Source organism: Myodes glareolus, chromosome 11 (genome assembly GCF_982192425.1).
Source record: "Myodes glareolus chromosome 11, mMyoGla1.1, whole genome shotgun sequence".
Lineage (NCBI taxonomy): Eukaryota > Metazoa > Chordata > Mammalia > Rodentia > Cricetidae > Myodes > Myodes glareolus.
The window spans coordinates 45,390,506-45,534,684 of record NC_142036.1 but is presented as its reverse complement, the minus strand read 5'-3'; the positions used below and the strand labels follow the sequence as shown (position 1 = coordinate 45,534,684).

General features: G+C 43.1%; 2 protein-coding genes across 3 annotated transcripts; one reads left to right on the top strand and one right to left on the bottom strand.

The window, feature by feature from the left end:
- Positions 1-5,309: 5,309 nt before the first annotated feature.
- Positions 5,310-11,930, bottom strand: Ccdc177 (coiled-coil domain containing 177). Of its 2 annotated transcripts, none has more exons than XM_085697433.2 (2): positions 11,617-11,930; positions 5,310-10,741 (listed from the first exon to the last, which is right to left on the bottom strand). In XM_085697433.2, the coding sequence occupies exon 2, from the start codon at positions 10,711-10,713 to the stop codon at positions 8,602-8,604; it is 2,112 nt and encodes a 703-aa protein (XP_085553559.1). In that variant the 5' UTR covers positions 10,714-10,741; positions 11,617-11,930; the 3' UTR covers positions 5,310-8,601. The 2 variants fall into 2 exon arrangements, with proteins under 2 accessions (XP_085553559.1, XP_085553560.1); XM_085697434.2 differs by having other exon boundaries at positions 11,792-11,920.
- Positions 11,931-42,103: 30,173 nt separating this feature from the next.
- On the top strand, positions 42,104-139,616 carry Susd6 (sushi domain containing 6). Its single transcript, XM_085697431.2, has 6 exons — positions 42,104-42,352; positions 83,634-83,860; positions 126,626-126,823; positions 127,853-127,991; positions 132,463-132,890; positions 135,477-139,616. The coding sequence occupies exons 2-6, from the start codon at positions 83,740-83,742 to the stop codon at positions 135,500-135,502; spliced, it is 912 nt and encodes a 303-aa protein (XP_085553557.2). The 5' UTR covers positions 42,104-42,352; positions 83,634-83,739; the 3' UTR covers positions 135,503-139,616.
- The last annotated feature ends 4,563 nt before the right edge of the window (positions 139,617-144,179 follow it).

The following is a 144,179-nucleotide window of genomic DNA, read 5'->3' as shown; positions in this document are numbered from 1 at the left end:
ATGTGAGATGTCCCTCATGTGTTGAAAATTGGGTCCCAGCTGATACTGCTATTGTAGGCGGCTGCAGAAACTTCGATGTGGGGCCTAGTTTGAGGAAGTGGAGGCTTGGCTTTGAAGGTTATATCTGCCCCTGATCCCTGCCTGGTTTTCTCCTTCCTGCTCATCCACATGCTCCTGTAGGCATAGTATTTTGACTCGGTCCCAGAATCAGTAGAGCAGGCAAAAATCTATGAAACTATGCACTGAGATGAATCTTTTCTCCATTAAATCATGACATCTAATTTGTCACAGTGATGTAAAAATAAATACAAGGAGGTAGGGAGAATCTACCAATGGGAATTTACCATAGTGGCAAACTGAACTTGAGCTGGGCTTGTCTTCTGCAATGAGGATGGTTGGACTTGAATGTGTAATATGAACCACCTGGGGACCCTGAAAAACAAACAAACAAACAAACAAACAAACAAACAAAACAGATGCTGATGCAAAGGGTCTGGATGGCGCTCAAGTGATTTGTCTAACAGACTCCCAGGTGGTATCAATGCCGTGGTCTCTGGATGTCTTCATGCAGAAGACGCTGGAGCAGTACTTTCAAGTAGGAATGGTTCTCAACCTTCCTAATGCTTCAGCCCTTTAATACAGTTCCCCACAACCACAAAATTCTTTCCATTGCCATTTCACAACTGTAACTTTACTATTGCTATGAATCATGTTGCAAATATCTATGGTTTCCACTGGTCTTAGGTGACCCCCGTGAAAGGGTTATTCAACCCCCAGGAGTTATTGCGATCCACAAGTTGAGAACCACTTCAGGGGAGTTTTCTGTGGTGTTCTAGATTTGTGTCCCCCCTATATCGTGGCCGCTCCAACATGTGGCTGCTGACCACTTGCCAAGATGGAGCTGAATTTTCAGTTGTATTTAAATTTAGTTAGCTTAAATTTAAGCAGACACATGTCACTCGTGAGTAGTCTTTTGGGAAGGACAGTTCCACAGCAGTGGCTTTCAAGTTTGAGGGCATGCCAGAATCATCCAGAGAGGTGGCTCACACCCAGATTGAAGGCCCTACTCCTGGTATCTGATGCTGGTCTACTGGTCCAGGGACTACTCTTTGAGTTTTTTTTGCTACAGAAAGTGCATTATCTCAGATGTATTAAGAATTAGCATCAGTACACTGGCCCCTTGTCTCTGGGCGGTGAATTTTATTCCACCTCGTTTTCAGTAGGACCCATGGAGTCCAAATTTTAGGAGTCTCATAGATAGATCTACTGATGGGCTACAAATAGTTGTGGCTGGGACACTCTGATAAGACCTTTATAAACTTATAAAATACTATTCCCAACGACTGTAGGAAGCAACAAAACACACTGCATAGATGTATGCTCCAGCCAGGCTAACTGGGTCTAAACCAGCTCTGCACATTTGTTGGGTGACTTTGGAAAGACTGCTTAGTGTCTCAATTTTATCACCTTTAGAATGGGACTAATAGTACTTGTTATCTAAAGACATCTTGTGAGAATTAAGTGCTCTAAAATGTGACCAGTGAAGACAGGAAGATGTCTTCGTTAAGAGCACTAGCTGCTCTTACAGAGGACCGAGGTTGGATGCTCAGCATCCACATAGCACCTCAAAACTATCTTTAACTCCAGTACAGGGGAATCCTATGCCCTTTTCTGGCCTCTTGGAGCAAGGCACCAGGCACACACCATTCACATGCATAAAATTAAAATGGCAATGATAAAAATATTAAATATCACCTGCATGGCATAAGGGCTTTGAATGCATTAGTTATTATCATTCTTGTAATCCTTTCCCAAACTTAGCAAATTTTCCCATCTGCTCTGCATTTTGTTCATCCTGTGAGTTCTTTTCAAACAAGCAGCTATTCCTGGGAGGCACACTCTGCCTACTCTCACTTTTGCTGAGGGCTCTGGGGACCTCTAAGATGCTCTGGGGCTTCCCCTCTAGGATAGCCAAGGACAGCAGGAAGGTGACAAATGGGAGCACACCCAGTGGTGTGCTTTGTTCCTTGTCTTCACGGCCAGTGCACAGCCAGGGCCAGCACAGGCCAATCCATCTGCTTAGTGTCTCTACTGATCAATATAATCCATATAGCACAAATTCCAAAATGACCACCCATGTCAATTCAATTTTACTGCCTAACAAGGTAGTTTAGTAAACAACATACCTGCTCCTACCCCCGCCAACCTGAGACTAACACATAGCCCCAGGGGAACCATTATTTCAAGACCCCCTTCCTTTGAGATATTTGGGCGTCTTGTCATAGTCATACAGTGATTAACACAGACAACTCCAGAAGAGGGACCATACAAATCTTGTACCCACCCACCCCCCAGTATCAGGCTTAATCTTAAGTCTCCCCAATTCCTTCCTTTATCACACCCTAAGACCAATCAACACTGCCCACTAATTACATGCTTTTTCCAGAGACTTTAGAGAAGGAACTATTTTAACAGCTTCCTACCAAGTAGGATCTATGTCTCCATTTAACACATAACAGAGGGGCAGGCAGGAGAATGCTGGATGGGTCTAAATGACCCAAGGTACCTGCTCCTTTGACAAATCCCTTGCTCTGAAAGTATGGTAATAGTGTGGAATGGATTTTCTGGCATTGTGAATACCATTCATTCTGCTACTCTCAGATGGTCCCAGATGTCAACAGCAGAACACCTAAATTCCATCTCCAGTCAATCTATCACACCAAGTGAAGGAACATCCTGGAAAGGCGGGGTACAGTACAACCTGAAAAGCCTTGGCCATCCTTGCAGCTTAGTAGAGGACCTGAAAAATGCAGATACCACACTTAACAGACCAGAGTCTGAAGCAGTCTGCAGATGAAACCCTTCAGCTCTCTAGAGTGAGGTGAAAGGAAGAGATCCCCACCAAAGACTAGCTTGACTTCCCTTGTGAATAGCCTACCGCTCCCTGGGAGAACATGAGGGCCGTAGGTTCCTTCCCTCTTCAGAACCCCAACACTAGGGCTGGCAGGGTGGGTGTGCGTGCACACACGCGTACAGACAGTAGTAGATGTGGATCATCTTCCTGACAGCTCTGTGAATTGGGAAAGAGGCAGCCGCAAAAGCAGGGTCTCGGCACTGTGCCAGTGGAGAGGAAGAAAGGCATAAGCCCTTCAAAGTGACGGATGATTTAAAAATCACGTGGGACTGGCATTTCTGCTCATGAAGGGTGTGATTACGCATGATGAATGGGTAAAGGCTCTTGTCATCATGAGGAGCATGATGAATTGGGGAGCAATAACTTTGCAAATGGTTGTGTTATCAGCCGTCCTCGGAAGAAAACACCCCACATCCCACGCCTTGACAGCCGACAGCCTCTAGCCTGGACTAACCCTGACCTGTCAGAAGCCGGGCAGTGTCAGAGGTAGCTGTGAAGGGCTAGGGGCAGACTGCTGGGGAGCAGACAAAGCAGGAGGAGGTGCATTAGGAAGAATGTCAGAGAGCCCCATGTTTTGAGTCAACGAGGTGCCCTTCTGTAGAGACACACATAACCAAAGCATGTCACCAATTGTAATATTTAGGCACTACTCCAGACATGCAAAGTCAGGCACTAAATAGAACACTTAGCAGTTCTAGAATCTACAGGTGCCTGCTGCCGGCTCCCTAAGAGCCTCTTTCCAAGCTGTGCCAAGTGATGCCAAGCATTCCTAGACAATGATGATGCATGCCTGCCATCCTGAGACTGCGTGGCTTGGTCAGGAGGATTGTGAGACCGAGACTAGCCTGTGCTACATACAGACTCTGTCTCAAAAACAAAGCACATTTAAAAACGCCTGTTTCCTTCTGCTCTAACCAGCTTCTCTAAAACATTTAGAGCTGTAGTTATACAGTGTGGGAAAGGCAAGTCTCCATAGCAACCCATGGTTGATGTCTGTTACCTAGATGCTGCTCATTAAAGTGAGTGGGATATTCTTGTTTAGTTAACTTTCTCATCAATTTAGACTTAATCGGAAATCCCTTTGGGGGAATTTTAAGTGGGAAATAGTTTTGAAATGTTAACTTTCTTGTCTTAGCAAGAACAGCTGAATGGTGGTGCATTTGTGAATTTGGTGAACTAGGACTCTGCATGGCCTGAGGCTTAGTTTTCTTGGTCCACAATGATTATTTATGCCTCCTCTCTAAACTGACATATATCACCCTGGAAGGTGATATTCTTGGTCTTTCTCTTTCTCCCTCCTCTGCCTCATAATTTAAAGTACATGGCATTGTAAATTTGACCCACTTAACCAAGCCTTTTGTGAAGGAAAAAGAGCAATAATGATTAGATGATGGTTGATTGGCAGATGGCTTGTCTCTAGGAGTCCAAAAAGGCTTGAAGTTAGTATCTCGAGGGACAATTAGGTCTACTTGAGAATGTATATACCCAGGTGGGAAGGAAGGTAAACGCAATGGGGAAACAGACACACGTTCATGACTTTGCACAAAATACCTTTAAGGTCAGTAATCCGAGAGATTCAATTTCACCAACATCAAGAGTGGTATTTGGGACTGGTCATGCTGGTGTAGGCTTTAATCCCAGCACTCAGGAGGCAAAGACAAGTGGATCCCCGAGTTGAGGCCAGGCTGGTCTACAGAGCGAGTTCCAGGACATCCAGGGCTACACAGAGAAACCGTCTCCAAACACAAACAAAAAGAGTAGCATTTGTCATGTAGTGGGTGCTCAATGGATATTCACTGATGACTGCGGATCTGCACACACATCTGTTCTATGCAGAGTGCCTCTGATCGCCACTTGTCTGTCCATCCATCTACACCTCCAACCTCCCCTCCATCCAGTATTTATGTACTTGTCCTAAGTAAGGTTCCACACCAGGGACTACAGGAGACTTGGTGGTAAATAAGATGCAGCCCCTTACATAGAGTCACATCTGTCTCAACGGACTGTGTGACGGAGGGAGACTAAGTGACAGACTATATAACATTCAGACTACAGACTACCTTCTCATGGCTGTACCTTGGATATAGTTTGCCCCTCAGACAGTTCATGTGCTGGGACCTTGAAGAGCTGGGGCCTAATGGAAGGTATTACATTATGGATTCCACCCTCTGAAGGGATGAATGCTGGTGTTGCAGAATGGGCTGGGTCTTGCAGGAACAGCCGGATTCCTTAAAGGGTGGGTTGACACACAAGTGTGTCTGTTTTCTCCTCAATCTCTTGCTTCCTGTCTTATGTGTGAAACCCTCCCCAGGTACCTATGAAATGTGCCGTCCCCCTGAAGGCCTCAAAAGAAGGCAAGTAAATACTGGTAACATGCTCTACACCCCCACAACTCTCAGCGACAAATCTCTTTTATTTTTATCTTAGCCTTGGGCATTATGTTAGGGCAACATAAAACAGACCAAGATATCCCTCTAGCTCCACTACCCTGCAGACCTTTAGCCTTTGGCAAATCCTGGTTACTGCTCCATTGAAAGCCCAGTCTGTATGCTTCCAAAAGGGAATTTTCATTTTCCTGTCCAAATGGGTGTAGACACTGGTTCCTGCCACAGCAGAACAGACTGGCTTCACCAGTGATTTCTTCTGAGATGGTTTAGGTTTGTTTTCTTGGTATTTGGCCGAATTAAAGCTTTTCCAATCCTTCCCCATCCCCACTCGTATTACTTCACATTTTCTCTCTTTTGAACATCTTTACTCAGATGTTTCAAGAGAGTAAACGTGAGGCTGTGGCCACTTGAAGGTTGGGATCTCCTGGGAGACAAGAAATGTTCAGCATGTTCAACTCTGGACACCTGTTACAATGCTGTTTCGGGACAATTCTCCCCACCATGTCCTCTTGCTGCATTTCAGAGTAAATTAAAACTTCTCTTCTCTGGAAACTTAAATTAGGGGCCCATGAAAGACTTTGGACATTAACCATCTTTAGGGAGAGCCATGAACATTTAAAACATACAGGTGGCTCTCCTTCCATTTCTGTTTGTGTGGTTTGTTTTGACAGTGTCTCACTGACTCAATTTAGTTATCCCCCTGATCCAGCTTCCTCAGTGCTCGGACTATAGATGAGAGCCACCATGTCCGACTCCAGTAGCATGCTCTAGCAGATGGCCTGGAACTTGTAGAACCATTTCTTACTGCCACCAGACTTGAGTTACTTCTGTTTTTAACTATACTCAGTCGTATGGACTTTTAGGTAAAAACCTAAAATGTTTGTATTTTTACATAGTGGCTCTCTCAGTGTCTAGTTTGGTGACATTCAGGCCTGGGCCTGTGCATGTGTGACACTGTATCTACAATGTGCTCCTCACAGCTTCTTCTTCTGCACCAAATCATGGTGGCCCATTACATTCTCCAGCCACGGTGGTCATGTCATGTGGATAGCCACTGCACCTGCAGATCCAGAGGGACGGAAATGGCAGTCGCTTGCCACTGGCATCCTATGTTTGCACAAACCAGAGATCAAGAACCACAATCCCCATTCTACACTGGAAAGGTGATCTGCCCAAAGTCACGCAGTAAGGTGGGAAGCCAACAGGGTACAAGAACAGGTTGAATCGCTATGTACCTCCCGGTGCTTGGCTCACGGCACCAGACTGCCTCCTCAAACAAACGCCCATACTTGGAAGAAAGTCATTTTGAGGCTGGGGCATTCTACAAGGGTTTCAGCAGCAACTCAGGAACCACAAGATCAAAGGTCCATAGTCACATTCACTTTTTAGTAAATGTTCCTGTCTCAGAGACAACACCAGTTATTACAGCTCCCCGACAAGAAGGGAATGTGAGGGGAAAACCACCCATTCAAGAAATAAGCCTTGGTACATAGCTCCTTTCCGGGTTTCACATTATCTCACACGCGACACCTAAGCACAGCTGTCTGCGACACAAGACTACTCTTAGCATGTGATGGGATAGTGTTGATGAGGGGTGTGGGCAATAACCTGTCACTCTAGGGACGACTCTGCCAGCAGAACACACACAAAACACATCTAACGCAGCACATCTCTACCCTGATTCCTGTCTTTTTGGTACTTTTTTTTTATTTCCTGACCTTGATTAATGTAAAAAGGGATGGTTGACTTTCTACTTTCCCCGGTGAAGACGCAACCGAGAGGCAGATAAGAGTGGGGTCAGTTCCAGCTTCGTGAAAGGAGTACTGTATGGGTTAAAACTGCCTAGTGATAACTGAACCTTCTGACCAGGAAGCGGCTTGGCATTGCAAGTACCCCCCCTCCACACACACACACATACCCCTCAGACACTAAATGACCATCTCTCTGTGATGAACTACCCTGTCTAATGCCAGGAACCCATATTACCAGAAACAAACTAGGCTCAAAGCAGTCCTCCTGCCTCCCAACTCCAGGTCAAGAAAGGCACAACGGAGACCAACGAACAACACTGTAGTGGTGCTTTGGATCCAAGAGATCTTGAGGTACCAGAAGAGTTCTGATGGCCCCATCTGGCAGATGGGAAAGGTGAGGCACCAAGAGACTGATTAAATACTTCAGGTATAAATTTAAAGAGGGAAGACTCTTCCTTTCCCAGGGAAGAGTGATACCCTACCAACAACAGCACAACGAAACGCAGAGGCAATTCTAGCCCTTCAGTCGCCACAGCCACACAGCCAAAGATGCTAAATTGTCTTCCGAGCACTGAACTATTTCACACAGGGAATCCTACACACTCCAGATTCCTCAGGGTTTCATCCTTGAGACTTCATTCAAGGCTGGAGCTTTAGGCAAGAGTGGCCTGGGCAGGCACAGAAGGTAGCTCTGCTTCGTAAGGCAATAGCTTCTGTCTGCAGGAGCTGGCCCCACACAGGGACGTGACCATCAGACACTGCCTCCACTGAACTACATCAGAACCCATGGAAGCCTCACCGGGTGGAACACTGCTGCCTAAGGAAACCACCACCTCCGGGGAGGTGAGGGGATGGAGGGCTTCCATGAAAGCTAAACAGCATCACCAATCCGACCCATTTCCCATGCCACGTGGGAGAATAAATGATTATTATCTGCAGATGATTGTCTAACTAGAAAGCCTAAGGACTCAACTGAAAAAGATTATGGGAACAGGAGAATTTGTTCAGGTGTCCGATTAACAGTCCAGCGCTCAAAACTAATAGCTTTTGTGGTCATTTGTGCGTGAACTAACATCTTCGAAGAGCTGTGCTTTCTTGGGAGACTTTAAATTCTGTGCAACTTGTATTTTGGAAGATAAAGGTGAGTCTGGGCTATATCCCCTCGGCTGCTGCAAGGGAAAGTCATCTTAGACACAAATGTCAGAAAGATGTCCAAGACACCGACACCTGTGGCAGAAAACCCAACATTCACCTCTGTGCTCTCTCCTAGGGGGAGACCCTCCCCCTCCCCAGCTATTTTCTATTCCAACCCAAAGACACAGGTGGATGTGAGTAAATTTTGTCATGTCATTTCCAAACGATGTAAGTCTGTAAAGCAACCGTGGCAAACGGAAAAGTACCGCGTCTGGCTTCTCATTGTCTCATGGTTCATCAGTCTGGGGAGTTCATGGTATGGCCCTTGGACTAGATGCCTCGAGTTTGGAAGAAGCGGCTAAGGGCGGCCCCACCTGGCTCTATAAAGCAGTATGGCCTGCGCACAGGGCAGCTGTCATTTACGGTCCAGGCTGGCATGTAGCTGGGCCTCTCGCACCATGCGGTCAAATGAGCGCGTGTTGGTCTCCTCCCGCACCTTCTCCCGCACGTGAAAGGAGGCCCGGGCTGTGGAGCGAGCGCTCTCCAGCGCGCTTCGCCTCTCCCGGGACAGTTGCTCGCTGCGCTCCAGTTTGCGCCCTATGGCCTGCAGCAGCTCCCGGCGGCGGCAGTCTTCGTCGCGCTCCACCTTCTCCTTGTTGGCTCGCTGGGTCCTCTCCTTCTCCAGGCGAGTCTGAACCACGCGCCGGGCTTTCTGCTGCACCGCCTCTTCGGCCACCTGCGCCGCGTGCTGCAGCCGTCGTTCGCCGGCCCGCGCCAGCGCTTCCAAGTGCGCCTGATGCTCGCGCTCTTTGCGCTCGGCCGCCTCCTTCGCCCGCCGACCCTGCAGCTCCTCCTTCCGGGCTCGCTCCCGAAGCTCCCGGGCGCGCTGCTCCTGCAGCTGCTCGTAGTTCTCCTGCGCGCGGCCCAAGCTGGCCTCCAGGGAGCTCCGCAGGCCCTCCCGCTCCTCGTGCTGCTGCCGGACCCGGCCTCGAAGCAGTGCCTCGTGGCGCGCCCGCTCCGCGCGGCTCAGCTCCCGCTTCTCCCGCCGCAGCTGCCCCTCCTGGCGCTGCTTGGCCCGCACCGCCCTCTGGGCGCGCTCCCGGCGGGCCAGCTCGGCGCGCTCCCGCCCTTCCTGCAGGCCCTCCTCCCGCTGCTTCAGGTTCTGCTCCTGCTGCAGCTTGCGCTGCCGGTCGTCGCGCGCCGCGCGCTCCGCCCTCTCCCGCCGCAGCAGGCCCTGGCGCTCGGCCAGCTCCCGCCGCCGCTCCTCGCTGCGCTCGCACTGTTGCTGCCGCCTCCGCGCCGCCTCGCGCTCCTCCCGGCCTCGGCGGCCCCGGCGCTCCTCCACCTGCGCCGCCCAGGCGCGCCGGCCCTGCTCCAGCGCACGCTGCTTCTCGCGCTCCTCGCGCTCCCGCCGCTGCTCGGCGCGCACGCGCTGTTGCTCCCACTGGCCGTGGGCTGCGGCGCGCTGCTCCAGCAGCAGGCGCTCCTCCTGGTGTCGGGCCAGCATGAGGGCAGCGATCTTGCGGTCGCGCTCGGGGACCCCGCGCAGGCCTCGCTCGGCGCGCACTTGGCGCACGATGCGCTCCACGTGCTGAGCGGTCTGTGGCGAGTGGCTCAGGTCGCCGAGGCTGAAGCTGCGGGCCGTGAGTGGCGCCAGATCGAGGGCCGAAGGGCGGCCCAGGGGATTGGGTGCAGACGACGCGGACCCCGCAGGGTAGCTGTGCCTGGCGGAAGCTCGAGGGGGCCAGCGAAGCTCCCTCAGGCTCTCCCCGCTGTAGGACCCCGAGGACGAGGCCCCGGATTCGGAGCTGAGGGCACCGTCCCGCCGGCGGGACAGCGAGTCCAACGAGTGGCTCTTCCTACCTGTCCGAGCAGCGGCGGGCGGAGGTCTGGTCCTGGCGGGGGGACTAGGTGAAGTCCTTCGAGTCACCCGCGATGCGGGCGAAGCCGGGAGGCTGCTGCCGCTGCTGCAGCTGCTGCTGCTGCCCGCGCTCAGCGCCGAGGCCGAGGCCGGGGCCGGGGCTGCAGCCGGGCCCTTGGGTGTGAACAGGCGTCGTTTCTCCTCGCGCATGATGCGCTCGCGCTCGGCACGGCACTGCTGCAGCTTGGCGAGCCGCTCGGCCTCATAGGCCTCGTACAGGCCCGTGGCCACGCGCATGGAGCGGCCCGGAGCCTCGCGCACCAGGTCGGCCAGGGCCCGGGGCAGCAGCTCCACTGGCTTGACCGCACAGCGGGCACACGCCTCCAGCGAGCGAGGGCTGGTCAGGACATAGCGACTGCCCTCAGCCTCCGGGCAGGCGAAGTTGAAGAGATCGAGGTGCAGCAGCGGGGACTGCTCCCGACGCCCACCTTCTGCCCCGCAGGGGACTTCAGCCTTGCGGGGCGCTGCGGCGGAGGCTGAGGCCGAGGAGGCAGCAGGCTCTTGGGCTCCCTGGACATCGGGGGGCACGGACGCTGTGGCCCCATCCCCTTCTGAGCCACCAGGCTCCGCTCCCTCTTTCTCCTCTTCTGGCACCGGGTCCACCATAGCTGAGTCTCGTCCTTTGTTGGAGTCCCTGAGATGACGGGGAGGGGGACATAGAGGATTGCATCTGTGAGCTGTTTCTCTCTCCTCAACCAGTATTTACCCATCGCAAGTTAATCCGATTTCAGACTAGGCTCAGGGGCCTGATGGAACGTAAATCCTAAAACCCATGCCCTGAAAACCCGGGCTAAACAGTTGGGGGTGGGGGTAGGGGACGCTGGGGCTCAATCAGCCGCCTCAGTGTTCCTCAGTCTTAGAACGCAGGGCCTGTGGGGAGACTACATTGATGTTAGGCCCGCTAGATGCATCCCCTTCCTGCTAAGACTGAGGCGCAAGGCAGCAGCCAGAAAGGGAGGCGCTGGAGGATTCCCGGGAGGATTAGCTATTTGTTTGTAGCTTAGGCGGGCTGCTGGGATGCAGCTTTGCAGGCACACAAAAGGGGAAGGGGCCTGTTCATGTCAAAGTGCATTGCTATGAGGGCCCCAGTTGCCTAGGAAGAAGTTTATGGTTGATTTCCCTTTGCCAAAGGCCCCGGGGCGCAGGGCCCCTGGGAGATGGAAGAGCTGAGAGAAGTCTCCAAAGGCTCCTTTCTGAGTGGAGTGATGGATCCTTTCTCCTGCCTCCCCGGTAGGGCTTGCTGAGAGCTCTGCCTGCTTCTTCTTCCAGCCCCCACCAGGTGTTTGCCTGGGATGCACAAGGCACCTGCATCCGACCAGATGCGCCCCATCTCCAAGACTGAATGAATGTGCAGCTAAGGGTACCATCAACCCCAGCATGGTGGACTCAGACACCAGCCCCAGACACCCACCAGTTCCTTCACCGCATCTCAGAGAAGTGGGCTCGTAGCTCTGTAAACCCTGCCGCTCCATGCTGGGAGCTGCTAGGTCCCCGGGAGGGTTCACTTACCCCAGGTCCGGGCTCCGGCCCCCACGCCGAGGGCTTTTGTTCACCTCTCGCTGTTTTCCCCGGTGCCTCTTCAGTCCCTGCGCCGGCGGGGTCGGGTTACTGCCGGCTGCAGCAGCCAGCGTCTCTCCATGGGGGGGATTACGAACAGGGCGCACACATCCCAGATGCTACCTACCCGAAGGAGGGGGGAGTGCGACAAAGTCTCCCCAAAATAACGCGGCTCTGATCCCTTGCTTACACTGATTCTTAAAAAAGGAAGCTGGGTTCCCTCGCCGCTGCATCCATCGCCACCTCTACAGCCGAGGTACCGCAGGTCTTTCTCTGCCTCTGGCGCCTCCTGGTGGCCACTTAAACGTGTTCATTTGTTTGCTTAGAGGACTTCAAAACAACTAAAACACAGTAACTACACATTTATATGCATATGTAATACACATATACAGAGAGGTGTGGATATAGCAATATCACTAGAAACCTAATCTTTGGGCACCTTAGGTGCCTGGAATAAAGTGGGTGAAATGGAATATTTCTCAAAGGGATCCTGAGAAGCAAACCAACTAGACATCAAGCAATTGGTTAGAAATAGGACACCTGATCCAAATTGTAATTTTATTATTTAAGGAAAACAAAGATGGGAGAACGAATGGGAGCAAAGTATAATGACACATACATATGAAGATGTCATTACTTTGTATACTAACCTAAATTTTAAAAAAGCCAAACAAACACAACAAAAACACACATATGGGTTTGAGGCAGGCAGAACGTAAGTGACCAATGAAAACAACTTCCGAATTGCTGGTTTCATGTGATAAAACAAGTTAGTACCATTTAATGAGTGCTGTTTGCTGACACCTCAGCCCACCGCTTCCATTTTGAGTGGTAGTGGCCAAAGAGATTCCAGATTAGAATCCTCCAAGGAGAGGAGCGTGGTGTGGTGTAGCATCAGGGAGTGTGGTGAACTGTGCTGTTGAAGACTCTGGCAGGGAAACTGTAAGAAGGGGAATATGAGCCAGGAAATGACATAGATATATTTCATGTTTTAAGAACATAACTCTAGCAACAACAAAATGACCAAGGAAGCCCAGTTAGGGAGGCACTGCAGTTACCCAACACGGGGAATGGAACCAAAAAGGGAGCAAAGGCAGGAAAAGAGGAGTAGGGGTTTTGTAAATAGAAAGGAACAACACTCGAAGATAAGGAAAGTAAAGGGTGAAGGACGACTGCCTGAAACAGTAAGATGCTGTGTGTGTCATGGAAGGACAGTGGATCTAGGGGGAGGAGCACCTGGTATGGGATACCGGTGCTGGACAACTGCTCCCCCTCAGTCAGAGGAAGGCTGTTCAATAGGTAGCTGAGAAAGTCATATATGAGGTCTATACTGGAGCTAGATTGAGGATATGTCATCACCAACGTAAGGTTCCTGTGCTGACTAGTTTTAGAAACTTGACACAAGCTAGAATCATTTAAGATGAGGTGACCTCAAACTGAGAAAATGTACCCCCAAACTACTCTGTAGGCAAGACTGTGTTGCATTTTCTTAATGAGTGATTGATGTAGGAGGGCCCACAATTGGGTGGTTTCGTTTCTGGGCAGGTGATCCTGAGTAAGCCTTGGGGGAACAAGCCAGTAAGCAACACTCCTCTGTTGCTTCTGTATCTGCGCCTGTCTCCAGGTTCTTTCCTTAAGTTCCTGCCCTAACTTCCTTTAATGATGAAACTGTGATGTAGAACTGTAAGCGGAAATAAAATCTTTCCTCCCCGAGTTGCTTTGGTCATGGTACTCTATCACAGCAGTAGGAAGCCTAAAAAAGATAATATGAGTGAGGTCGCCCAGAGAGGAAAGATGCATTGCTAAGAGGACGTTGTTGAAGGAACTTCAGAGAAAAAAAAGATGTTTTGATGAGACCAGTAAGGAGCAGAAGGGGAGTGTGCTGTGTAGGCAGAGCACTCAGAAGAATGCCAAGTGCCAAAGGCTACAGAGGTTCACATGGGTTTCTTCTGGAATCAAATAACCAAAGAAACTGACACTTATCTGCCTTGGGTAGCATTGGCAAAAAACAAAACCAAACAAACAAAAAGGAAAAAATAAACCAGTATGTTGTGCCGGGAGCAGATGACAAAGCACAGTGGTGGTTGAGGAAGCGGGAGGTATTGATCCTTTTGACTCTTAGGTGATGATGTCACGAGCTGTCAGGTTTGATCTTTATCCTACTTACAAGCTAGCAAGTTAGCCTCCAGGGTGCATAGATGCTGGCAGAAGACATGGTACTCCTGGGCCAGAAGCAAAGCACTTTGTTATTCATGTACAGCAAGAACAGGAAGTTTGTTTTTTCTTGATTGGAGAGTGGGACCAAGTAGACACTGCACACAAAATGGGCATATGTTACAGTTGGGGCGCGCTAATCTTTCAAAGTGGACTGTAATGTTTAATTTTTATCATCTTCGTTGGACTTACTTAGAAACACCTCTAGGTGTGTCTGTAAGAGCATTTTCAGAAAGAGAGGACCCAGTCTGAACGTCGGAGCACCATCCCATGATCCGGGGGCCTGGACTGAATGAAAGACTGGAATGAGAGGTGGGGGCGTGTCTCTGTTGGTAGAGAGCTTGTCTGACATGCACAAAGCTGGGTTTGAGCCCTAATACCGTATGAAACCCTGCATGACTGCACACTGTAATCCCAGCACTCAGGAGGTGGAGGTCATCAGAAAACTCAAGGCTATTGACTCAGAGGCTAACCTGTGCTGCATTATAAAGACCCTGCTGTCTCAGAAAGGGACAGAGAAGGGAATGTGAGCTCAACACCCATAATCTTACATTTGTGCATCCCTGTTTCCTGACTGTGGACACAATGTGACCTGTCACTATGCCTTCCCATCATAATGGACTGTTGCCCTTTTCAAGCCATGAATCAAAATAAGTATTTCCCCCCCCCCCTTAAGTTGCTTGTTTCAGATATTTGGCCATAGCAATGTGAAGAGTAACTAAGACAGAAGCTAATAGCAAACATGGTCTTGCTTTGTCCCAAGGGAGACATTATTTTAGTTATCCCCTCGGAGCTGGGGGAAGCCGCTATCTCTGTTGTTGAAGGATGCTTGGTGAACAAGCATCTGTGCGGCAAAGTCTACAAAAGTCTTTATAAGACATGAAGCATGAGATAGAAAAGGAGTCATTGATCAGATGACTAATAAGAGGTGGGGCTGGGGTTTGGATCAGGATCTGTCTAATTCTGAAGTGGGTGCCATGCTTTGTACTTCCACACTAAACTGAATCTGGAAGGATGGTAATAAGTGGGGTGGACAAGTGAGCATATCCATGTCTGGTTGTTCCTCTGCAGAGAATCCCATTAAATTATCTTTCAGAACTAGAAACACTATACAAGCAAACATATTTTGAATGAGCAGTGGTAAACACCATTTATTTTGATTATTTTGGTAAACCACGTAGATACGGTCAAACCAACAGGAAGATGTGTGTGTATGAATAGATAGATAATTATATATATTTATATTATATATAATTACATATATTTACACACATCTATATACATGCATACACATACACACACACATATATAAATTAGCCTTAAATTTGTTGAGAATGCCCTGGAACAACTGATCCTCCCGGTTTTACCTTCCAAGTGCTGGGATTACACAGAGGTGAAGGGCTGGTGTCATCACAGGGAGATTCCCTGCATGCCAAAGATCAAGAAGTTACACCCAGTTTCATTGTGGCACATAGTAGAGAAAGCACCACCCACATGCCCATGGTGGTAACACTGTAATGGTGAGGGAAGGTGGACTTAAGAGGTGGGTAGGTCAGGTGCAATTCTACCAGCCTGTGTTATTTCAGGCAATTTTAAAAATCCTTTTTATTTATGGTGTGTGTGTGTGTGTGTGTGTGTGTGTGTGTGTGTGTGTCTTTGCAGAGGCCAGAAGAGGTCATCAGATCCCCTGAAACTGGAGTTATAGGCAGTTGTGCCCCACCCACCGCACACCATGCTGGGGGGAAGGGGACCTGAACTCAAGTTCTCTGGAAGAGGTGTAAGAACTTCTGACCTCCGAGTCATCTCTCTAGTCCCCTGACAAGTTTTTTTTTAAACCCCTCTGACTCTCACTTTTTTTTTTTTACTCACATCTTCTTAAATGCAGATTTATTTTGCCTTACACCAGCCCTTAAAGATAACTTATTGGGTTCTTTCTTAGGCTTTTTAATGCAGTAGTTCATTAATTTAGACTAAAGCAAAAACAAATCCTCCACGCAATGTACACATTATTATCTTTATTTCAATTCTTTTTGCCGTCAAGTGTGTTCATCATCCCGGCACTCAGGAGTTTGAGGCAGGAGGCTTGAGGATTTGAGACTGCAAGACCCTATCTTAGAAACAACCAATGAACAAAACCCCTAAATTCCTCCCGTTGGGCCTCCCTCTTCTGTCTTGGCTCCATGCACCCTACCCTACTCATCCCCCTATCGATATACTCCTCTTTCCGGAGAAGAGGTTTGGTTTTGCTTTTCTTCACTTTGAGGTTCCACGTCAGGAGTTAGCTCAGTTCGTTGCCAGTTTTTGTAAATCAGGTTTTACTGGAACCCAGTCACACGTATTTGTTTACAGATTGTCGGTACTGCTTTTGTATGGCAGAGGCCAATCTCAGTGGTTTTGACAGAGACCTCATGACTCACAAAGCTCTAATTGCTTATTATCAGGTTCCTGGTGGAATTGTTTCTCAACCCCTGTCCTAATGACTGACAACTACTCATGTCAATCATCAACTTACAGCTCCACATCGACCCTGCTGTACCTGTCCTGGAAAAACAGACTAAGCCCTTCCCACTTGGCAGTGAGCCTCACGTGCAGGCTCCCCAGGGGAGGGAAGAACCAAAGCAGTCATGGGGCTCCTGCTTCTTCCTGGCCACTGGCGTTTTCCTATTCTTGCTACCTGACTAGTAATACAGAAGCATGGGAACTTCCTGTGGCACTGTCCTCCAAATGAACCCCCAGAACAGCCCCTTGGTGTTGCCTGAGTTTAGGGACCCATGTTCCTTTGCCCTCCTGAGGTAGACATTGCCCGCCCTAGGCCTTGTGTCTTGTTCTAGTATCCTGACTGTCCAGCCTCAATTCACCTCAGTTCTAAAGACAGTTTCCTCCTTGCGCAACAACTGTGGAATGACGTGCATCAGGCAGACATCTTTGCTGCCTCAAAGACTGCAACATCGCCTTCTCCAAGAAGGCCTGAACCACAGTCTTGAGGAAGGGTCTTCCTTTCGCTGCCCTTCCTTGAGCACCCAAGGCGGAGAAGGATTTTAGACATCTAGTGTGTGTACATTCATTCTCTTTTCTTAGTTTAATTCCTCTTTAAATTAAGTTTCCTCTGTTTAAATTACTGTGGCTTTTTGTTTCCCAAGTGGATCCAGACCAATATAATTAAAATATCACCATTCTTAATTTTTGAGATTAAAGAATTAAGAAGAAATCTCAAATGTAAACCAGCGGGTAAAGGTAATATTTGACAAAAGTATATGTTTTATTTTCTGCTTTAATAAGTAATATGTTCTGCGGCTGGAGAGATGGCTCAGCAGTTAAGAACATTGACTACTTTTCCAGAGGACCTGGGTTCGATTCCCAGGACCCACATGGCAGCTTACAAATGTCTGTAACTGCAGGATCCAACACCCTCACATAGACATATGTACAGGAACAACATCAATGCTCATAAAATAAAAATAAGTAAATTTTAAAAAGTAATATGTGCTAATCAAAATAGGAAATTAGACAATACAGAAATTAGGAAGGGAAAGGGTCACCAGTAGGAAAAGGCCCCTCAAAGACCATCACTGTTTGAGCTTGGTATGGCAATGGCAAAGATTTCCAGTGGCCCTGCGGGCAGGCAGAGCCTTGTCTGTTTGGGTCACGGCTGTTCAGGAATGTATCCTTCCTGCCGGGTGCATCACTGAGAAGGAATGGGGTCTGAGTGGTGCTACACTGCTTGTTATTTGTTGTGAAACCGGTTGCATCAAAGTATTTCGAGCTACTAAGCTGCTTCAGTCAATCTGCGGCACTAAACGTCTGGAGCAGGTAAAGCTCTTGTCCTGTAGGGGAGCAGGAACCTGTAAATTGATGGCTGCACTTTTGTTTCCTGGCTGCCCACTCCCAAGTAATCACACAGAAGTGACTCTGAAGCTTAATAGTAATTACAAACTGTTTGGCTTCTTAACTCAGATTTATTATTAACTAGCTCTTACAGCTTAAATTAACCCATTTCTGTTATTCTATATTTTACCACGAGGCTCATAGCTTGTTACCCCACGTCTTGCTTCTCCCATAGCTGCTGGAATCCTTGACTCCACCTTCCTTTTCTCTGTCTCTGCTCAAATTTCCTGCCTAGCTATATTCTACCTGGCTATTGGCCAAATCAGCTTATTTTTTAACCAATGGTAATAAAACATATTCACAGCATACAGAGAGGCATCTCATATCATCTCTTATCTAATTAAAAAGAAAGGTTTAAACTTTAACATTGTAAAATTACATATAACAAAACAGGCAAGCAAAAACTACAGTTACAACATTTAATCGATGTGTATTTGGCAAAATTAAAGAAAATATTCTATCCTATCTTTGTGAGTCTAAAATTTCATATCTAATTTGTCTTTTATCATAACTAAGAAAACTATAACTATGTAGTCTTCAACTCCATTGAATCCCCAAGAAGGATATAATATTACCTAAGTAAACAGGAAGTACATTGTAAGCAATATCCAAAACTCTAAAAATAACAAGAGACATCTTGCTGCCTGGACAGTCACCCAAACTTCTTCTGTAACATTGGAACGTCTATCTTCAGTTTATGGGCCCAGAGTGTCTGTCAGATTTCTCAGCGAAGCAGGAAATTTAAAAGACTGTCTTGCCTATTTCAGAAAAATTTGTCATTTTCTTCTGTGTCCTGCAGAATGTCTAGCAGACTCTTTCATGAAGCAGGAACCCTGAAGGACCATCTCGCCTTGCTTTGGCAAGTTCAGTAGTCATTTTCCTATGGGTCCTGTATGTCCAGTTCATATGGCACACAGTCAAGCAGTCCAGGCAAGAGCAGTTTCTTGCCCAAATGGCTAGTCTTGCCACATTGAAGACAAACTCTTCAATGTGAGGAGCTTCTTCAGTGCCCATCTTCCTCTTGAAGTAATTGCTGCTGTCAGGAGCAGATGTGTCTCACTGTTGATAAAAGTCTAACTTCTTAAAACATTTTAAATGCCATATTCTGTCAGTTTTTGAAGTGTTTGAAGATTACTTATACATCTGAAATATGTCTCTGCATATCTAGAAAACCTAACTAACATGACTATAAGTTTATAGTCATGACTATAAGTTTATAAACTGTTACAGATGACCATTAATTTGTATTTCTTAACTATACATTTTATCAGTCTCTCTTTCAGTCCCATGTCTCTGAGCAGCTGTCCTTTGCTTTTCAGCAACAACAACAACAACAAAGTTGAGTTCTGCCACACTCAACTTTTCAACATGGCAGAGGTAGCAACGAGTTTCGTTCTTTTGTTTTGTTTTGGTTTTGTTTGTTTTTTTTGAGACAGGGTTTCTCTGTGTAACAGTCCTAGCTGTCCTGGAACTAGCTCTTGTAGACCAGGCTGGCCTCAAACTCACCGAGATCTGCCTGTCTCTGCCTCCTGAGTGCTGGGATTAAAGGTGTGTGCCATCACTGCCCTGCCGAGTTTCATTCTTACCCCACTCCCCAACTCTGGGGTCTGTGCTGCCACCAGGTAGCATGCAGCTGACTCACAAACCTTTTTTGTCTATATAAGTAAAAGCTAATCTGCCACACATTGCACAGCTGTTTAGCCTCTCTGTACGGAGGCCCGTGTGAGACTGAAGGAACCGCTAAACTGCTTAGTTCATGGTGGCTAGCAGTTGGCTCCATTTTGCAGGCTGCTGTTGGGGGACATGTCTCTGTACCATGGCTGACATGAGACTAGGAAGCTCAGTGTGACTCTGTTTTTGTGAATTTAGAACCTTTTTAAAATTTTTTTTAGGTCTTATGCAGATCCATGCCAGACAGGTAGGTGCCATTTGTAACTGGAGGCTGTGCTTTTGTTTTCCAGCCCCCACCCCGGTCCCAAGTAATCACACAGAAACCACTCCGAAGCTTAATAATAATTACATACTGTTTGGCCTATTAGCTCAGACTTATTATTAACTAGCTCTTACAACTTAAATTTACCCATTTCTATTATTCTATATTTTACCACAAGGCTCATGGCTTGTTACCTCACATCTTGCTTCTCCAGCAGCTGCTGGCAACTTTTGACTCCACCTTCTTTTTCCCTGTCTCTTTGCTTGGATTTCCCACCTAGCTGTGTTCTGCCTGGTTATTGACCAAAACAGGTTCTTTATTAACCAGTGGTAAGTAAACATAGTTACAGCATACAAAGAGGCATCCCACATCAGGAACTGACGTGCTTGGCCTGGAAGATGGGTTGGTGGGTGAAAGACTGACTGTGTAAGCATAAGAGCCTGAGTTCCTATCTTCCGAACCCACATAAAGCTGGGCACGGTAGCACGTGTCTGTGATTACAGCATCCCTATGGTGAGATGGGACACAGGGACAAGACAATCCCTAGAAGATTTTGAGTCAGCTAGCGTGGGAACACAACAGCGAACAGCAAGAAGCTCTGTCTCAAACAAGATGAAGGGCCAAGACCAGCACCTGGGGATGTCTTCTGAATTCCGTATGTGTGCCATGGCATGCGTATACCTACACTTACATACATCCACACACAAATCAAACACACATACAATTTTTTAAAAAAATACACACATAATGGCGTTGTCATCAAGGAGGCCTAGCAGGACCATTACGATCAACCCAGTGGTGTTTTTCTCTACTGCCATTCCACAGAGCCATCTTAAGAGGGTGATCATGAGTTGGGGTGATCCCCTTTGGACATTTTATTGGTGGCATGTGAGTCTGCATAGGAGTGAGCGTTGCTCAGAAGCTGTGCTTGTTTCTAGCTTCTCTCTCTCTCAGATGGTCATTGGCCTGCTGGGTGCTGCAGGCCCCATTACCATTTCCAGCAGGCTATGTTGGAGTCAGAGCCATTGTTTTCCACAGGCCTCTTCCCTAATCCCACCTCCTTATCTCCATCTCTCTCTCTCTCTTTTTAAAAAAGATTTACTTTTCACTTGTGTGTGAATGTATGTGCACATGTGTGTGGATGCCTGTGGAGGCCAGAAGAAGCCAGATGCCCTGAAACTGAAATTCTAGACAGGTGTGAGCCACAAAACCTGGGTCCTGGGAACCAAATTCTACAAGAGCAGAAAACGTTCTTGACTGCCGAGCTATCTTTCCAGGCCCTGTTTTGTTTTTTGGTTTTTTTTCTATTTTTAATGGGGAGTCCTAACTTCAAACATTGTACACTACTGCCCAGTATAATACCTTAGACCAGTTATCCTGAACCTCGCTCCGAGATAAGTCATACTAGGCTTCTGGAGACAGATGTTCCCTCTGTATGCGTCTCTTAGAGATCAGGCATTTGCCTTCAGGATCCCTTTCACACATCCAAATGTGTCAATCAATCACACAACAGCAGTAAAAAGTGCCCTGAAAGGTTTCCACTGCAAGCCATCGGACCGTGGAACCTAGTGTAGAGTGCTTGCCTAACACATACAGGCCTCAGGCCCCATCTCTGCACCACAAAACAACACACCAAGCTTAGCCTGGAAGTCTGGAAATGTAGAGAAGAAGACATGGCTCTTGCCCTGTGTGTCAAGAAGAGCAGCAAGTCCCAGACTTTCAATAAGCTGATAAGTCAGTTACAAGAGCTGCAAACAAATGTGGCCATAAAGCAGAATGTGATCGATGCTTTGCTAATTAGTTGTACACGATCTGCTTGATAGTGTTCATTTGCTAGAGCTACCGTAAGAAAATGCCACTGGCCGAGTGTCTTAACCATAGAAATTCAGGTCTTTGCCTTTCTGCTGGCTGGAAGGAAATCCAAGACAATGTCAATGTTTTTGCTTTCTCCCCCTCTGGATTCTCACTGTGTCCACATGGGGGCCCCCGTCTGTGTTTCTGAGTTCTGATCTCTTCTTTCTTTTTGTGTAAGTGTATGGATATACTTAGATATGTGTGTGTGCGTGTGTGTGTGTGTGTGTGTATGCACATATGTGTGTTTAGAGTTCAAGGACATGCAGTGTGTCTCTCCTCAAGTGCTGTCTGCCATTTGTTCTCTTGCTGGCCCAGAACTTGTCAAGCAGGCCAGGCTGACCAGATGCCAAGCCCCAGGGCTCCTTGTGTTCACTTCTTTAGCTCTGTACTAAAAAGGTGGGTGTCACCATGCTAAGTATGGTTTCTGGGGACCAAACTTGGGTCCTTACTACTTGCCAAGGCATTTACAGAATTAGCTATTGTCTCTCCAGTTCCTAGCCTCCTCGCTTATCAGAACACCAGCCACGAAGTAGTTAAAGCCACCCAGATGATTCCTTTTCACTCACAGAGTTGGTTTGTTTTTTGTTTTGTTTTTTTTTTTAAGACTCTGATTTTAGTCACAAAGGAAGGCGCCAGCATCTAGGGATCCAATAGATATGAACGTTGAGGGGGCTGAGGGGAGACAACTCAACGGGACATCGGTAAAACAGAAACAATGACTTCTGCGACCTTCAGCCACTCATATAGTGAGTGTCTCCTGGGTGCCAACCACTGGGACAGCAGTGGCATAACCTCTCGTCACGGAGACCACGATGGGAGAATCTATTACAAATCCACCACCCTGTGCTGAGAAGGACAGGGACGTCTGGGTGGGCATCTCATCGGGTAAGCATTGGCCAGGCCTGAGCTGAGGCTGCAGCAGTGGGGACAGAGAGCGTCTGCGTGAGAGGGTTGAGAATGTAGCTCTCCGGGGTGGAGAACTTGCCTCTGTGTATGAGGCTCTGGGTTCAATCTCTAGCACACACACACACACACACAAAGTGTGCATGAGAGACAACCCACACAATTAGCGAATGAACCTGTGTGGAGTTAAAACTCCTAGGTTTCTGGGATGGGCCACCGAGTGAGAGTGGAGGGGAGATAGTGTTATTTACTCAGATTAGAAAAGGAGGAGGAGGAAAGGCAAGGTTCATGAGTACCACTCTGAATGTGTTGGGTGGCTATATCCATCAGGTTGCTAAGGATAAGCTCACGTGCTTCAGAGTCTATAACCGGAGTTCAAATCCCGGTTTGTCTGTATCTTGACTCTGTGGCCTTGAGGAAATTACTTAGCCTCTCTGAACATCTGTTTGACCACTATAGAATGGCTGTAATAAGGAACCGTTTCTTTATTTTGTCAATAAACCCTGCTTGCCCTTTGGGTTTATAGCCTTGTTCTGTTATGTGTATGGGTGTTTTGCCTGCATGTATGTCTATGCACCACTTCTATGCCTGGTGCTCAAGTAGGTCAGAAAATAGTGGCTGGGAACCCCTGGGGCTGGAGTTACACATGATTGTGAATTGCTGTGTGGATGCTGGGGATTGAACCCTGGTCCTTCTGAAGAGCAACCACTGAGCCATCTCCCCCGCACTTGATTGGCTGTCTTCTAAAAGGGGAAGAGGGGGCTATAATACATCTCACAAGGTTGTTACTGAGAATTAAATGGGATTAAATATGCTCAGCACATAACACAGCATATCCATGTGTCTGGCAGAATAATGAAAGGCAGTTATTACTGTTAACTAAACTGGAACGAAATGATGAGCAAATCCAAACTTCCCAAACTTTCTTTTGGTGGGTTTTCTTTACACTTACAAACCATGTCTCTAACTGGTATCTCAATTCCTCTGCTCCATTTGGGGACGTTGCCTTTTATTTTTCCAGTTGCTGATGGAAATAAGAGGATTTCTCTGCTGCTGGGCTCCTGGACAGAGTTGAATGGCCCCTGGGTTAATGACTGGGAACTCAATGTGAGCTCTGCACTCCTACCTCTAGGTGGCGCCACTCCTCTGCTCATCAGCGCATAGTGAGGCCCTGACGCCAGACCAGCTCCTTCAATCCAGGAGTGTGGCTCTCACCCAAAGGTCAGTTTGATAAGGGGGCTGGATGACAATACCCATCCTTACTGTGGAATTGATGTACAATTCACCTCAAATGTCATCCCAGGGAGGTCCTCAATGACTGGGTCTTCAGTTTGGGTTAGGCACTTCTGCACAATGCATAGTATTTGGGTGAGTGGCAGTACATAAATTTTAATGTCTTAGCCTTCTTTCTTTTCCACCCTCACTTCCTTCCTTCCTCCTTCCTTTTTTTCGTTTTTTGTTTGTTTTGTTTTACTATTTTATTTTATTTTTTGAGACAGGGCTTCTCTGTGTAACTGCTCTGGTTGTCCTGGAACTGTCTGTAGACCAGGTTGGCCTCGAACTCACAGAGATCCTCCTGCCTCTGCTGGGATTAAAGGCGTGCACCACTATTTCTTTCTTTTCTTTTTTTTAAAGATGTATTTATTTATTATATATACAATATTCTGCCTGCATGTATTCCTGTCTGCCAGAAGAAGGCATCAGATTTCGTTACAGATGGTTGTGAGCCACCATGAGGTTGCTGGCAATTGAACTCAGGACCTCTGGAATATGGAATAGCAGCCAGTGCTCTTATTCTCTGAGCCATCTCTCCAGCCCTCTTTTCTTTTAACCCAGGCTGGCCTGGAAACATAATCCTCCTGCTGCAGTCACCTGAATTACTGAGATTATAAACTTAGTACTTTATTATAGAGATATTAAAGTGTGCATGTGCATGCGTGTATGTCACACACACACACACACACACACACACACACACAAATAAATGAAAACCCACCTATATGCCATAATGTTAGTTTAACAGTAGCTATTTTTCTTACCCAGTTCAAGCCCTGGAAAGTGATCTTTGTGAGGGGAGGACCTGTGTTTTATGTCATTTTGTCCCCAGCTCCTATGCTTGACATACCAGTAAAGGTTTGTAAAGCAAATACTTGCCAATAACTTGGCCCCACTTCTCTTCCCTCCTTTCCTTAGAGCTTCTCCCCACCTGTGGCTCAGCATTTGAGAGGCAAGCAGGGAAGCAACCATGGGCATTCTCCCCAGCACTGAGGACAAAGGAGAGACTGCCACAATGCCCTCCTCCACCAAAGCTGTAGAGTTAGACACAGCGTGGATTTAGGAACAGATATACATCTGTGTGTGTGTGTGTGTGTGTGTGTGTGTGTGTGTGTGTGTGTGTGCACGCATGCGCACACATAAGTGCACGTGCAGTGCATGGTCTATGGAAGTCAGAGGACAACTTGTAAAATTTAGTTCCGTGTGGGTTCTGAGGATTGAATGCAGGTCACTTGTTTTGGTGGCAAGTATCTTTATCCACCTTGGTGGCCCTCAAACTACTTTTGTGGTTTTGTTTTGGTACTTAGGATTAACCTAGAGTCTTGAATATACTAGGCAGGTGGTCTACATTGAAGCCACATCCCTCATCAAATCACTTGGTTGTGAGTATCCATGCCATGGCTTGCCATAAAAGCCTTGTGCCATAGGTATATCACAGAGTCATACAATAGAATAACCCACCAACAACACAGGCAGAAATTGTGTCTTTGTTAATCTGATCCCAAAATATTTAAATGCTCCATAAACTAGATGGAAAGATAAATTCCTAGATACTCCCTAACTCCAAAAGACATCAAGTACATTCTAGAGACACCCTCTTGAACTCCAAATTCCACAGTATATTGCTTAGAACTAATGAGGAATTCTGCCTGGGGGTCAGTATCAAAGTTGAAGGTTAAATGTGTAAATCACACCTGTTGGCTCCTTGGGCTGTGGAGAGCCAGCAGGTGCTGAGTAGAAAGGCCGGCTGGAGCCAGAGCAAGTGTGTGCAAGCCTCCCTTTTAACTTTGGGCCTCTTTCTTCATTCTTATCCCTCCCCAGCAGCATGGAGATCAAAGCTGCTCCGTAGGCCGTACAAAGTCACTACTGGAAAAGCCACAGAAACATTGCTGCCCTTTGCTGCCGGGGCCGGGAGTGGTGCCAGGCGGGAGAGTTTGTGAGGGAGCGGTTTCAAGTACTAGGTTAAACCTCTGGAGCAGATGTTGCTGGGTGGGCGGCCAGCATGGACTGGGGCGCAGATGGCTCCAGAGACCACAGGACAAAGACCCAAAGACACCATACAGAGGCAGAGAGGAAAGGTGGGGTGTCAGGTTGTCCCCCGGGAGACAAGGATCCCAGGAAGTCTTTTCAAACTTCACAGAAAGACAAAACAAAGGAGCATGTTAATAACTCCCTGGCTTCTAAGTTACAGAATGTTCAAACATAGCCCTGCCTACATCTGCTTCACAAAATACACAATTCGAAGTCCTTCCTGGATCTTCATCCGGAGTGCTTGACACAGAGTCCGTCTTCTTCCAGCTTTGGACTCAGCCTCCCTGTTTTTAAAACAGGAACAATTTAATGCCTGAAGTTTGCCCAGGAGTCAAAATTTAAGAATTGGTAGAACTGCCAGGTGGTGGTGGCGCACATCTTTAATCCCAGCACTTGGGAGGCAGGTGGATGCCCTGAGTCCGAGGTCTGGTCTACAAATTGAGCTCCAGGAGAGCGAAGGCTGCACAGAAAATCCCTTTCTCAAAAAAAATAAAATAAAATAAAAAGGATTGTTAGAACTAACATGGGCACCACATCTGTGAATATGTCTGCACCCAAAGCTGAGTCACTCGGGCACAGCTGACCAACCTACATCTCTCTTGAGAAGTTACTTGAGGGGCCAGAGAGGTTTACCTACCGGAAGACATCTGTCTCCAAGGCACACCCGAAATCCCACCACTGCCACTGAAGTACTAGGTAGACTGACTGACTAGTCAGGGCAAAAGAGAGAGAGAGAGAGAGAGAGAGAGAGAGAGAGAGAGAGAGAGAGAGAAGCCAATGAAAAGGAAAGGCCAGGGGCTGAGGGCAGGACTGGGTTCAGCGCTGGAGCACTGACCTAACGTGAATGCGGACCCAGCACAGCCACACTTCACCCCACTTCCTAGCGAACTGCAGAAGATCTGAGAATACTTGGTGAAGGATCAGCTTGGCCAACTCTTCTAACCTGCTCAAGGCAGCTTGAGGGAAGAAAAACAGTCTATAGGCAGGTAACGGTGATGCTGGGGTCTTTCCTCAACCCCCATGGAGTTGCACTGGATGCGAATGTGTTTTTTTAATGGATGTTGTGCACACGCCTGATTCATTAGAAGCCATCTAGAAGTCACTAACAATGTGTCTGGATCTAGGATGTCCTATTAGCTGAATTTGCTTTGCTGTCATTGTTTGGCTGAGCCTAAGAACTCAGCGTATCCTTGACTGGTGACTTCAAAAGTGTGTTTCCCTGGAGTCCCTAAGAGGCTGGAGCCATTGAAGGGTTCACATGAAAATGACATTTACATTTGAAACCAGTTTCTCTTTGTTTTGTTTCCTCCTCCTCCCCCTCCCCCCCACCATTCTCAGCCTTTGGAAGAAGGGCTTTCATATATTGCTAGTTATCCTAAAATTAATTTTCCTTTTAAAATATTTCTTACTACCAAAGACAGTCAGACCCTACCCCACAATTGTGCTCCACAGGGCAGGGCAGGAGAGGAAGCATATGTTCCCTGCATGGGAGGGCTGGCAAGACCAGGAGTCAGGAGCTAGGAGTGAAGTCAGGAAAGGATTCGTCCCTTAGCAGTCAGAGAGGGTGTGCGGAGCTACCGGTGACAGACTGGAATCCTTGACTTAGTGGGTCACCTCATACGTAACCATGGTAAATATGGTCCAATTCCTGTGGACAAACTTTTGGTGATGTCAGAGCTCTTTGTCCTTGTCAGGATCCACAGCAGCGGTTCTCCCAGGCACGGGGGACACCTGTGTCAATCTGGAACCCACTCTGACGGGCCTTTACAGTCTTTCCACCCCCACCCCTTTTTTCTAAACTTCCTGCCACCTCTTGTAGATTCTTGGGTTGATTTCTCTCACGGAATCTTCTCGTGTGCTGCTGTCATTACTAGGAATGGCTAATACCTGGGCGTGCACCCTACGTGATAGTAGATTACGTGCTTGGAAGAGCCCTGCCTAGCTATAATTCTCACCATCTTGAAATTCTCAATTTTTTTCTTTTTTTGAAGACATGGTCTCAGTAGAGAGCCCAGGCTGGCCTCCAACCTCTGTTCCTCCCACCTCTGTCTCCTGAGCGCTGGGATTCTACCCTGCTATGTATGACACAATTCCTTCTTTTTTTAAAGGAATGTGTGTGCGTGTGTGTGTGTGTGTGTGTGTGTGTGTTACATGTGTGTAGATACTCTTGGAGGTCAAAAGAAGACATTGGATCCCCTAGCACTGGAGTTACAGGTGTTTATGAACTGCCTGATATGGGTGCTGATAACCAATCCCAGCAAGAGTTCTTAACCCCTGAGTCATCTCTCTTCAGGCTGAAATTCAGGCTCTTTTTATTTATTTATTTTGAAATAGGATCTCACCTGGGTAGCCTTGGTTAGCCTAGAACTTACCTATGTAGACCAGGTTGGCCTTGAAGTCACAAAAGTCTGCCAGCTTCTGCACCTAGAATATAGAATTAAAGGCACGTGCCACCCCACCCAGAAAGTCTCAACTCTTAACAATTGTATCTTTGGACCAGTGAAGTTCAGCGCAGCCCTGAAGCAGGACTGTGAGCAGTAGAGGTAAGACACCAGGTGGCTGCCCGCGCACTGTACATCCCTGACCATCCTGGAACTCACTGTGTAGATCACAGAGTGGCCTTGAATTTTCAGCAGTCCTCTTTGCCTCTGTTTCCTCAGGGCTGGGGTAACAGGTATGTGCCACCACGTCCTCTCTGTCCAAAGCAGGTTTTAGAACTACTGGGCCTAGATTGGTGGCACATATAGGGACAACAGCAACCACAGGAGAAAGAAGAAGCTACCCAAGTGCTGGGACCCTCAATGGGAAGTCTGCTTCTCTGACCGTGGCTGTATAAATACTACATCAGGTTCAAGAACAGGAGAAATTAAATTTAAATGTCATTGCATTCAATGGATGGAATTTCACGAGAAACGCTTGTAAAACCCGTATTAACAAGGCAATTTTAAAATTAATTTTCTTATAATTGAAGCCACAGTGAGAATGCATAAATGGATGTTTTAAATTATATATCAAAGCTGAAGCTACTTTTGGTTTCTTGTGTGACTTTTACAAGCTACAGAAAATGTCAGGAGGAACATCCAAAGACCATCGTGTAAGCCTACATCTGTAGCTGAACTCAACAAGCACAGTGGTAGAGACCTGTAGCCCAGTACTATTTCATATTCATAATGAGTAAATATTTTTAAAGGCCAAATTTTGTGACCCAGTATAGGCAGTAACACCTATTTCTTGCTCTTTGAACAAGGATAGCATGGTTTTTGTTTGTTTGTTTAGTTTGGTTTTTCAAGACAGAGTTTCTCTGTAGCCTTTCCAGGAACTAGCTCTCGTAGACCAGGCTGGCCTTGCTTCTGCCTCCCAAATACTGGAATTAAAGGTGTGTGCCACCACGGCCCGGTGACACCATGTTTTTATTTTGTGTTATTCTTTACAGATCAGCCTTAGGCTTTGAAACCTCTCTCTCTTCCAGGGAAGTCATAGACGTTTATATTTGAAGAATTCCAGGCCGGATATGGTGAGGCAGTCTTATCATCCTAGCGCTCAAGAGGATCAAGACCAGCCTGGGCTACAGAGTAGGTTCCAAGCCTGTTCAGGTAATAGGCAAAGATGAGACCAAGCATGCCACAATTGGGTGGGCATGAAAGCCGTTTGCGTGAAAAATCAAATTGATTTCCACCATCGGGGTGCATCACATCCAAAATGCCAATGATGCTATAGTTGAGAACCCTGCTCTAGGGTGCTTACTAAGTACAGATTTTAGAAACAAACAGGGCAGCCTCTGTGGGGAGTTGAGATATTGACCCGCCGGTGTCATCCCTGACTCAGAATCCGCATTTTAACCAGAGCCCTGGGTGATCTGTGTGCTCACCAAAGCTCGAGGAGCAAGCTAGAAATGTCACTCTGTAGACGTGTTTCAGGTGTCCCCTTCCAGTTCCCTAAGTGATGCTATGGCAGGTTTTCCCCGGGGGGGTGGGGGGGACTTGTTAGCTGAGGTTTTCTGTCCTGCCCGGTTCCTGCGATTGTTAAGTCCCAAAGAATCACACAGAGGTCTACATTAGTTATAAACTGATTGGCCTATTAACTCAGGCTTCTTATTAACTCTTATAACTTATATCAGCCCATTATTCTTGTCTATGTTAGTCCCGTGGCTCGGTACCTTCTTCGGCGGGGCAGTCACTTCTTTCTTCTTCTGTGGCTTGGCCAGGACTGCAGACCAAGCTTTCCTCTTCCCAGAATTCTCCTGTTCTTGTCACCCTGTCTCTACTTCCTCCCTGGCTACTGGCCAATCAGCGTTTATTTAAAATATAATTGACAGAATACAGACCGTTGTCCCACACCTGGGACTCATATCAGTTACTTTTCTCATATCTGGCAAAAGCAACTTTAGGTAGGAATGGTTTGTTCTGGCTAACAGTTGGAGGGTACAGTCCATTGTGGCCAGGAAGTTTTGGGGGTGTGAAGCAGCTGGTCACATTGCATCTGCAGTCAGGAATTCTCAGCTCGCTTTCTCCTTCTTATTTAGTATAAAACCCCAGCCAATGGACCAGTGCCTCCCACATTTAGGGTGGGTCTGCCCGCCTCAATTAACCTAATCTAGAAACTCCCTCACAGACGCATCTAAGGTTTATCTCCCTGGTGATGCTAGATCCTGCAAGTTCACAATCACTATTAACACCAGACTCTAAGGACTGTGCCGGGCTATTCCACATTTTTCATTTCTTGCTCATTTCCTACAGTCCTTATAGGTTGGTATAGGAAAGCCCAGGTGCAAAGACCCTGTGAGCCTCATCCCACAGCATCTCAGTCCCAGTATTCAGATTTTTAAATGTACTTTGCTGTCAGGCAAGCCTACAGAGAAAAGGGCTAATGCCATCTGCAGCTGGTGTTAGTTTGCCTATGCTGCAGCAGGCTGGAGGTTATGTAATGGTCTGCTCTGTCCCTTTAAGAGACAAGTCATGCCCACTCCCTCCCAACCTGCCAAAGCAAGCTGATCTTCAGCTTCCAGTCTGAATCTCTTCTCTTTTCCGTCTCTCCCCTGAAGAGATAGCTTCTGTCTTACTCCATTCTCCCCACTTCTCCCCTTCCCCTTTCTCTGTCTCTCTGTTTCTCTCTGCTTCTCCCCCTTCTTCTCTTACCCCCTCCCCTTCCATAACCCACTAAATAAATATCCAACTTCATTCTGCATGGTGTGCCTATCCAAGTCTCTGTCTCTTACCCGTTGCGTGGCTCCCTGCCGGGGACCAGCCACCTTCTTGTTGTCTTGTGGTGTGCCCAACTGTCTGTCTCTCCTCATGGGACCTGCTGCCCTCTGCCGCCACTTGGGGACCTGCAGCATTTCTGCTGCTGCAGCCACTTGGGGATCCACAGCATTTTACTTAATCCATTATAGGTTAGGGACTGGACCCTGGACATTTGTCTGACTTCATAGCCTGAGACTCTGAACACTTGGCCTTCTCTCACTTTATCTACCTTCTATTCAGCACTCAAGGCTCCCTTATCAGCCCTGTCCAGAAGCATTTGGTTTTCCTCAGGGTCCCATAGTTGTTGCCAGGCAGACCTGTGACATTGACTCCAAGCTTCAGGGTCTATAAAGACCTGGTAGGAAAGTGGACAAAAGTCAGTTGGGGGTTGTGACAAGGGGCATATGATTTCCTGACCATATGAATTCAGACTTTAGACTTTTTAAAGAGAGGTAGAAAAATTAGATTGTAAAAATATGAAACCTCATTGTATCTTACTGCAACTAAATGCAAGCTTAAACAAACAACAAACCACAATGCATACCAAACCCCTCTGTGGGAAGCTGGGCCTGAGATACACAATCTGTTATTCTGGGCTATGTTGACACTTGTCCTGTGGTTTAACTGTCGTCTTGTCTCCCTACTCAGCAGCTTGAGTGCCAGGCCTAGCACCAGAAGTCCCCTACGTTCTTGTGAACAAATGCACAAGGGGTTCTGTTCCTTGCTCGATGGTTCTGGCCATGCAGTATATTTAAAGCCTAACATTGTAGGCTGTTTGGACACCCTGTGGAGTGATTTAGGCTGCTGAAGATGAGGACACCTTTGGTGTTTAGCAGGTGGGGTCTAGAACAAGACAAATAATATCAAACACTTATTTTTTGCTTATTGTGTCCCGGGCTCTGGTTTTAGCTTTTTAATGATATGAGATCATTTAATCTCCATACAGTCTTACCCAGTATATTCTACCACCAACCCCATTTCACACGTGAGAGAGCGTTGGTTAGTATGCAACAGACACACTATCTCTAGACTGTAGAGAAGCATCCTGTGTTGCATAGATCCCTGCAGGCATGCCCTCGTTTTGTTTTTATTTTATTTTATTGAGATCAGGGTTTTTTTTAGCCCAGGTTGACCTGTTTCATGGTCCACCTGCCTCCACCCAAATGCTGAAATCACAGATACGCAGCTAGCCTTTGGGTGTTTAATGTAAGAAAAAAAAATCCTGTTGTGATTAGAAATATAACCATCATGTATTGAAGAAGAAAATTATGAAGTTTTCACCTGTAGATCTGAATGGCCTGTGTTTTCAGTTTTACAATGGGGGCATACTCCATGCCATAAAACAGAGTAAGTGCTCTGTGGGTCTTGCAGGTTGGTTTTAGAGATAAGAAAGAGGTAAAGAAGGCATGAACCACAACAAAAAGCAGAGCCCCCATTTGAAAATCCTTTTGTGGCAGTCGGGGATGGAGGCGTAGAAACAGAACAGTTTAACCTTGAGTTCGCTGAGGATAGCTATGTGCGCAGACCAAGTCAGAGGAGCCATTGTTACCAAGTTGACCGAAACTGGCCTGCTTGCAAAATTTGGCTAACTCTTTAATCTTGGTTTCCTAGAAAGTTAGACATGTAGTATAGTCTCAGATTAACAACTTGGAACTTTGGCCCAAGTGGCTCCACTTTGGTTTTTACCAGTGTAGACTTTTAGTCCAAAGACTGACCTTCTGACATTTTTATTTCCCACGTGGCAACTGCCCAAAGAGCATGCCGCATTTTTAAGCACTGTACTAAAGAGCTTGACTTTCAAAAGTCAAGGAAGCCAGTGGGGACAATGCCCAAAGCTTTTATGTCCCAGAAACCACAGCCTCGTTGTACCAGTGATTGCTGTGGCCATGATTCAGTCAGCTTTATCTTTCTCATCTATAGTTAGAGCACTGACCTGTTTTTGTATATACTTTTCTTCTGTGGGTGCAGAGAGAGTGAGGAAGGGGCTCCATATGTAGCCTATGCTGGCCTCCAACTCTTGCCAATATTCTTTTGCCTCAGCCTCCTGAGTTACTGAGGTTACAAGTGTACACCAGCACACCTGGTTCAGAAGTATATGGATCTTAAATGTGCATCTTTATGACCCTCCCCAACATGAACATGCCTATGTCATTAGCACCCAGATCAAGAGGCAAAACATGTCTGGGATGAGCTCAGTGGTGGAGCTTAGCATGTTTCTTGAGTATGTTAAAGGCCTTTAATTTGGTTTCCAGCACTGAAAAAGACAGAAGAGTCTTGGAAGTGGTGGCACCAAATTATAATCCCAGTGTTTGGGAAGCTGAGGCAGGAAGATCACAAGCTCTAAGCCAGCCAGAGCTACACAGCATGTTGTTAAATATTATTTTATGTAAAGGTGTGTTGCATTTGTTTATGATCTATTTGTTCAGTGATGTAAAGATGTGTTACGTTTGTTTATGCTGCATTTGTTTAATTATGTAAAGATGTGTTGCTGTATTACCTTGACTGCCTAAGGCACCTGATTGGTCTAATAAATAGCTAGACAGCAGAGGCATAGGTGGGGCTGATGGGCAGAGAGAATAAATAGGAGGAGGAATCTAGGTTCGAGAGAGAACAAGAGAAAAGGAGAGAATGAGAGAAAAAGAGAGGGAGATGTCCAGGGCCAGTCAGACAAGGAGCTGTCAGCCAGACACAGAGTAAGACATACAGAATGAAAGAAAGGCAAAAAAACCTCAAGGCAAAAGATAGATAAAGAGAAATAGGTTAATATAAATTATAAGAGCTAGCAAGTGCTGGATGGTGATGGCATGTGCCTTTAATCCCAACACTTGGGAGGCAGAGGCAGACGAATCTCTGTGAGTTCGAGGCCAGCCTGGTCTACAGAATGATTTCCAGTACAGGCTCAAAAATTATACAGAAAAATCCTGCCTCAAAAAAAACCAAAACAAAACAAAGTAAATAAAAACGAGCTAGCAAGAAATGAACATAAGGTAAGACCGAACGTTCATAACTAATAATAAGTCTCCGTGTCATGATTTTGGAGTGGGCTGGTGACCCAAAAGAAAGCCTGCTACAATAGTGAGATCATGTACCAGTATTTTCATCATCCTGGTAGTTCAATCCTGACCAAAACTTCCCCTAAAGGTCACTGCCATCCCAACTTTGTTGTGGTATTTCATTCGTATTTTAATAAATAAAACTTGCCTGAAGTTCAGAGAGTAAAAGAGCTTCACTGATCATCCTTACAAACCAGGCAGTGGTGACACACACCTTTAATCCCAGTAGCCACATTAGTTTGCCATAGAAATCGGGCAGTAGTGGTGGATGCCTTTAATCCCAGTCCTAGAGAGGAATATAAGATGGGACAGCTCACACACACAGTCTCGATCTGAGATTCCTGGAGGCAGGGTCACCATTTCAGACTGAGGCAGAGGTAAGAGCCAGTGGCTAACTGTTTTACTTTACAGTTCAGATTGAACTCCAATTTCTGTCTCTGGGTTTTTAATAATCGTGCTTTGTGACTTCTAACACCTTAAATGAATTTTGCCTACCTTTGAACTTGATAGAAATAGTGATTAGTCAAAATGACTACAAAACAGTAAAAAACACAGCAAAAACCCCACCCTAAGCCTTCGAGATTTTTGTGACAGAAATAAACTGCCATAAAGACTCTTGCCGGGAACTAAATCTGCCAGAGTGATTTTCTGGAATCTGACAGTATTTTGTAGACACTAGATTAGCCAGTTTGCCTCTTGACCTGGACATTCCGAAGGACTTATCACTCTGGTTCCCAACACAGAACTTATCTCAGTTCTCCTTATCATCCCCAAAGAATGCTTTTGATGTTGTACGAACCTCAGCCCTGCTCATCTTATGTGGAACCTCACCTAGCTTCTGAGCTGAGCCCACATCCCAGATTTGCAAATCTTTTCTGTACCCAAAAAAAAACAGTCTGTTATTTTAGTCTCATTTATGATTTCTTGATTTGCAACAAAAGCCACGGTGCGTCCATTTTAATGTTTGGTTCCCTTTCGTTTTGGTTCTATTTATGAGATTCATTCACAATTTGGAAGTTTGTTAATTTTTATCCACTGCATAATAAGCCACCATAGAGCCATACTATAACCAACTGATGCATCCCACCATTGTTGGACATTTGGGTTGTCTTCCATTTTTGTTTGTTTGTTTTGTTTTGTTTCCCATTATGAATTATAGTGCTATAATCATTCTTGTTTTGTTTTGTTTTGTTTTGTTTTGAGACAGGGTTTCTCTATGTAACAGCCCTGGCTGTCCTGGATTAAAGGCGTGTGCCACCACCGCCTGGCTTGCTATGATCATCCTTGAACATGTCTTTTGGAGAACATGTGCATGCCTTTCTTTATTTCCTGCAGTAACACTACAGCTAGTTCTGCTAGGGTTTTCATCCCATGGTACTAAGGGCATCATCAGAGTCTTGCTCTGCTAAAGGGTATAGATTCTGAAGCAATGCTTGAAGTCCCCTGGCTTGAATAATTGTTTCTGCTCATGGTCTGTTTGTGCCACAACTGTTGCTCCTGCTGTCCTGTTCTAGGTGCTGGAGAGTCTGCTGAACATGCTCTGTTTAGGGAGAGGGCTTGAGATTTATGTCAGGAGGCTGGAAGGCTGTGGTCAGTATTTTCAGTACCACTAGAGGTCACCTGCTTCCTCTCAGACCTGGTATCCTCATCATCCATGGTGACTTGGGTTCCAACTTTATCGAGAGAAAGAAATAGAGATTGGTGGGGCCAACACCAAATACCTCTGACATGTTCTGTGGGCCCACCTCCCATCTTTCCAGTTACAGGTAAGGTGTCGAGGGTCTGGTTGCCTCTTCGGGTAATCCACATGCTACCTACCTTCATTCTGGTGGCTTTGCTGGTGAGTTTGGCTCATCCTGGGCCACCTGTGCTGGGTCCACCTCCTCCACTATTCCCATCCATTCCCATCTGTAGATTACAAGTGTTGACAACTGTTGTATATTTTTTCTTCTTAGGTATATAAATTTGATATTTCAGATGCAAGTGTTTGATGGTATGTGTTGAGGTGGGAGCTGAATTATAGAATTTGCCAGTTTCTCTCGTGTAAATGCTTCCACTCTGATTTGAGGCTGTCAGTCTGATGTTGTTGCCTATGGAGCTGGAAAGAGACACCATGATAGTACTACATTACTATTCCCAACGTGCAGAGAGCAAATGTAGACAGACTTGAAAGCAGACAGAAAAGGACAGTGTAATAAAGTAATTAAGAAGTGATACTTTGAGTGTCATTAATATCACACTTTATTAAATTATCCCTATGTGATTTAATTTTGTTTAACAATAAACTTGGAAAGTTGATTGATTTATTTACGTATTTGGTTATTTGGTCCTGGGGATCGGACCCAGGACATTGCGCACGAGAGCATGGGAGCCCTCTGTCAGGGCCTCCCAACCCTGGCGATCTGAAGAAGCAGACTTGCTGAACCATACAGTTTCCCCTTCACTCCATTAAGTCACAGGGAAATGAACCACCAAGAAGCCTGGAGGAGGAAGAGTCACCAAGGGACAGTGGTGTCATAAGATTGAGAGCTGTGTGGGTGAGGTTTGTGGGTTGGCTGTAACCACAAAGGCCATCAGCTGTCCCCTGTTCCTTCCTCCCTCCAGGCTGGCCGACTCCCAGAGTCCCTGCCCAGCTCTTGGGCAAAGGTGATCTGGTTGACTAGCCTCGGGTGTGTGCCTGTGACAGGATCTGGCATTTTTCTCCCGCTGGGTTACCACCTGGGCCTCCTGAGGACACAGCAGATGGACTCTTATCTTTGAATTCTTCTCTCCCTTCCTCACCTCTCTCTCTCTCTCCTTTCTTTTTAACATGGTCTCATTGTGTCGTCCAGGCTCGTGGATGCTTTCTATCGTGGTTTTCTTTTGTGTGAAAAATGGGTTCAACACTTTTACCCAGATTACCGGATCTGTGTTGGGAATAAAAATGTGCTTAGAGTTTGGTGCTTTAGAAAATTGGGAATGGGGCAGAATCCACACCAGCTGGCCAGGCAGACTCCAGGACACATTTTCTTTCTTCCTTCCTTCCTTCCTTCCTTCCTTCCTTCCTTCCTTCCTTCCTTCCTTCCTTCCTTTTCTTTCTTTCTTTCTTTCTTTCTTTCTTTCTTTCTTTCTTTCTTTCTTTCTTTCTTTCTTTCTTTCTTTCTTTGTTTAAAATTTACTTATCTGAGAAAGGGCTTTTCTTTGTATCCCTGTCTGTCCTGGAATTCCCTCTGTAGACCAGGCTGTCCTCAGACTCAGAAAGATCCACCTGCCTCTGCTTCCTGGTATTAAAGGTATGGGCCACCAAGCCTAGTCAGTGCTTATTCTAAGTCTGGGGGTATGGTTGGGGTGTGCAGAGTATTGCTCTAGTTGTTGGGATTCTAACCCTGAGCCCTGCAAAGCCCTATCTGACTGGTTGTTTCTGGAGATCTGGGTATGAAGGCTGGCTCTCACAAGTTCCCATCAAGCTGTGGGAAGGGGTATTCTTACAACAATATCAGCTGACAAACCCAGAGCTTCCTCCTTGAATGGAATCTTCCGCTCAGCTTGGGCTGGTGGAGCCCCCGTGGTCCATTCATACTAGACTTCTGCTTTCTTTAGCAACTGAATACTTCTACTTCCCTTGGAGACAAGTAGGTTTCCCTTCTTGGTCTGTGAAGGCTACCCAAGAATTTTTGTTTGTTTGTTTGTTTGTTTGTTTTTCGAGACAGGGTTTCTCTATAGCTTTGGAGCCTGTCCTGGAACTAGCTCTCATAGATCAGACTGGCCTCAAACTCACAGAGATCCTCCTGCCTCTGCCTCCCGAGTGCTGAGATTAAAGGCATGCGCCACCACCACCCACCTTACCCAAGGAATCTTGAATTTAAACATGAAACTGGAACTAATGCCTGTGTGAGATGAAAGAAGCCAGTTATGTCCTGTGGTGGTTTGAAAGAAAATGGCCCCCAAAGGGAGTGGCACTATTGGAAAGTGTGACTTTGTTGGAAGGTTATGTTTGTTATATTCTTGTTGGAGGAAGTATGTCACTGTGGAGGCGGGCTTTGAGGGTTCATATATGCTCAAGCCATGCCCAGTGAGACAGTCCACTTCCTGTTGCCTTCTTATCAAGATGTAGCCAGTACCGGGCCTGCCTGCATGCCATGATGATAATGGGCTGCACCTCCGAAACTGTAAGCTACCACCTCAATTAAATGTTTTTCCTTTGTAGAGTTGCCATGGTCATGGTGTCTCTTCACAGCAATAGAAACCCTAACTGAGACACCCCCTTACCTTAGCTACCTTGGGTAAAATAGGGGGTGGTCCTGGCTCACTTTGTGGGAATGCTGTAAGGATACAATGAGTTGGTAGGTATAGACACCTTTGAGAAAGAGGAACATACAGAAGGACCATTGTGTGGTGTCTGTGCACCCCCCCCCCCCCGCCAGGAGTAAGAGAAGCTGCATGACTTTTTTTTTATTTTTATTTTTAAAAAGGAATGACCTTTGGAACAGACAAACAACAAACAACAAATTCTGGTTTGGCAACATACCTGCTGCGTAGGTTTTGATAGGTTGAAACCTCTCTGTGAGCCTCCCCAGTAAAATGATGCTGATGCTTGACTTGGAAGGTGGTTACCGGAATTAGAAGTTACAGGGATAAAGATCCTGCCAAGTAAGTACCTGGCACACAGTAGGTTCTTTATATATAGGCGTTATCCTTACAGCAGTTATATGTCATAACCACGGCATCTCCCACTCCCCATCTCCCAAAGAGATAAGCTTCTCTTCTCTGTTCCTGGGCCCACATACTCCTGGCCAGGTACCTGAGAAAGGACAGAATACTTTGCCTCTGGGCTTTTTCCTAAGGAACTGACCAACTTAGCTGCTTTGTCCAAGACTGTCCTAATTTTAGGGCAGGGAGTGCCACGACACCCTCACACAGACATACATGCTGTAAAAAACACCAATGCACATAAAATAAAAAATAAATAAATTAAAATGTATGTTTGTGTATCTGCTTATTTATTTATCCCTATCACCACACACTTGGAGGTCAGAGAACAATATGAGGAAGTCAGTTTCTTCCTTCCTCCAAATGTGTTTGGAAGACCAAACTCAGGTCATTAGGTTTATGCCTTTCCTGGATGATCTATCTTGCCAGCTCTAAAGTTTCAAAGCAATTTTTAAATAAAACTGGAGGATAGGATGTCATATGCCTGTATTCCTATCTCTCAGGAGGTAGTTGAGAAGATCTTCAGTTCAAGGCTAGCCTGGCTTCAAAGACTCTGCTTCAAACCAAAACCAAAAGAAAAAAAAAGAAGAAAAAATGGCAGGAGGCCAAGGATATAGCTCAGTGGTAAAGCCTGCCTAGCATGCACAAGGACCTGGGTTTGGAGTCTGCGGTAATGGTGCATCCCTTTAATTCCTGCTTTCAGGGGTGGAGGGGCAGAGGCAGGTCTGTGTGTTCAAGGCCAGCCTGATCTACAGAGTGAGTTTCAGGACTGCCAGGGCTACACAGAGAAACCCTGTCTTGTCAGGGGTGGGAGGCGTGAAGATCTAGGTTTGATTCCCTAGCACCATAAAAATAATAATACTAAAAAACCTTTCTCCTTAAACCAGTGTTCCTCTTGTGCACTTGAGAATCACGCAAGTTCAAATTATTCTTAGTTATTCTTTCACAATTTCACATAATTACATATATGATATACTTTGATCATATCCGATAGCCCCATCATCCTCTCGTCCCCAGCCACCAAACCCTTTCTTCTTACCAGCAAGTCACTTCTCTCTTACTTTGATGACTTTTTTTGGTGTGTGTGCCCTACTTGTGTGAGCATGGGTCGGGGCACAAAGCATTCTTAACCTCCATCTTAGGATATCTCGTCACTGGCAAAACAAACAAACCAAAACAACAACAACAACAACAACAACAAAAACAAAACAGTCAAACCAAACCACACCACAACCAAAACTTTCCCCTAAGCCAGGGAGTACCGTCCTCATTTTGCAGGAGAGTAGAGTGAGGTTTATTATAAGCAGGATGTAAGATCTTTGACCTAGATCTATAAGGAGCATCGGAACATAAGTTACAAGGGGTAGGAAGGAGGGGAGAGGTTGGTGAACCAGGGTTGACGAGAGGGAAAAGGGATTCACCCTGGTCCTGATCCTGGTAATACAAGGCAAAAGCAAATGCATGAGTAAATGAAGCTAAACCAAAGCACCACCAAGGGGCAGGAGCAGGGCTGCACAGTAAGGAAGGGTGGATGGAAAAGGACACTCCAGGTAAGGGAGCAGCTGCTGAGGACTCAGGTGTGACAGGTGGTGACTTGTTAGAGAGCTTTAGCCATGTGGGGAGGCTGGAGTGTTGGTTCTTCAGAGGGGTGATGTGGCTGGATTTCTGCCAGCCTGCTGAGCGCCCTGGGCACGATCTCTGCAGCGGACTTTGTTCTCGGTCAGTGGACTCTGGTAGGCAGTGAGTACGAATACCATTTCCCACTGTGAAACGTGGCAAGTCCTTCGTGAGGTCCTTATTAATGGTCAAACTGCCACACATGACTGGAGACTCACTGGCCCTCTCGGAAGATATGACCTATGCCTTCATACCCAGTTTCTTCCCTTGCCTCTTTCTCCCCCCCCCCCCCCCCCCGTCTGTTTGTTTTCTCCAGTCTCTTCTTTACTCCATCACCTGATTCACCCCTTTGTCCCTTGGGTGTTCCTGCTAGGACCCCAAGTTACAACAAGCAGGCTACAGTCCTACGAAGTTTCTCACCTTTTCCTTTTTGAGATAAGGTTTTGCTTTGTAGCTGAGGTGGGTCTTGTTCTTGGAATTCTCCAGTGTCAGCCTCTTTCTAAGTGCTGGATTTATTTACAGGCTGTCCAGATCCTACCAGGCTGATGTTTTTCAACCCCTTAATGGTCCGGAAAGTGCAGCTCCATGCGAGTGGGAAAATGAATAGGATACCAGGTGTCCATTTTTCCGAGAGGAAAGGAGGAAAAGGTAGAAACACACCAAGGCCTTCTCTGAGGCCCAATGGGAAGAGCTCTCTAGAGGGTGGCTGTGTTGTGGTGGTGATAATTCACAGGACCTTTACTGAAAGCTCTCTAGGTAAAAGGTCCTGAGGTGTAGCTTTGTTCAAAGGGCATCTGGCTAAACTAAAAAAAAAAAAAAAACACAAAACACCTTCCTCCCAGTAGAGCTAGGTAGGGCACTTGCCTAGAAAAATAGAAAAGGGCGTCTCAGCTAAAAGGACTGCCTGATTTATGAGCCAGGGATTTTCAGGAAAGACTGGCGCAACATTATCGAGCACATCTGGGACAGGTCAAGTACAAGGACACGGGCACTAAGAGCCACAGTTTCCACTATCATGAGGCCACCCCTCTGCAGTGAGAGGTCACTGTTAAATGGATGCAGCAGGCCAGTATAGAGTTTGCTCGCTGAGATGTGCTCCAGAGCAGGGCAAAACCAGAGGCCATGACTGCAGCTCCGGGTTCCCCAGATCTTGTCAGTTTTCCTCAATTTGAGATCCACCAGGTGCTTTGGAGTGTGCAGACAGCAGATATAGCACTTCGGGACACCCATTAAAAAGATTCCCGAAGTTCACCCCAGCTGAATCTACAGTTCCATACCTACCTAAACCCTCGGGGCACTTTTGAGGTCGTTAAGTTACACAGCACAACCTAGAGTATTGCTTAATAGGGAGATAATGACCTGCTTCAGAGATAGGTCAGGCAACGTGTGCAACAGAGCCTCTTAAACAGCAATATACTTCTCTGCAAATGACAGTAATTAAAACATCCAAATAACAACCAAACAATATAGTCAAAGAACTGGAAAGCGCTCTGGAAAGGTGACAAACTAGAGTCGACATTACAACCGGCGCAGCCAGAGCGACTGTCTCTTTAAGGGCTCCCGCACCCCACCCCTTAGGGGCGTGTCAGGCGAGGTCGATGGTGCGTGCGCGCGACTCCACAGGGGCGGTTGCAGCCGCGACGCGACGCCGGCGCTTGTTGCGTGCGCGCCTGGCCCCGCCCAGGCCCCCGGCCCGTCCCTTTCCCCCGCCCCCTCCGCGGGGCCTCCCCCGCCCGCGCTGTGCTGCTGGGCCAGTGACGCTGGCGCAGCAGCCGCCGCGTTCCATCCTCCGAAGCTGGCCCCCGCTCGCGTCCTGCTTCTCCCGTAGCGTCCGCCAGCAAAGCGCCAGTCCGGGGCAAGCGAGGCGTCGCGGGGACCCGACAGGGAGTGCAGGCGGGCGGGCGTGCGCGCGCGGCGGCGGCGGCGGCGGAGAGGGTTCGGCGGCGCGGGAGCTGTTAGCGCCCCCTTCCCGGAGGTCTCGGCGCGACTCCCCGGTGAGTTGTCACAGGCGCGCGGGACCGGAGGGCCGGCTTTGTGTCAGCGGCGCGCGCGCGGGGCTGGTTGTCAGGGCACGGGCGGGCACGCATCCCCACGCCGGGACACGGGCCTCAGCGCGGCCGTCTGCTCCCGCTCTGGTCGTTCCGCTCAGGTTGCTGGGCCCGGCCGCTCCGAGGGCGGTGGCGTGGCCGTGCGGTGCCGGGGGACCCGGGGATCCGCGGCAGGCGGAGGCCCTCGGTGTGGCCGCGCTGGCCCTTCCCGCCCAGCGAAGACGCGGCCCGGCGCGACGGGACAGGCTCAGCCGAAGCCGGGTTTCCTGAGGAAATGGTGCAGCCGCTCGCGTGTGCGCGTGAGCTCTCCGGAGCCGCAGCGCCTGGTTGCCTCTTCAGTCGCCGAAACTTTCTTATTATGTGGACTGAAACTCGCCCATGCCACTTCCTGTTTTGTTGTTGTTTCGGTTGCGACTGCATCTAGACTTTCTTTTTGAATCCTTAGTAAAACCACAAATATTTGTGAGTCCGACGCTCCCCCTCGGTTGTGGTTGTGCAGCTACCGCGGTGGAAAAACTTAACCTGTAACGGAACTGGGAGGACAGCGAGGCCCGGGCAAAGAGCCGTCAAGTTCATTGGGAACTTCACGGCTCGGCGGAGGCCTAATGTTTTCGCCACACACTTCTATGGTGACAAGGCAGTATGCTGCCCTTTGTTGCTTTTGCTGACTGGGGTTTGAAGTGCTCTGTACAGAGAGAGGTACGGGGACATTCTCCAGTTCGGTGAAGCCACGGGTGTTGACTCCTCTCTAGATCTGCAGTTCTTCCGCTCTTCACAGTGATCTATTCGCTTTTTGCTGTTAGAATCCCTTGAGTTAAAAATCTCTCTCTCTCTCTCTCTCTCTCTCTCTCTCTCTCTCTCTCTCTCTCTCTCTCTCTCTCTTTTGTGCTCTGGGAATTCTACACCCAGATTGTCACCATCTAGCGGAGACTAGTAGAGACATGCCCTTGGCATTGACTTCTTAGTTTTGAGCTTTGTACTTTTTCTTTAGGTGCGTATTCAAATAGAAACGAGCATTGTCTGATCTGGAGGGTGTTCTTATACTTCAGTAAAGGAACAGTTTCATAAAGGGGGGATGATGTGCAAAATTGAAGGGTTTACTGTGTACCAGGCTCGTGCTAAAAGTTTCCCTTTAAAAACTACATTTATTTAGTGTACTTGAGTTTGAGTGTGGGAGCTTGTGTACATACACACCATTGTGCTGGTGTGGAGGTCAAAGAACAGCTTGGAACGAGCCAGTTTTCTGCCTCCTAGAGATTGAATTTAGGTGATCAGGTCTGGTAGCAAGTGCTTTTAAACATTGAGCTATCACTGGCCCAAGTTTTACTTTTGATCTCACTTAATAACATTTGAGGCAGGGTGGATATTATCCTTATTTTTCCAATTGCGATAAAAGCCACATAAGTTAAATAATTTAAGGCCACAAATATAAGTTCTGGAGTCTCTAGATCTTTCTCAAAGCACCACTAGTTGAGGCTGGTCCCCTAATTATGAGCGCCCCTAACTCTCTCCTGAATGCACATTTTTGACCAGTCTGCACAATGCTGCTTGTTCACCTTTTTAAAATGTTTTCATTCTATTTCGTGTGATGCACAATATATGCCTGATATTAGAGACACTGTGATGAGTAAAACCGAAACCAGACAGATCTTCATGGAGCTCCAATTTTTGTCCTCCCCAGTTCCCTCTTTTCGTTTTGTTGTATGAGACAAGTTTTCCATGTGTAACAGTCCTGGCACACACGCTGTAGACCAGGCCGGTCTTGAACTCAGAGATCTGTATGCCTCTGCCTCCCAAGCGCTGGGATTAAAGGTATGCACCATCATGCCTTGTTTGGTTCTCAGTTTTTAAAATTTAGTTTATTTTAGTTTACTGCGGTAATTTTCATTACCGTTTGCTGCTTTTTAGAATCTTGTACCTATTAAGTTAAAGAGAGTACAGTTATTAGTTTGAAACCTGTAGGTGGGATTCCTGTCTACAGAGGGACTTTGGATATTGTAGTAGGGATGATATGTGAGTCCAATCCTCACCTATTGCTGTAGAGAAGCCTCAAGGTGTGCAGTCCTGAGAGCAAACCCACCAGATGGCAGTTTGACTTGCTGTGCCCAGCTTCCCCAAATGTAGCACTCAGGCTCATGGGGAGAAGAGGAAGACAGGTAAAAAGAGGTGCTGTAGCCTGGCAGGTGGCAAGACCTCAGCACTCAGGTTTTCTGGCTGGTCCTCATGGTGCCGCGATTGATCTGGAGCTCTTATGTAATGATGCATCTTTCTGACAGGGGATTTCCTCCTCTGCTGTTGCTGGGGCAGCAGTTCCTGCTCTACTGCTTCCTCCACACACATACATACATGTAATGTAGCAATTCACTTGGCTTCTAAAAGTAAGACTTTTTATTAAGTTTATTATTGTTGTTTTGCTCACATTATGCTTGTCTATTCCTCTGTTTAAAACTTACCTTTGGTTGTGCTTATCTGTGATCTGAGCCCTGGGGAGGTAGGAGAGTCATGAGTTCCAGCTAGTCTGGATATACACATACTGAAATCTTGTTTCAAAATCAGATGACTGAAACAGACACCCCCCCCCCCCCCCAACCAATATCCTTGCTCTCATTTCTTTCTTCTTGTGCTTTTTCTGTATCTTTAGCTCTTTTGACACTCTTCACTGCTCGTATCTCTGTAGGCTTAGAGAAATAATAGTGTCTTAAAGATCCAATTATGGGGCTGTAGAGAGGGCTTAGTGATTAAGAGTGCATGCTGGTCTTGCAGAGGGCTGGAGTTTAACTCCTAGCACCCAGCCAGCTCACAGTCATTCATAACTCTAGCTTAGGGGGTTTGGTGTCCTTTTCTGGCCCCTGAAAGCACACAAACACCTACACATAAACAATAAAATCCTAAAATTTTGCTAAAACTAGGCATGGTGGCAAATACCTTTAATCCAATACTGGAAAGGCAAAGACAGAGTTTGAGGCCAGTCTGATCTACATAGTGAGTTCTAGGACAGCCAATGTAACAATGTGAGCCCTTGTCTTAAAAAAAAAAAAGTTAAAAGTCCAATGAGGAGTATGATTTTCCTCATTCCAGTACCAAACAGATGATCTGGGAGAATAAAGCAGAACCATTTGCTGGGCATTTGAAGGACATATGAGAAACCAGAGAACATATGGTGCTTGTGTTTTCCCTTTGTTTCCCCTTTTTACCAAGTGACAATTCATGAGAGGTAGTGACAGGTCCTTATAGCCCACTTGGCTTGGCCACCCATCTTCCATACATTAAAGATTTTACCGAGCTGTTACATAGAGAAACCCTGTCTCTAAATCCCCCCCCCCAAAAAAAATTATTTCTTGCTGGGCAGCGGTGGTGATGACTTTAATCCCAGTTCTTGGGAGGCAGAGGCAAACAGGTCTTTGTCAGTTCGAGGCTAGCCTGGTCTACAGAAATGAGTTCCAGGACAGTCAGGGCTACACAGAGAAACCCTGTCTCAAAACAAAACAAAAAAACCCACCGCCACAACAAAAAGAATTGCTGTATTGCAGGCTTGAATGTGAAGATTATGACATTTGGGTTAAGGGCAAACATTGAAACAATATGTAACAAGAGAATCTTTGGCTTCTCTGAAAATTGTTTCTATGCAGGGATCACTCTCTATCTCAATCCATTTCCTGTTATTGTAACAAAGTACCTGAGATGTGGTAATTTGTAAAGAAGAGAAGCTTATTTGACTCACAGTTCTGGAAACCAGGAAGTTGGAGAGCTTGGCACCAGCGTCCTGCATCATAACACAGCATAGGGAATCACGTGGTAAAATAAGCAAACTTGGTAACTTGAGTCTCTTCCTCTTGTAAAGTCAGCATGGGTGCGCCACACTTGAGACCTCATTAATTCTAGTTATTTGCTAACATATCCATTCTCCTTTTAGTCCCAAACAGAATTAATATATAACTTTGAGGGTTTCTAGTACCTGAACTTGTAGGGATGAAGAGGAGGGAGGATCTTGAATTCAAGGTTAGCTTGAGTTGTTTAGTGAAACCCTGTTTCCAAACAAACCAAAACACAACACCCACATAATGTAATAATAATGAGCCTTCACCTAGTCAAATGGTTTCTAGAAAATTCATGTTCATAAGGTATATGGCCACACTGTAGGACACTTAAGAACAGTGAAAAGTACTGATGTGGGAGGACTGTTGACTCGCCAGTGGGAGAAGGAATGCACCTTAGAGTTGGTGCTGGAAGCTTTGTGATGTGTATTGAAGCCATTGATCTTGAGACCCAGGAAGTAGTCAGGCAAACCTTGGGGTGATTGACTTTGGGCATGAAGATCTATTTACTATATCATGACTGACATTCAAGTAAGTAGATGTTTTCCTTTGGTTGATGTATGATCATGAGAAAAATCTTTAGGGTGAGTTCATCAGGCACCTGCTGTTTTCTGTCTTTATCTTCAGATCTGTGCCTGTCTGTCGTGCACCCCCCATCATTTTTTGGGCTGGAAACCAGCAGTTTCTTCATTTGTATTCTGGCTCTCGGTTGTGTGTAGAGCTATCCAGGTACCTGGTAGATCTTGAAGTGGTACTGAGCTGGGTCACTGCAGCTTCGATCCTGAGGCGGAGGGACAGTTGAGTCTCTGAAGGTACTAAGTATAAGAGTAGAAGATTTCGTTCAGCAACTGTAGTGAGAGCTGAGCAGGGCTTCAGACTCTGGGGCTGTCTGTGATGTGTCTCCCTCCTGGAGACATCTGAAGGCTGCATGCCAAGCATTCATGCTGTACTCCCAAAACAGGATATTAACGAAGCATTCTTTCAAGCAGAAACAGATGTAGTTGCCTGTTACTGCGGTCAGTGCTGAGAGAGCTCTAAAATTACCTGGTAGCTGTGTGCCCTGATATATCCCCTCAAGAGTACCAGTTTAAGTGTTCTGGTTTTGTTTTCTGCAGTGCTCCATTACTTAATTTAAGAAGCTAGCCTGGGATTCCTCATGACAGCAGCAGACTCAGTGCCTTTTCAGACTGCAGAGGTGGTGACTAGCAGTTCTTTATTACCCACAGCAAGATCTTTTATGTTGAAAAGTTAAATGGCTGGGGATTCTTTTCTCTTGTAGCTTGAGAGTAGGAGCAGAACCTCAAGAGAAGAGATTTGAATAAGGATTCTTCCAGACTCCCTTTCTCAAGGGAGTATCTAATCTGTATCTAATCTGCCCAAACCCAATTTACCACCAGCAGTGACTCCTCTGCACCCACAGGAGTTTAGGATCAGAGTGGAGTTGACTTTATGTAGACTGTCCTTGCTGAAGTTCTCTTTGGCTGGACTAGACTTTGGCCTTTGACCAGGCTGTGAATTCAAGCATGCATGTTAGTCCAGTTCTTCCTCCTTTGGGCCGCTCTCAGTAGATCTCTGTAAATGAAGTAGGTGGAAGTCTGAAAAGAGGAACCGAGAAGCTGGGTTGCCTATTTTGCATCTTAAATTATAATTTTCTCTCCACTCTGTTTGAGGGAAGGTTGAGGGGAATTTTTTCCTTTAATTCACATTAAAATGGGAAGAGATTACAGAAAGGTTAAAATATACAGGGCAAAAAAAGAAAGAAGGTCATTATTGTGCAACCTAATGCGTCATTTCTGTGTATTCTTTTTCTAACATCTCTTGTGGTAATATCCCTAAACATCCAGCTTTTGAACTTTGTTTTTCTCAGTGTTATTCTATAACCACTTTTCTTTGACTCAGCCTTAATAGTTCAAATGACTTTGTGGTTTTATATATATGTATGTATATGTATATATGTTTATAATTTCTAAATTTGCTAAAGGAGATTTTTGTCATTTAGCATATTATTTGTCATGTGCCTTTTGTGTTTTGTTTTTGTTTGTCGAGACAGAATTTCTCTGCATTTAACAGTCCTGGCTATCCTGGAACTTACTTTGTAGACCAGACTGACCTTGAATTTACAGATCCACCTGCCTCTGCCTCCTGAGTGCTGGCATTAAAGGTTGCTCCACCACCACCTGGCTCATGTGCCTTTTTAAAGAATTGACTTTTTTGGCTAATAACTTATATATCATAAAAATCCACCCATTTAAAGTGTGGCTTCCTTCACTTAACATATTTTTGAGGCTTGTGTTATAGTGTGTTATTCTGTTTATTACTGAGTAATATATCTTTGTATAGATGTACAGCTTTTTAAGATTATTTAATTTAATTAATTTATTTATTTTGAGTTTTTCGAGACAGGGTTTCTCTGTGCAACAGCTCTGGCTATCCTAGAACTCACTTTGTAGACCAGGCTGGCCTCGAACTCAGAGATTCACCTGCCTCTGCCTCCTGAGCACTGGGATTAAAGATGTGAGCCACCACTCCCAGCTAAGATTTTTTTATTTTTTTGAGAAAAGGTCTCAGTATGTAACTCTGGCTGTCCTGGAAATCAGTATGTCGGCCAAGCTGGCCTCGAATTTATAGAGGTCTACATGCCTCTTTTTCCTGAGTGCTAGGGTTAAAGGTGTGTACCACTACCACCCAGTCTATACCACTTCTTTATGCATCAGTTCATAGACATTTGCATATAGACAATGCAACTGTTTTTAGTACATTTTCAGAGTTGTATAAGATCACACCAATCTAATTTTAGACTATTCTCATCAACTCTAAGTGAAATCCCTTACCAATTATTTTTCTGCAAAGGTTACCAGTGGTTTACTTACTTCCTTTTTCTTTTTCTTTTTCTTTTTTTTTTCGAGACAGGGTTTCTCTGTAGCTTTGGAGCCTATCCTGGAACTAGCTCTTGTAGGCCAGGCTGGCCTCAAATTCACAGAGATTCGCCTGTCTCTGCCTCCCGAGTGCTGAGATTAAAGATGTGCGCCATCACCGCCCAGCACCACTGGTCTATTTTCTATGTATGTTCACCTACTTAGACATTTCATATTATTGTAATTTTGATAGGTAGTCTTTAGCAACTGATTTCTTCCATTCCAGTTACTTTTTTAAAAATGTGTATATTTTGCCTTTATACTATGTTCATGCAATACCATTGGATGCCAGAAGATGGTGTTCGATCTCCTGGGACTGGAGTTACATACAGACAGTTTTGGGCCACTATGTGGGTGCTAGGAATTGAACCTGAGTCCTCTGGAAGAACACAGGTGTTCTTAACTGCTGAGCCATTTCTCCAGCACCACTCACTATTCTTAAGGTTTATTGGTGGTGTAGCATTTATCTGCAGTTTAGTCCCAGTTTATTGCCAGGTAATATTTCTTTGTAGAGAAGATATATACCACACCTTACTTATGTATCAGCTGATGGATATTTGCATTGCTCCCACTTTTGTTTTTGAATAATGTTGCCATCTGTTGTCTGTATATATATATATCAATAATGTAGTCATCCATTCTAGACTGGTTTTGAATTTGAGATCCTTCTGCTTCAGCATCCCAAGTGCTGGGATTACAGGCATGTGCCACCACAGTCAGCTAAGGATATCCTTATATAAATTTTTATGTAGACATGTGTTTTTATATCTTGGGGCTATATTTTAAAACTGCATCCATATATCTGGTTTTAGGTTAACCTACTTGGTGATGCAGTTTGAGAAAAAACAATGTTAGAACAAAATCTCTTTGTCTTGTTCTGTTGAGATTGGTACAGAACCTAATGATGAGAACTGACAGAGTAGTATCTAAAGTTAGTGCACATATACTGCTTATTTTTAAAAAAAAAAACTAGAATATTTTCAGTGTGAAGCCTCAGTTCTAAAGTGCCATTTCAGAGAGACCTTTATCCAGTAAGCCACAGTGCTTTTATTATTAAATGTGATTTGTAATTCTCAGAAGTTTTTCCTTTTTTTTTTTGTAAAACTTGTGCTGGGGTTCCATGTACCTTCTGGGGAGTCAAATAGTGAGATAGGGAAGATCTAAGTGCAGTGAATATGTCGATCTGAGAAACAGTGCTCTTTAGAGCAGCTTTCACAGCCCTCATACAGGTGGGCTTTGGCTACAGCTGAGTTTTAAAAAAAAGATCAGGCTAGACACCAGGAAGAGCAGATGGTGCTGCTGAGACTGTCATTTCCTCTATGGGAGCTAGCGCTGAGCATTTACATCAAGCCAGCCATTTTACCGGAATAATGTGATGGCTTGTCTCCTTTCGCCCTTGTGCTAATTGGAACTAGCCTTCATAATCAACAGCAGGTTTTGCTTTTCTCGCTTCTAGATCATTACTAAAAGCCCTTGAAACTACACACAGTTCACCTAGTTTCTTTATCAGAGTGTCAAGACAGTTTCTTTCTAGAGAAACATAGGGCAGGGCATATGCCCTCCAAGACAGACAAAAATGGGGAACTTTAGTTAGCCTTCTCGTATCTGGAACCAAGCCAAAGATTAATTCTTCTGGAAAGTTCTTCAGGTGTGTGTATATAAATATTCATGAATACAGCTATAACTTAACTGGCAGAGTTCATTGTCTAAAATGTTGGGATTTGGAGTAGTCCCTGCTATTTATACAAATTTTATTCCCAAGTCTTAGAGTTTCAAGAGACCCAGTGAGGAGTCAAATTATGTTTAATTTTATTTACTTATTTTTATTTTTTGAGAAAAATTCTGTCTATTTAGCCCTAACTATCTGGAACTCACTATGTGAGTCAAACTGGCCTCCAGTTCACAGAGATTCACCTGTCTCTGCCTTCACAATGCTGGGATTAAAGGTGTGTGACACCATTCTGGCATAACATTTTTGACTATAGGTAGGTTTCTGGATTCTATCAGGTTCTTGTGCAACAGACCAAGTATAAGAGGAGAAACTGTAGGCTCATTAAAATTGGGAGAAGTGGACTCTGAAGTCTAAGATCCTCTTAGAAGAAAATGGAGAAATGGAGGCTCAGCGCTTACTTTGAAAGGATCAGTGGAGAAGGAAGCCATGCTCCTACCTCAGTATGATCACCTTTGTCATCTTGTTTCTTCTTGTTCTCTGGGCCTATCTTTAGAAAGTGTATTGGGTCCCCAGCCAAGTTTGTGATTCATATGTTTTGCTTTGTTCTGAATAAACTCATGTTCTTCTATGGTGTGTTGTTTTTTGAGACAGGATATGTCACCAAGTCTGGTCTGGAACTGGCAAGTAGCTGAAGATGACCTTGAACTGTGATCCTCTTGCTTGTGTGTCTCAAGTGATGGATTATAGGCTTCTATCCTGATTTATTTAGTACTAGGAATAAAATCCAGGGCTTCGTGAATGCTGGCAAACATTCTATCGTCTGAGCTACCCTAGTCTCTGCAGTGGTAGTTTTGAATCTAATAGTGAGCAGCACTGTGCCTTTATGATGTTTGAAGGAATACTTTTTAAAAAGGGACCATTCTTATTTTTGAAAGAGAGGAAGAGGAGAGAGAGAGAGAGTTTGTGTAGGTATACTTGAGTGTGTGTACTCAGAAACCAGAAAGAGATGTTGGATTCTCTGGCCCTGGGATACAAGTGGTTGTGAGTCACCCAATGTGGTTGCTGGGAATCAATCTCTGGTGCTCTGGAGGCAATCCATGTTTTTAACTTCTGAGCCATCTCTCCAGCCCAAGGGAATGCTTTCTTAATATGAGTACAGTTGCATGATAGCTAGGCTTCCTATTTTTTTTTCTCCTCTGTGTTGTGCTTTTTTTGTGATTCAGAAATGATACTCTACCTCAGACCAGTGGGTTGTGTCCTCTCTTGTTTTTGTTCTCCTTAAGTCTTGCAGGTGAGACAGTGGCAGGTGCTGTTAGCATCTTAGACATGGTAGGATTGCTTGAGGTTGGAAGACAGCAGTCATCTGAAAGAATTCCACACCCCATCTCCTTACTTACTATCTTTCTTCCTTCCATTAGCGACAGAATCCCTTCATAGCTGTGGGTTTGACTTCCTGGCATTTATTATGTGTGGAATCAGCCACCTACTTAAAAGACACTGTGAACACATGTCTGTATCAGTATGTCTCTAGTCAACTAGGAAAGAAACAGTTCATATATTCTCTTTATCCCATTCCCGAAAGCGAGTGAACAAAGTTTTATATTTGGTGCTATTGTTTTGTTTTGGTTGGTGTTCTCAGAGCATTTCTAGACCATTAGTGAATGGTATGCTGACTGTACACACTGCTATTATTAGTCTTTGATTATTTCTCATCCACCTGCAGGTGGGAGCTCTGCTCTAGGCAGGCCATCTTCTTCCTTCTTTAATCATATGGGATTTTACTTGTTGCATAACAGGGTAGCAAGAAAAACAGACTAGTTTTCTTAAGAGTTGATTGGGCCACCTTTTTTTCTGTTTATGTGTATTCTCAAGTTATAATAATTTATGAGCAGATAATCAGTTTGGATTTTGGACTGGTGAGAGGCAGGTAGGTAATTGCTGCAAAAACCAAAAGGAAGCAAATTTATTCAGCATTCATATCGGCTAGGTGCCATATGTACATTTTCTTTTTTGAGACAGCGTCACTCTATACATTCCTAGAGTTTGCTATATAGATCAAGCTGGTCTCAAACTCATAGAGATCCTTCTGCCTCTGCCCCTAGATCAAAGACATGTACATACCACCATGCCCAGCCCATATATATAGTTCTAAAAGAGAGTAAAATAGTCACAATACTTGCCTGCATGGAGTTACCAGTCTAGAAAATACCCAGGAGTTAACTTGGAGAACTCTGTTGTATACAGTAACCCCAAAGCCTTACTGTTCTGGCTTTGTTAGTGTTTTCTGTATATTGGGCTTTCAGTGACCCTGGAAGGGAGGATAGGCCTGGGGAAGAATCTTTGGGGAGTTCCTTAATCTCACTAGCAGTGAACTACTTGCTAGATCTAGGAACTTGATCTAGTTGGTGTAAGGCTTTTTTACTGTTTAGCTTTACTTAATCAGATTTTAATCTGAGGGTGTTTTGGAACTCTGAAGTCTGTGTGTTTATGTGTGTGTTGTGTATGTGTGTGTTTGGGGAGTGGGTGGAGGTCAGATAGCCTGAACTGCCTGACCTCCAAGAAGAAATGACTAACCACACAGATAAAAGTATACAGAGATTTAGGACTATTGGAAACCTATGTAATTTAACTGTTTATAAGGCCACAGTTAAATAATGTTAGGAAAAGATCTTACCAAATTAATAATTCTAACAGGACATGACCCACCAAATCTATAACTCAGTCTATTCAGACTGTGGCCAGGGGTGGGGGGATGGGGCTCAAGTTTGAGTTCAGCAGCCATATGGTAAAACTCCATTTCAAAAACAATTAAGAATTGTGTACCATGTGTGTGCCTGTTGCCTGAGGAGGCCAGTATCCCTCGGTACTGGAGTTTTCAGGCTGTTATGACTGCTGGGAATCAAACCTGGGTTCCTTGGAAGTGAAGTCAGTGCTCTTAACCATTGAGACCTGGCCTTGAACTCTTGAACTTCTTGTCTCTGCCTTCCAAGTGGTAGGGGTTATAAGTAGGTACTTTCATGCTTGGTTTATGTGGTACTGGCAATTGAACCCAGGACTTTGTGCATGCTATGCGTGTCCTCTACCAACACAGCTACATCCCAAGCCTTGTACTGCCCCTTATTTTCTATTGAGAGAAGAAAAAAACAGTAAGAATGTGGGAGAAGGGAATAGATAGGATAAGTGGTGTGTATTCCATAGGTACTTTTTTCCCTCTTTCATCTCCTCAAGTCTTCATATTTTACTTTATTTATTTGATTTCGGGGACAGGGTATCACTATAAGATAAGGAGCTAGAGAGATGGCTTATCAATTAAGAGTACTGGCTGCTTTAGAGAACCTGGGTTATAATTTTCCAGCACTTGCATGGTGACTTCCAGGGTACTGGCTGAGTGGTGGTGGCACACACCTTTAATCCCAATACTCAGGAGGCAGAGGCAGATGGATCTCTGTGAGCTTGAGGCCAGCTTGTTGCTACAGAGCAAGCGAGTTCCAGGACTGACTCCATAGCTACTGGGAAGCACTGTCTCAAAAACCAAAAGATAAAACCCTCTTCTGACCTCTGGACACCAGGCACATACATGGCACACAGACATACATGCAAGCAAAATACCTATACACATAAAAATAATCAAATATTTTTTAAAAAACACTTCAAGATTCTTTAAGTTTTATGATTGAAAACAAAAAAGATGTGTCTGCTAATTTGAGGGTGCAGGGTTTGTTTCTATAGTCCTGTTGACTTTGTAAAAAAAAAAAAACCTTGGTAGGTATCAGTCATGCTCTAAAACCAATTTACATTACACATTTGTTTTGCAACTTAGAGAAATAAATATATTTAGCACTAAGTGTAAATTCAGTTATAGATAAGGAAATAGGATAGGATGATTTGTTTCTTTTTTCTTCAGAAATGAGTAATTTTGTTGGTGCTTGTCATTTGTTCCGTGTGTATGCTTCACCAAAAGTGCATCCTTATTTTTAGGAATATAGGTAGAGGGTGGTAGCATGAACAGATGTCAGAGCCATTGCTGACACTTTTAATAGGGAAGGTATAGATATGGTAATGCTAAAGTAAAGAATTTATCAAGTAACACATCTAAACTCGTGTTAATTGTACAGGAGTTTATTGAGTGCCCTCTCTCATATTTGCAGCACGGTTTAACACTTGATACTTTATCTGAGTTGTTCTCCAGTGTTTTAGTTTGTCTTTTCTTACACATTTCAAACCCTTAAGTGTGTTTTAATTTTTCTCTGTTTACTCTATGGGTTAGACATCTATATTAATAACAGCCAAAATGCAAAAATTTCTGCATTTTATAAGCTGTTCTCACACAAGGCATTTCATATAAACATATAGAACTCCCTACACAGCCTTGGGAGTTCTTCATCTGTGGATTCAGCTAACCTTACATTGACAGTTTGGGGAAGAAAAATGTGTCTATATTGGGCAACATGTAGACTTTTTTCTTCTTATTCTCTAAACAATATAGCATGACAATTATTTGTACAGCATAGGTCTTACAAGTAATCTAGAGAGGATTTAATGTATATGGGAGAATATTTGTAAGTAACTGCTATGCTATTTTTAAATAAGGTACTTGTATCAGATTTTGGTATCCACAGGGGTTTTTGAACCAGTAAACCTTGTACCAAGGGACAACTGTTCTTGACTTTTAGTCCTGTTATACAAATGGGAAAAGTAAAACCTTTGACAGTGAGTTGGGATTTAAAAAAATTATTTCTTTTAACGCATGTGAGTGTTTTGCCATTTTGTGTGTATATGCATCACTTGTATGCTTTGGGTCCTCAGAGTCCTGAAGAGGACAATAGATCCCCTAGAACTGAAGGACGTTACAAATGGCTGTGAGCTGCCGTGTGGTTCCTGGGAACTGAACCCAGGTCCTCTGTAAGAGCAGCAAGTGCTCATAACCACTGACCATCTCTATCTTCCCTCTCCTGAAGGAGTTACTATACTTATATAATTGAGATGCTGACTCAGCCTTAAATCCAACATTGGTAGCTCATGCTGGGAAATGGAAACTTCCAAGGATTTCAAATCCATAAAACTTACTTGCTGAATATATTATGGCGGTAGCTCATTTTCTGTTTCCCTAGCTCAACACAGGAGTCCCAAAGTCAGTATACTGTTTTTGTGTATTGATGGGGTAAAAATTCATATGTGAGACTTGGGGAGATGGCATAGGAGTGAAGAGCCAGTACTGCTCTTGAAGAGGACACAGCATCCATGCTGGACAACTTACAACTGCTGTATCTCCAGCTCTATGGCAGTCCAGTGCCAATGACCTGTGTAGGCACTGACACTCAGACATGTTCATACCTGCCCATAGACAGACACATGCATGCAAAATGATAAAAATGTGAATGTTTATAATCTGAAAAGGCTCCCTTAATATCCTAAAGAAGAATGTTCCCATATAGTACAAAAGAGGAGGAGGAAAGCCCCCAGGGACAGAAATACTGTCTCACAATCTATGTGATTGAGGGTCAGATAGGAGTAAAACAAAGTAGAAATTCTGAGTTCATTAGGTTCCAAACACTGTGCCCTGGGGATTTTGAGAGGCTCTGCAAACTCACCCCAAATTAGGTATTGTTGAAATCTTGGTTCTAACTGTCCCTTTGTAGTCTTCTGACGGACTCTTAGGCTCGTGGTGTTTCTGGGCTTATGAGGGCTTCTGAAGACACTTTCTTCCTTTTGATATTGCCAGGAGGAGACCAACATGGTCTCTGACTTCAAACCATTGTCCTTGTATTGTTTGCAGAGGTTGGAGATGAGATTGTGAGCTGCAAGGACATTATAGCTGTGGCTGCCTAGAATAGAAATAATATGAACGAGTGCCAGCATTCTTATACCAGAGATGTACTTGGGCAGCCTGCCTGCTTTTTCATTTAGTTGGGAAAGTGGAGGCGTAAAATTGGCTATGGGCCAAGTGCAGTTTCCCTGTTCCTGTGTCCTTTGTAAATGACAGTTGTTTTCAAAAGAGAGTACTTAGTAGGAGGCAGCAGAGAAGGTAGTGGGCTTAGAGTAACCTTGTTCAGTCTCTGCTCTTTCTACTTCCCAATTGTATGACCTTGAATGAGCTGAACTTTAATTTTCAGTCTTTAAAATTTGTTTTAGATGAGGTCTCACTATGTAGTCCAGGCTAGTCTCAAACTCTTGGCAATCTTCCTGCCTTAGCCTTCTTAATGCTGAGATTATAGGCATTTATTACTATGCCCTACTGATCTTTCAGTTTCGTAGTTTGTAAAATGAAACTGATGGTCACGCCATCTCTAGAAAGGTAGCTTATTAACATATTAATGATTACTTAGGGAGGGAATTCTAGGTCATAAAGAGAAACTATAACTTCATCTTCCCTCATTTTCTCTTTTTCTTTTCTTTCTTTTTTGGAGGCAGGTCTCCCTATGAGTAATTCTGGATGTCCTAGAACTTGCCATGCCAGTGAGGCTGCGCTCAAACTCACAGAGTTTGACTAAACTATAACCTCTTAAACTACTTTTTTGTTACTTGATTTTTTAAATAATAACGGTATGTTTAATTTGAATAACTTACTAAAACTTCATTTAATATAATTCATATGAAAATCAAATGGACATATTTAAAACAGAAGGCGCAGTCCTTCAAATAGCAGTTTGAGGAAGAAATGATAAAAGCAGCTGACCTTGCTTTTATACTGTTTTTTTTATCTCAGTTCATGACTGTGAATAAATCTTTTTGCTGAGTCTCAGCTTCTTCAACTGAAAATGGGGGTTAATAATTGCTGTGGGTTTTGAGGATTATATGAAGTGAGAACTGTGAAGTGCCTAGCACATGAGAAGTATTCAGCTGACGTTGGGGTCAGCTCTTACTCTCGTGACTATGGCTTGAAGTGAGGTGGAAATTACACTTTAAAGTTACTGAAGGTGAGGCATGGATGATTAAGTGACCTTGCCTCCCTCCTTCACATCCTTTCTGCTTCCCTATTTCTTTCCCTTCTTCTTCTTTTCTTTTTAGATAGGATCTTGCTCTAAAACCACCACACCTGGTTTCATGATTAGGTCTTTCTTAAAGCCGAATGTTGGGTTACAGCAGAAATAGCACCGATGCCTATGTGGAACAGGTCTGGAAATACCTGATCTATTAACATAAGACTGTAGCAAACTGGAGGTCTTGGAGGTGTCCTTGCTTGTACTGGCCAGGACTGTGGACAGTGGCATGGTAGAGCACACTGGTCTGCCCCAGGGGTTAACAAGGCTCTAGTTTGGTAAGGTGAGGCCGATTTTGGACCACATCTTTCTCCCCCCACTTTCTGTGTCAGAGATGGGCCACATCCTGAGTTACTAAAGGGTGGAACTTCTTTCCCTTTTCCCCTTTCCACATCTATCTTGTTTTGGTACATGACAGACTGTGGTTCAAGTTTCTGAATTGTCGAGTCCAGAACATTCTAGTCTATCCACTGTGGAGCAGTCCTTGCTTGCTGCTGACCGTGCTGACGACCACAGTACTGGAGCTGTGTTTACATTCTCCTTTCCCTTGTCACAAGAGCCTGCACAAGACAGGTTGAGTTGCCTCGGGGGAAGAGCTCCCTCTCAATCCAGTTTTGTGCTCCCATGATTATCTGCTTATGATGGCTGAAAAGTTTAAGGGGTTGCCCCTGAGGTACCAACTTTTTCATATTAAGTCCATCCGGGTGCCTGTACATCTTTAGGCAAGTCTATTCTCAATCTCTTTGGCTTAGGAGGGATCTTAAAGGAAGAGAACCTCTTATTGGTAGCTAATTTCAACATAAGAATCATTAGTGGAGAAGCACCCTCTTACCTCTTTGTTGAGAGTCCATTTTAAGCACAGGGTGCTCAGGACTTTTTATCTTTTTTCTCTAGTATTTTTCTGGTTTTTGAAGGTAGTCTGTTTAAAGTAATGCTGGTGACTGGAAGTTTTGGACAAGGTTCTTATGAAAGAACCAGGTTGTGGGTTTATTTCAAGGCTAGCCATGAGTTTTCAGAAGTAGAGAGACCTGGCACAATGTTTTGGAGCCGTCATCAAGGATGCCACCTTTTGGGAATCAAATTATAGGCAGTCCTTGGCCTCATGCTTGGATCTTACCGGAAATTAACCAGATGGGGACCTGTAAATGGTTTAGTGAGCAAAGGTTCTCATCTGAGTTTGATCCTGAACCCACTTAAAGGTGGAAGAAGAGAACATTTCCATAGGTTATTCTGATCTCCACATTCATGCCCCCTCTTATAGATAGATAGATAGATAGATAGATAGATAGATAGATAGATAGATAGATAGATAGATGGAAATGTTGAAACTTTTTTCTTAAAAGAGAAATGAACCAGTTGGTATTTCAAATAAAATTGACTGATGTTCTTGCTACCAGGATAAAATTAACCTATAAATGTGGGATTGTGGTTGCTCTTGCTTTAGGAGTTTTGGTCACACATGGCAGGTCTGTACTTACCATATAGAGACTTAATGACTCTTCATTTCCATCCCTTCTGATTAAGAAGGCAGGTGCAAAGTGACCAGAAGGTTGCTGATAGGACCATGTGTCCACTACAGAATGAAGTCACTCTTGTAGAGTAAGACTTTTGAATTTTCAAGTATGATACCTTGAGTGATTTTTATCTAAGAAGTAGTATAAAGGAAGAAGGAACATCCTCTTGAAATTATGACAAGGCAGGAATTGTCGGATAGAACTCTGATCGGTGTTTGACCTAGGCAACCTGGTTTCACTGTATAGATTAGGACACCAACCTCAGCAATATGAAGTGTTGTAATTTGCTGTGTTGAAGCTAGAACCAAAGTTGTAGTGATTTCAGAGTCAGTGTTTCTTTAATGGTAGACAAAGTCAGTGGGGATAAGAATATTGAAGTGTGGGATGAGCTGGAGAGTGAGTTAGCAAAAACAGTTAGCTTAAGAAAAGAGCATAGGACCATGCAAATGTTAAGAGTGGATTGTTTAGATGAAGGGTATGGGAAGGAAAGCCAATAAAAACAGACTAAAGTGTAAAAAGAAGAGGGGGATGGGGGCATATGCACTGTTTGAGGATAATTCTTTTGTGAGGGATGCTCTCTGGGGTTTGTTTGGGGCATAGAAGACCAGATAGTCTGTCTGTTTAGGGAGGTGCAGTTGAGCCCCACAGGAAACCTTTTAGTCCCTGGTATTTATAGGCTGGCCTAAGCTCTGTAAAAGGCAACTCCCATTTCAATTAGCAAGGCAGCATTATGTACCTCTGAAGCATATATGGATCCCCATTTGGCCTGGTGGGAGGGCCTGAACAATGTCCCATTACATTAGCCTGATTCCCTGTTGCTTCAGAGGTCATTTGTGCAGGGGCAATACTGAAGTTTCCCTCTAAGTGACCTCTGGCTGCTCCCTTCCCTTTCAGGAATGAATTGGAGTCTGGCCTGAGAATAGTAGCCCTCTTGTCTGTTAGGCTGGCTAAGAATACCCAGGAATGATGAATTCTGTTTGTTCCCCCATCCTCTGGCTACAGGGCTAGGGTTGTTCTGTTCATAGCCTGACAACTGTGTAGTCAGTCAAATTTAACATAGGTTTATTGACTATGTCCTAGTATGGGTGGGCGTGGGAGGGTATTCAGAGATGATGGAGACAGGTCTCTGGCCTAAGGAGGAAGATTGCTGTGTATTCAGTTCCTACACTTTAGTTAGTTGTTTTTCCTTATTGCAGAAACTGTCCATAAACTTTGAGTCTGATCTAACTTAATTGCTATTGTGAGGCTTTAATATACTCACAATGGATTAAAACACACTTAAAATGCATAAAAGCCAAATTTGTATAAACTAAATTAATATAATAAGGTAGGATGATACTAAATGCTAACATGTATAGAACAATGTTTTTGTTTTGTTTTGAGTCAGCATTTTGAAATGTATCCAAAGTGGCTTCAAACTATTACGTAGCCAAGGCTGCTTTTTCACAATTCTTTTGTCTCCCTCTCTTGAATTCTGAGATTACAGGCATGTGCCATCATAATATTGAAAGCTTTTTTTTTATTAGACATTGTTCTTACTGTTTTGTATGTATTAATTGATTTTCTCAGGAACTTTGAAATTGTTTGTAACCATTTTGTACTTATTTTATAGTTAAAAGATTTTTTTCTTATAAAAGACTTCCTATATGCGAAGCAAATGCTGTACCGCTGTGTTAAATCCTAGCTCTGTTTTTGTTGGATTGTTTTGGTTTTTCGAGATAGGATTTCTTTGGATAGACCTGACTGCCCTGGAACTCATTCTGTGGACCAGGCTGGCCTTAAACTCACAGAGATCTGCCTGCCTCTGCTGCCCAAGTGCTGGAATTAAAGGTGTGCTCCACCACCTTCTGGATTTTGTTGTTTTGAGTCAGAATCATGTGTCTCGTGATTCTGAGAAACTTTCTATATAGTCAAGGATAACTTTAAACTTCTGATCCTCCTGCCTCTATCCCCCAATTTTTGGAATTGAAGGTATACATTATCATGCCATTTATATAGTGTTGGAGATTGCAACCAGAGTTTTGTGCATGCTAGCATGCTTTACCAATAACTACATCCCTAGCTCTCCAGTCCTTTTTTGACGTTTTATTTTGAAAAAGGGTCTCATTAAGTAGCCTAGGTTGGCCTTGGCTCATTCTTATAGCCCACACAGGACTTTGAAATTGCTATTTCCCTACTTTGGGCTCCCAGGTAGCTACTATGACAGGCCTGTGCCCCAGGCCTGACTTTAAAAGGATTTAAAAGTCTTGCCTGCACTGGCACACCTTATAAGTAGCAGAACCAGGCTGTCTGAACTCTTGACCACATTCTGTAATGATCTTCTGAGCTCACAATTCATGGGTAAACATTTACTATTGCTGGCTAAAGCACAGAGGCACAACTTTCAAGTGAATGCATCTTTATTCAGTTTACAGCTAAGTACAGAGACCCCAGCTATATACTTTAAGTTTAAACTCTTAAAGAACACATCATACCACACTAAAACAACAAAACCCCTCCCTCTTAACCATTTCTGTATATATATTTTTATTAAGCATGTCTGAATTGGATCATCATTATGCAGAGTATCCATCTTTGGCAGTTAATTTCTAGAGAAATGAGGCTCATTGAAAAAGGCAAATGCTGATTAGTATCTTTGAATTTCTGTCACATTTGACTCCATGTGTCAGTGCTGTGGCTTTCATAATGTGGGGTACCTGTGACTGAAAGTGATTGTCCATCTCATTTGCGGTTCAGGAAATTGCTCATCCAGTCTTGCAGCAGCTTCAGAACCCCCCCATAGAATACCCGAAAATATCACCTGAAGTGTGTTTTATAATCACCTGGTCATGATGACATGAACACAGAAAGGGAACATCTTTTTTTTTTTTTTTTTTTTTTGTCTGTGCAAACAAGAAGCTTTATGCTTTAGTATAAATAAGAGGTTCAAGAGAACAAGGAAGATCCTGGGATCTTCCATAATTTAACATCATTCAAAAGCACAGACTGTAGTAAGGTGTGGAGGAGTGGGGTTTGGGCTGGGATTGGTGGGCCTTGAGCTGTCCCCTCAACCTAGGGACACTGTGGGGCTGAGTTGTGGGTTGATTCTCTCCAAATGACGAGTCACATGTTGGGTGGGAAAGGGATGTGGTTAACACTGATGTTTCAGAGTACTTGGCAGTGGATAGAGGACAGGGCTGAGGCCACACAGGCCACGAGAAGGCGGACTATTTTGGGTATTTTAGGGGATGGAATATGCCAAGTCATAGGAGGAAATGAGGGGTAGGGAGGGTGGTGATGAGGTAAATATGAACAAGATACAACAATATATATGAAAATGTCATAATGAAACCCATTGTATTGAACTCTAGTATAAAACAAAACAAAACAGGAAGGTAAAACTGTAGCACCCTAGTCCTTCAAAAGTCAGTGCTCTCATGGTTGGGGCCCTGGCATCCATGTGTTCAAGATTTCCTCTGCTCATCTTCTGAAGTAGCACCTCAGGAAGTTGCACAGCTGTATGTAGCAGTCTGAATAGCCTTTAAAGCTTCCTGTTTGTCTTTTATGAAGGTGTGTCTTTATCTACAGTCTTTATCTGTAATGTTTTTTAGAGTTACTTTTTAAACATATATGTATGTGTGTATATGCCACATGTATGTGCGTATCTGAGGAGGCCAGAAGAAGGTGTTGGGAACCCTTGGAACTGGAGTTACAATATTGTGGGTTGTCTGACATTGCTGTGAACTGAACTTAGATCCTCTAGAAGAGAAGCAAGTGCTCTTAACCTCTGAACTATCTGTTCAGTCCAAAATGATGTTAATATTTAAGACTTAAAGTACCTGACTGAAACACATTTATACCTCTACCAAGATTGTATGCTTTGGGACCAGAGTGCTTAGTTTGAAATCTCACCCAATATCTTTCTTTATGACCTTAGACTGGTTATTTAACCTCTGCTGCTAGGTTTCCCTGACTAAAACTTGAGATAATAATAGTACCTACCTTTTAAGGTGGTTGTGAGTGCTAGATCCTATAGTAAGTGTAAAGTGCTTAGACTCATGCCCAGCAAATAAGCAGTCAAATGCTAGTTATATTAATAATAATGGTGTCGTTATCTTGAGTATCCTGGGATGGAGTTTTGACCACCTCTGTTATAGAGAATGACAAAATATCCCTCTTCCCACTAACACAGTCAGGCCACAATCTTGTAAAGAACTGTTTGGCATCTCTAGGAGGCCTGATCCTGGGGGAAAAATCATGCAGTAACAGGCATTTTCAGGTCATCTCCTAGATTTAGTTTTCTGAGGCCCCTGTGTGAAAGAATACAGTGTGACTGTTCTGGGGTGTTTGAATCTGTCACTGGTGGGAGGGAAGTACTTGTTTAGAAAATGTCAGAGAACTCACCAAGTTATAACTAACAACACTTTGTTCTTCCTTCAATCTGCTCTCTTTCCCCCTTATGCTTATTTAATAGAAAAGTACTAGAATGTACTTTTCCTGTGTGAAGACACACATCTGAAATTTGTTCTTCCTGGATCTTGAAAATCTTTTAGAAATCACAGATTGAGGGCTAGGGATTTAGCTTTGTTGGTAAAGTGTTTGCTTAGCATGCTTGAAGCATTCGGTTCCATTTCCAGTAAGACATAAAGCCTGGCTTGGTTGTGAATGACTTTAATCTCGCAGCACTTGGGAGGCAGAGGCAGGTGGATCTCTTTGAGTTTGAGGCCAACCTGGTCTACAGAGATAGTTCAGGACAGCCAGGACTACATAGACAGTTGCAAAAAAAAAAAAAAATCAAGATCAACTTCAGTTAAATAGTAGGTTTCAGACTAGCCTGAAATATATGAAACTACCTAAAAGAACAAATAAAAAAAATTATAAGTAAAGCTTGTTTATTTGAGATAAGGTCTTGCTATAGCCCAATCTGGCCTTTAACTTTCTTTCTTTTTGCCCTAGTTTGAGACAAGCCTTTTGCAGTGCCTGTGCCTTATGTGTACTGTCCTCCTCAGAGTCATCACTGTGAAAGGCACCCAGTTTTCAAGGGTGTTGTGTATTTGGAAGCATTTTTGGCCTCATATGTTGACATTTGGTCCCTGGTTTCATACTCACTTTTTGCACAGCAAGGAAGTAAGGAATCTTGGGTTCCTCATCTGTGCAGAAACCAATCAGGACTTAGGGATCAGGGTTGGAAACTGTTGGTTCTCCTCTCTTCTCACTAAATGTATTCTGGGAAGGCTCTGCCTAAAGGGGAAATTGATTGTGTAAGAAGGGTACTTCCCTTATAGCTTTCAAAGCAAGATACTTCCTTCCCCCTTTTCTCTTCTTGCCATAATTGGAGTTACCAGTAAAGCTGTAGTGCAGAACTCTTGAGATGTGTTTGTCACAGTGTGATGGACAGAGGAGTTGCTTGTGCTTGTTCTTATCTTCTCATCGATCCCCTTGTAAACAGGAATTACAGGAAATCACAGCTAGCATATAAAACCACAGACAGATGGGAAGAATGGAATGTGTAACCCCCATTCCCAGAAGCAAGCAGAGCACTGAGCTGATTGACCTTAGCATTTGGCATCCGAGCCAAAGCATCGAGGTCTAAAGATAATGACACCATCTGGGGATGGAAACCTGAATCTTCCAGTTGTGCACAGTGCCCCTCCTTCTGCGCCAGTCTTGTGCCATCTTCTGTAGGTTCCTCTCACCAGTATCCCAACGAGGCTTCTTTGGTGTTCTGACTAGCCTTCCAGGTTGCTGTAGTTGCTCTTGCCAGGGTCAGCTAGCTACCTTTCACAGTGCTTAAGGGGATTAGGTAAGGGAATAAAAACTATGTATCAGGGTGTGGCACCCCTGGGCTTTCCATCCTGTGCTCCTGGAGGCACCTAGGTAATACTGTGGAACTGGGTTAGGTCAGGTTTCTGCTAAAGAACAGTTCTTTCCCACTGCCTACTGACCCAAGGGTGAGTTTCCAAGCTGGCCTTACCTGCAGAGTCAATTGAATGCTTAATACTTTGTGGAGCCTGCAAGGTGGCAGAAACTAGGAAAAACAGTAAGAATTGTCCTGAGGATTTTAGATGGAACTTATTTTCTGTTCTTCTCTGATCCTTGAACTTTCCCCATCTAGGATTCTTAACTTCAGTGTTCTGCTCCAAAAAGAATTATGTGTCCCCTCTCTTTGCTTTTTGATATTTTTTTATTGTTGTTTTTAAGATGTGACATTATTGTCTTGCCTAGGCTGGCCTCAAATGTGTGACCCTCCTGTGTCAGCCTCAGAGAGCTGTATTACAGCTTTATACCATTGTGACAGACTGTCTTTCTATACTTTCTCAGCCTTCAAAGCTTTTATGTCTAGTCTCTGACTTTCTTTTAGAAGGCCTTCTATAATTATCTTGGTTCAGATTAATTTCTTTGTTTTCTATTGTTTTTCATTATTTTGTTCATAACTCATGAGTAGCTGTTGCTTATTCTTCCTCATTTTCTCATTATTTATACTTCACAGTTCAACATTTATTGCACCCACATAGAATATTGAACTAGGTACTCCTGTCTTGGTTATTTGCTCTCTGAATCTACAGCCTCCTTAGCTCTACTGAAAGTATTGGTGGGCTTGAAGTCTGTGCCTTCTGTACATTTTACAAGCTGTGTAGAGAAAGTTGTTGGAACACGATAAAACAAGGAATGTGGTTCTTAAAATTTTCAGGTGGCCTGAGGGTAGAGCAAAGATCTGGAAACTGGGTGCCATTCAGGAGTTTTTAGGATATTGGGAGCCAAGAACTGTGAGAAACTGGCAAGTTCAGTCATGGTCAGACTTGTGTCTCAAGAGTTTGTCCAACTTTGAGATTCTCCTAGAAGCTAAAAGGTTTGGGTAGGAAATATGTTTATTCTAGAAGATTGCTAGTTGGGTTGTTGGAATGGTGGTAGGAGCAGGTGCCCCTGATCTAGTTTCTTTTTGTGGCAAATCCTCCAGTGGTAGGTGTGCAGGATGCCTAGTCACTGGGAAACTTACAGCTTAAGGGACTTGATAGGAGCACCAATAAGCACATCTGTCAGACTAAGGATTTATTTATATGTATTATTGATATTTGTATTGGTTTTATCTGGACAGCTTGGAAATTTGAACTTGTACAAGTATGAACAGCATTATTTCTTTGCTTTGTTAGGTTTTTAATCTGAGTAATAGAATCTTGGATAAAATTAAAAGTAGTGTCTTCTACTCTTGACTTGGGGGTAGAATTTTAAGCATCATGTTGACCCCCCCCCATTTCTCCTCTTCTCTAAACTTTCTAGGACTATGGAATTTTTGGTAGCAACTGTGGGCAGGGACATTTTTGTGGAAATGAAACTAGTGTCAATTTTCTTCTCATGATAAGACCGCCAAATCTTTCTCTACCTTATAGATCCTTTATTTTTACAAATGGACTTTTGGATGGCAGCTCTTCTACTGTTATGGTGGGCAAGCTAGTCATTGATTCTCAGAATCCTGTGTCTTTGAAAAATGCTTCTGCTTCTTCCTGTTCTTTTCTACCTAAAAAGATGACTTGCATTTACCTAAGTATTGCAGCATTTTGTGATGAAGTTTAGTTTTTTGGTGATGGTATTGGTGACCTATGGTACCAGGTACACTGATTGAGTTGTGAACTAGTATTACTACTCTGTAAAAATGTTTTTCTTAGTAATTTAAAAATTTTAAATAAACTTTATTATTAAAAATTGCAAATTAATAGAAACACCACATTTCAAAATTAAGCAGACCTGAAGTCTATTTAACTTAATGAATTTCTATACAGTTAGAGTAGGCATTCAGAGCGGAAACTGTGGAGTTTTACATTTTACACTTTGTACCTACGTTACCACCCAAAACAAAAAAATCAATGACAGAATTAGAAGTAAAAAAACAATTAGCTTTATATCCTCTCTAATAATTTGTGTTTACTACCTGCATTCACTCCTTCCTCACTCCCTTATATTTAACCTTCATATTCTCTTATGTTATACTTACTGTACCACCTACATGTACATTTGTTGATATATATTATTGGCTAGAGTCTATATAAGAGAAAACATGTACTTTTTTCATTCTGAGATGTGTGACCTCACTTAATATTACACATTCTAAGTTTATATATTTTCCTGCATAAAATTGTGTGTGTAAATTACTAGGAGGGGGGGTTATCAAGGGAACTTGGGCAAAATATTAAAAGTTATTTTTTACTAAGTGAAAAAACAACATAATAGTGACTCAAAGTTAGCATACTATAAAGCAATATTTCCCAAATGTTAATGTTCAGATGGTTATCTGGAGAATGTTAGGAAATGCCGATTCTGATTGAGTTGATTTGAGATGAAGGCTGAGAGGCCACTGTTTCTGAAAAGCTGTCAGGTGATCCAGTACTGTGCTTGGATGAACTTTAGTTGGAATAGCAAAGCCTGGTCCTCCTTTTGGTTTTGTTTTTTTGTTTTTTGTTTTTCCATCAGAAGGATTGACCTAAAGAAGGCAGGTTGGTACAGACATTCATGTTTTAAATTCAGGACTAGCTAGTATCTAAAAACCTTCCTTCTCTCTTATATGAGCTCTTGACTTCTTAATGCTTTCTTTGCTTGAGTTTGGCTCTTACCTCCACAGGTTATACAAATCTTTCCCCCTTTTGGTCGATTTATTGTAAACAGATAAGACTAAATCTAGATTTTAAAAGAATTTTAGAGGCACAGGAACTCTAACAGAATATGGAGTTCAGAAAAAAATATCATGCTATACCTAGAATTACACTCAGTGATTGAGCTGAATTAGAAAACTAGCTGTTTTCATTCCTAAGGTCTACTTTGCTCTTCCTCTGCCTTGTTTTTGAAAATTAATTTATTTCTGGGGGGTAGTGGAACATGCTTTTAATCCCAGCACTCGGGAGGCAGAGGCAGGTGGATCTCTGAGAGTTTCAGGACAGCCTGGTCTACAGAATGAGTTCCAGGACAGCCAGGGCTACCCAGAGAACCCCCCCCCCATTTTTAAAAAAATTGTATGGGTGTTTTGTCTGTGTGTATGTCTCTATGTGTTGCAAGTGTACCTGATACCCACAGAGGCCAGAAGAAGTTGGAGCCTCTGTATGATACCTCATACAGATGAGTATGAGCTGACATGTAGGTGCTAGGAATTGAACTTGGGTTCTATGGAAGAGTAGCCAGTGCTGTAAACTACTGAATCACCTCAGCTCTGAAGCTCCTCTCTCTTGAGAGACTATCGACTATAGTCCTGAGTTAGAAAGAGAGGATAAAAATGTGTGTTTGAGAACCTGAATTAGGATATAAAACTTTTCTGTGGTGAGCAGGTGTCTCACTAGCTGGGTACCATCAGTAGATCTGGCATATTTACAGCTCAGCTGAGCATTTATTAACTTGGCCATAGTTCTTAACCACAGAGTATTGACCTTGGTCAGGTAATTATTTGTTTTGGGTAGCTAGTCTACATATAGTAGAGTGTTTAGCAGTATTACTGACCTTAATCATTAGATATCAGTTGTATCACTAATCATTAGTTACCCTTTCCCAAATTGTGATAGCCAGAATTACCTCCAGACATTAATATGAGAAAGCAAACCAACATTCTTGGAAAAATAAATTACCAGCTTTATACCTTCTCTAGAATGTAGACCCTGGGCTGAATTATGAAGAACAAGTCACCAAAGCAGAATATGTGATGAGTTTATAATGCCCTGTGCTAGATTGCATAGCTAAGATCTTAATAATTCATATTCCAACTTGAGTTACTCTGTTTCTGCTCAAGGAGCATGCTTCTGTTCTGAAAAAAGTTAACTAAATTTGTAGAGGCTCATCAAACATACTAACACACAACATGTTGGTACTTGAAGAACATATTGTCATGCATGCTAATAGATCTCATTCTTTAATGTTTATTTTTAACTTGATTTTATTTTGTGATAGATTGACGACCTCCTGACTCATTTCTAGTGTGTTAATATATTCCATTGTTGTTGTAAGATGGCACAGGGTTACAGGTTGGAATGTTAGCAGGCATAGGTAATTTCCTTTAGTATAATCCTCAAAGAGGGTTTCATCTCGTTTCACTTCTTGGAGGATACTATAGTTATAAATGTTTTTCAGACTATTGAATCCTTGTGCTCAATAGTAAGCACCATGGAAAATATTTGAACACATAGTTATTACTGATAGGGTGGAACTTCCATTGCCTCTTGACTTGCTTGGTTTTTGGCAGTGGGTCTGCTATAAATCTTTGTTCCTCTGTATGTAGTGGATCTATTCTTGCCCCACCCTAAGCTGCTTTTAAAGTTTTCTCTTTGCCTTTATTTTTCAGTATTTTGATGATGATGTGCCTTGTATTTTCATTTTGTGCTTCTTTTTGAAATTTGGTGAAAATCTTGAATCTGTGACTTTAAAGTTTCCATCAATTAAAAAAAAAAGTCTTTGACCATTTTGTCCTCAAAGTATGATTGTTATTATTATTATTATTTTTGCCTCACTGACTCTCCTCTCCAGTCCTTACTCCAGTTGTCTTAGGCTATTTCATACTGTCCTATAATACTTTCTTTTTAAACTCCTTTTTTCTTTTTATTTTGGATAGTTCTCTTATTAACTTTGTGGTTTTTTTTTTCCCCCAAGACAAACTTTTTCTGTAGTCTAGTCTTGGCTATCCTGGAACTCCCATTGTAGATCAGGCTGACCTCAAACTCAGAGATCAGCCTGCCTCTGACACCCAAATGCTCAAGTTAAAGGCTAATGCTGGAATTAAAGGCATTTGACCACCACTTCTTGAGACTTTTATTTTGTTTTTGAAATCCTTCTCAGTTACTTTGCCTTGCAAACCCCACCCCTTTGACCTCCTCCAAATTTCCAGCTCAACCCACTAAAATTGCTGAACTCTGGTTTCTTTCTGCCCTACTCTAGTTTAGGACCTCTAGGGCATTAGCTGGAGCACAGGGGTTTGTTGCACTTATGTCTGAAAACATTGTTCAATCTGTTTTACATGCTGTTTAAAGACAGTGCTAGTAAGGCGGTTTATCGGGCAAAGGAGTTAGCCATAGATTTGAGCACCTGAGTTCTAATCATCAGAGCCCAGGTAAAGGCCAGATGTGTTGCACAAGTATCTCTAATTCCAGTATGCAATGGGGAGATAAGAGGTAGAAACAGGAAAATCCCTGACTTCATGGACCAGTTAGCATAGTCTCTGTAGAAGTAAAACAACAGAGACCTTGTCTTAAGCAAGGTAGAAAGTGAAGACCAATGGCCTGAGGTTGTCTTCTGTCTTCCACACGTGTACTTTTACAATGCACACTTGCATATTCATTCATATTCTCCACCCCCACACACATATGCAGAAGAGTAAAGCCAGTCTCTCTCATTCTATCATAAAGTAGAAGACCCTCAGGCTGTTATCCCAGATGAATTTTTAACTTAGTTGTTATTTTCTTGAGAACTCAATCAGGGTGAGATTATGTTAATTTCTTCTTGAATACCCATTATGTCCAAAAGAATGAATATGTCTCAGTATTGTGTTGTAAATGGTATAATCTGTAATTTTACCTGTATTCTGATGCTGCACATTCTTAGTAAAAAACCAAGTATGTGCTTTCAGGTATTACCCTGGCATGAATGTAACAAATATGTATTTGGAGTCTTTCAGTACTTCCTGAAGATGGTACCATTAAACCTAGACAGTTAATTGAACTAACAAGTCACAACTGATAAACAGACAGCAAATGTTTGGCTGTTTGCCTAGTTACTAGTTAGGTCCAGACAGCTCAGTAGGTATTAAGTCTTACCTTGCCTTCTCTATGCCATCTAATAATATATTGAACTTTTTAATATGTTCATTGGACTCTGCAATTCTACTAAGCAAGTGCTGGCACCCTACTTGTGGTTTTTTGTTTTTTTTTTTCCCTTCTCCAAGACAAGAAAGGACTTAACTCTGTAGCTCTGGCTGTCTTGGAATTCACTATGTAAACCAGGCTGGTCTCAATTCACAGAGGTATGTCTGCTTTCCAAGTGCTGGAATTAAAGGTGTGTACCACTATGCCCAGAGTAACTCCAAATCTCCAAATTTATGTGTGACAAAACTCATATCTGTTAAGCAGTAAGCATTCGTAAGTTCTATAAGAAGCAAGAATCAGGATTTGACTTCTGTTTATACGAATATAAAAGCCACATAGGATTTATTAGACTATGTTGTTTGACTCTATATCTGTTTCACTTCTCTCTTCTGGGATACAACTATCTTCCTGTTTTGTCTTTGACACGTTGGTTGCATATCTCTCATGTCTTTTCACTTTCTACTTCATATTGTAATTTTTTGTATGTGTTTCTTACACATACAAATATACAGAAATCAGTTAACTCTTTAAGAACACATGCTTTGGGAGCACTGTTCCCATTTAATCATCTGTCCTGTGACTGAGTAGGGTAAAGTCGTTCTCTCCCACCCATCATCAACGCCTGAGGCAGGTGGGAGAGCTGACCCTGAGGTCATAAGATGTAAGATTGGGAGAACTATCCCTGCCCCTCGCCCCTGCACCTTGCCTGGACTACACAGTAAAAAGCTGGCCCTGAATGAGTAGGTGTGGGAGAACCAACCCTGAGGATGTGAAAGCAGGAGAACTGGCACTGCCCCCTTGCTCATCACTACAAGGGATGAAGTAGCCAGTGAAATGCTGATGAGCTCACCCTAGTGGTAAAGACAGGAGAGCTGGTGGACTGACCAACCTGCAACTACCCTGGCCCAGAACTAGGGTTATGTGTTGGTCCACCTCAATATCCACCCATCTGTGATCTGCTGAAGTGGGGGAAGTGAGGTGTGTCCTATGGATCCGGCACTGCAGGATCTCCATGACACAGAGCAGCAGCGGGATGTCCAGGAAGAAGAGTCCTACCAGAGGGCCCAGCGTCAGTGGTGTGGTAGAGACCAGGGGCCTCGAACCAGACCAGTGATTCTTTGTGATGAATGCCTGCATGTAAAAATGTATGGATAAAGGGGTTTACTGTGTATTTCACAGAGTCACGCTGTAGCTTCTTTGACAAGATTTCCCCTTTCTTCCTTTTTTTTTTAAATTTTATTTATTTGTTTGGTTGGTTCATTGGTTTTTCAAGATAGGGTTTCTCTGTGTGGCTTTGGAGCCTGTCCTGTAATTCAATTTATAGACCAGGCTAGCCTCAAACTCACAAGTGCTGGGAATAAAGGCATGAACCACCACCACCTGGCCCCTTTTCTCTTAAATTTTATTGGGTCAGAGGGGGGGATGCGAGGGACCAGGAGATGAGTGAGATTGGAATGCATGATGTGAACAGCACAAAGAATAAATAAAAAGAAAGTTAAAAAAAAAAGACATGCTTTTACCTTTTGCACCCTCGTGGAAGCTAGTACTTGAAGGTATTCAGTATGTGTTCAATAAACTCTGTAAGTTCTTTAGGAAAGTGTATTAGGAATGAATTCAGAAGCCTTGTCTGGAGGAGAATTAACCATTATCTCCAATAATTTGAGATGCTCTTTCATTGGACTGTGTATTTATCCTAATCTCTCTTTTTATAAAACATTTTAAATATATTTTTAATCTTTGAGAATTTTGTACAATATATTTTGACCTTATCCACCCCCTTATTCTTACTGCTCTGTGAGTATGTATATGGCGTGTGTGCATGCTTTCTTATGTCATGTGAGTGAACGAACATCAGAGGAAGCCAACTCTGAAGTTGATTTTCCTTCTTTCCTCAGGATCAAACTCAGGCATGTGCCAACAAAAGCACCTTTACCCACTGAGCTGTTTACCAGCTTACTGTCTTCCAGGACACTACTGATCTTTTCAAAGTTGTTTTTTGGTTTCGTTTTGTTTTTGACTGGAACTTGTTATGTATCTTGTAGCCCAGATTAGCATTGAGCTTGTGATCTTCTTTACCTTTCATATACTGGGGCCAACTTTTTTTTTTTTTTTTTTTTTTTTGGTGTCTTTGCCTGAAGTTTGACAAATTCAAGATTACTTTTGAAGTCTCCATTTAAATATTTTAGGGAATATCTCTTAATGTAGATTAATGAGATTCTATCTCTGTTCCTGAATGAAGATCCTACCTAGAGAGAACTTGAAATAAGATTTTGGTTGGAACTAGAACATATTGGATCATTTTTGGTGAAAGATTTTTATACAGTTAGATGTCATGCAGTCATTGGGGTAGTGGCGTGGGACTAATCAAAGAGAAGGAACAGTTGGCAAGTTTCTTTTTCTTGTTTTTACTTGGACCTCACCGTCTACCTTTGGTAGCTCACAAGAAGTCTGGGTAGTTTGTGAGGGAGAGGACAGGAAGAACTGTGGTTTACTTAGGAGCCTTGCTGGAACTCATGTAAGATGGAGATTATTCATTCAGACTCAGTCTTATTTGACCTGAGTGCTGCTACCTCTGTATAGTACTTAGAAAAGCCCTGTGAAATAGGTGTGCATATAAAAACTGAGGCTCAGTCAGGTTGGATTATTCAGATGTTGGCATTATGACGGCTGAGGCACCTCTTGTGTTTGCTCAAGGTGAGGTTTTTCAGTTAGAGATGATACATAAGTAGAACCCAAGTCTCTTGACCTTGACTTCCATTGAGCACATTTTTTGTTTTGAACTAAAGATTCCTTCTCTGTGATTATTTTTTCTCTTTTCTTGCTCTCTATCCATTTAATTTCAGAGAAATCGACTGAAATAGAGGGAAGGATGGTTTAAGTTTGGAGTTTTTGGTGAGCTTTTAAAGTTTTATTTTTAAATAGGCAGCCTTCCAGACAGACTGGGAATGTAGCAGAAGGCCTGAGAACCAGGAAGTGACACAGACCTGTTTATATCCTCCCACTTGAGGGCCTTTGGAAAGCCATGCTCATAGATGGTAAAAAGTAAACACAACTGCAACAGCCTTTTCCTTTGGGGTTGCTATTTTTGACGTGGAGGAGGTGTTTCCTGCACAGCTATAGCTACTTTGAACACTAAAGTCTGGCTCCTAAATTTCCTCTCCAGTGACATATATAGATAGGTATTTATTTCTTCTTACAGACAGAAGCATTTTGTGATTCCGGGCAAACAAAATGGATTGCACCCCTCTTCATCTTTTTGAGTGACTTAGTCTTCTGTTTTGTCTTAATTTTTGTTGTTGTTGTTGTTTGGTATTTTGTTTGTTTTTTTGATTGATGCAAGTAAGTAGTTTCTGTATGCAAAGATTGTCCCAAAAGTGTGATTGCCAGTATGTACTTGAGAGTAGGGTACATCTTACCCCGTAACACACACATCAAAAGTCTTTGTTCTTAACTCCTTGCTTTTCTCTTAGCACTATAAAATTCTTTTTTCTTTTGGTCCTAGTAACAATTTGAGTGTTATAGATAAACATGTACTTCTCAACAATATTGTGAATTCCTTGAGAATAAGATACCATATATGGCCTCTGTAATTAACCAAACCTTGCATAGACGACAGCTACTAAAGATTTGCTGAATTGCAATATAGTCAGTCCCTGGAAACACAGAGCCCTAAGGGTTCAGATTGAACAAGTCACCTTCTTGAACTTTTTTTTTTTTTTTTTTTTTTTTTTTGCTGTAAAGTGAGTATTGGAGCCTGTTCCTCTCAGCTCTGCTGTGAATCATGAAGAGAGTGTGATGACGTAAAAGATCTCTGGGACCTAGAAACCAATTGCTGCTGTTTCTGTCAAGCTTGTTTTGCTACCAGGTCAAAACTTGTTGATATGCCTCTTCTCCCCATTTTATGCAATGATTACCTGTGGTAAATGCAGCTTGTGAGAGAAACCTGTTTCTGTATGGCTTCAAGGAGAGGGATATACATGGTTGTCTCAAGATAGAATTGACTCAGGAGGCAGAGACAGGAGACTACTAGTTCAAAGATAAAATTGAACATGACATTTTATTTGGAAAACAAAAGAGCAGGGCATTCTTCAGGCAAATGGGTATTTAATTTTTCATGAACCAATAGTGCTTAGTGAAAAACCTTTAAAAATATTTTGAAATTTGGACAGAGCCTTATTTAAAGTTGAGGAAGGTTCTCTTTAACTCATTGGCTGTTTTTCATTTTTTGTTTATTTTTTTTTAAATCTGAATTGACCTTGTGCATTGAGCCTGATTTTAGGATGTTTCTAAACCACATACAAAGGCTGCCCTTTGGGAGTCCAGTGGATATCAGCCATAGCATCATACTCGGAAGTCTGCAGTTTCAGATCCATACTATAGCTTGTGTTTATTTTATTTTTCCACCTCACCTAGTTCAACAGTATCAGTGTTATCCAGTTTGCAGATGGGAACTGAAAATGACATTCCCTAGACCACCCAATTAATTCAGTCCAAATAGACCAAAGATTCTGGCCTGGTCTTCTATCCTGTTCATGAGAGATACTTAGCTGAACAGTTTTCCTTTCATGGATAAGGAAATAGAAGCACAGGAAGTGAAGTTTTTGTCATAGGTCAGCCTGTCAGACTGTAAAGCTCTGCCCTAAAAAAAGTGACTTCCTGACTACAGATTAGAAATTTATATGGCTGAGTTCCTTGTGCTCCTTATTTTCCTGTCAGAGTCAGTTTTGGTTTGTTCTTCTCTTCTCTCTTCTCATGCTTTCCTCTCACCTCCCTAGGCTCCTGCAGTGCTCCAGTGTTCCTTGTGTGTAGAGGCTTGGGGTGGTTTGGTTTGGTTTGGTTTTTTTTTCTCTCTCATTGTTAGGTGTTTGTTATTTTTGGAAAGCACTTTGGGAACACTGTGTACTAGATGGTGGGTACAAATGTGCTGGTGGATTGATTAAACTCTAAATGGGAAAGTAGGCTCTCCTGAGTTTACTGCAATGCAGAGGGAGGGAGATACTGGAGTTTGGGCTTGGCAACTGAAAGGGGAAGGACTACTAGGATAGATTTAACATTCCTTCCTCTTAGCTAGAACTTTTGTTGATTTACTTTTTCAGAGGAAATACTTCTGGGTTCCCCTAGAAGACTTTGAATTCCTTAGACCTAACAGGGCCTTGGGAAGCATCCAGGTCCATCCCTATGCACTGGGAAGACTGGATGGCTAGCTTGATGACTAGCCACTGCCTAATGCTGAAGCTGGACCTAGCTGTCTCCTATGTCAGGTTCCTGCTGTAGTCAAACTGTTGCTAGGTCCTAGAAGAGAGGTTTTGGAGACTGAAAGAGAAGATTGAAGGAGGATATATATGGTAGTTAGTGTATCTGATCTTGGGAGAAAGTGTGATGCCCTGCATGTATCAACAGCAATTCTTCTGGAGCAGCACAGGGGTGTAAGAAATATCAAAGCAATTCAAGAAAATCTGGCATGTTCCAGTAACTTTTAGGTGGCTTAAGAGGAAATCTGAGGGTAATTTTTATAATTAGGAGAAGATTAAATTTCAACAAAAGTTTGTTTTTAGCTAGGAATGGTGGAGCACAGCTATAATCCCAACAATTGGGAGGCTGAGGCAGTCGGATTACAAATTCAAGGCCAGCCTGGGTTATCTTGTCTCACCTTCCCCTCTCCACTGCTTTCTTGCCCTACCTGCTTTGAAATGTCAGATGTTTCTCAAATCCCAGCAGAGGGCATTATGGTAGTTAAGTCCTGAAGTGTGAGTGGCTGAGCAGAAGTTAGTGACCGGAAAGATCCACAGGAGGAAGAAATAGGAAGCATCAGAAAAACCTCCATTGTTTGTAGGTGTGGTAGGGGGTCCTGCTGATTTTAAGGTGAATGGGAGTGAAAGGGGGAACAATGCAATCCCTTCTGGAAGGTGAGAGCTAAGGAAGGGGAGTCTCTTTGATTGTTCCCTGGGAACTCTGAACTTCTTATCATTACATTCTTTAATGTAATCAACTGCTTCATTCTGTTTGTACTTCAGGAAATGGTCTTTGTCCTTTCTCATCATGTGGCAGGGAGAGGATTGGTGTAGAACAAAGGAGTACACTATTTTGTTCTAGACTCTCCCTCCATTCCTTTTCATGTTAGTCTGAGACAAGAAAAGGCTTCAAATTTGTTCTCTTCCCAGTTCCCTTTTCCGATTAATGGCTGAATGATTCATGGTTTATTGAAAAATTTGTCCTAAAAATTATATGTGAACTGAAGCTGACTGGCCCTCTAGTACATGGGAGTCAAGGCCTATTGAGTCAGTCCCTTTTGACTCCAGAGAGGAGAGCTCAATGTAACATAACCCCCCCACACACACACCTTCAGAACTGTGGCGTTCTCCCCAGGCATATTCTTCAAGACATCTAGGCAAATAGACAAAGATGTTTACCTAGAGAATAAGGCGCATACTATTTCATGGTTGCTGCTTTCTCAAACATTAAGGCCGTGTCATTAACCTGGAAGCATTTATGGTAACAGCAAGCAAGTAAACCTTACGAACTTTGGGCTCAAGTTGCAGGTTCTGGCTAAGATTGCACAGAAGCCCCAGATCTAGTTTACAGATTTTTTTTCCCTCTTTTTTTTGGGGGGGGGGGATTGACTGATATTCATCAGAGCAAGCAATACTCCTCTCCCACTTTATGAAGGAGGAAACAAGAGGAGATGAGATGTGACACCCCAAAGTTAAAATCATAACTTAGGGGCAGTATGGAAGCTTAGCAGCAGAAATGAGTGCTCATTACATTCAGCAGAGCAGGATGCAGTCCGCTGGGTTTTATTGTTGTTAGTTCACAGATGTGAAGAGTTAGCACCTTGTTCTTATGGGGCTAAACATCTATAGCTCATTGAACTTATTGCTACTGCCCATTTTAGTGACAGCAGCTGGGTTCCCAAGAACGGAAACCAGAATAATGAATACAGATTTTCCATGTCTTTTCCTGCAGTGTTTTGGAGGGGAAAGAACTACTTGAGGAAGACCTGGGTTTCATGAAGAGAAATGTAGAAGCAATAGAAAGTATTCTATGGCTGAGATAAAACCTGAGAATCATTCTTAGAAATGAAAATAGAAGCCAGATAGCCTTGCTGCCTGGTGACAGAAGTATGACATACACGTAGGCTCAGGTTCTTCACCTCTGCTCACTTATAGTTTCAATTGTTACATTCTTGTGAGGATGGATGAGTGCTGGCTTTGAAAACTGAGGCTTAGTTGTAGTTATTTCTTTTCAATCATATTGTATGTTTTAGTTTTGCTTTTTTATTTTATTTTTTAAAGATTTATTTATTTATTATGTATACTGTGTTCTGTCTGCATGTATGCCTGTAGGCCAGAAGAGGGCACCAGATCTCATTACAGATGGTTGTGAGCCACCATGTGGTTGCTGGGAATTGAACTCAGGACCTCTCTCTGGAAGAGCAGTCAGTGCTCTTAGCCTCTGAGCCATCTCTCCAGCCCTAATTTTGTTTTTTAAATAGCGGATATAAGACTGGAGATGATTCAGTGGTTAAGAGCCCAAATTGCTCTTCCAAGGGGAACCAATTCAATTCCTAGTATCCACATTAGGTAGCTTACAGCTATCTAAAACTCTTAACTACAAGGGACCCAAAGCTTCTGACATCCATGGCACATGCATGCACCTGCATATGCTTCCTACAGACACACAAGTATACATAATTAAAAATAATAAAATAGATCTTTTAAAAAGTAGAGGATGTAGCCAGGTGGCACTATGGTGCACACCTGTAATTCCAACTTCTGGTTCTCACTGGGCAAGGGCAGAAAGATGGCTGTAAATTCAAAGACATCATGAGCTACACAGGGAAGGAAGCCCTATCTCGAAAATAAATAGATTAATTAATTACATGGTTAGTAACATACCAAAAGAATACTAATGTGCAAATGGATTGGTGCCCCTTTTTGAACATTTTAAGTCCTAGTTTTTCTCTAGGGATAATGATACAGTGCTGGCTAGTTTTATGTCAACCCAACCCAAATTAGAGGCATTTGGGAAGAAGAAACCTTAAGAAAATGCCCCTTCCAGATTGGTCTATGGACAAACATGTGGTACATCTTCTTGATTGATAATTGATGTGGGATGACCTGCTCATTTGGGTGGTGCCATCCCTGGGTCCTATAGGTTGATCTAGCCACAAGGAGCAAGCCAATAAACAGCGTTCTTCCATGGCCTCTGCATTAGCTGTAGTCTCCAGGTTCCTTCATTGTGTAAATTCCTGCCTTGGCTTTCCTCAGTGATAACTACCTGGAAGTGTGTGCTAAAATTCTCTCTCATATTCTCTGTCTCTGTCTCTCTCTTGTGTGTATACATACACGCACACTCCTGACCCACTGAGTTTGAGTTTGGGATTGCCTGCAGAAGCATGGGTGGGAAGTTATTTGTGGGAGTATAGATGACTTTAGTGGTGACACTACTAAAGAAAGTGATTCCTTCTCTCCCAATTTGGTGGTGTTTGAAACAGAATCTCATTCTGTAGCCCAGGCTGGCCATGAAGTTATAGTAGTTCTGTCTCAGTCTCTTGAATTCTGAGATTATAGGTGTATAGAACCATACCCAACTGAAGACTTTTTAAACTTCTGTTTAAAGCAGATAATTCCTAATTTAGATTTGGTTTACTGTATCGCCCTTTCTCAATAGTTACTGGATTTTCTTACAGCTGGTGGTACTCTGGGGTCTTGGGAGTTGACATTCCTGTTTTACTTCTGAAGCAGTAAACTTGACCATCCTTTACATAGATACTCATTGATGACATTCTGTTTATGTCCCCCTACTTTTTTATTGATTGATTGTAAATCCACCCTTCCACTCTTCTTTCTGTAGCTGATCAAGGATTAGGTTCCATTGGCCCTTGGTTCAGGTAGCTGCATAAGCAGTCAGAGAGCAGCCAGCAGTTGGTGTAACAAAACAAGTCAGGAGCTTGTACTCTTCTACCTCCCCACTTTTAATCTCCTCCCACAATATTCAAGCGTTTCACAAACATTTGCAGTCTCCTGTCAAGTGCCAGGGCCTTTACTAGCTCTTAAAGATTCCAAAATGAGTGATTTACAGTTCCTGCCTTCAAGGAACTCAGTCCACTAAGGTGAGGCAGATGAATAGCTGTATGTACTAACCTGTTCAAGTTGAAGTAGTAAAGGGTTCCAAGGAAAGGAACTCTTACTGGAGATGCTCCCTAGACAGGAAAGTCTTGCTATATTAAGTTGATTTGTATTTATCTCTTTGAACAATTAATATGGGTACAAAGTAAGAGAGAAAACATTTAGTAAACATATAGTAAGAATTTTTTATTTTAATTTTTGCTTCCTGATTTTTAACTACTCAGTTTCCCTTCCTAAAGGCAGTGTTTCTTTCTTTTCCTTTTTATTGAGTGGGGTAGGGGTTCGAGACAGGAATTCTCTGCATAGCTCTGGCTGTCCTGGAACTTGCTCTGTAGACCAGGCTGACCTCAGACTCAGAGATTGCCTGTCTCTGCCACCCAAGTGCTGAGATTAAAGGTGTGCGCCACCCAGCAAGGCAGTGTTTCTTATACGTTATTCCTGAGGGACTTTTGGTACATATAGCTATGTGTGTTAACATACACCCTTAAAAAACCCAAGTATGGTTTAGGTAGAGTGGTATATACCTGTGTAATCCTAGCACTTTGGAGGCTGAGGCGCAGGCTGAAGAGTTAGAAACCAACCTAGACAATCTTCTGTCAACCGGGTGATGGTGCACACACCTTTAATCCCAGCACTTGGGAGGCAAAGGCAGGTGGATTTCTGTGAGCTCAAGGCCAGCTTTGTCTACAAATTTGAGTTCCAGGACAGCCAAGGCTATGCAGAGAAACCCTATCTTGAAAAAAAACAACAAAAAATAAACAAAAATTATCTTCTGTCTCCACCAATTCTTTAAAATACCTTCCAGAGTGCTCTTAAAAATAAAGATTTCCTGAGACTGGAGAGATGAACCCATACTTCTTCCAGAGGTCTGGAGCTGCCATATTAGGCAGCTAACAAGTGTGTGTAACTCCAGTTTCGGAGGATTTAACACCATTTTATGACTTCCTTGGACCTCTATACTCTACATGTACACACACACACACACAAACATAAATATATATGTATACATAATTTTAAAATAATAAAATCACAGAAAGGGCTTTACTCTTGTAACTTCCCTACTTAATATCCTTGTCAGTATTACCTACAGAGACATACAGACTTAACTCCTTGACTTAGCCTTCCTCTGAACCTCTACCAGGAGTACTCTGATTCACCTGTATATGGTAACTCTGCCCCCACCCCCATATCTTACACATCATTTAGGACTCAGCTGAGCATTAGCTCCTCTGGGTAGTATTGTTTGACTCTTGATACTCATGTGCAGAATACCAAGGGCACTACCTTATATATATACTCACCACTTAAATATGTACTGTGCATGTGCTGTGCTGTGGCACATGCAGTTGGCATTCTTGATGGTTCCCAGTTGTTGCTTTGAAGAGATGACTAAAGAATGCCTCATAGGGTTATCTAGTGTTGATGCACTGAAATAGTAGTACCATAAGGCTACTGTTATTAGCCAAGTAAGGCTCTGGGCATATCCTTTAACATCTTCGACTTTGAACACCCTCCCCCCCTTTTTTTGCACCTGAAAGAAAAGCAGCTTAAAGATTCTTGCTCAAGTCTTATTAGTGGCTATAACAGCAATGACAATTGGGGACTTAAATAGGACTGGGTACTTTGTCTGAACCTTTTATCAGTGCTATTTCACAGAGGTACCTGGGGCTAAGACCCATGAAGAGCAAATATCTGAATATAGTGGGCATTCTGACTCTAATTTACAGCCATACAAATGTAAACAGAATCCACACATGCACAGACATACAGACTTCTCCATGAACCACTCTGTCTGTAGGCTTCAAAGGCTCAAGTTAGTCTGAGTAAAAGCTAAGGACCAAAGATGCTATTGTCACAATTACCAGGAGAAAAGAGTTGAAACCCAGTAGCTAGCTCTATTCCTGATCCCTGGCTAATGTTTACTAAAGATTTTTATAACTGGTGTCTTTTGACTGACAGAACTCATCTTACTGCTTAAAGTTGTCTTCTCTGGGAGGAGACATGGGTTTGAGTCATGGCTTCAGACATATTGAAGTTGAGTCTAGTTAACATCTTTGGCCAAGGCCCAGGGAGTCCTTTATTGGGGTTGTAGATAGCAGGCCTGCTAATCTGTGTCTATATAGCTTTATGTTGAATATGTAGAACTTAAAAAAAAAAAAACTTAATAGCCAGGTGGTGGTTATGCTTCACCTTTAATCCCAGCCCTCAGGAGGCTAAGGCAGGAGAACCTCTGAATTTGAGGTCAAGCTTGTATACAGAATGAATTCAAGGACAACTCTGGCTACAAAGAGAAACCCTGTCTTGGAAAGCAAAACAAAACTGAAGTAGGCTCACTTTATAAATGTGTCATTAACCCAACATCTTCTCTAAAGACATTTAGAAAATAATCCTTAAATTCTTGACTACTAATTGATTTTATTTGTTTGTTTGAGACAGGGTCTGCCTCACTGTGTAGTCCTGGTTGGTCTGGAACTCCTTGTGTAGACTAGGTTGGTCTCGAATTCAGAAAGATTTCTGTGCCTTCCTCCAGACGCTGGGATTAAAGGTGTATGCCACCACACACGGCTTGGTTTCTTCCTTCCTTCCTTCCTTCCTTCCTTCCTTCCTTCCTTCCTTCCTTCCTTCCTTCCTTCCTTCCTTCCTTTCTCTTTTTTTAAATAATACTTTTTACTCTTCAGAAGCCAACCTGAACCAAAATGGGTGATGGGGCCAGTTAGCAACTACAGGCTGTCTTCCACATTCCCATACTGTCAAGGATAGTCAATAAAATGTCACCCCTCTGGTCACAGGTGTCAGGTCACAGGTGTTGCGGGTTGAGCCTTGAATAGTTTTGAGATTCATGGCTGTCGAGTCAGGTCCTCAGGGGCTCCTTAGTCTCTAACAGGTTAGGCCTTTGTGGCCTTGGCTCCTGCTGCTGCATTCCTTCTCTGGGCGGTGTAGTTATTCCTTTAAGACGTGTGCTCACTCTGTTTTTCCTTTTGGTTAGCTGAAGTTGCTTTGAGGCCAAGTGACACAGGCGTAGCAGCTCTGTGTCAACAGCTGCTTTCTGCTGGAGCTCATAAGTCTGGTCCTAGCAGAGCAGGAAGAAGTCTCTGAAAGCAGCACTGATTTGGCTAGCCATGCAGGTGACGTCCAGGTGAGCTGGAACTTTTTGCAAGGGTCTGACTCCTGGACCAGATTTTGACAACAGCTGGCAGCAAGCTTTGGCAGCTCTCCAGGAGGAGCTGAAAACCCACTTCTGTGCTTGTCTCTTCTCTTGGCAGTAAGGATTCATTTGCTAGAATTTTTCCAACTCAGTGTGGGATTGTGGCTTCCTTGCAGAGTGTTTGCTTCTAACCAACTTATGGTTGAAATATTCACTTTACTTAAGTCTTTTTGTCTGTTTGTTTGTTGTAGGTGAAGCTACTTCTGGCTGGCTTTAGGATTCTTACTTCTGGATTTTAAAGTCTTTCTTCTTAAAAATAAATAAATAAATAAATAAATAACATCAGACGGATAAAAGATGTGCCATGGCAGGATAGCACCAAAGAGCAACTCAGCATTTGTTGTGACCTCCGTGGGGCATGGAGTGTTTCTTCGGCTAGTGATCCTTAGCACCCTACTTGGAGATGGATTAACCTCTGGTAAGTAAGTCCAGACTTGCTTTCTGTGTGTGGGAGGAGCCTGGGGTATGGGGGACTTGCTTTTTGTCAGGCAGTTTGGGAAGAACTTTTATTTTCCTTTTTTATTCTGGAGACATTTATTTGGAGCTTAATGAGCAAATACAGAAGGGGGGGAACCTGCTTGTGATTACATTATCTCCCTTTATTCCAGCTGCTGATATCTTCAGGCAAGAAAGAGGTCTAGAATCCAGGGCATATGACATACAGGGAAGGAAATAGACTGTGGTTAGATTGCCTGTGTTCAGAGTCCATTTCTACTATCTATATAGATCCTGAGGAAATCACTCTGTTACTGTGAATGTCTAGCTTCCTCGGCTGTAGAGTGTGTTAATAACAGTACCTACCTCACTGAGAATTGTAGAGGAATCAATGTTGCATAGTAAACACTTAAGGATGCTTACTTTTTATTTGTTTTTTTCTTGTTTTTCTTTGCCTTTTCTCAGACCAGGTACATAGTTGAGATCCTGTATCTTAGTGAACTGACCACTAACGTTGAGTTTTGGGCAAAGCCACTTAACTGTCCCATAGCTCAGTTTCTAAGCAAAGGAGTTGACCTTTTGACCTTGAATGTTACTTCTAGCTCCTCAGTCTATACTTTGATGACTGAGAGTTTTCTGATTGATGCTGATAAGCTGGAATGTTCCTAAAAGAGACTGAAAATTCAGGAGTGAGCCATTTTTGAATTTGTTGATCCTTATTGTAATCTAAAGTCCCTTATCACTTCACTTTGTGCAGTATCTAGACCAAACATTTTTTCCAGAAAGTACATATTTGGATGTTCTCCACAAGCCATTGGATGATATGCCCAAACCATCTCTGTATCTGTGATGTTTATCAGTATTAGAATCCCTGCCAGAGTTCTTTAGAAAGACCTAGATGGCAGTTTTCTTGGACATGTTCCCTGGAGAGTTATCACAAAGCTAATCTAGAAGGGGACTATAGTCAGATTTTTCTTTGGGCTGCCTATAACGACATGGAGACTTATTATTAATTATGAAAGCTCAGCCTTAGCTTAGGCTTGTCTCACTAGCTCTTACTGTCATGTGGCTCATTACCTCTTCTCTCCATACTGCTCATGCTGCTTCCTCTGTGTCTGACCAATGTCTCCACGCTTCTTCCTCCCAGAGTCCTCTCTATCTCCAGAAGTCCCACCTATACCTCCTGTCTAGTTATTGGCCATTCAGCTCTTTACTAAACCAATCACAATTTATTGTGACACAGATAATATCCCACAACATTTCCCCTTTTGTCTAAATAAAAAAGAAGGGTTTTAACTGTAACATAATAAAACTATATACAATAAGAACAATTATTAATTAAGAATTATATTTATAATGTCCAGTCTATCTATATTTCGCAAATTCAGAGAATTTATTATCTATCCTATCTTGGTGAGTCAAAAGTTTTGTACCTAATTTACTTTCTATCCTAACTTGCATTGCCAGCCCAAAACTATATTTTTAGGCCTTAAAACATTTTCTTAAATAAACAAGTTAAACTTTTGTATCTTTCAACCTTGTATGCTTTATACTTCCTTTGTGAGTTTCTTTTCTGAAAACTGTAATTATAACAATCTAGTCTTTAATCCCATAAAAGATCTGAGAAGGAGGTAATGTTACCTGATTAAACAGAAAATACAGAGCAAGCAGTTTCCAAAACTAAGAAATGACAGAGCTATCTGGTTTCCTGGACAGCCAGCCAAAGTTCCTCTGCAACATAGGGGCATCCATCCTTGTCCTACAGGCCTAGAATATCTGACAAACTTTTTGTGAAGCAGGAGATTTTTGAAGGACTGCAAAGCTCAGCAACCACCTTTTTTTGTGTCCTGTTTGTCCAGTTTGTACAGCATACTGTCAGCAGTTGAGGCAGGGGCAGTTGCTTGCTCAGTGGCTAACTTGGCCACAATAAAATTTAACTCCATATGGAGATTCTTCACTGCCTATCCTCTTTTTTTTAAAAAATAAATTGGTGCTACCAGGAGCAGATGTGTCTTATTGTCATGAAAAGTCTTGGGTTATTAAAATATCTTTTTTTGAAAAAAATATTTTATTTTATTTATATGATCATTTTGCCTGCGTGTATGTCTATACACCACTTGTGTGATCCTGGAACTGGAGTTACAGACAATTGTGAGCTGCCATGTGGGTGCTGGGAATTAAACGTGGGTCCTCTGGAAGAACAGTCAGTGCTTTCAACCTCTGGGTCATCTCTCCAGTCCAAAACATCTTAAATGCCATATTCTGTTGATCTCTGAAGTGTTTGAAAAGCACCTAACTGTCTCAAATTTATCTCTGACCTTGAAAACATACCACAAATTTGATTGTTAGATGACTACTAACCTGTATTTCTTAATTATTCTAAGTAGTTTGTAATAATAATTTTCAAGGACTAGAAAGTTACATTGCATTGTTAAATGAATAGGTATAATACCTTAAACAAAAGGAAAACTACACACACACACACACACATACACACATATATATGCACATATATATTATAACAAAAATAACCTTAAATTTGTATCAGTATATAAAAATACATATCAGTGTAAAATATTTGCTCAAAATTGGTTGCTCAAAAGTAAAATCAACAATCCATGCTTTTATCCCATCCTTTCTATATTATATCAAAAAGAGATCTTGAATATAATCTCCTTTGTTCAGTGTTTTTTTTTTTCTGATCATTACCAATAACAACTTGTAACCAATCCCCCAAGTGATGAAAGGCATCCATAACCCACTGAATGACCAAAAACCACCTATCCCACCTCTTGAGAATGTGAACATTGTGTTCTCTAGACAGCTTCCTGTTGTCTGGGGGTGATGTCATCTCTAGAGGACCCTGGGAAAATTGGGATAATGGTCAAGTCCTGGGAGAGCTAGTTGTTGCTTAGTCTCAGTGTGATGGGAAAGTGTAGAACTTATCTGGTCTTGCTGGAGCAGTCTGTGAGGCTGAATCACCTCAGCTAGCAACTTTGAAGTGGTTCTGAGTGCAGAATTTTGAGGAAACTGCAACAGAGGAGGCATTCTGAGAGGCTGGGATCACTTGATTTACTTGTCTTTATTGGTGTCAGGCTCTTTTTTTCTGAAAATATCTAAACTTTTAAAGGTAGCATATATGTCTGTATTGACACAAGTATGGGATGTTTGGTGTGTACAAGTCAGCTAAAGATGAGTTTTTGTTTTATATTTAAGCAGGTAAAAGGCATGTCAACTTTGTAAGTCCATTTGGACTGCATTACCAAACCTCTGTCCATGCCATATGAAAGGATGACATGTAATAATAAGTCATGAGGATTCTGCAGTCAACAAGATTTATCTTGTTTCATCCAGTCTCAGAGCTGTTCCCATGTCAAGGGATCAGCTTATACATCATCTGTCCTGTAGTCTTTCTTGGCTTTTTCTCTCATGTCTGTAGCCAAGATCCTTAGGAGGTCTCCCTAACCAAATTTGATCTCAACATTGAAGGAATCCATAGCTTTTTGTTTCCTGTGGAAACAAGCATAACATCTCTCCCAACACAATGCACTGTCCAACTTCCATTTTGAAGCCAAGACATCCCTGAAGTATATAGGCTGATTTAATTCAGCAGTCCCTTCTACAATCTAGTGTCTCTCAGCAGCTGTCATTCTCAAGACTTTGCTTTATTATTTTTAAACTATTTATTATTTTCTACGACTGTCTATACTCATTTTCTTTAACACTTAAGCACACTTTTAAACATGCTGTATCTTTTTAGATGTTTTCTTAGTCTGAATCTGACTTTACTAAACACCTGCAGGATTCTCTGATCATGTACACCAAACCTTAAACTGCTAAACAGTGGCTGGGCCCTCTACCATGTAGCTCCATTTAGTACATGGTGAGAGCAGAACCTCATGCCTGAGCCCTGGCCTGGAGCCGATCTTTCAGCCCCAGCTCTGCCTAATCTCTTGCCACCGAGTCGTGCAGTACCTGCTGCTCTTAAACCCCATTTTAAAAGCTGCAAGCTCTAAGCCTACTCAGAACTTCTTTCCCCCAGCTTTCTCAAGCCCTGTGTGGATTTACATGCTATGTGTTGGGCACCAAATGTAGTCGAATTTTTCTTGGGGCCGCCAGATTACAAATACTGACATGGAGCCTTAGTAATTGTGAAAACTTGGCCTTAACTTAGGCTTATATAGCTCACTAGCTCTTATAACTTAGCCCATTTATTTTAGTCTACATTCTATCTCATGCCTCGTTATCTCAACTCTCCATACAGCTTATGTTGCTTCCTCCGTGTCTGGCTGACGGCTTGACTCACTCTGCTTCCTCCCAGAGTCCTTTCTGTCCCCAGAATTCCTGCCTGTATCTCCTGCCTAGCTTTGGCCATTCAGCTCTCTATTAAACCAATCACAGAAATATACCTTCACACAGTGTACAAATGTCCCACAACAGGGGACTTTAGTGGTGATGAGTGCCTTGTTTGTGGCTGTGGTCTTCTTGTAACTCAGTGCTTGAGTGCTTGCTCTTCCATTACTTATCATTTCTATTACCCTTTTACCCATATATACTGAGAATGGAGCAGGTTTACTACTTATTTTAGTAAGTAACATTCTTCTGAATTATTAAGAGAAACAGTTACTGATTCTATGTTCCATTATAGCTTTCCCTAGCATACACATTCTTTTCTGTTTCCCTTCCTTTCACCCTATTCCAGGTCATACCTTTCCATCCTAGTCATGAGGAACCTCAGTATATCCCTCAGTACTATTGATGATTAGGACTTCATAATATGGGATTATGCTTGTATGAAAAGGAACATTAAAAGTGATAGGTATAAAAATACAGTGGGAAAGTTGTCTTTCTTGCTGCTCTTGACTCTAGAGCAGAAGCTAGCAGAACTATGGCCCGCATGCTAACCCTCCCCTCCAACTATATAGCCAAAGCTGGTCTGAAAAACTTGATGTAATGTTATGATGCAGGTTGGCCTTGAGCTCCTTTCTTTGACTTTTTAGTGCTGTGATTACAGGTATGTACCACTCACCATGCCTGGCTTACTACCTGCATGCTAACTATGTTTTTAACTTGTTGAAAAAAGCAAAAAAAGTAATATTTTGTGACATGTGGAAAGTATATGAACTTTAAATTTTAGTGCCTATAAGTAAGATTTGAGTGGAACCTGGTATGTTCATTCTTGAGTATATTTTCTGTCTCTACTTTTATGCTATAATGGTATATACTAAAAAGTAAAATTTATTTAAAAATTAAGAATTAAATAGATACAGTAAAGACCAAATCTGAATTATTTGGCTCTTTGCCTATAATTTCAACATTTAGGAGACTGGATAGGAGAATTGTCCATGAGTTTAAGGCCAGCCTGGGCTGCAGAGTGAGACCCTGCATCAGACAGACAAAAGATTTGGTCCTTTATTCAAAGTTCTGTATTCCCTGCCCCACCCCCCACAGTTAGTTTATTCTCAATAACAAATGGTGTTCAATAGGTATGTGCTTGAATGGGATAGCTGTCAGAGGTAGAAGGAAGGGTTAACTTCTCAGCTAGATTTCAGAGGTGGTACATTTGCCTAAGGTCTTACAGCTAATGGTAGGGCCAGGGACAGAACCTGAACCAGTGCCTAGGACACTACTGAAACCAGTGCCTCTCCCAGAATTTCTCCCAAGAAGCTGCCCTAGCATGTTAAGTAGCAATATTGGTAGCAGAGTATCAGAAGTCTTTAGCCCCTTTAGTTCATTAAAGCCATCTCTCCCAGTCCACCTTCCTTTTTATTGGCTCTATGCTTTCTTCCTTCCATTCCCTATCCCACTTTCCCTCTACTCAACACTTTCTGTACTTTCCACCCAAGGTTTCAGAATAGCTAGATAAAGGGATTATTATTCATCAGTGTAGAGAAACTATCTGTTTATAATGAGGGCCCAGACTAGAACTAGAATGGAAAAGTTGAAACTGTTTTGTTTTTGTTTTACCCCTCCCCATTGCAAAGACTCCTTCCTCCCCTATCATCCTAACATTCAAGTCATTTTTATTCCTCAAAATGTGTACTATCTGGGAGCCAAATGCAGACAACTAGATGGGGCGTCACCATTCCTAAGATCCAGTGTGCCAAGTTGCTGCCAGTGTTTCCCTCTGTGAAGTGGCTTCTAGGGGAGGGTGATACCCACCCTTTTGGCCTGAAAAACCCTAGAGCACACCTGCATGGCTGTGACTGCCAAGTATATTCACCAGGAAACCAAGACTCAGATACTATGAAGCTAAAGAAAGTCAGTTCCTTTCAGGAAGAGCCTCAGCTTCTTTTTGTGTGCATGTTTTGTGAGAATGCATGTGAATTTTTAAGTTCTTGTACCCGGACATATGCACGAAGAGGCCAGAACAAAACAACTATTGTCTTCCTCCATCATCCTCCTAACTGACTTGAGACATAGCCTCTCACTGAACTAGGAGCTCTGTTTTGGCTAGCTGGCCAGTCAGTGAGCTCTCAGGATCCCCTTGTCTCCACTTCACAATATAGACACACATTTTATAGGCTTTTTATGTGGATGCTAGGGATTCTCGCTCAGGTCCTCAGGTCCTTAAGCTTGTATAGCAAGTGACCTTAACTTACTAAGTCATCTCCTCCAGACCCCTACCTTCTTGATTTCTTACCCGTTTTTTGTAGCTGCTCTTGAATACCCATTTCAGAGATAGCTTAAAGTGAGTGTTAGTAAAATATGTAGCCTTATTACCAGTGTGCCCTACTAGATAATAGACATGCTCACATGTCACATTCATGGCTCTGAGAATCCCATTGGCTCATAGGTAATGCCTTCCCCAAAGGCGTACAAGCCTAGTCTCCTGATTACAAACATCTGTGGAGTCTTGATTATAATCTCAAGTTAAACAGAAAAGAATCATGTGTAGAGAGGCACTTGAAAGTTCAAGGATAAAATTACATTATTTTGGGGGCTTGAGTTCCATGGCCATCCTGCCTGCCTGCCCTTTTGTCTATCTTTTTTCTTCCCTTCCTTCTCCTTCATGTTTTTTGAGACAGTCTCAACTTTGTAGCCAGGCTGACCTTGAACTAGTGACCTTCCTGACTCAGTTTCTCAAGTGCTAGGATTATAGCTGTGTTACCACACCTAGCTGTTGTTCCTCTTATCTATAGCTCAGGATTTAGAATTATACTAGCAAAAGTATTAGAGAAGCATTAACCAAGGGCCGCATTTTCCTCTGTGTTTTTTTTTTCTTTCTTTAAACAGAAGATTGTTGGAGAATCCTTTTTAGGTATGGCAGAAGAAGCATATCTTGTTCTGCAGTCTCACCATGCCGTGGGAAGACCAGAATTAAAAACAAAATGTTTGTGTATGCTACTTTAACTTTCTTGGACTAGAGAGGAACTGGGACCCAGCTGTGGGGCAGTCTCTCTGAGCTTTTTCTGTCTGCTTAATCTGAAGAAACCTGAAGTAGAACCTTGAGCAAATCGCTTGACCTCTTCATTCTGCTACTAAAGAGAAACAACAATCTTTAAGAATATCAGGTTGGTGTGTTGTATAGACTAATGAAAATGATTGGAGGGCACATGACATTTAAACATGATGTAACTCCTAAATAACAACAGAGTTGTTACGTGACTTATCATTGAGTCATTGAACAGGAGACTTTGAAGACACCTTTGCTCTCATGAAAACACGGAACTGAACACAGAGTCAATGTTTGTCCTAGTGAAGAGATTTGGGAGCAGGTGTTAAATTTGACCAGTGAAAAAGGGTTGATTACTTGAGGAATCCCTTTTGTCTTCCCAAAAGCTCATGTTTGCACAGTTTGATGATCTCAATTGAGCTGGCCTGCTGAGACATATCAAACGTTTTGCTTTGCATTCTCTGTCCTGACAATATTTACTGACAAACTCAGTATTTTTTGTTTCTGATCACCTACTCCCCATGTTGCCATCATGCATAAGACCATGTTAAGCATCACAGTTCACACAGTGCAGTTTTAAGATAGTGGGGAAATAAGCTCTCTCAGCACTCACGTTCTCTCTCTCTCTCTCTCTCTCTCTCTCTCTCTCTCTCTTTCTCTCTCTCTCTCTTTCTCTCTCTCTATGTCTACACAGCAGAGTGAGAAAGGAAAGTACTTAGTTTTTGTTGAAGATGGAAATTGCTAAGAACCAGGTTCTCTGTGATAGGATGTGGCTTTGGCCCTAAGCACTACTGTACCAGAGAGGTGGTGACAGACCTGCTTGCCTTTCCTCCCCATCTCAGAAGGACCTAGAGGGAGATAATGTACACTTATCTGGGGTGGTAGGACAGCAGATAGGAGTACATAAGGAACACCATTTCTGTGCCACATTGAGTGAGAGATGAACTGAATTGGGTGCTGGGTAGTTTACTTGGACACATAATTGCTTGGTGGACCTGGCTGGGATTTGTGTTTGGTCTGACTCTGCTCATGACATCAGCCTACCTGTACTGGATGGTAGGTGTCCTTGGACCCATTTCTTAGTTTTCCGATCGAAAGGCTCATACCAGCCTTCAGAGACTTATTCTGATAATAATATAAAGACTCTTATCTGTGTTCTCGCCTTGTGAATAAAAAGGATACAGGAGTCATCTCTGGGTTACCATGTTTCCCTCTGAAGTTGTATTCTTATCCACAATGGCTCTTGGTTGTTTGGTTCCAGTTTAGACATAGGGTTTGCCAAGGCAGTTCTATTCTTGGAAAGGAACAATGGAAGCCATAGCAAAGTGTTTCTAAATGAGGATGTAGTTCCCAAAACATCCTTAAAACATCTTCCTGTCAGCTGCAAACCCTACTGACAAAAGTGATGTAATCTCTCTATGGGGTAATTACCTGTGACTATAAAAAGACTTAGGGATTGTGGTAGGAAGCTAGATAGGTCATTGCTGGTTTTGTTGAACCCTGTTGTCATGAAAAGACATTGAAAAATTACTCTCCACAGACTTAATTTTGTCATGTTTAGAACATTCAGGTACATGGTACTACCTTTGTACTGTCTTTCTAACAAATGAAACCCGAGCCCACCAAATTGAATGCCTGGCTGAATCTCAGTTGGTTTAAAAATCTTCATTAAACACAAACTTCCATCTGTTCAACAATGGTATCCTTCTACTCTGGTCTAATTTGTTAATTTGGAGGTTATTTTTCTTACGTGTCCATCTTTTTCATCAACTGGAGATTACAGGGTACTAAAGGGAAAAAAATAGTTGGTAATCAGAGTTTCTAATGATTGTGAGTAGGTTGCTAGATGAACTTCCTACCTACTGAAAAATTCCATTCTTCTTTGTCACTCAGGAGTATAAGCCTCTAAAGGGTGTGAGCAGCTTCCCATTCCAGGTGGTTCATGTTGCTGTGGCTAAGTGCCAGGCCTGTGGTCAGATAGGCATGACTTTGACCTGCATGTTGTTTACCTTTGGGACTAAGAGGGACAGCAATATTTTGAAGACTGGCTTTCCATGGTGTCATGTGAATGAGAGCTTCATTGGTTGCTTTCCTTAGCATTTGATCATCCAACTCTTGAGCAGATTAAACACAGGAAATCTGAATTCACAAGAAGATAAGGTTCAGATTAAAACTTTTTAAAAAAGATGATTATTTCTGCAATTTCCTTGCTTAGAAGTTTGAATTGGTGACTCTGTACATACCCTCAATAGCAACTCTCATAGATCCACTGAGGTTAGTAATGTAGCTTTGTATTTATTGTATGTAGCTATTGTTTGGCTTCACCTTCCACCTTCTGTTTTAGAAAAGCTCTATAGTCATTAAAAGTATGAACTCCAGAGCCAGGTTATCTGTGCTTGAGTATTTCCTCTGTTCCTTGCTGTCCATGTTACTTGGGCTAGTTTTCCTGACCTTACTTTGCATCCCCCCAGAATGGTGTATAATAGTACCAGACTTCACACATTCATTGTAAGGATTAAATAAAATGGCACCAGAGAAGCAATTCCTTATCAGGAATTCAAATTCAAGCACCAGCTGATACCATTGTTCAGTTCAGCTTCTGTGATGCCTTAGCTGATTAGTTCAGACTAATGCTATATAAGGTGAGATGTTTCTTGTTCCTTCTGTATCTCTAACATTCTGTTTGATTCCATTAAGTGCGGCCGTGAGTAGAGTTATACCCCTTATAGTTTCCTCAACTGTCTAAATTATCAAATGGTACATGTTGACTGGCATCTTGTATAAGTTTAACATGACTATGAAAGAGCAGATAATGCCATCCTCTTTGAGCTGTTGGTGCCTTTTCATGAGCAGTAAGCCTGTCCTTCAATGAGATTATACCTTGTTGGCATTTTAGGTTTGTTAGGAGCTTGGGAGTCATTTTTGAAACCTTATAGATTAAGTTTCAGAATGCCAAGGATATGTTCATTTAAAGACAGTTTATTTCTATAAGCACAGTGATACAGTTTTAAAAAATTACATTTTTAAAGATGTAATCCAACATACACTTAGAAGAATTGGAATTAAAAGAAATTAATCTTCATGTTCTCTGCTTGGTGGTTTTCTGTCTTTCTTTTTTGATACAGGGTCTTTGTTGGCTGGCCTCAAACCCACATTCTTCCTGCTGTAGAGCTTGAAACCTGTGGTCACAGAAGTAGACCTGTAATACCTGGCTTCTACTTTTCTTACCTGTATTTCCTGTGTTTATTGGCATTCCTTTTTAGAATTTTTCCCGTATATGCACATGCACGTGGAGGCCTGAAGTTGATGTTGGAGTTGTCCTTGATTATTGTTCATTTTATTCGCTGGGCCAGGGTCTCTTCTCACTTGAACAATAGCGTCCCAGTCTTGCTCGTCTAGCTAGCCAGCTTGTGCTGGGGATGCTCCATCTCTACCCTTCCAACTTTGGAGTTAACAGGTGGGCCTTCATGCCCACCCAGCATTAACAAAGATTCTAGATATTCAAATTCCAGTCTTCACATTGTGCTTTACAGACAGCAAGCACTAAAACCGCTGAGCCATCTTTCCAATACAGAACTTCTAATTTTAAGAATCTTTCTTTTTCTATCTAGATTCTTTGACATTTTCAGGATTGGAGATTTCCCTTCGTTTGACTTGACTTTTTAGCTTTGCCAGTAGCCACATATTGAGGTACAGTTGTTAACCATTCAAAATTCTGGGCAGCAATACAAGGAAGATAAATAGATTTTCTTCAGTTTTTCTTTTTCACAAAGCCCTTTTGAATGTAGAAAGTATTTTTGACATTGCAACTGTGGAGGGTGGCACAAATGGGTTTCAGGAAGTTAGGGCTGAATACAGCGGGATTACAAAATCTGCTCTAGCTTTTATTATTCTGAGTAACAGGGAATGCTTTATGAAATGTAGAAGGTGAGGTCAACTCCACATGTGTCGTAGACACATGTCTCCTCCAGGGGGATGGGACTTGTGTTGTCACTGGCTTGAGTTCTGACAGTTCAGCCTTATTGACTTAGGAAAGGCTTGGGACAGAAGAGTGTAGCTGAGATAATTGCCTGCAGAGAAGTACTGAGTGGCCATGATGGCAGCCTGACAGTGCAGAGAGGTTTAGGGAAAAATGGGAGAAAAGCCTCTCTCTTTCTTTCAAGATGCTCACTACTTATGGAGGCTGGGTTGCAAAGGATCCAGTGCTGTTTTGAGCCACTATAGCTCACTTAGGCCCATTGATAGCTATGCACAGTCACTCATACTTGCTAATTCCTGCACTGTGAAGTTAGCTAGAGACTGTCTTAGCTCTCTGCTTTATATCCTTACAAAAGAACCTTAAGCTAGAGTAAATTCTTGCTTGTGGTCTTAGTATTTTATCACAGCAACAGAAAGGAGAATTAATAGCATCTAAGGAAGGAAAATGAACTGTGCTGTATGTCTGTGCTTACATGGAATTAACAAGAGTCTTTAGGTCTGGTCCTCCATTTTCAAAGAATGTCAGCATTTTCTTAAGAATGCCTGGAAGGATCAGTCAGTTTGATAAGAATTAGGAAATTGTGACCTTGGAAAACCTGAACTCTTTATATGGAAGATGTATTATAATATATTAAAATCTTCGGAACTTGCTCCAAACTCTAATGACCAAATAATTATTAATTTTGATTATCAACTTGACGGGATTTAAAATCAGCATGAAAATGTCTGAGCATGTTTGTGAGGTTTCTGAGTTGGGTTTTCTCCATCAGTTTCTGATGGAGGTGGGAAGACTCGCCCTAGACATGAGTGACACTGTTCTGTAGCCTGGAGTTCCCAACTGAATAAAAAGGAGAAATGGGAATGAGCAGCAGTGCCCAGGGCTCTCCCCCTCTGACTGGTTGCTTGACAGGACTGCTTCTGCAGCTGACTGGTTGCATTGTAAACAGCTACATCACATTCTTGCTAACAGCCAGAATGAACTATTCTCTCAAACTGTGAGCCAAAATAAATCCTTTCTTCTTTATGTTGCTTTGCCAGGTATTTTGTCATAGCAACAATACAGGTAACTAGTAGAGAATTGCTATGAAAACGGTTAGGTTTAGTATTTTTATAATCAGCATTGAGCTCTTTATTTAGCAAGTGCATGTTGACAGAAGGTGGACAGGGAGGAACACAACAAGAGGTATGTAATGACATGGAGGGCTTCCTGGGAGCCAGATACTGAACTGGTTTATAATGGAATCTGTCACTTGTTAGCCTGTGAGATCATCAGTGGTAGCCAGGAGCAGTGCTCTGACCTGGAATGAAGGCAGAGCTGTGATCCGTGGTGAGTACATGGCTAGGCCATGGCACTACTGTGTGCTGTGATAGTTCCATGTGACATCTGCTCTCATGAGGGTATTAAGCAGTGCACTGGAAGACACATAGAAGGGACTCCTGACAAAGATTGGGATGGTCATTGTGAGTTTTTTCTCGGGGAGAGAAGTCAGAAACCTGAAGGCAAACGGGCCTTAGTAGGCAAAAGAGGCAAGATGGCGCAGAAAGGTTAATAATGCTGTTTCTTCTTCCAGACCGGCTGGTATAAATCCTAATTCAACCATGAACATGGTCTGTGATTTTGAACTAGATTCTCAAAGTCTGTCCTTAGTGGTTGAGTCCATAATGTTGAAATGCTACTGTGCACACCAGGTGCGGTGGTGGCAAAGATAAATGTTCCAAATATCATCTCTGTTTCAAGATGTCACCTTACAGACCATAGTCACCTGGTGGGGACCTTGGAAGGGAAGAAAGTAGTGTAACATCTGCTGTCTGTCCTCCTCTCAGGTTACTTTGTGTTTAAGGCTTTGGGATGTGATAGGGTGTGGGGTGGTGTATGTGTTTGTGTGCATATGTGTTTGTGGAGGCCAGAAGTTGGTTAACTTTGGGTGTCTTCCTCTATTGCTCTTTGTTTTCTTTTTTAAAATAGGGTGTCTCACTGAACCCATAACTTCCTAAATTCAGCTATGCTGGCTAGGCAGTGAGACCCAGGGATCTTCCTGTTTCTGGGTTTATAGACACACATACCGTATCTTGGTTTTTAATTCATTGCTAGAATCTGAACTCAGGCCCTTACCAAGCACTTTATCAATTGAGACATCTCCTCAGTACCCCATTTCACTTCTTTTAAAACTGGAACCCAGAAAAACAAACAAACAAACAAAAAAACAAAACCCCAACTGCAATCAGGATACTGGATCTCTAAACTGGTGTTCCCATTGCTGTGGGTGGTCACTCCTTCACTTTGGTGGAATATGTTCAGAAACTGAAATTTCCAAAAAGAAGGCTGGTGCTGACCACAGCCTAAAAGTTCAAGAGTTTAAACTGCATAGCCCCAGAAAAAGTTTAGTGTCCTTGGGCAGAGTCAGGTTGCTGCTGGTGGAGGTAGACAACCTTCCCAGTGCGTTTCAGAGCTGAAGATGAACAAACTCTCTTGTAGGATCTAAAAGGGGTTAAAGTGTGCAAGAAAAACAAACACCAAGGGATTGACTCTAAGCGAGGAAGTAGGAGGGTTAGAGAAAGATAAGTTTAAGTACAAGTTGTGGGAGAAGATTGAGAATGATAAGATTGGTAGTTGGGCTTCAACACCCCTCACACCCTACACACACACACACACACTTTGGGACAGGAATCAACAGACTCTTTTGTGCTGCCTTCCCAGCCTGCCTCTGGGGGAAGAGTCCAAATAGGCCCTCCATCCAGACCCTTTCCTACCACAGCTCAGACAACCTGTAAAGACATGCTTGACAAGGGCTTCTTATTTCTCTGATGCACTGTGAAGGGTCCCCTGTGGATCTTTTCTAGCATATGGATTCCTTGGGGACACCAAAGGATGTGGGAGGTTCTTACTTGATTAGGGAAGGAAAAATACTGAAGGTGCCATCTGGCTCATGTGGATGTATTCCAGGATTCATCATTTGAGATCTGCTCTGTTGGGGTAATTGGGGAAGTAGAGTGAGGATTGCTCTATTTGATGTTTTCTAGATTGCAGAGATGTGTCTCAGGTTTCTTTAGAATGACTTTCATTCTTAGTACCCTGCTAGGAAGTTTTGAGACTTTGTGGTTCAATTTTCCCTTCTTGCACGCAGAAAAATTGATTACTAAACTATTTTAACAAATATAATGTTGACTTTTTATGCCCTAGGTCACAAGAATGACTTTTGCTGATAATTTTTTGGGGGGCGGTGTTTTGGTTTGGTTTGGTTTGGTTTGGTTTGGTTTGGTTTTCAAAACAGGGTTTTTCTGTGTAGCCTTGGCTATCCTAGACCTCACTCTATAGTCCTTGAACTCACCTGCATCTGCCTCCATCCAGCTGCCGGTAATCATTTTTAAAGTTGCTTTTTTAAAATTTAGATGATATTAATGTTTATAACAGTTTATAATCTTCAATGTTAAAAAGCAAGTTGAGCTGGGTAGTGGTGGCACGAGCTTTTAATCCTAGCATTGGGGAGGCAGAGACAAGCAAATCTCTGTGAGTATGAGGCCAGCCTGATCTAGAGTGACTTCAGGACAGCCAGGGCTACCCAAAGAAACCCTGACTCAAGAAACCAACAACAACAAAAAAGTTGGTTGCAAGTAAATGTAGGAATAGTAAAGATTGTGAGATTGTGAATAAGGAGATTTATAGTGTATGTGTCTTAAGTGGTGACTGATCTATGAAAATTAATCCAATGGGATTATTATGCAATTAAAATTACAGGGAATTATTATGGTTTTTTCCTTCAGTCAGCATTTCTTTTCTGAATTAATCTTGAACTAGTTTGTGGACTTAATCTGTTGAGTATATCTAGAACTTCCAAATGTAATAATTTCTTGTTTCTGAGAGTAAAGAAGGTAAGAGAAGAAAGGGAAAGATTGTTGAAAAGGAGTTTTAAACATTTTAAAATTATTTTTTAAGTATGAGTCCATATATGGGTATGTGGATATGAGTACAGGTGCCTGCAGAAGCCACAGTCAGATCCTCCTGGAACTGGAGTGAAAAGCCGTTGTAAGCTGTCTGGTTTGGGTGCTGGGAACTAAATTCAGGTACTCTAGAAGATTAATATATGCCCTTTACTATTGAGACATCTTTTCAACTCCCCAAATATTTTTTTTTCAGAGACAATGGTCATATCAGACAAGGGTATTATAGTTAGGACATTGAGTCTGGTATTTGTTTTCTTATTGTGAATGTGTCCCGTTTTGGACTAAAGAAACAAAAGGCCAAGAAAAGTGTGTATGGAGTAAAGGACAGGAGTAAAGGTGCCAGCAGAGTTCTTAACTGTTCTCTTAGGCTCTGGTTAACAGTACCTGAGAGGCTGGATTGTATACTACAATACTGACTTCCTGGGACACACCAGTGGAAACCCACTCTCTTCTCTGTTGTATTCCAGGGTGTATCAGAGGGCCCATAACACTTTCCATGGTGAAACCCCGATGGATAGGAGTAGGATTCTCCCTCAGTAAATGTCTATGTCAGTTTTACTGAAGTACAAGTACTTAGCTGCTGTGGATAGGATTTAGGCAGAATGGCCTCATACCAGATCTCTAGTCATAGAGAAGCCTAGATCCATTGGCCTGCCTGTTACCTATCTGGAAACTGGTCTCTCCAACTAAAAGTTGGTGTGGAAAATACTGATTCATCAATAACTAGGTGAGGCCTTCAAGTAGGGCTGTAGGTCAGGCATCAGATTTCTTTCCTAAATCCATGCTTCTACCCTCCATCATCACCTTGCATACTTTGAGCTCTCAATGGCCTGAAACTCAGTTTGTCTGCCAAGTTGGCCTCAAAGTGGAAGAGATCTGTCTCCTGAGTGCTAAGAATAAAGGTGTGTGCTACCACACTTAGCCATTTATGTGCTCTTTTGTGTGGTCTTGTACCTACAGGGCAGAAGAATATGCTTAGTCTAGTCTTTTGTGACAGTTAAATGGACTCCAGGCTAGAAATTCTAGATGTCACTCGTGTAAAGAGGTTTACGTGTGAGGGCACCGATGGACCAACCTTACAGGTTTTCTATCCCCGTAAGTAACCTGTAACTCTCAGATTTAATTGTTCATACCCTCTGCAGGGTTTAATAAATGTGGGCTGCTGGCCTGCACAGAGCTTCTCATTCAGTAGATCTGGGGTAAAGTTTGAAATTTTTACATTTCTCCTGAGTTCTGCTGGTCTGAGAATCATATGTTAAGAACTGCCAATTACGCATGGGATAAATGAAGCTATCTTACCCTTTTCAGAGTAAATTTTGGTGAAGTGGGGAGAGACGGGTGTAATGATTCTGAATCCACTCACCAACTAACTTAATTTTAAAACTAGGAAAATCTAAATATTAAGGGAGGGTCTGCAGGCCTTTGTATTGTCTCCTTCAGATTAGTCTGGCTTTTGCAAACTATCCAACAGAAAGGAGTGGTACTTGGTAAATCCCTGACCTGGAATACTTTGGTCATTTCCTCCCAGTACTATTCTGCCCTTTCTGGCAGATTGGGCTCTAAAGGCTACATTGCATGCATTACAGGGAGCCTTTCCTAAGCTTGGGCTCCGTGGTTTGAAGGAACAAGAACCTGAGCTGGGGTACCTGCCATCAGTCCCATTTCCAGTAACACTTGCCCGGGGAGCCCTGTAATGCTAAGATATGTCTAATACCTTTTCCTATATCAGAAACCTAAGAATGATTGTTACTTGCTTTGAATTTTCCTGTGAAGACTTTTGATAAAGAGCACTGAATAAGAATGGTATTCAAAGATGGGCTAGCCAAAGTGAAAACAAGTTGTCTGTGTTGTTTTCCTAATACCTGCTTCCAGAGAAGAATGACTTAATGTGTTTGTCATATCCCCACCCCTATACTCAAGATTACCCTCCACACTTTATTACAAGACTTCACAGGCTGTTGATCTGTTTTTATTTCCAGGGTGCATGGGATTGTTAGCCAACTTTCTCCACTATCTGGCACAGTGTGGCCTGTGTTATGGGTTGTAGCAACAGGAAATTGTATCTGTCCCCCCCCCCCCTTTTTTCCTTGTAGTTTCTCTCTTTATAAGACTTGGTACAGTTGTCTTCCTCTCCCCTGCTCACTTCCATCCTTCCCTGCTTACACCTGTACTCAGTGCAATTCCTTCCATTCCATTAGAGCTGCATACCCTGTATAAGTGTGTAAAGCGTCTCTTCAGGGCTCTCAGTCCCCTTCTCTTTTCTGTCCATGTTATTCTGGGTAGCTATGAGTTAGAGAAGGTTTTGTCGTCGGAAAGGAGTTTGCTGTTCTGCAAGCTGAGTTTGACCCTGTTTTCTGCCTTTATTTCCTGCTGGAGCCGGGTGATGTTTGTATTGGCAAGCTAAAGGACTTCTGACTTGAAAGGAATTAACATACTGCCTCAGAACCATTGTCTGGTCCTGTCTTTCTACCCTGTGACAAGGGAGCTAAAGATTTCCCAGCCTTGTTAATTGTTTCTAGCCTCTCTGATCCAGCTGGAGCAGTTTCCAGGGAACTCAAGCACTGACTAGCCCAAGATCTCTCTTGAAACAGGCAAAGACTGAGGTTGATTTCATTCATTTTTAAGTAAAATGATCAGTCTTTTGATGATTTCATTAATTTCCTCCCTTCTGAACTCCCTCTTGTTAGCAGTAGTTGGAAATCCTGACTGTTTCTCATTTCCCTTACTGCACCGCTTTAATCTAGGCGGCTTGGTACCATGTTCTGCTTTTTCATCTTGCTGGAAGTGTGGTTTGAAGATGATTTTAATGACTGGCTTTGGCTGGATTTTCCAAAAGCTGAGGCTGTTGCTGTGATCAAGTTCACACCTACCTAGAGCCTAGGTGGGACAGGTGGAGGAGAAGAATCCTACCACAGAGTGCTCTCTTCTCCCAGGAAAGATGTCTGCAAGTTTTTCGTTGCTCATTTTTAGTACTCAGCATTTGTAGATTCTTGGAATGTGACGTGCACTGTTGAGGTTCCCAGCACCTCTCGTTAGCTCATGTAGGAATGCAAAAGCTTCAGCAGTTCAGATTCCAGCAAGGTGCTGGCTACCTAGGGATCACCCAGCCTGCAGTAACAACTGTAAACATCTTAACAGTTGTAATTCTATTTCTTGTGCTTCTCCATTCTTGACTCTAAGAAAAATAAATAATACAAACCAACTCAGGAGGCCAGAGACAAAGCAGATAGTTGTAGCTGCCTGTAACAGCTAGATGTAAAGCAGATTTGTGCGTATTTTATTATATTGTTATCTTTGTAAGCATGATGCAATTCATAAAGGATGAAGCTGGGATCCAAACCCAGATCCTTTTGTTGTAAATCAAATACTTTTTTAAAAAGAGATTTTATTTTATTTGGGTGAATGTTTTGCTTGCGTATATGGATGTACACCATGCACATTCCTGATGCCTATGGAGGCCACAAGAGGATGTGGAACTAGAATTAAAGGTGGTTGTGAGCTGACATGTGAGTGCTGGAGACCCAACCTTAGTTCTCTACAAGAACAGTAAGTATTCTTAACCACCAAGCCGTTTCTCCAGCCCTTCTAATATTTTTGTGCTACATAATTTTGTCTGTTTTGTTTTAACACTGACCTCCCATGTCATTGTCTAGTATTGTTTTAATAACTTAAAATGTTTTGCTATTTAGAGACACAAAATTTTCTAAAACTTGTTTCAGCCTCCTAAGTGCTGTGATTGAAGGCATGCACCCTACTCAGCCTCTTGAGTATTATGGGCCATTTGTGTTCATGTAATAGGTCCTCTCACAGGGTGGAGGATCCTACAGTCTAAGTGGGGGCAGGAAAAGAAAGGGAATCTTAGTTTCTCTTGAGTAGGTCACACATTGAATGACTTCTAGCAAAGCTTTGAAAAGAGCTGAAACTTAACTGGGGCTGGTAGAAAGGCAGGATCCAAATCAGGTTTCAGAGAGAGTTTTGGTTATTAGTTGACTTCTTGGCACTCTGGGGTGCAGGAAAGATGCTGAGGTTTGTTTGATTTCATTAGACTTATAAAAAAAAACCTGTCATTGGAGGTGATACTTTTACCAGTCTGCTGGGCTGTAGTGATGGTAGGAATTCTTTAACTCTACCTGAATAGAAATTGTGGGTAGACAATGAGAAGTTCAAGTGTTAGTCTCAAGTAGCATTGCTTGGCAGCAGCCCATGCCAATAGACAGAGAGGAGCGAGTGACACTTTGTATTGTTGCAGTCCTCCTGTGGGCCTCTGGTGTTGGGACTGTCAGCTCTACAAGTGTTACCTTGTGTGGTCGTATTAAGTTGGAAAACTGGAATTTAAATCCAGATCCTCTCATCTATACAAGTGTTTAGTCTTCATGCATGTATGTTCACCATGTAGATATACATACAGTATGCTCACACAGTTTTTGGCTGTGGCTGCAATTGCAGCTTCCAGGAAGGCTGTGGTATCAGGATCCTTAGCCCTTCACACTGGCCTGTGTTACAGTTCTTGTTCCAAGGCCTAGACCTTTAGCCCATTGACAGCTCTCTGAACTCCTGGCAACTAGAGCCTGCAGTTTCTCTTTGGCTCCTTACTGCTTTATTCTTCCACCCCATCTGTCTGCCCTCACTTGTCATTTCTTTCCTTCTATGTCCCTTCTTCCTGCCCTGGTTTCCTGAACTGTTCAGCTGCTGCTGCTTCAGCTGTCAAGTAGCCGGCCACCTTGCTGTTTTCACAGCTAGTCCTGCCAACTGTTTGGCTTTCTCTCCATACAATTGTTCTTCTCAGCCTGCACTACTAAAAGTAGGCAAGAAAAGACTACTTGAGAGAAACTTAGCCCTGGTGCTGCAAAAATAATAGGAAGCAACCAAGGAGAGCTATTCCAACTGACTCACCAAGTGAGCCTAAGCAGCCTGCTTATATAGCCCAGGAAGGAGTGGTTGAACGAATCAGCCTTCCTTTCTTAGCACCAGTAGTCTTTCTGCTAGGCCACCAGCTATTTCCTCTCTGGCCTAGGGTTGCAAGGTCATCCAGAGTTCACTGAGGCAAAAAGTCTGGTGAAAACTATTTTAAACGGCCCTTGCTGAGGCTCTGCCTTTAGGATCCCAGCTGCAGTTTTCTCAAGGCTGGAACATTGTAGATAGCTAGAGCTGGTAGATGGTAGCTGGTCTGGCTATTTGACCAACCATTCTTTTAAGGTAGACAGGGCAGAAAGAGATTTTAACAGACGCCAATTAAGTTGTCAAAAATTGTCTTACTCCCCTACCATCTTTGCTTATTTACAGGAATCCTTATACTAAGAACTCAAAAAACTTAACCATTAATTGTAACAGTGACTTTAGCAGTGCTTAACACCTTCCCAGTGCCCCAGGGAGTAGTGGGTCTTTTTCATCTGCCCCAGCACCCTTTGTTTGCTGTGCTTTTAAAATCAGATTCACATCTCTATGTAGACCTGAGGAGCAGATCAGCAACCCACATTCTTTTTAAAAAATAAATAAATAAATAAAATACGAAACAGTTTCTCAGATCATCATCAGTTCTCGCTGAAGAGAAGAAACTGATTTTTTTTTTCTTTCACCCCATACTCCCCCCATTCTGCGGCAGTTGGTGAAGGTAGACCACACCAAGATACCAATTCAAAAACATTCTGGTGCCTTCTATGATTTCAGAAAGCATAAAAGGTCAAGGCTCTGGATTTCTACATTATAAAGCCTGCCATCATTGGGGCCTATTTGGAAACAGGGGAGGAATGAATGTGGAGGGTGTGGAGGAGGAGTTGTCTAAGTTATTTGTGGCAGCTGGGTCAGTTGCTGGCCCCACTTGAAAGATAGATGGTAGGCCGTTGAGGCTGAAGGCCTTTCAGCAACGCTCTAGCCTGCTTATGGTTACTTGTGTTACTCTGATGAATCCCATCTGGGGTCTTAGCTTTCTGGTGAAAGTCTTTTGGAGAGGGGCAAGGTCAATCACAGCATCAGTGGAAATAGGTCTACATAGTACTTGGCAGTCTCGGTGAGTTCTTAGGATTTCTCTCTGTACTTGGAGACCAAATGGGACCTGGGATGCTAAAGATTAGAAAACAGTTTTCAAGAAACACCATTTATAAAGAATGTTCAGGTCTTCTCGAGTAGCCTGAGGCATAGCTGAAGCAGAGTTAACCCCTTGGAGGGGCCCATCCCTGCCTGATCTCAGTTTACCTGGACCTGGTTCTCCAAGAACTACAGAGTTGTGGAGGCATTGCTTGAAAATATAAGAAATCATTGGTTAAAAATATTGCAGATGAAAAAGAACACTTGCGTATGTAGTATCTTTGAGATATTAAATTTAAATCTGTCGCTATTTCTCCAAAAAAATTGTAAACACTAAAAGCAAAACAAAACTGTATATGTGCATATGGAGTCCCAACACTTGGGAAAATGAGTTGAGAGAATTGCTTAAGCCCAGAAGTAAGAGACATAATCTTAGAAATAAACAAATTTTATTATACCTGGGTTCTAGGCTTTTGTGTACTTAAACATATATTCTATAGTAATGTAGACTGTTTTTATATGTGTTTAATTTTTTTATTTGTTCATTTTATTTTATGTGTGAGTGTTTTGCCTGTGTATATATGTGTACCATATGCATGCTTGGTGCCTGAAGAGACCAGAAGAGTGTGTCAGATCCCCTGGAACTGAAGGTATAGATGGTTGTGAACCACCATGTGGGTGCTGGGACTCGAACCTGGGTCCACTGAAGAGCAACAAGTGCTCTTAATTGCTGAGTCATTTTTCTAGCCCCCTATATGTGTAGTTTGGGTTTTGGCGGGGAGAGGGATGTTATAGACAGAGTTTCTCTGAGTATCTCTGGCTAGCCTGGAACTTACTCTGTAGACCAGGCTGGCTTTGAAATCAGAGACCCACCTTGCTCTCTGTATGTGTTTTAAAGTGTAGTAAACTTTTTATAACTTTTCACATTTTAACAGTTGTGACATTAAATGTATTTGTAATTGTCATTAACAACTAAATCATAATTGCAGTATATAATTGTGTTAATAGAATAAAATTTTTGTCATTGCTTTATCAGTGGTGTTTGTTTTCTATCTTTAAACAATGCTGCAAAGAGCATACTTGTACATGTGTCATAATATGTATATACAGGACTTGGCATCGTAGTGAACACCTTTAATTCCAGAACTAGGGAGGCAGAAGCAGGTGGATTTGTGTGTTTGAGGCCAGCCTGGTCTACATAACAAAATCCATGCCAACCAGAGCTACACAGTAGTGAGATCCTGTCTCAAAACAAAGACGAAAAAAATATGTATACAGGACTTGTGGCATATACCCCTAGCAGCAGGACTGTTGGATTGTGGGATACATATGATTCCTACATTGTACATCTTGTCAGTTAACTCTCCAAAATAATTGTACCAGTTTATGCTTTTGCTAAAATATAAGAGAATTATTTTTCCTCAATTTCTTGCTTGTTACAGCTTATATTGTGAGTTTATTGTGAGTTTGTCCATCTAATAAATAAATGAAATCTTTATAAGGCTTTCATTTTTATTTCCTTTATTATTTCTTAGTTTGTAGGTTATTTTAGCTTTTTCTATGACTCTTTTTATTTTTTAAGATTCTTTTTATTTTTAAGATTTTTTTTTTACTATTTATTTATTTATATTTTACATACATTGGTGTTTTGCCACAAGTGTTGGGTCTCCTGGAACTAGAATTACAGACAGTTGTGAGCTGCCATGTGGTTGCTGGGAATTGAACCCGGGTCCTCTGGAAGGGCAGTCAGTGCTCTTAACCACTGAGCCATCTCCCCAGCCCCTATTTATTTCTTATGTATACAGTATTCTGCCTGCATGTGTACCTGCACCCCAGAAGAGGGCACCAGATCTCATTATAGATGGTTTTGAGCCACCATGTGGTTGCTGGGAATTGAACTCAGGACCTCTGGAAGAAGAGTCAGTGCTCTTAACCACTGAGCTATCTCTCCAGCCCCTATGACTGAGATTCTTGAAGGAGAATTTCAGCCTTGACATGGTTGAAACTATTATTGCCACTGAGTTATTTGCCCTTTTTGCACTCCTGTGTATGAAGCTTAATTTACAGGGGCTATGTGATATCATGATCTTTACAGTGTTAATATCCATTTTGTGTATTTTTTTAAGATTTTATTTATTATGTATACAGTATTCTGTCTGCGTGTATGCCTGCAGGCCAGAAGAGAGCACCAAATCTCATTACAGATGGTTGTGAACCACCATGCAGTTGCTGGGAAATAAACTCAGGACCTTTGGAGAGCTGGCAATGCTCTTAACCACTGAGCCATCTCTCCAGCCCCCCCCCCCCACCCCATTTTGTGTGTGTGTTTTTTTTAAGATTTTATAAATAAATTAGTTATATTCAAATATAGTAACAGAAACAGATTCTGCTTTACTGGCTCAGAGTCCTTAATAATTTTGATCCCTTCCCACCATAAGAGGTATTCATTCACTATGTTGCTCAGACTGTTTAGCCCCAAATTCCTGAAATCAAGTGACTTACCTAGCTACTTTCTGCCTCCAGGTTAGCAAGAACTACAGGCACATACCACAGCATCTGGCCTATACACGAGCACATAGTACTTTCTCCCCTACTGCTAATGCCTTTAATAACAGTAAAGGGACCTGAGAATAGTTTAAGAACCAATGCTGTTTCAACTGTTATTTTTACTAGCATTTTTTTCTCTCTGGGATATGTTTTCTTTGTCCTGTTTCAGATATTCTCTCAGGATGTATGAGATGGCTTAGCAGGTACAAGTGCTTCCATGCAAGCCTGGTGGGAGGAGAGAACCAACCCTAACCTCCAAAGGCACACTGTAGCACATGTGCCCACACACAGCATGTGTACATACACAAATAACCATTTTTTAAATTTAGAAAATATATTCTCTTATCCTAATTTTATAAAGATAAATTCTAATATTTTTGTCTAGAAGTTTTAGAGTGTATTTTATGACTGGCACCTTCCATTTCCCAGGACTTTCAACTACTAGAAATAATGTTTAGCTTTATGTCTTCCCCCAAGACATAAAATTGGTGTGGGGATGGGATGTGGGTGGGAATGGGAGCAGGGATGCAGAGGTTCTGCCACTTTCTCCACTGTCTTTTAAAGAGAGGCATCTGGCGTTTTGCAGACTACAGCAGTGATTGATTCCCTGATGTGGTGCGTACTCTTCCCTTTGAATCCCTAGTTTTGTAGCTTGCTGTCCAGAGGCCAGTATCTGTCAGTGACAGAAATTCTAAAGCATCCCCTAGAAACACTGGAGTTCTTATTTCTGGTGGTGTCTGTGGGGGGTGGATAGGTGGGCACACAACTGTAGTCAAGGGTACAAATGATAGCCCACTCCATGAAAAAAAAAATAGCTGACATCCAAGGTCTTATATCTCTTATTGGTTTTCCTATCTCCAGTATCATCTCTGTTGCTCTCTCCACAAATCTCCCGTCTATCATGCTGTCAAAATAACTCTTAAAATCTCAGACTTGGAGTGATTACACACAAGCAGCTTTAACCCTCATCTTCTAGCTTTTGTCCATCATACGTGATGGCATGTGCCTCCTGTGCCTTACTTATGCTGTCTTTTTTTCTAATTCAAATGTTGTACTCCAGTTGTCCCTCAGACCTCAACTCTGTCATAGTGAGATGATGGTTCGCTTAGCCTCTCTGTTAACTCAACCGGACCTATTAAAATGAAGCTTTCAAGTTAGCCCTCCTACTGGAGGTGGGTAGCAAGATGGCACTTGTGCTTGCTAAGCAAGCACTCTATCACTGACCTAAATCCCTCTCTTTGTTCTAATTGTGGCTTTGTAGGAGGAAGAAAGATGATATATCTCTAGCCCTTCCCTCAAGTTCCTTCCCATAAATTCTATTTATAGGGTTAGCCCCTGTCATTTTGCAACCAATTGTTTAGTAACTGCAAGAAAAGAGGATTTCTTACTTGTAATTTAAGCAGCTGATGGAGACACCCTAATAAATTGTCTTTCAGCATGGCTTGCCTGCAGTAAGGGGGCACATCAAACAGACTCATAGAAACACTTAAGTTCTCCCTTTCCCCACCTTCGATTTTCATGCTGCTCATTTTAAACAGTAGTAAATTGCTATCCTGGTATATTTTAAAAGTGATGTGTGAGTTGTTACTACTGCCTAAAGGAAGATTCTAATCAGAGAAAGAATTCTGGGTAGTACAGCAGCATTCAAAGTAAAATTTAATAAACTTGGGTAATAAAATTAAGGCAGATTAATTTTGTTTTCTGAAATTGTTTTGTCGCAGGAATCCATGTGGTTACCCAGAAAGGAAGCTCCTAATTTATGGTCTAGGGTCAGAACAGCAACAGCAGTGGAGGATAGACTGGAAAAGAGGAGGACCCTGCAGAGACACTTTGTGGGAATTTTCTACATCCAAGAGTTGGGCTTTCTTTAGCAACTTGTTTACAACCTTTTCATTATTCTTGAGAATAGCTACTATAAAGACGAGGTTAAGTAGGACACTAAAAGGGGGAGAGAATATTGCATATTCTAGTCATCAGCAAAGTGCTAGGGGTTGTGTTGCAAGCTGCCATCTATCCCAGGCAAACAGGCTAAATGGGAACAAATTCTCAGGTTTGGTAGAGGTTTTATGCCAAAGAAATGGGATTGGAACCCTCACAAATGCTGTATTGAATATATAAGATGTTATCAAGACATTGGGGGCGGTTGCAGACAGGAACCTGAGGGACATTTCCTTTGTGGCTGATGTTTTTCTTTCTTCTTCTGTGACTGATGAGTACCTCCAGTGTCATAGTAATTAGTAGTTTTAATCTGGGAGATTGATAAACCTTGCATACCAGGCAGATTGATAGGAATTTTCTGTTTTTCCTAGGTTTTTACATGTCCCTGCTCTGTTCTTTCGTTTCCTGGCTACTCAGACCCAAATAATCACACAGAAACTATATTAATTACAACACTGTTTGACCTATTAGCTCAGGTTTCTTATTAACCCACTCTTACATCTTAAATTAATTCTTTTCTATTAATCTGTGTATCACCATGAGTTTGTGGCCTACTGGTTAGGTTCTGGGGCATCTGTCTTCTGTACCTACATGGTATCTCCCTGACTCCTCCTACTCTCTCTATATACATCCCTTCCTGCCTTACTCTATTCTCCCCTACCATAGGTCAAAGTAGCTTTATTCATTAACCAATAAAAGCAACACATATACAGAAGGACATCCCACATCACTGTCCTGAAACCAGTCACTCTGATATAAGGTTGAAAACTAGGGCTGGAGAGATGGCTCAGAGGTTAAAAGCACGGACTGCTCTTTTAAAGGATCTAGGTTCAATTCCCAGCACCCACATGGCAGTTTCCAACTGTCATAACTCCAGTTCCAGGATCTGACATCCTCACATAGACAAACATGCAGGCAAAATGCCAATGCACATAAAAAATAAGAGAAAACCACCTTATAATCTAACCAGGTGTACAGGATGCAAAATGTACCCTCCCCACTTTTTACCTCTTTTTAAAAAATAAATAAATAATAGTGTGACTGTAACAAAAAGATTTTATCACCATCCAAAAGAGTCATTGTACAGTTGTTTTTATGTAACAAGTGCTGTGATGTAACTGCGATGTGATTGGATTTGCACTCAAGTTTTGGGGACACATCCATTGTTTAAGATGTATAAAGAGAGCTGGGCAGTGATGGCACATGCCTTTAGTCCCAGCACTCTGGAGGCAGAGGCAAGCAGATCTCTGAGTTCGAGACCAGCCTGGTCTACAAGAGCTAGTTCCAGGACAGGCTCCAAAGCTACAGAGAAACCTTGTCTCGGGGGGAAAAAAAAAAAAAAAAAAAAAAAAAAAAAAAAGGAAGAGTCTAGACTTCAGGGACCATGCAGGATTAGATGCATCATCTGATAATGCTAGAATTCTGGAAATTACACTGAGTTCCTGTTTTTCCCCTGCATGCCCCCCCGTCTCTCCTGTTTCTGTATAGCAGCTTTGCCAAGGATAAAGGGCCTAGATGTCAAATCCTTTTCTCTCTCTGCCTTGGCAGGGAAGCTGATCTGGTTTCCAAGAAACCATTTTTGCACTTGGGGGCTTTTTTTTTTCCTTTCTTTTATGGGAAGTTGCTTCACCATTTCCCAAAAATACACAGCACCTCTTGTTTAAACAGGGTGCCTTTTAAGAGCTTTGGAGCCTGCAGCAAGGGTGGGGTTATGAAATCTTTTGTTTGATGCTTGATGCAAGTTGGAATGTGGGCTGTCTGTAGGCAGAAGTCTCAGATTGACTAGAACTGAGTCAGGAGTGGCCTGTGAAAAGCAGAGACTCCATGGAAAACAAGAACCTTGGGTGGTTTTTAGCATTTGGCTTGTCTATGATATCAACCTTCTGGACACAGGCTCTGTCTCATGTTTGTCCAGTAACTTAAATGTGCTCCAGGTGGTGAAAGTAGAAAGTTTTGTCATGAGTAACTCATGGCTGCTGGACAAGGAGGACACACACATTTTAAAATAGTGGACATTGACGAGGTGGCCGAGTGGTTAAGGCAATGGACGGCTAAAATAGTGAACATATTATTGTCAAATTGTGTGCTTGATTGTTGGTATCGGATACTTGAGTTCAGAAAAGGAAGTTTCTGAAGGAGATGCTAAGATACAGCTAGTCTTTGATTTGGGTTTGAGTTCAACTGTGGAAAGGCACTTATTTGCCAGAAACCCTGATACTGATAGAAAGAAGGTGACACCATTTGAAAGATCCTGGAAGAAACATCATGATGGAAAATGTGCTTAGAAAAGGTTAACCTATGAGAGCAAAATGGAGTATGCCTCTAGGTAGGCAGTAGAAAGAACACCAGCTGCCCATAGTTGAGAAGGAAACCATGAAGATAGGCATTGGGAAAGAGGGGTGGCTGACAGAAAGGTTGCCGCTTTTATCTTTGTCTTGCTTGTTCGTGCAATGGTGGTGCCAGTTTCACTCATGGGACCTAGCAGCTAAAACCCTAAGCTGTTGCTGGCTTTATGATCAGCTATTGGATACCACCCTGAATAAAGCTTTAACCAGATCCTGTTCCAAGAGGAGGTGAAGTTCCCAGTGATCCCAGTGGAGTCTAGCATAACGTGATCATTTTAGAATGAGATTGACTGAAGATTACTGCCCAAGTTTTGGGGACATCAGTCACCTCATACGTATTTGGCAGTGAAAGTGTTTCTTAAAACCCTAGCCAGCGTTGAGTGAGATAGTCTTTACTTGTATCTGTCTGCTTTACAATTAAAAAAAAAAAAAACTTGGGAAGCCTTGGGATTTTATTAAATTAAAAGAGATAAGCTAAAGGTGTTTTTTGTTGTTGTTAGTTAGTTTGTTTGTTTGTTTTCTGGTTTTCTCAAGACAGGGTTTCTCTGTAGACCTGGCTGTCCTGGAACTTGTAGACCAGACTGGCCTTGAACTCAGAGATAGCCTGCCTCTGCCTCCTGAGTGCTGGGATTAAAGGTGTGTTCCACTCCGCCTGGCTAATAAAACTGACTTGGCAAAAAGGTTTTTAATAGAGAGAATATAATTGTTGCTTTCGTTAAGAAATGGAAATTGGGAAAACAATGTTTATTGAGAGATCCTCTGGGAATGAACAAGCATAAACACATTCATCTCAACACTCATCTCAAAATTCTATTAATTTCTCATAGAAGTGGGGACAGTAAGATGATTTCCTACAGAAAGTGAACGCATTTCCCTTCTATCTGCTGGTCCTAGGTGGAGCTGCCATTCTGCACAGACCTGGCTCAGGTACTTGGCAGAGACCCTAGAAAGTAGAAAGTGAGCATTTCTTTGCAAATCAACCCAGGCCGTGATGAGACTCCACCAAGGAATTTGGGGTTCATAAGGCAGAAAAAATGCTAAGGAGGAGCCCTGAGTTTTCAACATAAGCCCCATTTTCTGCCCTTAAACAGCAAAATCCTCCTCTTTTCTTGAAAGCTTGTGTTTGGGTTTGTGTTGTGAAGTATCTCGTTATGGTTGAGTAACAGTCCCCTAAAATAGCCTCCTCTGCCAGTTCCAGAACTTTGCAGTTTGTCTTTTTCTGTCTACTGTGAGATGATTGAGGGTTCTCAGGAAGGAGAAAACACCAGGCCTAGAGTTCAGAATCAGCCCTAAAGCATATTTTAGTTTATGCCCTTTCAGCTGAGTGGTTTTGTTTGGTTTCGCAGGCAAAGGACTGACCTTAGAGGACATTGTCCAGTTGTGTTGGAGAAGTGAACACATTGATTCTGTTTGCCACAGCTGAGCTGCTCCCAGCTGAAGAAACTCTTGTGCTATCAATACTGTTCCACCAGGAGGCCTTGCTGGAAGCATCTTCAGGGCTGTCTGCATAGTTGACAAGTCTTTTCAACAAAGTGTAGGAGCTGGAGAAGTCCAGGATGAGCTATCATGTGAGTTGCAGGCTTGTATAGGTGCTGACTAACTTGGCTTTCCTAATGAGGCACAGCAGGCCTCTGACTCTGGATGCAGGCTTGCTTTTTGGAAAATGCAGGTGTATATGTTGAGTGCCAGAGACCCATGGTCATAGCCACATTCCTCATTTGCAGGTGAGGGTGCCTAAGAATATATTTTTTCAAGTTGTATCACAATGATTCTGAGCCCTTGGAAGTGGGAGCCTCCAAAGCAAAACTGAGAAGTTTACTTCTGGACATTTAGGAGCAACCTGCTTTCTGGTCTGTTGTAAATCAACACCCAAATACCCCTGAGTAATAAATTTGGACAGTTGTGCAGCAGCTGATAGAGAACTCGACATCATACTGTGAGAGCAGACTCATACTCTAAGCTGTGTTACCTGTTCCCTATACTCTGCAGGAGAACTTTTAGAATTTAACCTTCATTTTGTAAGGTTAAACTAAAAATGGGAAATGAAATTGCTGATTCCAGTTATAAGAAGTTTAGGTCTTGTGAAGTTTTAGTACTTGAATTGCAATTTAGTCAGTGAGTGTGTCGGGTAGGGAGGACGACACGACAGCAATGACTGGGCATAATATTTACCTGAGTGTGAGTCAGCAGCCCTGCTCAGCAAAGAAGAAGAAAACACATGTACAGCTATGAACTGTTGTTTGAAATACCCAGATTGTACTGTCTCCAGTTATAGTTAAAAGGCAAGGTACAATTAAGCATTGTTAGTGTCCTTTTCTGGCTGAGAACATGGCTTCCTTTTAATATGTAAGCCCATTGTGTGACATTGAGGGGCCATTCAGGAAGTAGGGGGACAGGTTCTACTATAACTTTAAGTCATACAGAAATAAAATTTCTTTAAAAGGCTTTTCCAAAACTGTGAGAGTGTTTTCTGGAATATATTGTATGGGTACCTAGCCTCTTCATGTAGTAATGGCTACATATTGTGCTCACTCTTATATGCTCATTTCTCTTGTCTTAATTCCACCTAGATATATTTAACCCATGATTTTAAGTCTGTAAAATAAAAGCTGTCCTGTTCCAATATTGTTAGCTTTCTCTAACTTGCAAAGCCTCAAGTTTGAGGAGTTAAAGAGAACCATCAAACAATAAACCAGCTCCTAAACTGTGCCTTTTCTATTTTCTAGCCCTTGTCCCCAACTTTGTGAGTATTGAGTTGTTAAGTATGTGCTTTAAATAATAAGGTTTTTAGGAAAAACTAATTAATATCCTACACTGGGTTACCATTGTCCTAGAAAAATCTCTAGTTATGGTAGTATTGGGAGCCTCTTCAATGCCTGGCTTGTTACTGAGTAGAGTTGATAAGCTACAGTGTCTTTCATAATTGCTGTTACAAGATTTTAATTAAGAGAATTCAGCTGTGGCTCCAGCTGGGGATGTCTGGCGTTGTGGAAGATTGCAATTAGATGCTATATATTCTATCTTCTTTTTCCCTTTTCAACTTTTGTGGTGTGCCTTTGAGAAGGAGCTTTTAGTCTCAACAGTATAAATACGTTAATGTGCTTAATTATGTAATCATACAGTTATACTCCTCTGTGTACATACACGTCATTTTATGGATTCTTTGATCCCTCTTCTAATACTGAAATGTCTAGTCTGCTTTTTGGTTGGAGGCAAACAATGCATTGAGCAAGAAAAGGAGGACCAGAGACGTTTAGTGATTTTTCATCTGGTTATGCTCTATTCTTCCGTCTCCCAACTTTATGGTCATGTTCTTTTATGGCTGAGATAATTAACATCTTATTTTCCTAGTAAATTTCAGGAAATTTATGTAAAATTAGATTTTTATAAAACTCTTATCTTCTATTAATTTACAGGTGGAGCCTTTAAAGTAAGTTACGTCATTTTTCCCAACTCTCTGTTCCAAGTACATGTAGGGGCATAAACCTGGCATAGGAGAATCTGACATGCAGGCACAATGGGACCCATTGATTTCTGGCATTGAGTTTGTGCAGGGAGGACCTGTGACCCCAGATGTTAGAACTAGAAACTAAGAGCAGCTGCTCTGGGATCCAGTCCTCTAGGGATGCACTCCATCTGCTGCTGTGTGGCAGCCTAGGAAAGAAATTGACCCCCAAGTCATCTTTTATTCCTTTTCTCATTACCCTCCAGTTCTTTTCCTGTCCTCTTGCAAACCTGAGAAGCAAGATGACTGTCCTGGAAAACTTCCATGATTTTCTTCCCCCTTTCCTGATTCTACCTCACTGCACATCCAGTTCCATTGGGAAGCACTTATTTCAGGAGTGTGTAAGCAGATTTATATGCCTGGCTTCTTCGGGAGAAGAGTTAGTACCATAAAGCAGACTTTCATTTTATTATGAGCTGTGCGCTTCTACATTTTAGGATTGGAAGGACCCTTAGAATGCTCATCTCTTGGGAGAAGAACCCAAGAGTTCACATTCCTAGTCTTGCACTTAGGGCCTTCTCTAATTATCTGAATCAAACACCAGGCTGACATCTCTCCCTCTGCATCCCCCTAAAATAGGAGCTGACTATGTTGGACTGGCTGGCTTGAACTTGCAGTGCTGAGATTAAAACTGGCTGCAATACCTAGTTTACCAGTCTGTCTCTGTCTCCTGCTAGTACTGGACATATTTGTTACTTTTTTGTTTGTTTGTTTGTTTGGTTGGTTGGTTGGTTGGTTGGTTGGTTTGGTTTGAGACAAGATTTCTTCCTGGAACTCACTCTGTAGACCAGACTGGCCTCGAACTCATGGAGATCTGCCTGCCTCTGCCTCCCTGAGTGCTAGGATTAAAGGCATGTGCGACCACCCCCCAGTTTATTTGTTATTTCTTATACACAAGCCACCTCTTTTTGCTTTTCTGTCTTTGCCGTATTTCCATCCCCAGTGTGTTCTTCCTGCTCTGCTTATCTCTGTCACGGTCCTTTATCCTGTGGTCACAGGTCCTACTTACCATCCAGTTGGAACTCTAATTTCTCCTTCTCTCCAAAAACCTCTCGTATCCCATATTTATTTATACTTACTAACCAAGAGTCCCCAAGAGAGTAGGGTCTCTCTCTCTTTCATCATTCTACCTGCCTTCCTCCATTGCCTGGCACAGTGCTTGGTACTTAGGAAAACTTTCTCAAGGGAATGGATTTCCTTGATCACATTTATCTAAATGTGATCCTTATGTGAACTCTGAAGCTTAAACAGAGAGTAGATGAGATGTTACTATTTATTATAGGCTACTTGGGGCTCTTTGTCTATAACCCTAGAGAGACTGGATTCTCATCAAGGACAGATGCTGTATTATTTGCTCTTGAATTTGTAGCACCAGGGACATAGTAAGTATTCAATAGATGATTTCTAAGTTAATGAAGTAACAATAGGATGAAGAGTTTTCATTTTTTTATTGTCTCCTAGGTAAAGGTTATTAAATCTACTCTTTAGAAAGATAAGATTAGAGGATATTTCCATTTACTAAATGTTGCTGTCTGTAGACACAGAGTAGGTAAGGCTCATCTCTAGGCACAAGCAGGTGAGGCTCTGTCAGATAATATCTCCTGACCAGGATTGTTAGACTGGCCAATCAAAAAAAGGCTTGCTAGAAGCTGGGTACAGTGGGATATACTGTAATACTAGCTACTTGGAAGGTTGAGGCAGGAGGATCTCAATTTTGACTGTATAACAAGTCCTCATCTTTTTTAAAAAACTTTATTTAACTTTATTTCATGCACATTGGTATAACGATGTCAGATTCTCTGGAACTGGAGATACAGACAACTGTGAGCTGCCATGTGGATGCTGGGAATTGAACCCAGGTCCTCTGGAAGAACAGTCAGTGCTCTTAACCACTGAGCCATCTCGCTAGCCCCCACAAGGCCTCATCTTAAAACAACAGCAAAAGCTTTCTAGAATTTAATAGCCACCAAAGGGAATAGGGTCATGAACTTCAGCCTGATTTAAAGCCTACCTGGTCTGCGTAGAGAGTTCTAGGCCAGCCATTGTTAAGCCTTGTCTTAAAAATAATAAATAAGCCAAGTGTTGTGGTACATGCCATTAATCCCAGCACTCAGGAGGCAGAGGCAGGCAGATCTCTGTGAGTTCCAGGTCAGCCAGGGAGACATAGAGAGACCCTGTCTCAAAAAAACATAATACTAAATAAAGCATTGAATTCAGACTATATAATTTGTTTAGACCCAAGGTTTTACAAATTAATTACAGACTGATTTTGTGTGTGTGTGTGTGTGTGTGTGTGTGTGTTTTGTTCAGTTTTAAGACAAAAATCTTATTGTGTAGCCTAGGCCAACTTTGAACTTTGTATCAACTTCCTCAAATACTGAGATTTACAGATCTATGCCACCATGCCAAGTTCACAAATTACTGTTTTGTGGTTGCTTTATGCCATGATCAAGGGACACGTGCCAGAGCCAGACTGATTAAATACAGGCTCATAGAACAGGCAAATCCTAGACCTTTAGTAATGATCAGACACTGGCTTTGGGCTTTGCATGAGTTTAGACTAGATTGACTATAATTCAAGGCCGGTCTGGTCTTCATAGTGAGTTCCAGGCAGCTACTGCTGCATGGTGAGACCCTGTCTCAAAAAAAGAAAAGAGAGAAATTTAAAGTAGTGCTGAAAAGATAGCTCAATAATTAAGAGCACCTACTGATTTTGCAAAGGACCTGTGTTTGGTTCTTAGGACCCACATGTGGCTGCCCACAACCACTTCTACTGGCACGTGCACATACAGAGACAGATGTGTACATATAATTTTAATTGAAAACTGAGTGTGGCTTCCTCAGATAGCAATCCATGGAAGGAGGAGTACCAGGAAAGAGCGTGAGAAGAGTAAAGGCAATGCTGAGCCTGTACAGAGCAGCCTGCTGGTCACCTTGGATGTCATCACTGATGACAGAAGGGAAGAACAAACAAGCCATCAGACAGGACTGGCACTGCTCAGTGGTAGTGTTTGCATGTGAGGCCCTTGGTTCAATCCTCAGCAGCACAAAATAACAAAGAAACAAAAGACCCCACAACTCACAACAACAGTACAAATACTCTCACTGTTCACAATCAACTGACATAAATTCTCCTTGTGGAATGTGCAATCCATGATTTTATGGTGATGTATATGTGAGACAAGGTGATTCAAAATTTTTGGTCTATCATTATTTAAAACTGAGACTTCCATCCCCTGCTACAGTGGTTCTCAACCTTCCAATTGCTGTGACCCTTTAATACAGTTCCTCATGTTGTGGTAACCCCCAACAATAAAATTTTTTTCATTGATATTTCACAACTGTGATTTTGCTACTGTTATGAATTATAATGTAAATATCTGACATGCAGAATATCTGATACAACCTCTTTGAGGGCCAGGTCCCACAGGTTGAGAACCCTGTAAGGTGAAAGAGGAACAATACCCATATCTTGGAATATTGTACTTTTTGACTCTTCTACCCTTATACTTTCATTGTCTTGTTCCTGAGGTGCTTTGGTTCTGAATGACAAGACAAGACCTATACATCCCTTATAGCACCCTCTTTCTATCCTGTTGTCCTTATCTCATAAGAGGGTGGACAGACACACATCCTCTGCAGAGTGCACAGAACTCACCTCATAGTATGTCTTAGGCTGAGTCTCATCTCCGCCTTGAGAAAACACTGCTCAGATCTCTACCTGTGGGTGCTTTCCAAAGACCAAAGACATGTAGCCACTGCCTCAACAGAGCTCTATAACTAGGATTAAGTGAATGCCTCATTTTTCTAGGTTGTCCAGGCTTCTGTGAGTGCCACCAGTGCCTTTTGAGCCACTGGAAGCAGTATGCACTGCCTGGCTCACTGGTGATAGATATATCATAGGGCTGTTTGAGTTTCAAGTACCTCAGTGGCCCTGTGTATTCTGCATTTAGTGATAACATCACTTTGCATTTCCCTTCTGAAAATGCCCCCACTCCTCCAAGGTGCAGCTTTGGTTTCTGTGATCTTTAAATAGCTAACTCCATCTGTAGTGAAGGAAACTGACCTTTTCTCCCCACTTTGCTGGGGAAATATTGCCTGCTGATGTGTGAAGCTAGGAAGCCTCTATGTATGCAAGCAAACAGCCCATCTTTATTCTACTCCAAACAGGAGTTGCAGCACCTTATATTCGTGTCTCTTATCCCCATGTGATATATTAGTAGTGTGGAAGAGTTTTTCTTGTGACATCTTATAATGAGGAAGATTCCATATAACACCTAAGGACAATCAGAATTTGAATACAGATTCGATGATTTAGTAGCTATGTTATATCAGGTCATTACTAAATTTGTCAGAGTCTTAAGTTTCTTAGTCTGACTAAATTCTCATTACACCTTCCTTGTAGGGTGGGGGAATTAAGACCGATGTAGTGCCTGTTGATAAATGCTTTTCTCTTCCTCATTTGCACCTTGTGGAACAACAGAGACTGTTTTACATTTAAATGTATGCTTCTTAAATGGGTATACCTAGACATTACTTTTAGATGGTAGAGGAAATGAAGCTACAACTTTGACTCTTATATGAAGGCCTCTTAACTCTATTTTCCCTCGAATCCCTTAGTTTATTACCATAGTTACCTCCGACAGGGAGCAGCTGTCCATGGTGTCTTCCTCCATCAGACAGCTTAAGTCGGAGCTAGGATGAGGAGATGAGACTGGGTAGCCATTGCTACTGAGGAAAAAATAAACTCCTCTGATTTCTCTTGACCTTTCTCTACCACCCAAAGGTAGTACAGTAATATGTTAGCACGCCCAGAATATCTTGACTCCTTAGCTTTGTGGTCATCTTTCCATCCTGGGCATAGAGAACGGCTGTGAGCTGTGCTCCATAGCTAACTGAGCTGGGAGAGACTGGGCGCTAGCAGTGGTGGCTGACTGGATTGGTGGCCTGGCCTGGAGTAGCAGGATAAAGGAGAATACCCTCGTGCCTGACCCTTCTAGCAATCATAACACTGGGAAGGGAAAAGGACCCAGCCCAGCTGTCAATCTGTTCTCCCCTCCTTCCTGAAGCTGTGAAAACAAGAAGAGGTGAAAGGGTAACAGAACATATGGAGGCCATTTGTCAGCCAAGTGCAATCTAAGCTCTGCAGCTGAAAGGGGAAGAGAAAAGGGGGTGGTTCATCTGCTGAGATGCTGCAAAGAAGAGCAAAGGAGTTTCCATCTTGCTGTTTTCTGCCAGTCCGCTCTTTGTAGCTTCAGAGCCTGTCCTGGAACTAGCTCTTGTACACCAAGCTGGCCTTGAACTCACAGAGATCAGCCTGCCTCTTCCTCCCAAGTGCTGTGATTAAAGGTGTGTGCCACCACCACCACCTGGCTCTGAAATAGTCTTTTTTTTTTTAATGTAAAGTCTTTGTCCTACCCCGTTCAAAACTCAAAAATATGGGGTTTAGTTTACTCTGTAAAGTAAATGTAAAAATGTTTTAGTGTCTATTATATGTGCAGCATTTTCATGAATGTTGTTTTTATTAATCGGCTCATTACACGGGTAGAACTAGATATTGCTGTCGAATAAGGCTCACAGGAAGACAGGGCGGTTGATAGGCCACAGAGTGGATCCTTGGGTCAAACTCAGATTTATTTGTTTGACACCTAAGACCGTGCTCTGACCCTTTCTGGTCTGATCCTGTTAGGCAGGCAGTGTGTTTTCATGATTAGCTAAGGGCTGATTTAGAGAATAAGAGATTTACTTGCAGAGAGATTCAGTTATGTGGCCTATTCTAGTTAGAAGCTTTTGCAAGCTCTCTACCATTTTTCTATAAAGTATTTACTATCTGTCACTGGGGACCAAACCAAATCCCTATCCTATAGTGTGGACAGATGGGTGGTAGCTCTTAGTGGAGGAAGGGTGATTTGTGGAAAACTTATTCAAAAAATGATATAGTAGTTGTTTATGAAGAGGAATGGAGTTGTTACAAAAACACAGAGGGAAAATAATAAAAGTTCCTGCTTACTGAACACTTAGTATGTAACAGATCCTGTGCTTGTCCTATATATTTGAATTAATCTTCATAGCAACCATGTGAAGTAGACATCTTTGTATCCCTGTTTTAGATGAGAAAACTGAGGAATAGATCTTTCCAAGACAGTAATGGGTAACTTTTGAAGGCAACAAACAAATTAGACATCTAATTCTGGACCCACACTAACAAATTCTAGCCTGTGCTCTCTGGCAGTGGCTGGAGAGGTGTTCAAAAGAGCTACAGCCTTGAAACCCCAAAGCATAAAAGTGGGATGGCTGGCTGTGTGTGTCTTAAGGTTAGGATCCTTGGCCAAGGAGAACAACACTTTATTCTGAGTGACTAAGGAGTTTTTGTGACTCTCTCCAAGTAATAAGAGTTTCCATGTTTGAGACAATAAAAGAAAATACTTCTCCTTCTTCTGAGGCTACTGGTTATGAAAGAGAGGGAAGGAAGGAGGGGGAGGAGTCTGGTCCTAAAACAAGGATGATCTCTCAGCTAGACTTGTCTGCCAGTTGTTGATGTCCCAGAGCAAGGCTTGAGCTAGGCCTTTCTCAGGAAGATGATGGGGACTGAGACAACCTAGGTCTCTGTGGTTCTTCGCTGTGCCCTTCACCCCAGCACCGTGTCACACCCTGAGAAAGGCTTGAGCTATGACAGGCAGACCCTACCCACAGTGTATGGGAAGTTCTCTAAGAAAAGAGATTCTGACTGGACAATGGGCTTCCTGTCTGACTGCTAGGAAGGTTTGTTTTATATGAGAAGGTTGCAAATGACTTGAGAAATCATCTTGATTCCCTTTCACTGCAGCCTGTTTTAGATTTTTGATTTCTTAAGTGTTGATCACTAATGCAGAAGGCCAGGAGAGCCATTCAGAAGCAGCCCTTGGGTGTCTTCTAAGTAATGAGAGTTCTGTTTTCTGGCTCCTCCATCAAGCCTGTGGCAAAAACCTGCTCCATTGAAAGAGCTCTTTCCTGTATAGAAACAAGGTGCTGCCAGCCCTTCATACTCAGGTCAGTTTAAAGCCACTGTAGAAGTTTTATAAATGAACTTCTCAAAGGTGTGAGGTTAACCACATAGTCAACTTCAGACAGATTTTCAGTGTCACAAATAACCCTGATCAGAGGTGTTTTAGTTTAGTGCCTTTGTGTACTGAAACAGACCTAGAAATGACTTCAACGTCTGCTGAAGTGTCCAGTGTCCAGATTGACCTTGTTGCTGAACTTCTCACTGAGACACCTTTGGCAGGTTGAGGTTTGGAGGAGAAGCTAGTCAATGAGACCCTCTGATACGTTGCACCAGCCTTACCTGCTCATTAACACTGAACAAGTATCCTAACCTCCTAACCTCTCTTCCTTACTTTGTGCATCTGTATTGTGCTATGAGTATATTTAAGTCAAATTTGTATATGCGTGTGTGTGTGTGTGTGTGTGTGTGTGTGGTGAAACATAAAGGAATTATATTTGTAAACTGTGTAAAATAGTGCCTGGCATGTATCAGTAAGCATGAGCTGTTAAGACTCAACTTCTGAAGGATATCTTACAGAAACTTTTGACCATCACTAGATGGTCTTCTTTCTGTATTTATAATGCTCCAATTCCAATTTGTCTGGGATGCTTTTTGCCGTCTCTTTGAACAAGCGTGTGCAGGTCAGCCTTGGGGAAAGTCATTCAACTCAGAAGAGTCTCCTTGTCCTCGTGTAAAATACTTCATGGAGAAGGAACTCAGGAAAGTTGCTTGGTGCTCCTAGACAGCTGTGTACAGTAACTACTGTTTCTTGTACAAAACAGCATTATAGTGGTATACTGTTTATATTTTAATAAATAAAGGTTGCCTGAAGATCAGAGTGCAAAGCAGCCACACTAATCAACTATACAGACCAAGCATTGATGGCACACACCTTTCATCCCAACAGTCATACTAGTTAGCCATAGGGGCTGGGCCATTGTGGTGCATGCCTTTAAACCCAGGACTAGAGAGGAATATAAGACGGGAGGAAGGAGACAAGTCTGTCTCTGTCTGAGGATTCGTGGAGATAGGATCGCCCATTTCGAACTGAGGTAGAGGTAAGAGCCAGTGGCTGGTTGCTTTACTTTTCTGATCTTCAGCCTGAACCACAATATCTGTCTCTGGGTTTTTATTATTCGTGCCACACAACATATTTGAACAGCTTTACTTTCCATAATCCCCTTGTCTTTTCTCTGGCTCTACTGCTAATAAACTGGAAGTAGAAATTGAACCTTTACATATCAAGAAAGAGTTTTACAAGTGAATAGATAGTCCTCTTCTAAATAACTTAAAGGGTCCTCTGTGCAAAATGCTGAGTTTTTGCATGACTGTTTTTTTTTTTATTGCAGGGGTGGGGGAGGCAACATCTCACTGTGTAGGCTTTCCTCTTGAACTCAGAATCCTCCTGCTTCAGCCTTCTGATGGTGGAATTATAGGAGTGTGGCCACCACACCTGATGACGTCTCATGCTCATCATATAGATCTTTGTGCTGGTTTTTTTTTTTTTTTGGATCCACAAACCTATCTTCCAATATTTAGTCAAGAACTCCTTTCACTAAGACTCTGCTGACTATTAACATAAGCCTTTACTAGCTCTGTTAGTTAGCTTTCCATAGTTGTGACAAAATCCTTGAGAAAAGCAACTTAAAAGGAGACAGCAGCTCACCATTCCAGCCCAGTCACTTGAGCCTGTAGTAAGGAAGGGAACACACGATGAAACAGAGCTCTTTTCTCCTGGGGGTAGCCAGGAAAAAGAGAGATGGATGGAAGGTGGAAGGGGAGGAAGGAGGTCATGCTGCTAACAAGCCAAGGAATTTGGACCCTAGGCTCTATTCATATTGTTATGTTCTTTCTTGTTACCTCTAATTGCTTTCTGTAACTATAGCTCAATGGGGCATTTACAGTACTACCTCGGCCCTGCTCCAGTAATCACCTCTCTAGAACTGAGACTTGGGCCTGAGACGTCTTTCTCTTCCCCTGCCCCACTGTCAGTCCCCAGGAGAGCTTGTGGGTCCTGCCTGCTTTCAGGAACTGCCTTGAATGTTCAACATTAATTATGCCCAGGAAATGAGCCAATTAGAGAAACAAGAGTCAGTCACAAGGTCTGAGGGGGGTTTACTACTCTGAACAAAAGATCAAAAATGAAATAGTAAAACAGCAGCTGGTTTGCTGGCCAGGTCTCTGAATGACTTGGCCACCACTTTGAAAACTACGGAAATGCATACATTCACTTCCTTCCTGTTCAGGACTTTGAGCTGTGTAGGTAGGAATATCAGAGGTGTGTCCTTTAAGGGAATAGGGCCACATATTTGGATTCATCTTCTAGTTCCATAGTTGCTGTCAGACTTACTAATCCTTTGGTAACTTTTTAAATTAGCAACTTTTAAAAAATTGTTGAGCTGGAACTGTAGCTCAGTTATGTGGTAGAGCATATACTAGTATGTGTAAGACCTGAAATCAATCCTCAGTATTACCAAAGGAACAAATAAATGGGAAAGTAAAGGGGAGTGTCTGAGTGATAGATGCTTATCTAGCATGTACCAGTCCCTGGTTCAGTTCCAAGAAATGCCCAAGAAAAACTATAAATTTACTTAAATGACAAAACAAGAGAAAATGACATATTCCTACCTCTAAGGATGTGCAGCCTGAGGACGAGGATCTTTTCTGCATCTAATACCTTCCCCCAGCCAGACTTGAGTCAACCTGCATAATCGCATTCTGGGTCAGTTAGTGGGAGGCTGCAAGGGTATGTCTACAGAATGTAGTCTGGGACTTTCACATGGAAGTGAGCCAGGGCCTTATCTTGATAGTCAGACACTCTTGTGTAATTCCCAGTCACTCTGGGCCTGTTGGAGGAAGTGAGAAAAGGAAAGATCATTCTGATTCCCACACAGATGTCTTTGTGATACAAGGGATAGGCTGACATGTAGTCAGCAAAACTGAATTTCCTTTGGAAAAATCTGTGTTGTATCTTGTGTTTGTAAAACATTTAGAAAGTTGGAGGTCATGAGTGCCTGTTCATACTGTCTTCTCCCAGGCTAGCCTTTCAGGGATTCCTTCATGTTACCACTAGCATAGCATACTCCTCAAGCATAGCTAGAAACACTCCCCTTGCACTACCTGGCTTGGAATTCAGTTCTGTAATCTGTCTGAATGTAATGTGCAGCCTTACATAGAGATAATTTCCCTTCTCCTGAGAGCTGCTGAGACCTTCCAGCTCCTGTGATGCTGTGACAGCCTCTCTAAACCACAGTCCCACAACACCCACACCCTGTTTGCCATCACTTTAGTTGACCAGATTGAGGGTGTGAAAGGAAGTGATCTTGGTACACATAACTTTATAAATCAGTCAGCTCATGGGAAAAAGAGCTCAGGGTTAGAATCAGAGGACCTGACTCTGGTCCCAAGTTGACATTCACCCTGCCCTAATCTTGGCTAAAAGTTGCTTCACTTTGTGGGATTTAATAGTCTCACTGTCAGAGGGAAGAAATGATAGTTATTGCACAGAACTTTAAGAGACGATGATGACTTTTAAACTAGATTGTCATACCTAGAGGGGAAATGTGGGTTTTATTGTGGGACAGAGGCAAATGAAGCCTGGCAGACAAGGGAAGGTGCACAGGGCTTGGAAAACCTCCCAGGAAAGCTCTCTGGAATCTTCTCAGAAGCCAGACTCATGTTTCAATTATACCAGGGAGTCCTTCCTGGAATTGTTGTAAACAACCTGACACTTGCCATAATGAGTTGCTCATGCTTTATCCTCTCTCAGTCTGACTCACTGGTAGTAGGCGCTGTTAGAATCGGGTCCAAATTAGAGCAGGTACAGAACTTTTCTGGAGTCTGCTGGCCAGTGGAGAGTAGAGAAATGCTGTAAGAACCCAGACTAACAAGTGAACTTCCCTGTCTGTCAGTGGCAACTTGAATTCCATACTAGTTCAACAGGCTTTCCCAAGGATGGTTCTATGCTCTTAGTATTTCAGGACCATGCTACTGAGAGCACATGCCCATTGAAAGCCTCATTGTGATTCCATCTCCCTCTGTCTTTGCAGTGTGTCCTCTGCCCCCAGAGCCAGAGAATGGTGGCTACATTTGCCACCCCCGGCCCTGTAAAGACCCCTTGACAGCAGGCAGTGTCATCGAGTACCTATGTGCAGAAGGCTACATGTTGAAGGGCGACTATAAATACCTGACCTGCAAGGATGGCGAGTGGAAGCCGGCCATGGAGGTTAGCTGTCACCTCAATGAAGGTCAGTCTACAAGTAAAATGGGGTACTGCCTGGATCCTGCTTTTCTCCTACTTTCTGGGGAATGGTGCATGCTTTCTTGAGCCCTCCCTTGGCTATGTTAAGCCCTTTGTCCCCTCTTTCTTTGGTCTTCCGTGTCTTTGTGGATGTCATTGGGGTTGCTGGTACAAGTCACGTTTTTGCAGTCCACTGGACCATTGAGAAGTTCTTTGTCTTTAATGAGGCATCTGCCTGACTATGTAAAATTCCTTTGATGTCAGGATCTCTCTCTGTTTGTCTAATCAGGTGTTGATGACCTTGGGCTGTATTCTGTCTACTCACAGTGAGCAGTGAGCACAGCACTAACACATTTTCCAGTGTCTCTTCCATTTCATTTTTCCCTTGAATAGAAAATGACGGTTTTGTTATGGAGCTCCAGCCTTGCTGTACAGAATCCTTTTTCTTTACTGCCCTATCTTGTCTTGGATGACATAAAAATACAAATTCTTAAAGGAAAATGTGTGTTATATGTTGTATGGTCTTTTCTCTTGCTTCACACTTGGGCTTCGAGACCAGAACATGCCTAACCCATAACACCTCAGAAGAAGGTGGGAAACAATATGGGGTTTACAGTGAAGGCTGAGGGACTTAGGACAAGACCTTATTATTTGCCCACTTCTTAATTATCCTGATGTATGGGGGGAAATATGGTGGAATTCAAGGTGGTAGAAAAATGGCCCCTTTAATGGTTGATGTTCACCAGCTTGCTATTGGTATTTTAAGAACTCCAGAGTTAAGTGAGTTTAGCTACCAGTTGAACTGAGTGGCGGGGGTGGGGTGAGGGATCTTACTCAGGAAACAGGAAAAGGAAATGTTTCCAGAAACACCATATGTACATAGGCCACTTTATAAGATTTTTTTTCCTCAAAGGGCCCAGCTGTCAAATAAATGTTTCTGTATATTACCACGCAGGGAATATTTGGCTCCATTGTCCGTAGAGCTCATCTGTTATGTTTCTGGGTACCAAATGTTTGTGATGACTTGTTTCCTTAGACAAAGAAACGCACACGTCCCTTGGGGTCCCTGCGCTGTCCATAGTGGCTTCCACTGCCAGCTCTGTAGCACTCATTCTTCTCCTCGTGGTGCTGTTTGTACTGCTGCAGCCAAAGCTGAAGTCTTTCCATCATAGCAGGTGAGCACAGTGTTAGTCAAGCATCTTCATGGGACTGACCTTGGACTCGTTATAGGAAGTTGTTGTCCTATAGCCTCTACTAGTCTGTATCTTAGGGAAGTGGAGAAGAGGGTCTGGCTGTATGTTAAACTCCTGGATGTGCCCGGCAGTGTAGTTTTGTTCACATACATTACTTTGAACCTAATGGGAACATCACAGACAAAGAAACTGAAGCATTCACATTATATCTCAGGTTGATTGCAGAACTGAGATTTGAACCTAAATCTGTTCTACCTCAAAGCCATGGCATTTCCACTTGTCTCTGGAGTGTGGTTCTAACAGCATTAGCATCTCTCCTGAAATACTTTGGAGCTAAGGCACAGTGCTAGGATTTATAGTTTTCTGTATGATGTTGATGCATGCTTGCATTTGTAAGCTACCTCTTCCTGCTCCTGGCTTCTAAGCCTTAGTGCACCTTGGTTTCCCCCAAGTTCTAATTTATTCAGTTCAGAGTGGGATTGTGACCTTACCATTTTCTAGAAAGCTTCTCAGATAATTTTAATGTATAATGAAAATCCAAGACCATGGTACCATTCTGAAATCATAAGAAGTGGGTTTTCTTCTCGGCAGATTCTCCTTTCTCTCTTATAGTATATTTTAATTAATTATCCTGGACTCAGGAGATAGGAGTGACAAGTGGTAGTAGTGCCCCAATGGGACTGGCTCTGATGGGAGACTTTTCTCTTGCACTACCTTGGCATCTATAGTTGCTCAATGCTTGAGGGTACCTCGGGCTTTTGAAGAATAGGCCATTTATATTCATTCATGGTCCTATATTAGTCACTGCTTTAGCTCTCAGGTACAACAGTCTAGACGAAACCACATTCTATAAAATGTTCCAGATTTGGAACTTACAAATACAGACTACCCTGTAGTGAATTTCTGTATGGGAATGTGATTTTTCTTTCTTCCTCTTGTTTTGTTTATAAGAAAGGAGGAGTAGCAATTATTTTTAAAAAGGTATTTTGAAGGGAACTATTTAATTATATTTACTATGTAAGTGGGCATGTGCCATACCATGGTATACATGTGGAGATCAGAGGACAACATCCACTAAATAAATGAATGTAATTTTTTGGTTTTTGTTTTGTTTTTTAAGGCAGGGTTTTCCTTTGTAGCCCTTGGTGTCCTAGAACTCACTCTGTAGAGCAGGCTGACCTGGAACTCATTCTATAGAGCAGACTGACCTAGAACTCACAGATATCTGCCTCTTGAGTATTGGGATTAAAGGCATGTGCAACCATGCCCAACAAAAAAAATATTCTTTTGAAGTTTCTTATTCAGAAATCTCTGGATACTTTTAGGGATGCTAATTGTTCTCAGTATATACGTCATTTGAATTAGGCAGCGTAGATTGTGTCTGCCAAGTACAAGTAAGGAAATCAGGAGTTAATCACTTGTAAGCAATGGTAATGCCGGTATAGGCTGGCATCTGTACTGTGCCTCTCAGTGTGGAAAATGAAAGAAAAATATCCTTCCTCATCTATGTAGAGTTCTTGGTAAAATTTAACTTAAGTTCAATTATGATGAAAAATAATTACACACATCTAGGTATACATCCTCCTAGAAAGCTGACCTGGGCACTTAAAAAATTGTCAGGGTCTTGAGGCTAGAGAGATGAGCCAGCAGTTAAGAGCACTGGCTACTCTTCCAGAGGACCTGAATTCAATTCCTAGCATCCACATGACGGCTTCCAATTATCTGTAAATCTAGTTCCAGGGGATCTGACACCTTATTCTGGCCTCTCAGGGTATTGCTCCACATGGTGCCCCACATGGTACGCAAACGTACATGCAAACAAAACAGCCATATACATAAAATAAAAGAATTAAAATTTTTAAAAATGCCATGTCTTAAAACTCTAGTGAATACTCTAGACTAATGGAAATGAAAGGGACAGGACAATTAAACAAAAAGAGTATATGCGTCTTAGGGTTGCTGATGCTGTGACGAAACACCAAGACCAAAAGCAAGTTAGAGCGAAAGGGTTTACACTTTCACATCCATAATTCTTCACTGAAGGATGCCTGGACAGAAATTTAAACAGAGCAGGAACTTGGAGGTAGGAACTGATGTTCTGGCCGTGGAGAAATATTGCTTACTGGCTTGCTCCTCGTGGCTTGCTTTGCCTGTTTTCTTATGAAACCCAGGACCCCCAGTCCAGGGATGACTACCCACAATGGCCTGGACCTTCCCACATCAATTACTAATTAAGGAAATGCTCCACAGGCTTGCTTACAGCTCAGTCTATGGAGTCCTTTTCTCAACTGGAATTCCCTCCTTTCAGATGACTCTAGTCTAGTGATTCTCAATCTGTGGATTGCATCCCCCTTGGGGGTCAAATGCCCCTTTCATATGGATCACATGTTAGACACAACATTACGGTTCATAACAGTAACAAAATGACAGTTATGAAGTAGCAATGAAATAATTTTATGGTTGGGGGATGGGGTTACCACAACATGAGGAACAGTATCAAGGGTCACAGCATTAAGAAGATTGAGAACCACTGTTCTAGCCTATGTCAACTTAACATAAAATTAGCCAGCACAGTATGTTTGATTCTGAATAAAATCAAAGAACAAAGCAATGGATGATTTTGCGGACAGTTTGGGAAGTTTGTATTATAGTGCACCTAAACCATTGTTAAGTTTCTGGAATGTAACAACACTGTAAGTTATACAGGGAAAGAAGTCCTGAGGCTTATCCGCTTATACAAATTATGTCTTCAGCATGCTTTCAAACAATTCAGAGGGGAGAAAAGTGTGTATAACAAACATGATCCCCAGAAAAGGTGACTGTATAAATCTCTCACAGTGTTCACTAAAAAGAAACCAGAGGGGTTGCATTCTAAACATAGAAATTTAGAGCTAAACCGTTGTTAAAGAGTTTGTGTTATAGTCAAAATATTAAAATATTTATTAAAATATTAAAGTAAAAAGAGCCGGGAGATGGATTACAAATACCTTTCATCCCTGCACTCAGAAGGCAGAGACAGGCAGATCACTGAGAGTTTGAGGCCAACCTGGCCTACAGAGCAAGCTTCAGGACAGCCATGGTTACACAGAGAAATCCTGTCTTGAAAAACCAAAGATAAATAAGTAAATAAAAAGTAAGCCAGGCCCTGTAATCTCAGCACTTGGGAACCTGAGGTAAAAGGACCCTCAGAGTTAGTCTGAGCTTAAATAGTAGCAAGGCATGTCTCTTTTAAAACAAAATCAGCTAGATGTGGTAAGCCAGGCCCTGTAATCTCAGCACTTGGGAACCTGAGGTAAAAGGACCCTCAGAGTTAGTCTGAGCTTAAATAGTAGCAAGGCATGTCTCTTTTAAAACAAAATCAGCTAGATGTGGTGGTATATACTTTGTTTCAAAAAAAAATAGAAATCAGACAAGTGGTTTCCATGCAAGTCAGGATAGTGGTGGTAAGATCCTTGTGGTAGTGAGGAAGTGGGAGTAACTGGGATAGGCGCAGAGGATCTGGACTTTAGTTCTAACCTCAGTAGGAGTGTACACCAGTGTCCCTTTGGATGATGCAGGGACCTGTATGTAGTCTTTGTCACATGTTCTTTCCTACATTTGGGTTAAATTTCACAATTTTATATGTGATTTTTATTTATTTATTTTCCTGAGACAGGGTTTCTCTGTAGCTTTGGTGCCTGTCCTGGAACTTGCTCTGTAGACCAGGCTGGCCTTAAAATTCAGAGATCCGCCTGCCTCCCAAGTGCTGGAATTAAAGGCGTGCGCCACCACCACCTGGCTGATTTTTTTTGGTTTTTTGAGAGAGGGTTTCTCTGTAGCTTTGGAGCCCATCCTGGAACTAGCTCTTGTAGACCGGGCAGGCCTCGAACTCACAGAGATCCGCCTGCCTCTGCTGGGATTAAATGCGTGCACCACTACCACCCGGCTTTTTTTTTTTTTTTAAAGACATGAGTCTCACTCTGTAAACAAGCTGGCCTCAAATTTATAGAGAGCTTTCTGCATCTGTCTCCCAAGTGCTGGGATTAAAGGCGTGCACTGCCATGCCTGGCAAGATGTCTGAGTGTTTTACCTGTTTGTGTATGATATGTGGATGCGGAATCAAATCCCAGGTCCTTTGAAAGAGTAGCCAGTGCTCTTAACCATTGAACCATCCTCTCCAACCCTAAGAACACAGTCTTTAAAAGTATATAAAACTGGATTCAGTCTCAAGTTACGAGCTCTCAGGCTGCTAAGCAGTTACTTAACTTCTCTGAGCTAAGCCCATATTCTTGGTGAATCCCTACATGAAAGGGCTCAGGTGAGATTCCAGTCAGTGTTCTAAAGTATTTAAAGCACTTCCTACTTGATGGCGTTTAATAAGTGCTGGAAAATGATGGATTTTGTTGGTACAGTGTTATTGAGTCACCTCTTTGTTACTCAGATCCTTATTTTGTCTTTTTCTTTTCTAATGCAGGCGTGACCAGGGAGTTTCTGGGGACCAAGTCTCCATCATGGTGGATGGGGTCCAGGTTGCACTACCTTCATACGAGGAAGCTGTGTATGGCAGTTCTGGTCACTGCGTGCCACCGGCTGACCCTAGAGTACAGATCGTTTTGTCAGAAGGGTCTGCACCTAGTGGGAGGAATGTGCCAAGGGAACAGCAGCTGCAGGGCCAGGGTGCCTGTTCCTCTGCAGGTGGAGAGGATGAGGCCCCTGGCCATTCTGGGCTGTGTGAAGCCTGGGGTTCCCAGGGCTCAGAGACTGTGATGGTGCACCAGGCAACCACATCTTCCTGGGTGGCTGGCTCAGGGAGCAGCCGGCTGACACACAAAGACACTGCAGATTCAGAGAACAGTGACATACAAAGCCTTTTATCTCTCACATCAGAGGAGTACACAGATGGTAAGCAGTCTTTGCTAAACATGAATTATTGCTGGGAATGGGGAAACCCTGTGGACCACTCTGATAATTGGTATATTTTCACACACACCTCACCAAAAAAGATAATAGCCAGAGTATTAGCCTACAAAGTAGAATTTGGTCCTCAGAATAAGGAAAAGCCAGGTAAAGCTTTGGGCTCTCATAGGGAGACTTCATTGAATTTCGATGGCTCTTGAGTCTAATACTGTCCACAGCCATAGGGCTCTGCTAACCCAACTGGATGGGGTTCAGGGTGTAGAGCTGTTAAAAGTTTTATGTTCATGGAAGGCAGAAAATAACAAGGAGACCTTGGGCTGTACTGCTGAGAAAATTGTAGCCTGCGTGTGTTGTAGAGAAGACCGCTGCTTCACTTTACACAGGAGTATATTCCTGGTTTCCTTGTGCTGTCCGAATCATTTAGGCTTGAGTGGTAGGTATTTATGACTGTCCCCATGTTAGAGATGGAGAAATTGATACCCAGTTTCACTTGTCATTTATCCACTGGTAACTGACAGCTGAGATATAAAGCTAAATGACTGTAACTCTAAACCAGGATTTTTAACCTTCAGTGCCTTGAGGGCTCCCAGGTAGCTCTAGCTCCTTTGTGTCAGGCTGGCCATAGAATGCAGTGGTTGTCTGCTCACAATCTACCTTTGCTGGAGCCTGGGGAATTTAACTAAAATTCGAATCTGTCACTTTAAAAGAATATCTATAGACGAATCTCAGTGTAGTTCAGGATTCAGACAAAGCCTCGAAGCTCCCTATAGATAGTAACACTTTGTGCCTTTCTGAAAGAGTCAGAAGAAACTTCATAGACCCTGGTGTCCTGGAGAGAGGCCATGTCAGACATTTAGAAATGTGTCTGTCAGTAGCTTGCCTTAGTTGCTCTTTGTTGAAAAGAGATGGCAAGGGCCCTGTAATAACTGATCCAGTTTGGATGTGACTGACCTCTGGACCCTTGGGTACATATACTACAAGGTGTGGCTAAGGACACGTGGCATCCTTTATCCTTCGCCAGCAGCCAAGGAGGTTCCTTATTTTTCCTTGATGACTATTTATTTGTGTTTTTGGTTCAGACACTTTTGTTTGTATTTTGTTGTTGTTTTCAGAGACAAGGCCTCTCTGCATAGCCCAGGCTGCCTTCGAAACCATTGTCCTTCAGCCTCGACCTCCCAAGTGGCTAATCACAGCTGTCTCCCACGTGCTGGCTTAAGTCTCACTATGTAGCCTTGACTGGCCTGAAACTCACTGTGTAGACCAGGCTGGCCTCAAACCCACAGAGATTAGCCTGCCTCTGCCTCCAGTTAAAAGTATTCTGCTGGCATTAACAGTAACGTGTCGTCATGTCTGGCTTGAGCAATCCTTTTTGAAAGCCCCATTTTATGTTTAGTTCCAAATGAGGTTTCAGGTCTGACTCAAACAGGAAACATGCTCCCTGTTGCATAGAGTATCAGTTGGAAGACAGTGGGGTCTGCATTGGAGAAATTATGGAGTCAATAATTGTAGTGCTAGCCAGATATGGTGTTTCAGGCCTACAATCCTCGCATTTCAGAGACTTGGGCAAGAGAACCACACACAAGTCCAGGTTAGTTCAAATGGCATAGACCCTTTCTCTAAAATAAGGTCAGCAAGATGACTCAGCAGGTAGAGGCTCTTGCTACCAAATCTGATGATCTGAATTTGTTTCCCGGCCCCACATGGTAGAATGAGAACTAACTCCCAAAAGTTGTTATCTGACATGCAGGTACAGATGCACAGCATCACATACTTCCTACAGTGTGCAGATGTACACACACACACACACACACACACACACACACACACACATACATTAAAAAACAAACAGGAATAAAGTTTAAGTTTAAAATACAATAATGAGGGCTGACTCAGCTGTTAAGAGAACTGGCTGTTCACCTAGAGGACCCAAGTTTAATTCCCCAGCACCCACATGGCAGCTCACAACTGTCTATAACTCCAAGAATCTGACACCCTCACACAGACATATATGCACACCAATGCACATAAAATTAAAAATTTTTAAGCAAAAAAAAAATGAAATAAAATTGAAGAACTGATGCCATAATGAAGTATTCAGAAAATAAGACACCTAAGACTGATATTCTAGGAAGTCAGGAGCTTGACACAGGGGTCTGACCTTCTCCCCTTTAGTGACAAATGAGAAAATCAAACCCCAGAGAAACAAAGTGATTTGTCCAGGTTCACACAGATGGCAGATGGCGTTAAAGAAATGATGGGACTTAAGGAGGACTTTGGCTTCTTAGAGCAAGATTGGAGAATTGAGAGTAACTAGACCATCAGAGAAGGGAGGCAGAGTCGTGTTGGTGGGACCAGAAAGTGTTTGAATGCCAAGCTTAGCTTTCTGATTTTATCATACAGGCAGTGGGAGAGATGAGGCAGAAAGCAAGAAATTCTTACTCTCTTAGATGTGTGCAGCAGAGCATTTTACTTCTTTCAATGGGGCTGTGTGGGGTCCCTGAGGTGGAGTTGGGAATAATACTGAAGGACGCCTTAGGTAACTACAGTTCTTCCCTCCCCATCTTTCTGCAGATATCCCACTGTTGAAAGAAGCATGAGGACTGCCACTGGCCTCTCTCTCTCTGCCCGTCCTCTCTCCTCCCGTGGGTTTGAGTACCATGTCCTCTCCAGTTGCCCCACCTGGATGCCTGAGCTGCCACCTGTGATTCTGTGTGTATCTGAGGGCCTGCAGGCCACCCCGCTGGATACTCAAGGAAGATTCTCACCATCTGCCCACAGCTGGAGGACCTGGCTCTTTGCCTGGCCCGCCTTCCCATCTGTCAGGGACATGTCTGAATGTGCTGGATTGAACCCTCCCTTTCCCCCAGCTCTGGTGGCCGCCCCACAGCCATGAGGGCCTGAGCACTGCTGTGTTTACTTGTGCCTTCCCCCACCCTGTCCAGGTTCTCTGTTGTGCAGGTGGGTTGCTGTTCACAGGCCTTAGTGGCTATTGCCACCTGTACACAGGGGCTGGGCCTGGGGCTGCAGAAACAGATTGAACAGTAAGGCCCTCAGAGCAGGAGTGACTCTTCGGGGCCAGAATGTGGGTCCCTGAGCTTGCCCTGTGTGTTGACACTGATGGCATCTTCCTTGACTGAGGATAGGTTTGGGAAGCCATGCCAAACCTACTCAGCACTCAGCTGTCCAACCCAGGTGCAGCCTCCTGGCTCTTTGAGTTTCCAAGAAGCACCCAGAAGACCTGTGGAAGGGAAGGAGGTTGTCAGATAATGATTGTCTTCCTAATATGCAAGTTCTCACTTCCCGCTTCCAGCATTGGCTGCCTTGGCCTTGGTTTCTGTTCCTGGATAAGGGGAAGTTGCATGCTGTCTCCTGAACTTTGTCCTAGGTAGCTCTGGCTTCCTTGCAGTCCACAGAACCCTGAGATTTGCGAGATGCCAACAAAAGCTCATCTGGGTTTTGGCATTCTGGACAAGTTGCCCAATTCTAGGTTTGTGGTGATGGAGGGGAGGTTGAGAGGTACAGACCAAGTCCCCCGTGGCTGCAGGCAGCTCCGGCCAGGTCCCGAGGATCCTCCTCACCACAGTTATGTGCCTTAGTAACTCTGCCCAGGAAGTGGCCTGCCGTGTCACTGCTTCTCCTGCTCTTCTCCATGCTCGTCCACATGCCATTGCTGACAAGTCACTATCGTTCCTGGCACCCCCTGGCTTGGCAAGCTGATGTGGGTTAGTGGGTGCTCAGAAGCCTGAGATACAGGCCTGGGAGTGAGAAAGTGCTATCACTGAAGGAGTGCTCCAGTCACTGTGCTGGGTCCTCCCAACAGCACTGAATGCCTGAGTAGCTGAGCCCTACCAGGCTTCTGCCATCTTGAGAAGACAGATGTGGTGTTAATGAGCTCTCTCTTTCTTGCTCGCTCGTGCGCTCTCTCTCTCAATCTTTCTCTCTCTCTCTCTCATCCTCTCTCTCTCTCTCTCTCTCTCTCTCTCTCTCTCTCTATCTCTATCTCTATCTCTATCTCTGTCTCTCCCTCCCTCAAGCCTCAAGGCTGGGAAACGTCAGAGCCAATCCTGGACTGTACCTATGATGTTTCTCCCTGAGCCTATCTGCGGTGGTAAAAATAATAAAAAGCCCAGTGTATTTATAGTTCCTGACCTAACAGGGTTAGCTCCAGGCCTTGGTGGTTTCAAATAGGGAATGACGTCCCCTAGCCCACTGCCACTGCCTCCACTTACAATGCACTTTAGTCCCTGTCATGCCAGGCTTCCTACCACCCTCATCTCCTTTCCTCTCAGGGTAAAGGCAGTGCCTGCTGGCTACTCCCCACCCCCACCCAGGAGGCCAGTCTCTTGTGCCAGGTATCCAGGCGAATGTGGTGGCTAGGAATGGGCTGGAGAAGGTGCTAAAACTAGAAGACTAAAGCTCCATGGAGATAGTGCACACCTCTTAGCAGTGGCTGTCATAAGCCACCTCACCATGGCTCTCCTTCACCCTCCTCAAGAGAGAAGTGGTGCAGAGGGGAGGAAGTCTTCTGAATGAGCCTTCCTCTTCTGTTTACTGCTCTTCCTAAAGTCTGGATTCTGCTCTGAGGGTTTTTAAAAAGAAAAATGGAAGATCCTTCCCTTTTCTGTGTCTTTACTCTGGGTTTTTGCCCCTTAACAGATTGCACTTTTTGTTTTGGATTTATTTAGCCACATGGGTGACTGGCTTGGCCCTTGGGTAAAAGAACCTGGTGCCTCCTTCCTTCTTCCCATCCATTAGCCTGCTCTCTGGGGCTCACAAGCCCAGGCTCGTCTAACTGGAGGGTAAAAGGGCCATGTTCCCCATCCTCCTGTCTCTAGTTTTGAGGTCTGTTCTTCAAGTTTCCCACCTGCTGCTGCTGGCACCTGCTACTTCTTCCCATGTTGTTTCTCTTTCTTCTAAAGCAATTTCCTAGCCATCAGTCATGTGCTTTGGTTTTTATGGCATCTGGACTTGGTCCCTTACAGAGGGACTGGAGGACTTTATTGCCTTGAGGTAGAGCCTGGCTAGAAACAGGGTCAGTGGCAGGTGTCAGGCTGTTGGACAGAAAAGAGCTTGGAGCAAGTGGGAAGAAGCTCGGCAGCCTACTTTGCTGGGCTCACCTCCAGGGGCATCCTGCAGACTTGTCCAGGAGACAGTCAGCACCAAAGGACTTTTAAACAGTTTTTTGTTTTGTTTTGTTTGTTGTTTTGGTTTGGTTTGGTTTTTGGGTTTTGTTTGTTTTTGCTTGCTTGAGATTTTTGTTTTGTTTTTGTTTTTACTTTTATTGTTTTGGGAGACTTTTTGCTTTTTTCATACTTGTGCTGACTCAATGCAGGTTTTATATCCTGGTGACTTGCTGTCGCAGTCTTATCAGTTTTCAAGGGCCAGAATGGTGAAATACATAAATAGAAAATTCCGTCCCTCCATGCCTTAGTTTAACAGGTAGGCCCTATCTGCCCAGTTCTGTATTCTGTGTTGTTTCTGCATTCCTGTTTCACTGGGTGAGAACTGTGAAATGGGCGGAGTCCTGACCACTTTGGATTTCTTTGCTTTTATAAGGCATTTCAATGTACATTCTATAAGCACTCCATTAGCAAAAGAGAACTTAAAGTAATGCCGTCTTCCCCATTCATCTTGCCCTCCTCCCCCAGTTCCAGCTTTACAGTTCTGCAGAGAAGCCAGGCTACAAGACAAAGGTATACTTTTCCTGCTTTGTGAGTGGCTGAATGGGGACAGAGAGCGTTGGCCTTTTTCCTCCCAATCCCATCAGAGCTCTTGAAGTACTTGGCTTCCTACATAGCAGTGTTTCCTCTGTTCCTGGGGAACATTCTAGAATAGAAAATGGAATATTCTGCAAACATTTCTAGATCCTAGCTCCCTTCCACCTCCTTAAAGAACAAAGAGGCTAAGCCGGGCGGTGGTGGCACATGCCTTTAATCCCAGCACTCAGGAGGCAGAAGCAGGCGGATCTCTGTGAGTTCGAGGCCAGCCTGGTCTACAAGAGCTGGTTCCAGGACAGGCTCCAAAGCTACAGAGAAACCCTGTCTCAAAAAAAAAAAAAAAGAGCAAAGGGGCTAGAAGGGACACATAGCATGCCTGCTACACAGCTCAATTCCAGGTGTGCTTATGCCTGACGGTATGGCTGGAGCCTCTTGTGGGGCTTGCTGGGTCTTCTGCAGCCTTGGAGAATTAAATTTTTTGGCAGATGTTTAGACTGAGTGATGTGGTAGCTGGTTCCCTGGAAAGCCAAAGGTGGCAGGGCCAGTTTTTTTGAGATGTGACTTAATTTCCAGCTGAAAACCTAGTAGAGGTTTTGAACAAAGCCCCCCCCCCAAACCCTCTTCCACTAGCAGAACTTACTGGGGGAATGTGGGGGTGCCACTTAGATTGCCAAGTAGGGAGAAGAAATGGCTGTGGGCTACATGGTTGTATGCACACTGTCCTGGCTTCTTAAGGTTGTGCACCACTATGGGATCCTTTGCAGAATGGTACTCATATAATGGTTTAAAACAACACATGCATAATTGACTGTGCAGGATGTCAATCAGTCTGGGTTTGCTTTATTTTATTTTATATATATATTTTTTGGTATCCTGTACATTGCAGTGGGTATGAAGATAGTATTTTAATATTTGTACAAAGTTTAATTTAATTTTAATTGTTCTATGTATATAACTGCATTTCTAAATAATAATAAAAATTCTTATGAAGGCAGTTTTGGAAGATGTAGTTTTTTCCAAAAAAAATTCTACAGAGTTCTAGATGATTGAAAAGAATAGGTATAGGGGATAAAGCCCTAGATTAGTGTTAGAGTTCTTGCCTGGCATGTGTGAAGTTCAGTCTCCAGTACCACAAAAGGAAGGAGAAGAGAGGTCAATTCTAAAGTGTTTGTAAGCATGGGTTCCTGAGTTCAGATCCCCAGCACCCAGATAAAAAGCTGTGCATGGTGGTGTGCTCCTGTAATCCTGAAATGAGGACAGAATCATGAGCTTGTTGATTTGCCAGTCTAGCTAATTAGTGAGCTCCAGGTTCAGTGAGAGACTGTCCCAGAATAATAAGTTGGACAGCAATAGAGGAAAACACTTGATATCATCTTTGACCTCTGCATGTGCACCTCCACACATACACATACAGAGTAGATGTTGCACTATGAAGAGACTGCCTGGTGCCAGGTTAAGGAAATGAGAGATTCATAAACCACTCATTAAGGACATAGAACCAACAGTTTGGTGATTGAATGGACGGACTTCTTGGGAGTGCACAGACCACTGCAGAGGAGGGTGGCCCCTGGGAGAAGAAGCACCAGCTATCTTCAGTAGAAACCCATTGTCTCTTCTCGATCAGGTATCTTTCCTCTTAATACCAACCACTGTGCTTAAGCTGGGATTGAATATTTGAGCCTGATATGGTTGGGGCCAGCATAGAATGCCATATGGGCCAGGAGAGTAGACAATGAAAAAGTGTTGTAGGAGCTGGAGAGATGACTCAGTGGTTAAGACCATTGGCTTCTCCTTTCAGAGGTCCTGAGTTCAGTTCCCAGCAACTACATGGTGACTCACAGCCATCTATAATCAGATCTGGTGCCCTATTCTGGCATACATGCTGACTGAACACTGTATGCATAATAAGTAAACAGATCTCTTTTTAAAAAAAATGTGTTGTGATATAAACTAGAACCTACAAGAAGGTAGGATGGAGTACTCCAAGCCTTCAAACTGAAATACTGCTAAACTGCATGAAGGAGCCTAGACATGAGCCTAGACGGGCCAGATGAGTGATGCATCTTATGTGTGGGCACAGAGGGAGCCATGCAAGAAGTTGCCCCTTTTGGGCCACAAGGATGTAATATGGAGAATGGAGCCTCAACAGCCCACTAAAGATGTTTGCACACCCTTCAGGCATAGAAATCACCTTGGTAGGTCTTAGCAAGATCTAGAGTGGAAGGGATTGGGAGCCAAGTCTAGTTGCATATAAAGAATGGATTTGGAGGTATAAGACACTGCTGAGCAGGGGAGGTGACAGTGGTTCCTCTGGGATGATGACTGTTGGGAGAGAGAGAGGTTAGCAAATTGGCGAGGCACTTGTTACAGAGAACACAAAACAGTGGTGACTACATGTGGAGGAAAATCCACATCTCAAGGGTGCACAGACTTGCTGGTGGTGCAGAAGGAAATAACTGCAGGAAGATCAGGAGTGTATTGGGATGGGGGATGTCCTTCTATATATGCATTGCTTTTATTGGTTAATGAATAAAGCTGTTTGGGCCAATGGCTTAGCAGAGTAAAGCCAGGCAGGAAATCCGAACACAGAATAGGCAGAGTCAGATGTAAGCCAGCTGCCGAGGATGTAGAAAATGAGGTAACACCACAGCTGTGTGGTAATACATAGACTAATAGAAATGGGTTAATTTAAGATGTAAGAGCTAGCTAGAAATACACCCGAGGCATCGGCAAAACAGTGTTGTAATTAATATAGTTTCTGTGTGATTATTTGGGTCTGGGCTGCCGGGAAACAAAAGTGCAGTCTCCTTTTATATGTTGTTCACCTTAAATGCTGCCCTTCAGAGGCAAGATCGGAGGTTGAAGGCCAGCCAGACTTATGCAGTGAGATCCTGCCATTTTTTCTTTAAAAAAAAAAAAGAAAAAAAAACAAAACAAGGGTTATGTAATTCGGTAGAACAGCACTTGCTTGCCTGGTACCATCAAAGCCCCAGGAGTTTGAGCCCTCCTGGCATCACAAGAGAAAATTGTGGTTTAGGGAAGAAAGCAGTGAGAAGTGAATTAAAATGAAAACAGCTGAGAGTGGTTGTCCACACAGATCTTGGAGTTTGAGACCATCCTGGCCTACATAGCAAATTCCAGGGCAGCCAGGGATACATAGTGAAACATGGATGGATGGATGGATGGATGGATGGATGGATGGATGGATGGATGGATGGATGGATGGATGGGTGATAAAGGTCTATTTCTGTTGCCCAGGAAGCTATAGAAGTAATAATTAATGGAGGTCAGGTCACTGAGCACACACAGAGGAACAAAGCAGGAGCTTAGGTGTGGTGGAGAAGTAATTGGGAGAGTCAAACAAAAGATAGTAACAAAGTATCTATGAATCGAGACTCAGTCTACACTCACCGGTGCCTCTAGTCTAGGGTTGAGGCAGAGATGGGGAAGTGGGGTTAGTGACATGATGGACACCCTGAGCTTTCCAGTGATGAAATAGGCTCAAAATTGTAAATACTGGGTACTGCATTAAGTATTTTTTTTAATAAACCAATTCTTGATAATTTATTGCTCTTATTAGACCAAGAAACTTTTGTCGTAGTTAAGTTTCTATTGCTGTGAGGAGACAACATGAACATGGCAACTCTTATAAAAAAAAAAACATTTAACTGAGGGGACTTCCTTACAGTTCAGAGGTTCAATCCATCCTGGCAGGGAGCATGGCGGCATACAGGCAGACATGATGCTGGAGCTGAGAGTTCTTGTATTTTCATAGGCAGGCAGCAGAAGGTCAACTGATTGTCACACTGAGTGAAGCTTGAGAAAAAGACCTCAAAGACTACACCAGTGGCACACTTCAACAGAAGGTATGGCCCAGATTAAAGGTGTGCCCTCCAACCTCGAGATCTGGATTAAAATATGTGTCATCCAGCCTCCCACAAGACCATACTTCCTTCAAGGAGACCACATCTAATAATGCTACTCTCTGTAAGCTTATGGGGCCAAATGCATTCAAACTACCAATTTCTACTTCCTGACCTCCATAAACCTTTAATGATATCATAATGCAAAATGGACATATCTCAACAATGTTTAAAAGTTCAAAGTACCGCCGGGCAGTGGTGGCGCAAGCCTTTAATCCCAGCACTCGGAAGGCAGAGGCAGGTGGATCTCTGTGAGTTTGAGGCCAGCCTGATCTACAGAAGGAATTTCAGGACAGGCTTCAAAGTTACAGAGAAACCCTGTTTCGAAAAAAAAAAAAATTCAAAGTACCTTTTGAGATTCATGTAATCTCTCACCTGTAATCCCCTGTAAAGTCAAATCAAAAATCAGATCACATACTTCCAACATATAGTGGTACAGGATATACATTACCATTTCAAAACATAGGGAAGGGAACATTGTGAGGAAATACTCCACCAAAGCAAGGCCAACATCAGTTGGGCAAACTCCAAACTCTGCATCTCCATGTCTGATGTCGAGATGTTATCCATATTTTCAGCTCCATTCAGCTTTGTTGACTGGAACACATATCTTTTTCTAACCAGGGAGTGGCTGGTTCCACTCCCTGTTAGCACTCTCCTCAACAGGTATCCCCTGACTCCGGCATCTCTAACATCTTGGGTAGTTTTTAATCACAAAATTCCAACTGTCCAATGGCTGGAATCCTCTCACGATCTTCTGAACTCCTCCAAAGGGCTTGGGTCATTTTCTGGCCCTGTCCTCTGCAGTACATATAGCTCACCTTCTAGGTTCCGGCTGGCTCCACTCCACTACTACTTCTATTCCTGGTGGTGCTCCCATGGTACTGACATCCCCAAAACACTGGAATCTTCTGCTGCAACTGGGCTGCATTTCCACCAACAGCCTCTCATAGGATCTCATGGTGCCAAGTCTCAACTTCTTTGCATGATTGCTTCAGTCCTGGTCCTTCAACTGCCACTGGGGCTACACCTTCACCAATGGCCTCTCCTGGCTTTTCTCAGTGTCAAGCCTCAGCTGCTTTCCATGACCCCTTCATGCTTTCAAAACCAGTACCATCTGGGTGATGCTTGCACATTACCAAGTCCGGCTACCAGCATGAGATACAACCTTGGCTGTCCCTGGAACACAGTGTCTATATGCTTTCAGGAAACTCTTCCCAGAAGATTTTATCTCGGTGAGGCTAGTCTCTTCTTAATCACTACTAATTTCTCAGCTTCAGCCAACAGCATCAAGAATCCCAGCAAAGCAAAATTTTGCTTTAGTAGTTCTGGTGTCTTGTTAATCACAGTCGGTTTTTCAGCCCCAGCTAACCAGAACCACAGAATCGTAACTCCGTTCTTCTGTTCTTAATACTAAAGCCAGAAGCACACGGCCAACGTTGGGGCTGAAATATGGCCCCCTTGTTTAATTACATCTTCACCAGCTTTCAGTCTTTCACTGAGTAAGCATGGCTGTCCTTAACCTCGCGCTGTAGACCAGACTGGCCTTGGATTCACGGAGATCTGCCCCTGATTTAAGTCTTGCTTGAGCTATACAGCAAGAGTCTATCTCAAACAACAAAACCCAAAATAGA

Coding starts and splice junctions, on each gene's coding strand:
- Ccdc177 (XM_085697433.2), bottom strand. CDS start 10,713: ATGGTGGACCCGGTGCCAGAAGAGGAGAAAGAGGGAGCGGAGCCTGGT.
- Susd6 (XM_085697431.2), top strand. CDS start 83,740: ATGTGCCATGGCAGGATAGCACCAAAGAGCAACTCAGCATTTGTTGTG. Junction 126,824..127,852: donor TAGCTGTCACCTCAATGAAG/GTCAGTCTACAA, acceptor TTGTTTCCTTAG/ACAAAGAAACGCACACGTCC. Junction 127,992..132,462: donor AAGTCTTTCCATCATAGCAG/GTGAGCACAGTG, acceptor TTTCTAATGCAG/GCGTGACCAGGGAGTTTCTG.